This window comes from Halichoerus grypus, chromosome 12 (assembly GCF_964656455.1).
Source record: "Halichoerus grypus chromosome 12, mHalGry1.hap1.1, whole genome shotgun sequence".
Taxonomy (NCBI): Eukaryota; Metazoa; Chordata; class Mammalia; order Carnivora; family Phocidae; genus Halichoerus; species Halichoerus grypus.
The window spans coordinates 67,942,530-68,086,708 of NC_135723.1; positions in this window are offsets into that span (position 1 = coordinate 67,942,530).

Here is a 144,179-nt window from a genome sequence, read left to right on the forward strand (position 1 = left end):
GGGAGCACATGTAAAGTTCAGACAGCTTCAAGTCTCTTTTGACATTTGCTTTCCACTCTGTCCTCTTGGATCTCCCGTCCATGTACATGCAGCCTGCCAGTCAGCCAGAGTTTGTCTCATGCTTCCAATGCTCTTTTGTTCCTTTAGTTTCCTTCTAAAATAGATAGCAGGTCGACTGATAGCCCCAAATGAAACTGCAATCCAAGAATGGCAGAATCGAAGGCTTTCCCCATTCCTTTTTATTGAGTGTGCTGTTTTGCTGACAGTGCCGCTCAGCCTATGCTTTTGCCCCAGCCGCAAGTCATGACAGCACCCCCCGCGCAGTGAAGCTCGTACTCCACATGGTCAGCACACACTAACCAAGCTGCGGATGGCTCTGAAGACAGGTCCAGGCAAAAAAGCCACTGTCTCCTAAGGACCTTATCCAGTGTTCTGGCAACTTTTCATGAATACAGACTCTCCCACTTAGAGTTTGCCTTTAGGAATTTCCAGAGCTATTTTTTGCATATTTTGCCCAATTTTATAGTTTTTTTTGGGGGGGGGAAGGGATTTATCATCCTCTCCTTTCTGTCACATACTTTTTTTAAAAAAAATGAGTATTGAGTGGAAACTTGATATAACTATGTATTTTCAATTTACAATAAGGTAACTATGATTAATACAGTATGAATCTGGAATAGAAATAATTTACAGGTCTATAAGTAAAAATTCATAAAAGAACCCAAATCAGTATGGAAAACGTGTAAAAACAATGTGTTGTTTAAAAAGAATGAGAAAAAGGTAGTTTCATAGTTTTTACCTGGTAGTGGTATAACTGGTTATCCATCTGGAAGGAACAAAATGAAATAATTGTCTACCAAATATAAATTCTATCATAAAATAATAAATTTTAATAAATCAAAGATTTTAATAATTTATAAGTAATAATATTAGAAAATTATATATTTTGGGGGCAAGTGAGATTTTTTTAAGCAAGACTAGAAGCACGGAAGCTTTAAATGAAAACAAAATGCTTGGGGAAAAAAATGAAAACATCATACACAGAATAGGAAGCCAAATGATAGTTGTGAGGGAAAAAAATGTAATAAAAAGACAAAAATTTGGCACTATTCAAAATGCAACCAAAGTCATAAAGTTGGTGAAGAAAAAAGCAATTAGGGAAAATGGTAAAAGAGATTGTGGTAGTCACTGAGGCATTGCCATTCAGATCTCTTTTCAAGAGCGAATCCTTCCACAAGGAGGTTACTTAGCTAACACCCTGTAGCTGAAGGTGCCTTCTTTTTTAAAAATTTTTTTATTTAAGTTCAATTTAATTAACATATACTGTATTATTAGTTTCAGAGGTAGAATTTAGTGATTCATCAGTTGCATATAACACCCAGTGCTCATCACATCACGTGCCCTCCTTAATGCCCATCACCCAGTTAGCCCTCCCCCCCCACCTCCCCTCCAAGAACCATCAGTTTATTTCCTATAGTTAAGAGTCTCTTATGGTTTGTCTTCCTCTCTGTTTTCATCTTATTTTATTTTCCTTCCCTTCCCCTATGTTCATCTGTTTTCTTTCTTAAATTCCACATATGAGTGAAATCATATGGTATTTGTCTTTCTCTGACTGACTTATTTCACTTAGCATAATACCCTCTAGTTCCATCCATGTCATTGCAAATGGCAAGATTTCATTCTTTCTGAAGATGTCTTCTGGATCTATCTCTGCTACCAGGTACCTCCTCACAGTCCCAGGCAATGATTGAACAAGGTCATGTTATAAGGACTCACCACTTCTGCCCAGTACAGAAGCAATGTTTGTATCATCCTTCTCCAGCAGGCTAGTAGTCTTTCTCAGAGCTCTTCTTCCTAAAAAATTCTTCTTCCTTCTGCCTACTTTCACAGTCTTCCGGGGCCATTTTGGTCTGAATGCTCCCTACCTACCTTTACTCTCTCTCCCCTTTATCTTTCATATGAATTACCCCCAATAAATCTTTTTATTTCTTCCAACTTTTTCATGTTCCCTTCCTTTGTTCCTAAAATAAACTTTTAAGAACTTTGAACTTAAAACTAGAATTGTGACCACAAAAAAAGGTGCTTCTGAGACTCTTCTAATACAGTGAATTATCACAAGATGGGTCTGACATTAAAAGAGATCTGGGAAAGTAGGTTATAGGTTGTACCCTTGTGTAGTCAATAAACCGACTATGAATTAAGATTTGGGAGCCATTTTGTAGTTTTGATTGTAAAAGAACTTCAGTTTCTCTTCCCTAAGAATAAAATGAAATAAGAATCAATCAATTACACAATACATTGTAATAATAAACGTGAAAGAAACAAAAATCACAATGGGTTGAATATAAAAATAATTCCATGAACAAACCATGTGATTTCTATTGCATGGTGTTTGCCTGTTTAGTTTCTTCTGCCCGGTTACTTCCTGTTCTTCTCTTTGTTAATTATTGCTGAAATGTCTAAAATCAGGCAAATGTGACTCCTAGAGTAGGTCGGGGTCACTGTAACGTGCTGTCATACACCTTTTCTTATTAGAAGAGATCACCATTTGTAATTAACTTATTCACTTTGTAATATCCTAATATCTTGCTTTCCTACCAGATTCTAAATTTTGTAACAGGAGACTGTCTTGATTGTTCATTGATGTGATTTCATTACCCAACACAGGAAGGACCTTGCACTAGGAGACTCTCTATAATTATTTGGTGAATAATGGCACAGATGCATAGAATTTGAATACCATAACACCTTACATTTGTGTCTTTGCTCACAGTTTCCAAAGCACTTCCAGTACAAAAGCTTATTTAAACTTCACAGTTATTGTGTACCAATGACCATACATATTTCCATTTTATAGATGAGCAAATTGTGCCTCTTAACAACAGACTGGCACAAACTGATGATAGAAAGGGAGAAAACAGGTTTTGTTAATTAATATCATCCTCAATTTTCTAGCCTGGCTACTCAAAGGGTCCTCCTCAGATTTACAATATCTGTGTCATCTGGGCTTTTAGGAATGCAAAATCCCAGTTTGCTTCCCCAAACCACTAACTCATAATCAGCATTTTAACAAGATTTCCAGGTGATGCATGTGCATTTTAAGCTTTGAGAAGTATGTTTCAAGACATTTGGATCCTTTTGATGAGTGAGGTGAAGGATGTAGGAGTGGGGATAGAGCCAAGTTTCTCTGCTTATGTATGAGACAGAGGTGCCAGGGTGAGGCAAGAGTTAAGGAAAGTAAGCCGTGTAAGGGGAGAACAGACTGTGACTTCAAAACAGAAAATTGAAAATTGAAAAGATGTCTAACTAGGTTTTCTTAATTGAAAATTGCAGTGTCATGTGATGTAAATTTCCTCCATCTCTGCTATGAAAACTTCAGTAAAACACGTATTGCTGATACTTCTGGGGAATACCGAAACAACAACCGTGAGGGCATTTTTTATTTGATTGAGGTTTGTTTGTTGATGACTTTGTGGCCAGGTGATGTTCTTTCAACTATGTAATAACATAGTAGGTTCCTTGAAAAGGAGGTACAGAGGGCAAATGAAATAATACACATAAAAGTACTTTACGCTGTGCGAAGATGCTAAGAAAAAGCACAGTGTTTGGATAATGTTCATGAATTATTACAAGTATGAATGAAAATGCTCATTTATGTTTTTATGGACTTTTCTCTGGAAGAATATAAATAGAAGAATTTAAGTTTGTGGACACTCTCTAATTGAATATCTAATTATTATTTTTCCAGTGTCGGCTATTATGGAGTCAGACAAGAACATGAGAACAAACAAAAACACTTAAAGGCAAAAATAAACTGCAGTGGGATAAGAAATAATTTACTCATGAGTTTAATAGGTACAAACTGTGTTCTCTGATGAGTTCATATATAATATTTTATAGGCAGGGAATCCAGTATTCAATTAGATTCAAAAAGTCTTATGAGCCCTACACTATGAGGAGATAAAGATTTGTGTATGATATGGTGTCTTACCTCAAAGATCTGTGACTCTGCACACTGTTGTTCCATTAGAGAAATTGTTCTGGGCCGCTTTTTACTTAGTTTGATGTAAATATCTTTTCTCTTAAACGAATATACAGGTGATTCACCTCCCAAACACAGATTTTTAGTGTATTAGTCAAGACACTCTTTTATTTTTTTAAAGACAGAATCCCTATAATTAAAGAAAAAAATTAGTGGCTTATAATTGAAAAATATAAGATCAGAGGTGCTTTTAAGCAAAGCAGGAGCCTGGCATAGAAACAGTGCCATCAGAATATGTCTGGCTTTTCCTTTCTTTTTTGTCTCTGCTTTCTGTGTGTTCTTTTATTCTCGGGCAGGCTTTCACTATGTGGCTGCAGTTGTCTAGCATGCTTTTAGTATCCAGGAGCATCAGGAGAGATACCTTCTCCCAACATCCATTCTAGTTCCAGAATTGATGCTGACTGCTCTGCTTGAGTTATATGCCCAACCCTGCACCAAGCACAGCATCCAAGTGCGTGTATTGTTGTTGGCCCTCTGAAGCCAGGTGAGCTAGAAACCATCTAATTGACAACTCTTGCATGTGGGGGCCTGTACAGTTAGGGAAGCAAACTAGTAATCTCCTAGTAGAAGAAAGGAGAAAGATGATTGGCAAGTGAAGGGGAACAGCATTTACCATCTCCAAATACACTTTTTGGCATAAGGATTATTTTCGGCTCATTTTTGAGAGGCTGCAGACACAGGAAAAGCTCTGAAAACCAGGAGTGGAAGTTACCCTTTTGTAAGAGATATTTATTTACTTTTATAAGGGAAATCTCCATTTGTAAGTATGTCTCCCTCTCCACACTAGGAAGAGGATGATGACTAAATCTCTAGAAATGGTCATCACTGGAGAAGACATGGACTTAAATCTACATAGCAGCCATGACCTCATTTACTGTTCCTTTCCTGGTAACCTTCTGTACCTGGCCTCCCTCAATCCAGCATCTTTTGTCTTTATCTGGAAATGGTGGTGACTTGGGAGGCCTGGGTGGCTCAGTTGGTTAAGCGTCTGCCTTCCACTCAGGTCATGGTCTCAGGATCCAGGGATGGAGCTCCGCACCTTGGGCTCCCTGCTCCGCGGGGAGTCTGCTTCTTCCTCTCCTCTGCCCTTCTCCCTCCCCCTTGTGCTCTCTCTCTCAAATAAATACATAAAATCTTCAAAAATTAAAAGTGGTTGTTTGGGCCATTTTCGAGAGTTACTCAGTTTTTCTGGGCATCTTCCTTGTATACAGGGGTATACATGTTATTAAGCTTCTGTTTGTTGTTCTGTTCATCTGTCTTTTCTTACAGGGATTCTCAGCCGAGAGCCCAGAGAAGTAGAGGTAAAATTATTTTTCCTCTCCTACATGAACAGGATAACAAGTCCTTAGGGGACATATTTGTATTTTGGTACAAGTTTTATAGTACCCCCTTTTTATCTGGTAAGAGGTGTGAAATTCTTATTCACCTGTAGGTAGCAATGTCTGTAAATGAGTAGGCACATTATGTTTTTCTTGAAAAGTAAAATATGCTTTATGATGAGTGTGTTTGGCACCAAGGTTTCAAAGAATTAGTTCTGGAGAAACTCAAGTTGTGTTCAGCAGAAATTTTGTTCTTGGTTGAGATTAATTTTGTGTTTTCCCTTATTGAGAGCAATGGCAGAAAACCAATGAAGCTGCAAAGTAATCTTAAACCTTATTGTCAAAAACAAGCCTCATACCTGCATGTCCTCCTTTATCCTTCTCAACGAAAAGTTGCTAAACTGCACTTTGCTGAATTTGAAGTCATCACATGACAGTTTAATCAACTCTTCCCTTTCCTTTGCCAAGAAACCATCTGGCAGTGTGTCTTTTTCATTGAAAATGTGTCCCTGATCCAATTTTCATTTGTTATCCTGTCGAGAAAGCATTCATTCCAATGGGGGACCAAATTTGAGCACTGTTCTTTTCTGTAAGCACTAAGGATGAATTCTCATTTTATTTTCAATGAGGAAATTTCCTTAAGGTTATGGAATGATTGGCAGGTCTTTTTTGCTGCTTTTGTATGTTCTGCTGATGTTGCTTTCTTGTTGCTTTTGTTTTGTTGTGAACATTCAAAGGCAGGCTTTTTAGTTCCAGTGTACTGGCATCCCTTTCTTTCACTATGGTGTGGGAACAACTCAGTTAGGTAGACTCAGCTTCACAGACATAATTCATCCACCAAGAAACAACTACATTAAAAATGAAAGAAATATGTACCTTAGCATAGACTTTCGAGAGGAGAATCAAGTACTTTGGAAATATTTATTTTAAAAAAACAGATAAACTTTTTGCAGTGTCTTACTCTCTTTTCTTGCTTCCTCCCCAGTTTGAGGTATAAATGACAAATTAGAAGTATATATATATCAGGTGTACAACATGATGTTTTGACATATGTATACATTGTAAATGATTGCAGAAATCAATCTAATTAACATGTCAATCACCTCACATAGTTACTGTGTTGGAAGGGAGGTGAAAACACTTAAAATTTACTCTCAGCAAATTTCATGTATACAATACACTGTTATTAACTAGAGTCATCACGCTGTACATCAGATCTCCAGAACTTATCTGACATAACTGAAAATCTGTACCTTGTGACTGACATCTTCCCATGTCCCCCAACTCTAGGCACCTGGCAAATACTGGTCCTACTCTGTACTTTTATGAGTTTGACTTTTTTAAACTATACCTGTGAGATCATACAATATTTTTCTTTCTGTGACTGGCTTATTTCATTTAGCATAATATCCTCAAAATTCATCGATGTTGTTGCAAATGACAAAATTTTTCTTCTTTTTAAAGGCTGAATAATATTCCATTATATATCTCTATAGACCTAGATATGTCTACATATCTCACATTTTTTTTATAGATTTTATTTATTTATTTGACAGAGAGAGACACAGCGAGAGAGGGAACATAAGCAAGGGGAGTGGGAGAGGGTGAAGCAGACTCCCTGCCGAGCAGGGAGCCCAATGCAGGGCCCAATCCCAGGACCCCGGGACCATGACCTGAGCCGAAGGCAAACACCTAATGACTGAGCCACCCAGCTGCCCCATAGCTCACATTTTTTAATTCACTCATCTGCAGTGGATATTTGAGTTATTCCCAAATCTTGGCTTTTGTGAACAGTGCTGCAATGAACATGGGAGTACAAATATCTCTTTAAGATCCTAAATTCATTTCCTTTGGATATATATCCAGAAGTGAATTATATAGGATTATATACCTTCTCTCAATCCCATAAAGCCAGTCTAGGTGCTGAGAACCTCACATTTAATTTCCCTTGACCATTGTCCTGAAGTGTTCAGGGTTATGTGTTTTCTCCAAGTCCAGCAGAGTCCAACAGCTCTCTGCATGTGCTTATGTATAGTCGGTAGAGGTTTGCAGACGCCTTCTGCTGGGGTATTGATTACAGCGTGGAGGGGCACACACAGTGCTGGAGGCATGTGGGGGCTACCTGTAAAGAGGTCCGCAGATGATATGGGAAGCCCTGTTGGTGGAGTCCGTAAGGCATTTAGTAGAAACCAAAACTCTGTTTTGTACCCCAGCTGCTGTGAGCTCCTACCCCTTTTCCCTGCTCCACACTACTCCTAGAGTGTCCAGCCTGCTGATTCCCCAGTTTTCTGGGTGGGGCAAGAAAGAAGTGGGTCTCTTGGGCAGTGTCCCATATGGCTGGAGAAGCTGGGCACTCACTACACTCTCACTTTCCCTGTCAGAAAAATCTTGGGTTGATGGAGTCTCTCTTCACACCTTTCTCTTCTTGGAGGAGAGGTGAGGTATGTAAACTGAAATTGTTCTTTCTTATCCTCTTCAATGCAACTATTCTGATTTTTTGATTCAACAGAGTGCTATGGCCCCTCTGCTAGATTCCCCAGCTGCAAAAATGGTACTTTCATTTGTGAGTGGTTGTCAAAATCACTTTTCTGTGAGGAATGAGCACTGAAAATGCCTATTCCACCATATTACTGACATCATTCTCCTAATTTCTTTCCTTCTTTACGCTACGTTGTCTACAACTATGGCCAAACTAAAATCAATTCCTTTCTTTAAAACAAGTCGAACATCTTTCATGATTATCTTTGATATGACAGGCATCTTTATGATATTCTGAGTTGGGTGATATGAAATAAACTGAATGAATTCAACAAAATATATGAAATTCCTGACCATTTGTTTGAGTATAAGAAGATAGGCCACCAGAGAAAAGGGCCAGAGCTGTTATAACAAAATACAAAGCAAGAGAGCAAGGCATTTAGAATATTATTTTAAAAGTTCATAGTGTGCTGTATGAAAAAAGCTAACACTAAGCAAATGTAGATTAGCTTGCCTGAACATTTTTTCCTTCTATAGCCTGACAGACTTGTTTTTCAGAGACAATGGCCTCCTCTACTGAGAAGCCTTTCTTGACCCTGTTGTTTTTCCCTTGTATGTATCTCTGTTGTAACATTTGCCACACAGACTTACTATTATAAAAGTTCCTGTGTTCTGTTAAGATGTGATCTCCCGTAGTGTAATGTCTGTTCCTCACTATCTTTTTGTACCTCTGTCTAGCATTTTGTGGTCAGGACAAAATATACAATATAAGAATGGAAGGATGAATAAATTAACCAAAGACAGCTTTCTCAGAAATTTCCAAAGAACAGAAAGTCTATGATGAAGTATGAAGAGGAAAAAATACGAATCTTAAAATCTCAGAAAATGCCTACTTATATGAACAGCCTGTGGGATCTATGGTGTTTGTTAGTAAACAAGCACAAGTGTCATAAATACAAGCCATCAATTGTCTAAAGAAAACTATGCAGTAATTTGAGAAATGGCATTCTACATTTGGCTGACTAGAAAGGATGAAAATTTAGTAAAGAAGATGGACAAAACAACAAAATCTGGAATTTAAAATGTTTTGAGCAATGTTCAACAGTTTTTAGATTAGCAAGATACCCTGAAGAGAATGAGGAGAGAAACTAAAGACTGAAATTAAAACAAAAATGAGGTTCCATATATAGAACATTAAACTAAATCTTCAGAAGAAATAGTAACTAAATCATTTCAAACCCAGAAGAAAAGGAATGTTCACTGACGCTAATGAGTAAGAAAAACCTGTTAGAGCTTTCTGGAGAAAAGACTTGACTATTTTATGTAAAAATTTTTATAAAAATTATAGTTGACTTAAAGCTAAGACCAGCAATTTAATTTAGAGGGGAGGAGCCCTCAGCTGATTGTAAAGTAATATATTAGATTTCAACAATTTGATTTCAGAAATCTCTTTACCAAAACAAAAACAAAACAAACAAACAAACAAAAAAACACTGGCGTATAAACAGAAGAAGAGCTAGGTTGGTGATAGACAGACATTTACTCGTCTCTATCTCTCATTCTTGAGTTTTGCATACACTCCTGCAGTGCATGAGCTTAGCCATGTGACTTGCTCTGGCCAAAGGGGTATGAGCAGATTTGAAGCAAACAAAGGATTCAATGTGCCTGCATAGTTTGGCTTGTTCTGTTGTACCAGTGTCATTCTCCATGAAAAGAAAATGCCCCATGTGGCCATTAGTAAAAAGAAGATGGGAGAAACACAGAACAGATCTCTTTCCAGTCCATGGCTTAGAGATGCTCCAAAGGCTGCAGCAGTGCCACCAAGCCCAGCTAAGGCTAGATCCGCTGAATCTATGTGCAAGAAATAGTTTCTTACTTTTTAAGCCACTGAGAATCTAAAATTGTTTCTTATGTAGCCTAAATTAATACATGTGGCAATATACTGCATCGTAATTGTTGTATGTGTCTATCTCCTGATTCAAACCACGTAAATTAGAAGGCAAAGACTCTGTCTTATTCATTTCTATATCTAAGAGCCCAGTGCATAGTAGATGTTCAGTTACTGAGTCAAATCAGATTATTCCCATCCAGTACATAATTTACTATTTTTTGAAAACATATTGTAGATTTTATTTTTTGCAGTATGCTTCAAACATTTTTAGAAGTAGGTAGAATACAAATTTAAAATTCTAGCTATCTGAATAATTTAAAATCCTTTGAAATTAGGTGAATATTTTAGCTATGAATACTTGCTGCTGTTGAAATCTAAGAAATGCAATGGAAAATATATCTTGTGGGATTTTACCTTTATTTGTCAATCACTGATTCACCCAGCTATCTTAAGGGTAGGAGAGACCAAAGAGACCAAAGTCATCAATTAAGTATGTTACCAGTGTAGAAATTCCTTCCTTACCTTCACAAAGATGATTATCCTTTCACTGAGAAGTATTTTTTCCATTGATGGCAAGATTACTTCCTCATAATATTGCTTTCTAATAGGTTTGTTTTAATTATTAGATATTCAAATTTTATAATGATATGAAATTTTCTGTTCTTCATATAATTTCTAGACCCTCTATCACCAACCTAGCTCTTCTTCTGTTTATACGCCAGTGTTTTGTTTTGTTTTTTGTAAAGAGATTTCTGAAATCAAATTGTTGAAACCTAATATATTACTTTACAATCAGCTGAGGGCTCCTCCCCTCTAAATTAAATTGCTGGTCTTAGCTTTAAGTCAACTATAACTTTTATAAAAATTTTTACATAAAAATTTCACTTTCTATCTTTGTGATGCCATTAAAATAAGTAGAACTTGGAAGGTAGTGTGAAATAGTAACAGAGGAAATCAAGAGCTGAGGACAGAGTGGATATAAAAATTGAAAACATGAATGAATGTATGCACAGATTAATAGTACAAGTTCTCTTTGACACTAAGCAAAAACTTATTTAGCATCACTCATCTTTGGCAAGACTTTTTTTTATTGCTACAAATTTCTTCGGTAAAAATTAGCCACGTAAATCTAAACTACTAGAAATCTTCCAAGTTTTACTAAGGATTAAAAACAATAATTCCTAGCATGCAGGAAGCCCTAATTAATTATTTAGCATTCTTTCTGTCTGGTCTTTTCATCACTTACCAATCTATCATTTTGAATTATTATCCAGTTCAGATTTATCTCTCACAAAGATGTGAAGTGAGGATGTCAATGCTTATTAAAACACAGCATATTTAGGAAGCTGTTACAAAAGTCCACATGAGAGAAAGTCAGAACTAGAATTGGACAGTAGCTGTGGATCTGAAAGGATAGTAGGTTTAATTCATGTTAATTATTATGGGCTTGCATGTAATTGAGTGCGCTGAAGTAAAGAAACAAACAAACAAACATAAACCTGAGGTTTTAATCCCAAGTGACAGAAAGATTTTTATGCCATTACCCAGAAGTGGACAGTCAGAAATAGGAGCTAATTTGGAACGAAAGATATTTTCATATATGCGAGTCATTGATGCACAATATGCTTTTCATTATTCACTTGTTATTATTTATCCAGATGGGACCACTTACTTTAATTAGGAATACTATTTCCTATCCAACTGGCACGTGTAGAGACATTATGGCATGAATTAGAGTTTAATTTCTTCCTCCCACCCAAACTCCCAATTTGGTATATTAGACTTTAGTAATAATATGGAGAAGGAAGGCAGAAAGAAAGAGAAGAAAAAGGAGGAGGAGAAGAAGAAGTTAAGGAGGAAGAAGGAAAAGAATCCCGCCCCCCATTTTGGTTGTCTGCCAACCATTATTCACATACGTTATGAATACTATGAATATTAATTCAATTTAGAAAACATCACATTTCCTTGTATACTTGTTAATTTTTCCATATTTGACTAATGCATAAACCAAGGTTAAACGAGGTTAATGATTGACCTTTGATGTAAAAAATTTGGAAATGTAAATATATCATTGTAAAATGATGTAAAAAATTGGAAAATATTTGTTCTGTGACTTGAGCTCCACATTGCCTCATATGTGACTCTCTTCCATGTTTGAAATCAGTTATAAGTATAATAATGGAAAATCGTAAGTATAATAATGGAAAAAATAAATGCCTATTCTCTCCCAATAAAGTGTTTACATATGTATATTAATTCATCTATTTGTCGTAAGAACGAGAACACCTTAAGAAAAAAAAAATGTTTTGGTGGAATTTTAACCCAAATTAAATTTGATGTCAAATCATTACGCATTGTTTCATACCCCCACATATTTTAGCCCATGAGTTATAAGAAGTCATGATTCCACATCAAGCAATCATTTCTGTATTCAGCAATTATTAAGCAGAAATATAGGGGAAAATGGAGAGACCATACCTACTACAGTCTACTGATTCTTGATATCCACTTGCATATATTTTTCTTTACCTTTCAGATTTAAAAGACCTTATGAATTCTGTGACCTAAGAGAGTTCTAGCAACCATTAGTATTTGAGAAAAGTTGAAAATCTATTCATCTTCCTCAGTTAATGGTTTATCAAAAATATATATGTTTTCTCCTTCTACTATGAAAATCTAATATATTTCTTCCTTTTCTTGATTGTGTTTCCACTACCCATTCAAGAGTCACTGGGTTAATTAGCCATAATTACTGATAGGATTGTGTCAATGCCACAAACATGATGGCATTAAGAACTGATAACTATGTAACTCCATTTACAAATGAGATTAGATAAGGTGCCAAATGTTATACAATTAACTACTGACATAGATATGAAAGACCTCATTGTGGGTAATCTAACCCCCAACCTAATATAATTTTTAAAATATTGATGATACTTAATGCCAAAGAAGAATAGTACATGTAACAATCAGTCTGTTAGGGAGTGATCAGTATTCCTTCTACTTCTTCCCTGAGTATGGGTGACTGGGCAGAGATGGTTTTCTTTTTATTTTTCTGAAGCTATTGGGATTGCTGAGAAGAAGATGGCAATATCCAGCAGTCATTTTAAAGTACCCAGTGATGCAAGAATTTTTGATGTCAGTGAATCCTAAAATCATGTATTCTCTCCTTCCCATTATGATTATGTCCTTAAAAGTTAAAGCAGAAACTTTTATTTTATTATTATTTTTATTTTTTTTATTATGTTATATTAGTCACCATACAGTACATCATTAGTTTTAGGTGAGCAAATGATTCCACATGGTGCTATGGTAGAAATGTGCCCATTTTCAGATAGATATGGTAATCTGAGAAAGATAAGAGTTTCCTCAAGATGTATTTTAGAGTCAATGAAGATATACCTTAAATTCAAGTTGTAGGTACAAGACATAATAGATCAGAACAAACCTCTTGTTGGGTAATGAGATAAACATGCCTGATACTACTCATTAGACATTTAATGAAAAATTGTTAATCAGAATGGGAGTAGTTATTTGAATCTTAAAAAAAAAAAAAAAACAACTTGTAGTGGCAAATGCTAGTAATATTCAAGAGAGGGTGCTTTAGCTGACGTAGTTCTCAACTGTCAGTCCCTTAAGCCGGAGAATCTTGCTTATAAAATGGACATATCATACTGTTGTAGACCAAAGCTATTAAAGTTTGCTTCTTCTATTCAAGGGCCACCAATCAACCTTCAGTTTAAGATTTGGTTTCCTGTATAGATCTACCTATAGGCAGAAAATGTAAAGATTATGGGATGAAGTGTCCCCTTTAAAATGAATAAATCAACATTCTGTCTTTTACAAAGACGTCTCATTATCTTTGTTAAAGGGAATTGGTTTCTGAGGAGATTGATGGCATTCAGTATCTTGTAATATTTAGATTGCAGAGTCTTCACAGTTGACCATTGGGTCCTATATCAAAGGGAATTCACTAAGGCAATAAGGGCCCCTGTGAGGCCTCTTGGGAGTTAACCTCTAGGCCTCAATCCCTGGAGTAATAATACTGTCCAGTGACTGAGAGAAAAATAATTATATATGTTTTTACCGTTCATGTTTATTCATTTAACAAATATTTATTGTGTGCCTACTATGTGCCAAATACATAATTTTGATTCATATTTAAATCCTGTTCAGATGCTTTATAATCTGGCCATGTTTTGTGTACTTTCATTCTTTTATAGCATGTTGATGCGGCAATTGGTTTTATGTGACTCAGTGAAATTGTCTATACATTGACACAGTTTTCTGCATAAAACCTAAAACCCTGTTGCATTTGATGATGTTAACTTCAGTATGCTCTCATTTTCTTCAAATTACACATTTACATTTGCAGTTGGACCTACTCTTCAATGCATTGTTTTACTGCTCTGCTTGTGATCTCTAGTGCTATCATTTTTACTGAACTGTTATAAGAGATAGCATCCATTAAAATACTGTATTTTATGTGGAACAATGGGAATATTAAAAATGGCTGATCTTCCTGATGAGATTTGAAAACTCAGAATTATACTGATATAATAAAATCAAAATTATTCCATGTAATTTTGTATTGTGATGATGATTATATTATCCCTTAATGTATCATTTGGCCTTTTGCTTTGAAAGAGATAACATGGTTGGATATGAAAAGAATGAATCCGACTAACTGGTGTCTACCAGCATAGGCTTCTAGTCTTTGATACCCTTTATCGTTTCTGAAATAAGTATGACAGTTTTATGGGATACATTCAGCATTCTTCAAAACCACTGCACAACTGGTGTTTAAAATTAATAGAATTAAAGTTGTATACTAGAGAGTGAATGGACTCAGATGTAAGAGCTCCTTCTAAATAGCACCCAGCTGTGTGATAAGAAGTACTTCAATTAAAACCAAGTTAAACATTAAACATGTAATTACCTCTGTTTTGGATTCCTCTATAATAGTAATTTTGTGAAGATGTTCTTATGTATTTTCTATAGGATACACTTAAGGAGAGATTTTTCAAAATCAAGAAATGTATTAACCCTTAATCATGGGTGGATTTGTAAAGGGAAGATAGGTAATCGCTAAGAAAACACTGTCTCTAATAGCTCAGAGTCCAAATATTTATTTAGGTAACAAACAACCTGAACAGTGAAAAATTTCAGCCTAATCTTCATTCATTAATCTTATTTATTCTAATAATTTATTTAATCTTCACTTATTAATCTTCATGGACAGAAATAAGATTCCTGATATCTTTTACCCAAATAAAATATATGCAGTTTTCTATGACAACACTCATTTTTATTTTTATAATCTATTAATTTAATATAATTATATCGTAATGAGCTTAGGACTTAGCTAATTCATCATCAAAGCAATTAGTTCATTACTGAAATAAATTGTATGTGTCTACTGAGAGTAACTTCTGTGCTCTCATGATGGAGATTCAAACGTTCACCAACCCTACCACCCAGGATCTCTGCCCTGTTTCACTGATAAGCAGTTAGAATGTCAATTAGAAGCTTTGGCTCTAGAGTTCAGAGCACCAGGGTTTGTATCCTGTTACCGTACACTCTGATTTTTCTGACCATCAGCAAGTCATTTGTCCTCTTCAGCCTCAGTTTTCTCCTCTCTTAAATGGAGACAGTGATAGTATTACAACTCACATTGTAGCTGCGAAGATTTAATAAGACTCCTGGGCACGGTCGGAGAAAGGGGAACCCTCCTACACTGTTGGTGGGAATGCAAGCTGGTGCAGCCACTCTGGAAAACAGTATGGAGGTTCCTCAAAAAGTTAAAAACAGAACTACCCTATGATCCAGCAAGTGCACTATGAGGTATTTACCCAAAGGATACAAAAATACTGATTCGAAGAGACGCATGCACCCTGATGTTTATAGCAGCATTATCAGCAATAGTGAAATTATGGAAAGAGCCCAGTGAGATTTGAAAGCAGAAGAATTACATATATATATATAATTACATATATATATATGTAATTCTTCTGCTTTCAAATATATATACATATATATTTATATCTACATATATTATTTATATATACATATAATGGAATATAACTCCACCATAAAAAGAATGAAATTTTGCCATTTGCAATGATGTGGATGGAGCTAGAGTGCATTATGCTAAGCAAAATAAATTAGAGAAAGACAAATACCATATGATTTCACTCATATGTGGAATTTAAGAAACAAAACAGATGAACCTAGTGGTTGAAAAAGAGTGAGGCAAACCATAAACCAGACTCTTAACTATAGAGAACAAACTGAGGGTTGTTGGAGGGGAGGTCGGTGGGCGATGGGGATGAAGGAGGGCACATGTAGTGAGTACTGGGTGTTCTATGTAAGTGACGAATCACTAAATTCTACTCCTGAAACTAATATTACATTATATGTTAACTAATGAATTTAAATAAAAACTTGAAATTAAAAAAAAAAAAAAAAAGAATCCTGGGCACTGTATTTAGGACAGTGCATTAACACCCAATAGATTTTTTTTTTTTTTAAAGATTTTATTTATTTATTTGACAGAGAGAGACAGAGTGAGAGAGGGAACACAAGCAGGGGGAGTGGGAGAGGGAGAAGCAGGCTTCCCGCAGAGCAGGGAGCCCGATGCGGGGCTCGATCCCAGGACACTGGGATCATGACCTGAGCCGAAGGCAGACGCTTAACGACTGAGCCACCCAGGCGCCCCAACACCCAATAGATTTCTTAATCAAGGCAGACTAATAGTACCTATCATTTATAGTTGTCTTCTAAAAGATTTGGGTATTCAGTAGACTAAACAAAATAGATAAAAGCAACAAGTTGGGATAAAAATGGAATACAGAAAACAAGGAACTTCCTCCCATAAGACATCTGAGAATAGCTAATGACCATAATCAGGCAACTAATTTGACTTTGTTACTTGGTTCCTAAAACAATGTTCTGATAAAAAAAAAAAAAATGTGAATAAATTGTTAGTAGGATTGTAGTCTAGAATAGCATTTATCAAAGTATTTTATAAAACCTTATTGGGTTAGTGATATTATGTAATCTGGGCTAATTATTGAAATACACTCATGTAACTGTAACAGATACTACAGATAGCAGTCAGTTCTTCAAATGGGTCCAAAACATGACATTTTAAAGTTCACATAGATACTAAAAGTTGGGTCATCAATGTGTTTTGTTCCAGTTTTTCAAGGTATAAAATGGAAAGTCATTTTTTTCCTGAAGAATTTGTATATGTCATAGTTGGACTTGCTATAAAAATAGCAGTTAAATTTTGTATTCTAGAAACAAGATACAATGTTGATGTTAATTGTTCTTTCACTTTTTTATTGAGTGGAATCACTTTGGTGATTCCAGCTTTGGGGCAGTAGATTTGCTATTTATCACTCACATTCTGGTATTGCATTCAGAATCTTCTATTAATTTTATATCAAATTTACATTTTTATTGTTTCCAGAGTATGTATTTCTTGCTTAAGAAGTTTGGGCACTTTTATTATTATTATTATTATTTTAAGATTTTATTTATTAGAGAGAGAGAGAAAGCACAAGCAGGGGAAGTGGCGGGCAGAGGGAGAAGCAGGCTCCCCGTTGAGCAAGGAGCCTGATGCGGGACTTAATCCCAGGACCCTGGGATCAAGACCTGAGCTCAAGGCAGACGCTTAACCACTGAGCCACCCAGGTGTCCCAGGGTTGTGCACTTTTAAAACAACAGCTTCCTCAGCACAGTAAGTTGCTGTTTTATTACTGAGGGTGGATTGCGCTTACATGTCCTAATCCTGTGTGATTACTCTCTGAATTTCATGGTAATTTTCAGAAGTTTGGGCAGGTGTTTTGGAACTGCTACCTCTCCTTATGAAACATCGTCTACCACGCTTTTTAGCTGACAGTTCTTTTAGTAGTGTCTAGGTTTTTGTTTAATTGAGTCAGTTTAAAACAACTAATTAATCTTTACAAAATTGTATTGGTTTTTGGCAAATGACTTTTGATTTGGCTTTTCTTTAAATGCTGTTTCATTTAAAGACATGGCTGACTATCCTATTCACCTTATATCTCCATGTATTAAATAGATATGGATCAATCTGGTTCTAAAAACTTACAAAATGCACTCAACACCATGTGAATGAGTAGGACATTAAGTGAAAATTATTTTAAAATAGTTATTGCACTTTATTTTGTGAATTTTTTATTTGGGGATTACCTTTCATCTTTAAAATATAAGATCTCCCTATGATCTCTTTCCAGAATTTGAAGTCCTTTCCATGGCTTATAATACTCTTCATGATCTTACCCTTGGCTACTGCTCTTACCTTGTTTTCTTCCTTCTTCTCTTTCTCTCTATGTTCTTCAGTTATACTCACCTCCTTGCTACTCCTCAGAAATGCTTCTCCTCGCAGGGCCTCTTCTGCTTTTTCTGGAAGTTTCCCAAATGGTAGCATGACTTCCTTTTAGCACATCTTTTAGATTTCTGCCGAAATACCGCATTCTCAGAGAGGCCTTCCTTGACCATCTGTTAAAATTCCACCTGTTTTTATTCTCCACTCCTTTGCTTTCTTTATTTTTCTTTGTAGCATTTATCATTACTTGAAATTTCGTTTATTTGTCTGTTTATCATCTCTCTTGTCCAATGGAATGTAAGTAACAGAATCTTATCTGTTTGTACTCCAGGATCTAGAAGAGTGCCTGGTGGACACCAGATGCATGTTATTAAATTAACAAATGGATTAATTCCTTCATATACTCTCATTTACCTTTGCAGATGAGGAAAAAATGACAGCATAGTTTAAATCAGGTAGATCTCCTGACAATGTGATGTATCTTCCAATTTACATAAAATATTGCTATTTTAAAAATGAGTATCTTTTTACAAAATTTATCTTTATAACTAGTGCATTTAGTAACAATAATGTTGTTATTCAAAAGTGGGAGTTACCATGATACTTTTATTATTATTGACATATGTGCAAAAGGAAACAACCTCATAGCTTAGGAAAGGTTAAGGCACGCTCAGATTTCAGAAGACTCCTGAGTGAGTTTCCATCTCTTTTTATTATGTGCATAGAATAAATATATATGAGTCCATTCTCATAACTTAGTTTATCTATCAATTTAATCACTTATCAACTTTTTACCCACAAAAAGCATGGATGTTTAAATTCTTATCCCCTGACCATATTTTCTTTTATTTTTCAGAATTGTATTTTATTCCTCTAACAGTTTCTTAATAGTTGCGAATCTTACACAAATTCTATCTCAATTCCCCCATGTTCCTGTAACATTAAGCAATGTCTGTCTTGATCATGTGTCTGTGTGTCTGAATATACATGACATAGAGTTAATAAAAAGCTGATGAGTAATTTATTTTTAGAATCTAAAATATATTTAACTTGATGAATGCCTGTAAACCGACCTATGAATCAGATGGCAGCATAATCTTAATATTGACAAAAGTGAAAAGCAAAGTTATGGTTTTGTGCTAATATTATGTATTTGATGGCTGCTCACGGAAATAACTATTGTAAGATTAATCTGAAGAAAGCAGAAGCCAGTTCCTTTCAATCAGTGATTCTGAACACAAAAATCCTTCTTTTCTGTGGGTAGAGAAAATAGCAGAATCCTTCAAAATTGTGAAAAGCAAACTTTTTCTTTGAAAGTTCTACTAGAAACAAAATAGTGATTGTTAGCATAGAAAAGTCGGGAATTTTTCTTCTTTGGACAATTTTAAATTTATTCTTTGTAACATGCAATATAAATATAAGTTGTTTAAAGTGGGCAACAATCTAGATCACTTAATTTAATATGTAATTTTTTCTCCAATTAAAGGTACTGGATTACATATTTTAATCTTGGCCTCATCTTGATACCATAAATAGAAAATGTTGCATGTTAATTATTTTTATGCATCCAATAATTTAAGATCTTTTGGAGAGAGATAGGGAGCTAGACAAAAATCTTAATTGAAAGAGTAATTACCAAATTATCTTACCAAAAAAAAGATATTATTATATCTAGAAATTGTCCATAGAATATATAAAAGAGTATTTCACATTTCTTTTGGATATTGGGCAGTAATCAAAAGTTCAAACACTGGCACTTTTCTATTTTGTAATATTGGACACTGAGATTAAGAGCTCCAAGATTTAACTTCATTCAAAAAATTTTGAAGTCTCAACTACCTTTAGTCTCCTAAGAAAAAGACCGAAAATAGAGTAAATTTGTAATTTAGACCATACATCTTCATTTCAGGTGCTTTTCCTCACTCTTTGGTCCTTCTCCCTTGCGTTGTAGGTACTCACAGTGAGATCACAACCCCATCAGAGCTCTGCTGTCTGCTAGATAAGTAGCAGAGTAATATTTGTGAAGATGCTAACAGTCATGCATTACCTAGTCATACATTTTAACATATTTTGTTAGATAATCTAATGCTTTAATACAGTGATCATCAAACTGTGTCATTGGATTTATGGTAAGTCAGACCACAGATTACATAGTTGTGGACAGATTTTTATCAATTTCCCTATGTGTTCTTTCCTAAAACTGCTCTACCTAAGAATACCTATGATGGAGATATCTTGACCATTCTCTTTTTCTGTCTTCCCTTTCATATCCTCTTTTCTCCCATGTTACAAAAAAAAAAAAACAAAACAAAACATGCTTTCATCTGTCTTTAATATTAATGTGATGCAATTCCCAGAGTTGTATAAATTTCCATAGTACACAACAAAAAGATAACTCAAAATATCTATGTCACCTGAGCCTTTTGTAGCAAGAAGCCAGGTTAGGGTTTTATGTCTTTCCTTATCTATTACATATTCCCTAAAGACACCACTGTTACTCCATGGAGTCCATAAAAATTTAGAAGTTGCATGACAGATGGTGACAAATTTGGGGATACATAAAATATAGATCTTTTAGTTTGATCGGTTAATGGGTATTTCCTATCACAGCCAGTTAGTCATATTTTTTTTATACTGTTCTCTATTTAAAGAGTGTCAAATCTGTTACATGCTTTGAAAGACTTCCTGCAAATATGGTTGATGAGGGGATTTCAAAACCTTGGATATTTTATCTCCAAAGGTGAGGATGCTACGGTGATGAGGCCCTAAAGTAGCTTTATTAAGATATTCACATTTTAAATTCTATTACAATTTGGAAACTGGTTGGTTGCAAAAAAACTAAGTCCAGATTAACAGGAGTTTTGGATATTCCCTTAAAATGGCAAATATGATTAAATATAAGATCTTAAACTTACATCTTTACAATGTGCATTTAGAAATAAGATAGTGGAAAAGTGAATGAAAGTGAATGCTTTTAACATGTTCGATTGACAAAGGAAGTAAAACTTTTTTTTTTTCCTGACAGGAAGTATAATTTGACTGATTCTTTGAGAACTGGCTTTTACTATTATGTGATATATCAGACATTTTCTCACTTTTGCAGCAAAGTCTGGAGTCTGTTCACTTCCTTTACAGAGCTAGGGTGGATGGGTCTTGGGAATACAAAAAGCAGGTGAACCAGTCTGATTTCTCTGTGAACATACTGATAACAGATCTTGTTGCATACTAATTAAATATGGGTTGTTAGCAGGAGAACTCTTAACTGTGGAATGGTTTTGGTAGAATATTCCTGGTTGTCTAGGATTCCTTAGGACAAACCAGCAATCCATGGATTTACTGGACAAAGCTGTCTAGAAAAATGGCACATTAACTGTATGCACTATCTGAGTATAAAATGGAAATGTTGCATGAACCAAATAGTTATTTTTTTTTTATGTAAGCAGAGTGACCATAAACCTTACGTACAAACCTCATACGTTAATCTGTTCCAGAGAATGTGAGATCCAGAAGGAGTCTGGGGAATTGCTCCACAGCTTCAGGACTTCCCCAGCTTTGTGTATGGGAACTGTTCTAGAAATTATGGGGAAAATTTGATTTTGGATAAGACCTGTGATTCAGGTAACTCTAATTTGACAGTCCAGTTCTTTATATTACCTGGTTTCTAATTCTTTGTTTAACAACATTGAGAAAAGACTTGATTTATTAGCTGATTGATCATTAAAAATATTTTTTCATGAAAAATAACTAATTTTTGGCATGCAACTGAGAAGTTGTTGACAGTAATTGAATGACAATGCTATAACACTATCTTCCGTTTTCAACTGCTAATTTTTGTGATCTGTGTTCTTCAGCACACACATGTGCACAAATAAAAACAGTCTATCAGCTTTGGATATGGAAATGTCACGGGAGTGTGCACTGAGACTGTACACACTCCTCAGGTACATGTTACAGATACAAATAAACAAATAAAAACTGGTACACATTCGAGTAGGCGGTTACTGTTTTTGTTTGTTTATTCTTGGAACCTGCTCCTGTTGGGAGTCTAGCCTTCAATTCTCAGAAGACTTTGAAATTAGCTTCTATAAAAACCCAAGTTTAAATCTCTCCTGGAAAATTGTATAACTTTCCTTAATACAAAATAGACTTTCACTGACACAATTTTCTTATCAAATATTTACTTTTACTATTAAAAATAATAAGTTCATTTCCTAAATTTTAGGAAATAAAGTATACAAGAACCAAAAACCTCCTAACTCATTAACCAAATATAAACACTGCTAGCAGTCAAACGTATTTCTTTTTATTTTCCTTATTGTTATTGTTTATAAAATGTTAGTGAATTTCCTTTTTAAAATTTGGAATCATAGGCCTTTATTCAGGTTTTTCACTTAAACTTATGTCATTAACATTTTCATGGATTACTAAATATACGTTGAATGCATGACTTTAATGGGTGAATAATATACTACCAAAACATGAACTAAATGTGTTTCAATATTCTGTGACTAATAATGCTATCCCAGTCATCTTTTGCAAAAATTGTTGCCTAAATCTCTGATTGGTTTCCAATAATGTATATGAAATGGCATCTCTGGATCAAGAGGTTAGTGTAGATTACTACAGTGGCAAGAAAAAAAAATGCCTATCTCTGAACATTCTCCACATAGTTATTATGGTTTTAAAAGTGTTTTCCACTTTGATAGGTGAGAAATTTTAATTTGCCTTTCTGGTTATTTTTTTTTAAAAGATGTATTTGTCTTAGAGAACGTGTGTGTGCGGGGTGGGGGCAGAGGGAGACAATTCTCAAGCCAACTCCCTGCTGAGCCCCTCAAGGTGCTCAGTCCCACAATCCATGAGATCATGACCTGAGCTGAAACGGAGAGTCGGACTTTGAACCAGCTGAGCCACCCAGGTGCTCCAACCTTTCTAATTATTAGGGATTGAACGGTTTTTCATTTTTTTTGGTATACGAAATTTTTTCTCCCATGAATTGTGAAGGAATATAATCTTGATAATTAAATGTGCCCTCCATTTTATTCATTTTCATGATATCCCCAATAATTGAAAATATAAAACTCTATTTTAATAAATAGGATTAAGGTCAGTCATTTCAGAACATGCACAAAGAAACTGCTCTTTATAAATGATTTTTTTTTTTTCATGGAAACTTCATTTTCCATTGCATGGGAGAGGACTAATAATTACTACTTTGGTACATCAAGATTTAAGGGGCCATTGTGGCAGACATGAATTTTCATTTGCCCTGAAAAATAATGTACAGTTCTCTCTCAGTTCTGTCCCTAACTGTTCTCTCTCAAAAAAACATAACAATTTATATACAAGTAGCAGGGAATACAGTTTTTATTTCAAAACATTGGAAAAATAAAAAGCTTATCATTTCCCTAAGTGCAAAGGACCTTATTGGTCCTGGAATTGTATCATCCCATGAACTACATATGAAAAATTTCAAAGTGCATTTGTAGTGGAAGCCAAAAATCACACCTAAGAGCTGCTGAGGTGGTATTATTTGTTGTTGGATTATTTTTAGTTCTGCTAACTAAAGATGAAACACTCCATATTATTTGCATTTGCATCCCCTTTTTTGGTAATAATTAGCAATTCTTCTTCACAGTTAGCTGTACAGCCAATTTAATGACATCAACATTAATTTCCGACAAAGGTTAGGCTATTATTCAGAGTGAAACATTATTGTAGACTACATTTAGCAGAAGGAGATCTTTTTTTAAAAATTTTTTATTGTTATGTTAATCCCCATACATTACATCATTAGTTTTAGATGTAGTGTTCCATGATTCATTGTTTGTGCATAACACCCAGTGCTCCATGCAGAACGTGCCCTCCTCAATACCCATCACCAGGCTAACCCATCCTCCCACCCCCCTCCCCTCTAGAACCCTCAGTTTGTTTTTCAGAGTCCATTGTCTCTCATGGTTCGTCTACCCCTCCGATCTCCCCCCATAGAAGGAGATCTTTTAAAATCAAAATTTGAACTACAAATATCTGAGGTTTTTTATTCTTAGCTTGCCTGAAATGTTGATGTCATTCAAAAGTTTACAGATAAACTTTGTTAAAGCAATATAGAACCATTTTATAGATATATTTTATCTGATAAACCAGTGTTTCAGGGCAAGAAGATTAAACACTAACAGAGACAAACCGTTTGGTATTGAGATTTTTCTAAGCCATCCTGGTAAACAAAGATGGTAGGCAAAGTTAAATCACCGTTAGGATGTTCTTTATACCGAGCTGACTGTCTAATTTGAAAGAAAGCATCCTAGGGGAATAAGTCCACACCTGATCAGAATGGAGCCTGAATATCTCAAAAGTAAAAATAAGTGACTCAGAAAAAGTGATAGCAAAAATCCATGAAAAAAATTTGTATAGCTTCGACAACTATAAACTCACTTCTTCTATACACGTATTTTCTGATAAGTTTTCAAGTGTGGAAGTATTTCTGACTCTGTGGGCCCAGAGTCAAACAGAATCAAACTCACATTGAACTCGTGAATATATTCGTTTGACCCAGTCACCTGCTTTCTTGAGCACAGGGATGAGTGAATGAAATAACTGGCAAGTCTCTATTTTTCTTGACTGTTCCAACTGGTTGATAAACTTCAATTAAGTAATTATTGTACTTCACGTTTGTGTGTTCCATAGGCCATATATTACTTACAAAAATAGATCATTTGGAGAACTACTAGGCTTTGTGAGGTATAAACACTTCAATATGAAAATTGGAACCATTGGAGGGAACACAGTAACTATGCACATATATAGGTGTTATTTCAGTCTGTTCTAGTCATTCTCAAACAGGGTGATTTTGCCTCCCTAGGGACATTTGGCAACATCTGGACACGTTTTTGGTTTCTACAACTGGGGGAGTGCTACTGACATCTAGTGATTGGAGATGCACCCCACTGCTTCAGAATGTGGATTTGGCTTGCTCGTTTATACCTTTGTACTTTTACCTAGATCTTTTTCATTAATTAGACAGTGCTTTCCATTTTTGTTTCAGAAGCTAAATCTCCCCTAGGTTTCGAGGGCTGTCACAGTCCTCCCCTCTCCTGTAGGGCCTCTCTGACTCTTCCGGCTGTCGTCCTTGGTCTGCAGTTCTGTTTAAAACTTCATGTCAAAGTAAAAATTGCACCAAAGTTAAACAGGTAAGGAAGACTTTATTCAAGATTATTGAAATAAGAGAGAGAGACTAAGAGTTTTTAAGTGCTGGATGAGCTAGTGGAAAAATACTGGAGGCAGGGGAAATGGGAGACAGGAATGGGAGGGTGGGGGTTGGGATGTGTAGAGCATGTTGAGTTGTTCCTGAGTTTGCAAATGTTTTTATCTGTGATTAGGTTTTCTATGTTAGGCAGTCAACATCCATTACTAGCCCACAGAGACTACAGGAGAGGGGTGCTCTCTCCTTCAATGTTTACATTTTATTTATTTATTTATTTTTAAGATTTTATTTATTTTGAGAGAGAGAGAGCAAGCACAGGGAGGGGAAGAGGCAGAGGGAGAGAGTCCCAAGCAGACTCCACACTGAGCACAGAGCCTGACTTGGAGCTCTGTCTTCCCTCATATCATGACCTGAGCTGAAATCAAGAGTCGTAATGGATGCTTAACTGACTGAGCCACCCAGGCACCCCCAATGTTTACATTTTAAAGAGATGTTTCCCAGGTTCCTGACAAAGATATTTCCTGGATTGTAAAACTGTCAAAAAGCTGGGTGAGGATTTACATATATTTCAGAGGGGCAGAAAAAGATGTCACAACTGCAAGTTTTATGAAGTAAATGCACTAAGAAAAGGGAAGTCAGGGGTCTGTAGTCAGGAAGAAACCTGTCTAAACTTTAGTCAAGCAGAGGGGAACTTTAACACCATCCTGGTCAGTTGTTAAAGAGTTTGTTCAGTACTTCTTCATAAGAGTTACCTCTTTCTTCCAGTTATGTGAAGATTTCTTATGTGAAAAAGTCTTTTGTTCTTTTTAATCTAAGCAGAGTTGGTGGTTGTGGATGTATGTATCTGTATGGGGGCTCAACATGTAGAGTACAACATACCGAGATGGAATAAATCCTTTTAAAGTAATAGTGGTTATGTCTATCTTGGCGTTAATAATTTTATTGAAATAGGCATAAATTCTCAGGTCAGATATTTAGCTATATAAAACCTGAGTCTTTATTCAAAACTTTATGATGAAAAGAAAATACTTAAGTGTAAACTTATAGACTATAAACTATAGCATAAGGACTATATACATGTTATACTATATAAGTTAACAATCATAATTACAAGCATTAAATTGTAGTCTAATTTATGGATGAAATTGTGGGCTTTGGAATCAAACATACATGGGGATCAAGTCCCAAACTAATCACTTACTAACTCATGAACCTTAACAGAACTTCAGTTTGTCAACTGCAAAATGAGTCTGATAAACCTACTTCATAGATTACCTTCAAAATGAAATAAAATTATATGAGATCTTTTTACCCTATTTGCATCATCTCCTTGAGTGGTCTGGTCTACTCTCCTAATATCAAAAATAATTTAAGTAATGATGAATTTCAAACCTCATATCCAAAAGTGCCTCCTGAGCTCAGGGTCCACATACCAGCTGTCTACTGACTTCTCATTCAGCTTTCTCATAGAACGTCTACACAGCTACTCAAGGCAGAACTATGGCAAGCCATCTTTTCTCTTTCTATGCCATGGGGAACTATGACTAATCAATTCAGATATTTTCAGTTTTACCTCTTAGCCATCTCTTGAACTTGTTCACTTTCCTCCAACTCAACTGTTGTCTCCTACTCCATGCTACTGTTCGCTCTTAATGATGAAAATTTCTTCATGTTTTTTTCTGGCTCCATCCTGCCTTTCTATAGTCTGGTTCCTACCAGATCTTTCTAAAGCACAATTCTGATTTAGCTGCCTGCTAATTCCCAGTTTGGAATGTAGTAGGCATTCCAAAGTTGGTAACTAAAGTTGCTGTGACTACTAGCATTATTACAAAAGATAAAATGCTGTGGGTCTCTGATAGAATTTTCCAAATCTCCATTTCCTGAGATTACTGAAAAATCCTTACCCACATAAAGTGGTGGAATCATCTTTTTTTCTAATTTATTCTATAATTCTTATTTAGCTTTCTCTAAATTCTGATATCTTTCTGTGTATACCACTCTGTTCTTTTTTCCTTACTAACTTGGGCTGGGTATTGTATAGAGTAGTTTGGATCATTAGATCATTGGCCCTCTTCCTGGTTTTTTTTTTTTGTTTTTGTTTTTGTTTTTTTAGCTTAAAAGCATTTGTGAGGTTTAAGGGGAACTTTTTCAAGTAGAGCATGGCCAAGATACCTGGCAGTAAGCTAAGTAGAATATTCAAATTAAAATCATCTAAGTATGTTCCTATTGTAATCATTTCCTAAGCAAAGAAATCTAACCAGGCCAGCTGAGTTAGAAATACGTATTCCCAATTGATATAACTATCCTTTAATTTACTGAATGTGCTGGACTATATAAACTTTTTTGGACAGAGATTGTACTTTGAAAATATTCTTTGTCTTCTATAGCTTCTAAAACCATGCTATGCATGTGGGAGATAATACTTAATTGATGATTGATTGTTACTCAGGGACTTGAAGTAATTAAAGCATATCCAGAGAGGACTTAACTCATATTTTAAAGAAAGTAGCTTAAGTACTTGTGAGTAATCTAATTTGTTTGTTATACACTCTGATCAGAAGCTTTTGGACAGAGCCTTTCTCTTTATCCATTATACTCCCACTTACTGTCAAGTACAAACTCTATTCTAGCACATGTTATTCTGTCTTGCCATTATTTGTTACATGTCTTCTCTACTCTTTGAATGCAGAGAAAGTGTCTTATTCATATTTTTCCCTTCTCCTTGGTCTTCCAAGCAACTCAAATATTTGTTGAATTAATGAACTAATTAGTGTAGGATTTCATTTTTTAAGGCAGAATCAGTGCCGAGGGGAATAAATATATTTTGTTGGAAACTTTTAAGATGATGGAAACTTTATCCCTCCAAAAAAAAGAGGACAGTGGTGTTACAGATTAATATTGGTCTGTTAAACCCAAAGTCCTGATGCCTGATGTGTTTTGTTTATAATAATATGTGAATGTTTTTGAGAGGAGATATGTTTCTGGAAGCAGCAATCAATACCTCTCAGCCTTCATATGACACAAACAGATTTAATAAAACCTAGGTAGATAAAAGTCTCTTGAATATAATTTTTATAGATGCTATGACTCTATGATTGGGGTATTATTGGGAGGTTGGCAGAGCTTGAGGCATGAATTATTAATAACTGAGTGAAGGGGAGTGCAAGGGGAGAAATGAACCCAGAAAGCAGATGTTTCTTTACTATGGGAATGCTCATGGTGCTCAGAAAATAGACACGAGAGGGAGCAGGGTTTTGGTTCAGTGACCTAGCACTTAAAAACCCTCTATTCACTTCCCCAATAGTTCAGCTTTTCCCGGTGTAGCCTAGAGAGACAGACTCTTTGAAGCTAAATGGAAGTGTGTCTTCAAATTACAACATACCCCATAGGGAAAAACACAGAGATGGATAGCAGGAATAAAGGACATACTAGGCATTGGTCATATGGAAAAACAATTTAAGAAACTGAGGTTTGAAGAGAAGGTGAGATAATGTCCAAGGCCATGTAGAATCATATTAATTCAAATTACATCTTCTAAATACCTATTACTGAGCCCTATGTGTGGTAAAGGCCCTCATATGCATTTCCTCATTTCTGTATCAATTTAACGAGGAGAATCCTAAGTATTAAGTTTAGGCAGAAGAGTAACAACATATCAGGACTAATCTTTCTTATCTTCAGTTGGTTCTGGAAAAACTGTTTTACACGAACAGTTCTTCTTGGATTAAGGAGAGTCTACTTCTGCTGTCCAGAGGCAGTCTTCCTATTCAACCCTAGCTGAGTGAGAGGTGATGCACATTTAAAATCAGAGCTGCTCCAGAAAAGAACAGAGAGGGATATTGGTAAAACAAGTGGCATGTTAGTCTTTTGCATTCTATTCCTTAATGTGCATTTGTGAAACTGTTATCCTAGGGCTATTGCAGTAAGAGACAAGGACTGAAATAATTACATTGTGAGATCTTCCTCAAATCTAACAATATATAACATTTGATTAAACACTGCTGTATCCCCTGGCTCAAAATCAAAGCAATAATAGCCGTATTCCTAGAAGGGGAAACTGTATCACAAGACCTGTCTCTTGGGCAATAGCAGGTTGGACCAGAGGGACTAGGATGAACTTACCAGAAAGTTTCCCGGGGAGATGAATGGCTCTCAGCAGAGGCGCAGTAGTTTAATGTCAGCACCAGTGGTTACAGTGGTCCATGTGCAAAGGGCAAAAGAAGACAGTTAATTGGATGAGCAAGAAGAATGGCACACACCTGAAAAGAGAATCAGAAATTCAAGTTATTATGTAGTTCTTTGGTACCAGGCTTGCCATGCCTCGGTTCCAGTTTTTCTGAAGCCCGAACTTTCTCCTCCTGGGTTCCCTGAGATTCTGTCTTAAAACAAACAAACAAAACCAAAAACACCGCCCTACCCTTTTTTTTTTTGTTGTTTTGTTTGTTTGTTTGTTTTTTCGTGCTGTTCTCCAATTTATCACTTCCATTTTTCTCAGCTTAACCACAAAGATAAGCTAAGAGATATAAATATTTTTGAGATTTCACCCAGAATTCATAATTAATTTAACATGGAGGAAAGTACTAACGTCCAGGTATAAACTGTTCACAAGGCCTGCTGAGTACAAAAGAGAGGGTGATTGAAAACAGATAATATACATGGCATTCAATTCTCCTATGAACACTGTGGTCTTTGCTTTATGCACACGTTGAGCTTCCCGCACACAAGTTGCTCTTCTCTTTCTTCTCTTGTGTAGTCTCTGATCATCTAAAGAGCCTGTAGAACCAGCCAGTGACTCACCGAGGTAGGGGGCAAGGTGGTCTGCACCTAAGTCTAACAGTCACACTAACTGAGAAAGAAGGACATGGGTGACCATTCTTTGTTCCACGTTGGAGTAAAAAACCCTGAACTTGAAGTTGGGTGACTTGGGTTGGAATGCTGTTTTTACCATTTCCCAGCCAAATGACTTTGGGCAGGTGAGTTCTTTTTTGTGGAACTGTTCTTTCAGCTGTAAAATGGTGATGATAACATTTACTTGTGATGATTACAGAAAGATATGTAGTATTGTGCACTTATTTATTTATTTTTTATTATGTTAATCACCATACATTACACCATTAGTTTTTGATGTAGTGTTCCATGATTCACTGTTTGCGTATAACACCCAGTGCTCCATTCAGTACATGCCCTCTTTAATACCCATCACCAGGCTAACCCATCCCTCCAGCCCCCTCCCCTCTAGAACCTTTTTGAATGGCATTTCTTTTTCCTTCAAACCAAAAAGACCCTGGCTGAAACAAGCTCATTTATTAAAAAATTTTTCTATCTCATACCAGAATATGAACACATCAGTTTATCAAATGTCTAATGTTTAAAAAGCTTCAGTAGCAATTGGAAAATTGTTATTCTCTTCATTTTCGTGTCTGAAAACATATATCTGGGTCCAATTGTACTGATCTATGTAGTTCTTCACTAAGAAGTCTTCCGTTACTAAACTTCTGAGTTTTTTATCGTTAAATCCTTATTATAAGGCAAACCTTGTTTAATCTGTAACTGATCAACATTGATTTTTATTTTGCCTTCAGGGATGTAGTATTTGTTTTATATTTTTTCTGAACGTCAAGTTCAGAAGGCTGGTTGAATCTTGTACCATTTTCATCAGTGTAGTCCACCTAGAATTTGTGGCTGCTTTGAGGATATTTTGCTCAATTTAGATAGTCAAGCCCTCTACTAATTTTCCTAATATGTTCTTGTTTAATATTTGACATATCACAAGCCATGTATCTGAATTTTTTTCTCTCAACATTTATATAGGTCATTTCCTCTTGACAGCTTATTCTCAGGCCAAATATGTAGTTTTCATTTTTGAATGTGAAGCTAATATATAACTCTGGACCATCTGTGAAGGATTTGGTATACCTGAATTAAAATTTAGATTTTCTTTCATAAGCCATTTACCTTTTCTGCTAAGTTGATATGAGTTATATCTTTGTATTAAGGAAAGTAAGGAAAGTTTCTCCTGATATTTGAGATACGAACAGTGTACTTGTGAAGTTTTTCTGAGCCATTAAAAATGTCAGCGCAAGGGAATGTCAAACTAGAACTTCAGCTTAGGCACCAGGAAGCAGTAATTACCACTGAAGGCATCAGGTCAGCATTACAAAGAGAAAGAAAAAGGTTTGGATCCAAGATTCTCAGGAGCCCCTCAGGCAAGGGCATAAAAAAGGTATCAGATGTGGAGAAGGCAAAAGATTTTGTAAGAAGTGTGTGTATGTGTGTGTGTGTGTGTGTGTGTATGTGGAAGAACTGTTGTCACGCTTTGAATGAAGATGGAAATATTGATTAATATCTTACACTGAACACTTCTAACCTCTAAATTGAGGCCATGTTTTATAACTTGAGATAAATCTTGAACAATTTATTACTCTAGATTCAGCCTGAAAGTCATAGAGCACACATTTTCATCCAGTGGAAGGAAAAATAAGCCGCCCTACTGAATAAAATTTAAAAATAAAATTATGTTTTGTTTATATCCATAGGGTATACTTTTTCAACAAAACGGCTACACCAATGTTTATTTAGATAAAATATGCTGTTGGAGAGTTATCTCTTGTGTTTCACGCATCAGTTGATCAGGAAAGGTCGTTAAAAATAAAACAAAATTTAGAAAGGACTGTAGCAGATGATCACTCTTCCTGGAAACCACACTTTATTAGAATATTTTATTTTGCAATTGATAGAATAGTAAGAGATGTATTCCTTAAATATCAGTAATTTTTTGAAGTGACTTGTTCTTTTTTGGAAACATATGGTAGTTGAATGGGATAGGGTATTTAAATGCAATACATTGGACCCTCCAACCAACAGAGTTCAGGCTGGGGTTGAGATATTTGACGAAAAGCAGTACCTTAAAATTTAGCTCCATTAGTATCTAAGGATAAGACTTGAGTTAATCCTGACAGCAGTATATTCTTGTAAAATGACATTTGGTTGCAGTGAGGGGAATCAAAACCTTACTGGAGAGTTGAGTAAGAACTGGGTTGGCTGGGATTTTTAAAAGAAAGCGCATCAAATGGAAGAGAGTGGCCTCTTTACATGCTCCAAAGTAGTAAAGATAACTATATTTCTATGAGGAACTGAAGAAAATAGAACCCCAATATTTCTAATACATGCAAAAAGAGAATGAGAAACAAAGGACAAGGAATACCAGTAAGCACTGGGAAGTGAGGAAGAGAAGCCGGTGAGGGTAGATGAGTTAGCCACTAGGTTCAGCCCAGTTAGTCAACAGAGTAAGAGACAGAAGGAGAGAGCAGCTACCACCATTAGAAAAGAATGATCTAGTGCTGAGAGACAATTATCAGGATACTGTTTTCATTTCACTGAATATGCCACTCTCTTAAAAAGCCATTTAAACAGCCCATGGTTGATTTCATATGGGTCGGAATTGATATAAGTGAATTGATGGAAGATATAGGCAATAAAAATTGTATCCATTTATCAAGTTTGCCATCATTAAAACATCTTCATGCAGTATAATGCCATAATTGACAACAGGGATCTGAGAAGCTGTGGATAAATAGAGAACCGCCTTAGTAATAAAATGTAAGTGAGCTATTGGCATCTGCCTACCATCTATTTGAGAAATAGAGTCCCATAAATTCAGGACAATTAACGTTTTATAGTTCACTTTTGGGTTTCATAGCCTGACGACGTGGCACTGGACTCCTAGAGGCCCCCCTTCTCCTCCTCCTCTCTGTTGATGACTACTTTTCACTCATTTCACTTCGTGTCAATAGGTCCATCACAGTGCAGGAGGAGGATGACAGAGAGGCTGTAAAACCTGAACCGGTTTGTATTTGTAATTGCTAATACTACTGTTAAGAGCTTACATGGAGAGAAAGATTGAAAATACTACCTAGAATCACATGAGGGTATTCTCTGTGGCTTTTAATCATCCATGTAATTTTTGTCTGTCATTACCACATATAATTGAGAGGTGGCCATTCATGACAAGGCAATTATAAGCAAAAATTCTTGTCCTTTATAAACAGTAGAAGCAAAATGTATTAGCTAAGACATGACCAGTTTTAGTTTGTAGATTATCCCCTTTCTACTACACTAATGAATATTTAAATGTAAAGAAACCCGTTTCTGAAAAGCAAGACAGAATTTATTCCATTCCTTCCATGGGCATACAGTAGTTTTGAACTTTATGCAATTGAGTTTGTGAAGTCATTTTCTATGAATCTGCAATTGTAAAATTAATGTATTTTATTATATTTTGTCATAAAACAATCTTACAATCTGAAAATAGAGAAGTTTCCCTTTACAATACCACTCTCTCCAATCTTGCTTTGTAGAGATAACCAACCACTGTTAACAATTTAATATATAACTTGCCAAGATATTTCACATGAACATTGAAACATGTAATCATTTTACCTTTGGGTAACCCATTTATTGAAGGGTCATAATTCATTTGATAAAACATAATGTGGTTTTAGTTTTATGGCTTCTATCTTCATCAACAATGTGTTCACATCCCCTCTGTCAAGTACCTCTTCCCTTAAACCAGTGGTTTATGGCTTATGAGTTTACAATGCATATGATTTCCTGAGAAGGGTTTTAACTTCATTTGCAGCCCTAGATGTCATGTAGAAACACCTGAGGGAGAACAACCTTGGTCCGTTTTGGCCCTGACTGACATCCGTATCCTCTGTACAGGGCCTGGGCATGAACAGCTCTCACCCTACCTCAGGCTCCATGCTTCTTTATGAAACCCTATTTCTTCTCCAGGAAGTGCCGAGACTGATCATGGGAGCCTGTTGTCCCCCTCTCAGGCATACTATCCCAAAGATCTTTTTCATCCTGTTGGTGGCTACTCTCAAAAGCCTCTGCCTTCAGAAACCTCACACAAAATGTAGTCTCCAGTCTCAAAATTCATACTTACTCCCAAACTCCAGAAACAGAGGTCCAGTTTTTGCAGAAACTTCATCACCACCTTTTACTGTTTGGGCCACAATAGGGAGGCCTGTGTCAGCAGCTGAACAAGCAGGCAGCGGGAGGGAAGATGGGTGCTCGTCTCGGGAGAAAACCACTCTCAGTATCCACCAGCCAGTTTTCAGAGCTGTCCCCTCATTTGGCTTTGAGTGAAGTGGGACTCCAACACCCTCCCCTGCTGAGAGGGAAGAAAGTACCCTCTCACCCCTAATACCTCCCATCACTAAAACCATCTTTCCCATAAAGCCCTGGTCCTCTCCTTATAGAGCAAGTGTGGCAAGGTTCAGGGGAAGATTTTTGAGTGGAGATAATATTTTCAGAGTTACGTTCCCCTGTCCTCTTTGTAAGACTAAGAGAGGGATCTGGACCTAGCCATCATTTGGGGGACAGCAGGAAATGAGCCACCCAGGACAGTGTTCCACAGATGTAAACACATCAACACACACAGACACACAGGCACGCACAAAGTGCAATAGCCTTTGCTATTGCCGTTGCTGTGCTACGCACCTTGTTGTACAAATTGATATTGTTTAGCATTTTATCAGTATTTCCTTCACTGTAAATAAAGGGCCACCACATTCTCTTAGCAGAATGAACATGTGCCACCTCCTGGCCAGGTTATTGATTGATTGATTGATTTGGTTTTTTTAAAAAGATTTTATCTATTTCTTTGAGAGAGAGAGCACGAGCAGGGGGAGGGGCAGAGGGAGAGGGAGAAGTAGACTCGCTACTGAGCAGGGAGCCCAATGGGACCCTGGGATCATGACCTGAGCCAAAGGCAGATGCTTGACCCACTGAGCCATCCAGGTGCCCCTGCCAGGATATTTAATTGCTGGTGATAGATCTCTAGGTCTGTTCCCTCTGCCTCAGCGACTAGCAGGTTTGAAAGAACAGCTGCTCCATCAGGCAAAGGCGCTGAAGTGAGGCAATACGGAGACTTGAGGCATGAGTAAGAAATAAACCTTTGTGTTAAAAGCCACTAAGGTTTGGGGATGTTTATTACTACACCATAGCCTTTCCTATCCAGACACATAAAAGCTGCAGTTGTTTATTAGGTCATTAGATTTTGTGTGTGCCATTTATTTCATTTCCAAATTTTTACTCTTTCACTGTTTCAGTGACTATCACTCTACATTTATCTTTGTACATATGAACTGCTGGGCCAAATATTTAAGCTGTGTGGAAAGTGTTAAATTTGTCTCTAAAAGACACGATTTGTGCACTCACCAACATTTTCAGGATACTTACCCTGAATATTACGAATCTCTTTACATGGCAAAGAACTTTCTCATTTTAATTTATATTTTCTGGATTATTCCTGAGATTTAGTGTTCATTGGGCATGTAATGTTTGATAAATTTTTCATTCAGACCATTTGCTGTTTTTCTTTTATATTGTTTTTCTTTTCCTATTTAAAATATTATAGAAATTATTTGAAAGTAAGGTCCTTGACCCTTGGCTTTAAATATATATATTTAATATTTTTAATTTCCATATATATATTTTTTTCTTTTTTTAGAGAGGGGGAGAGGGGAAAAGAGCAGAGGGAGAGGAAGAGAGAGACCAAGCAGACTCCACACTCATCGTGGAGCCCGATGGGCTCAATCTCACAACCCTGAGATCGTGTCCTGAGCCAAAATCAAGAGTTGGATGCTAAACTGACTGAGCCACCCAGGCGCCCCTGTCTTTAAATATTTTTTCAACACTTTCTACAGTGTAGATCACTGAAAATGTTTCCAGAATATTTTATCATATAAAACTTGACAATTTTCATATGCTCATGTCCATTATTCTTTTTCTCATACATGTTATGTTTCAGAAGGCACCTTGTGAAAGTTTTTTATATTTTTCTTCCTTTGTCAGGAGCTCAACACTGACACACATTAGAATTATTAGGAGAGGTTTTAAAAACACTGACATTCTGGTCCCATCCCCAGATATCCTGATTTAATTGGTCTAAGAGGATCTAGGAATCTGCATTTTAAAAGTGCCACCACACCACACTCCCCAGGGCACTACTGAATCACAGAATAGGTGTCTGTTCCGGTGACAAATCCTCTCCTTTGTGGAGTGAAAATGGGGCAGGCCCTTGTCAATGGAGTAATCAGCTGGCAGCCTGGATCTGCGAGGCACTTTAGAGGTGTTCTGTGCAAAGACCAGCATATTTTGGCTGATGGAAAGTTTCTGTTGTGATAAGAAGAAGACACCCTCCTGTGGGAGGCTTGGAGGTCCATTCCCCACCCTACAGGCTACTCAGATCTCAGCTCGGTAGTTGTCCAGGCAACTCAGAGTGTCATGACAAGACTATTTTCAAACATTTATGGTCAGGTTACAAGAACTTATAATAAAAGAAAAAAAAAAGTAAAGGTAGAATTAAAAATAGATACTAATGTAGACAGGATCCTGCTAAGCAAAGATATGGGTTACTGAGGTTTAATGGATTTATTAGCTCCTAAGATTTTAAAATATGATAATAGTTATTTGCTATTGTTAGAAAGAAAACCTATGCAAAAATATCAAAGTTTAAAGTGTAGAGAGTAGGGGTGCCTGTGTGGCTGAGTCGGTTAAGCATCAACTCTTGATTTTGGCTCAAGTCATGGTCTCAGGGTCATGAGATTGAGTCCTGTGTCATTGGGCTCTGCCCTCAGCTGGGAGTCTGATGGAGATTCTCTCCCTCTACCCCTCCCCTGTCCGTGCTTGCTCTCTCTCTTTCTTTCTCTCTCTCTCTCTTCCTCTCTCTCTCAAATAAATAAATCTTTAAAAAAAATTTAAAAATTAAATATAGAGAATAGTAGGTTATTGAAATAAATTTATCCTATGAATTTAAAGATAAACCTTATTATAATTACCACTTACACAAATAATGAGGCTGTTTTAATAAACCTAAACTTGAGTGTTGTGGTCTTATTTTGGTCTTAACAACCTTTATATTTCTATAGTTAATTAAGTTGCACAAAACCCAAATAATACTAATTCACAAGTTGAAGAGTTGAAAATGGTTAAGACTTTTCAATGGCTTATCTTGTAATCTGAAATTAACCTTTCATTTTTTTTTCTTTTTTTTATTATTATGTTATGTTAATCACCATACATTACATCATTAGTTTTTGATGTAGTGTTCCATGATTCATTGTTTGCGTATAACACCCAGTGCTCCATGCAGAATGTGCCCTATTTAATACCCATCACCAGGCTAACCCATCCTCCCACCCCCCTCCCCTCTAGAACCCTCAGTTTGTTTCTCAGAGTCCATCATCTCTCATAGTTCGTCTACCCCTCCGATTCCCCCCCTTCATTCTTCCCCTCCTGCTATCTTCTTTTATTTTTTTAACATATAATGTATTATTTGTTTCAGAGGTACAGATCTGTGATTCAACAGTCTTGCACAATTCACAGTGCTCACCATAGCACATACCCTTCCCAATGTCTATCACCCAGCCACCCCATCCCTCCCACCCCCCACCACTCCAGCAACCCTCAGTTTGTTTCCTGAGATTAAGAATTCCTCATATCAGTGAGGTCATATGATACATGTCTTTCTCTGATTGACTTACTTCGCTCAGCATAACACCCTCCAGTTCCATACACGCCGTTACAAGATCTCATTCCTTTTGATGGCTGCATAATATTCCATTGTGTATATATACCACATCTTCTTTATGCATTCATCTGTCAATGGACATCTTGGTTCTTTCCACAGGTTGGCTATTGTGGACATTGCTGCTATAAACATCAGGGTGCACGTACCCCTTCGGATCCCTACATTTGTATCCTTGAGGTAAATACCCAGTAGTGCAATTGCCTTTCATTTTAAAGGTAATAACAAGAGATTCTAAATTTGGAGATCAGAATGAAATGTTTATTAAGTAACATAGATTATTATAATAGAATTGCCAAATGAGTTAAAATTTAATATGAAACAGAATTATATGTGTATATTACTTATTTTGTAATTTAAAATAACAAAATTAAATATACCAAGTACTACTATTGATATACAGTAGTTTGTTACTGTGCTACATGATATTATTCCTTATTTATAATACATGGAAAGGATAATTGAATAATTTATTTCCACAAACTGTCATTACATAACATTCATTGCTCTTTCTTAATTAATAGAACAATATATATTTGTTGTATATGCAAGGGACTACTACCCAGAAATAAAAAAGAATGATATGCAGACATACATTCCAACATGTATAAATTGCAAAAGAATTATGCTAACTGAAAGAATCCAAAAACATAATTCTGCATAAAGTATGATTCCATTCATATGAAATTCTAGAAAAGGTAGAGCCACAATGACAGAAAGCAGATCAGTGATTACCAGAAGTCAGAGCTGGATGGAGGGAGGGAATTATTGTAAAATGACAAAGGGAAATTTTTGGATGATGGAACTGCTCTATGTCATGATTGTGGTGGTGGTTGCATGACCGTGTGTCAGAATTAGTTAAATTGTACAATTAAAATCAGTGAATTTTAATGTATACAAATTGTGCCTCAGTAATACAGTTGTTCAAATTAAAAAATAAATTTTAATTTCTACAATTATGAATGAAATGGAAGATTAATCATATTAATTAGAATTTAATATTTTTTAATGAATTGTTTTGTCATCTCTTTTGTCTGGACACTTAATTATTTGAAAGAGTGACATTAAAAATTATTTAAATTATTAGCTTTCTTGCTCAGTAAATATAGGATATACCTCTTAAAGATGTTTCTTATAAAATGGTTATGTGGTCAAATATATTACTTTCATGCATTATTCTCTTGCTTTTATTCTTTAGTTTTTAAAAATTCTGATTCTTTTATAATGCCTGTTTTTTTTTAACTTGTCTCTATGGCTGCCAGATTTAGAAAATAAAAATATAAGACACTGTTAAATTAAATCTTCAGATAAAAAGCTGGTAATTTTTAGAGATTTTGCATAGGATATATTATATTGAAAACTTCTGTTGATTTTCAGAAATTCTAATTAAATTGTGTGTACTGTATTTTATCAGGCAAATCTATTTCTATTTTATTTTGGAATTATTTGCTTGGTCTTTGAGAAATGTGGATCTAATGATTTTTTTCTGAAAATATTTGACCAAATGTGCCACCAATTACAGTTTTTAATAATAACTCTCTACTGATTTAAATTCCAACTTTATCAAAAAAAAACTTCAGTGTCTTTAATGGCTATATTTTTGTTCCTGCATTTTGTTATTCTTTGTTTAAAACAAATTCTTTTATGTTTTAAAATATCTCAAAAATTATAACGCTGGAATAGCTTTGATTATATGCGTTAACTTGAAAAAACAGCATCAATATTGAATTGCATATGAAAGGATGAAGGGTTTTTTTATATATTTATTCAGTTCTCCTTTATAATTCTTTTAAAATTTATTGATTCTTATATTCTGTAAATCAATGATCATTTTAAGTTTATTCCAATGTTTTTGAATGCTCTGGTTTTTGTATGACTATTTTCAGTGTAATAGTATTATAAGTATGTAAGAAAGCTATTTCTTACATATAACAGTTTGAATTTTATAGCTTTAGAGGTTTCTTTTTTAGACCTTATTTTTCTCATGGAAAAATTATGCTCCATTTTCTTTGGTTTGTTTTAGAATTGCACACAGTATTTTCTTATAATATTATCTAGATACTTTGAATTTATATGTACTCATGTTATGTCATTTTTCATTGACTTTTGAATATTATTTGTCTAATTTATTACTTAACAAAGACATAGCCCTTGGAGTTACTTACTCATTTTATTGTTTCACTGCTTTTATAATTCATTAGTTTCTGTGTTTAACTTGATTGCTCATCTTCTTTTGTTTCCCAAAAGCTTTGTTTTTCAGAGTTTCTGATTTTCAGAGTTTACAGAAATTTTCTCTAAGGTCAACCATATGATAATTTATTGTAAATGCTTAATGACATATAAAAAGCTTTATCCTTTCATTGGAAGGTGAAAATTTGAAATATAATTATTATATCATCTTTAACATTTAATTATTTAACTTAATTTATCTGTCTTTGATACTGAGGAAACAGTATTAAAATTTTTGATGTTTTCTATGAGTTAAATGACTCACATATGTTAATTACATATAACTATCCTTTATCATAACTTTTGTTTCTCAAGTAATAAAAGCTCCATTTAGTAGATTTATTTCAGAGTCTACTTTGATTTATATTTATATTTTGATTTCTGCTTTTTTAAAAAAACCTTTGGCTTGTGTAGATTTTATTCTGTTTTTACTTAATTCTTTTGATCTTTGTGGAAATAGTATTTGTCTAAATTTTGGTGTTGTTTGTTTTAATGATGTATTTAAATAATTTAAATTTATTACCAAAACTCATGATACTTATTGGTTTATTTTCTACTCTATTGCCAGTTTCTTGAGGCCTAGAATTGTGGTTCTTGTCTATATATATTCAAAAACTATAAAACTATAAAAATCCTGATCCAGGGGCGCCTGGCTGGCTCAGTTGGTAGAGCATGCAACTATTGATCTCAGGGTCGTAAGTTCAAGCCCCACATTGGGCGTAGAGCTTGGCTTAAAAAAATTAAAAATTCTGGTCCGTAGACCGTATTAAATAAATAATTCTCAAATAAATGAATGAGTGACCTTCTATCTCTTCATATTCCATTCCTCAACTTATCCTCAACTTATACTATGATCTCAATTTAAATGTCAAAATACTCCATTTTAGTCCTCAAAATTCCCAGTTTCACAGTTTTTAATAACAATTAGTTTGTTAAACAAATAATTAATTAAACACATTTCTAGTTGTGTATAAATTCTTAAATTGGTATTGCCAACTTCTCAGAGTGTTTTATAGACTAGTGCAGAAAATTTACTTCTAGAAGAGTAATCTTTAAATTTTTCTAAAATTGTTGACCAAATCACTGGAAACAATGCTTATTTGGAAAAAATAAAGGGATCCGTTACTATTTATCCAGAAAATGATCACTGAGCTGTTGAGAAGAATTTTGAGCAGGTAAATATCTTTTTGACTTAATATACAAAATGTAATCAATTCTGTTAGAAATCAATACTCTGGAAGTTTAGACACATACTTTAATAGACAAGTTATTTTGACCTTCATTTAAAATTGAATCCTTAAACTAAAATTATTTTCATAGTTGATTATAAGTTTACATGAGTTATTCTAAGAAGTTTATTAAATGTGACTTTTCTAGGCACTTGATTAAAAAAGCAATGGGAGTTAAAGAAATATGAACTGTGGGATATTTTTCAATTGTGCAGTGTCTGGAAATAGACCAATATATTGCCTTGAAGACAGTGAGACCTTAGTGTGCTTTACTATTTTAAACAAATGACTATGTATCTACATCTGATGTTTTTAATATGTAAAATGAAGATAATATACATACTAAGATAGTATTTCAATTAGTTGTGAGGTGAGAATGAAATTACGAATGTAAAAAAAACTAACATTTTTCTTGGACTTAATAAATATTATGACCAGCATTAAAGTCCAAGTCAGTCCTCAAAGCCTCAGGAAAGAAGGAAGAAATCATGTGTATTTCCACTCACACACACACTCAAATATCCTCAATGAACTGGCACAAAGAGCTCATGGAGAGACAGTGGTCCCCACCACCAGGCCCTTGTGATTCTGCCACGAGTTTAACATTCTCAATAGTGGCCTCCTCAGGACTCTGACTTCTGATCTTTAGGGCTAATTCTTCCCTTTACTCTTTAGGGTTGGCCATGAATAACAATGTCTCACTTCTTTTCCACTTAGTTTAGAGAAAACAGGGAGAAATTAATAAAAAATTTTCAAAAAGACTTTATTGAGGAAATAATACAAAGAAAGGAAAGCTAACACAAAGATTATAAAACAAAACATAAGTCTATAATGCTTTCTAAATTCTAATGAGAAAAGGGTTAATGTTGTTTGTAAATTTGAGTTCCATTCATTACCTTTATGTAATCTGTCTCATGGTCTTTGCAAGAAAATTTTATTTTCATAGGTGTGAATAATTATTGCTATTCATCTCATTTTCACCCCACATATTCTCCTGGAGTGGGCTAATATATGAGTTAATTAGACTGCTGACTACAGTTCACCATTGAACAACATGGGGGTTGGGGTGCTGACCCCTGGCAGAGTTGAAAATTTGCCTATAACTTTTGACTCCTCAAAAATTTAACACTACTAATTGTCTACTGTTGACCAGAAGCCTTCCCAATTACACATATTTTGTTTTTTATGCATTACATACCATATTTTTTACAATAAATAGAAAAGAAATTGTTAAGAAAATCAAAAGGAAGAAAAATACATTTACAATACTGTATTTATCACAAAAAATTCGTGTATAAATGGATCACATGGTTCAAATCCATGTGCTCAAGAGTCAACTGTTTTTTCAAGATGTCATAGGCCATACTATGTTATTCCTTAGTTCATGTCCAGAGGCTTTTATTAACTATCTTAGAGTGTATAAATTAGTGCATAAATGATGTATTAATGATGTGTGAAAATACTACTAGTGAATTATGTTTATCTAGAATGAGCAATATTTTGTGCTCTGAATGTGCAAGTTTATTACTCTATTATCTTACCCTTTCTACAATTTACAATTTGTATCCTTTCTAAATCTATATCAAAATCTAAAGATATCATTTTATACCTGGGCCTTAATAACAGATAATTCATGATTTACATTGAGAATGTTTTAATATAACAACACATCCTCTTCCACCATCCAATTTCAACAAAATAATGGAAACATGAGTATTTGAGAAAAGTGTCCCAGTAATAAAAATGAAAAAAAAAAAGGTTTTTTCACAAGCAATCCCAGGTAAAATTTCCTCTCAGTAAAAAAAATGATAATTTCAAAGCAGAGCTAGAGATATAAAATTAATAATCCAACAAGCAGTGAAGATAATGAATCAGAAGTAATAAAGGTATTTTCCTAGTCATACCTCAAGGAATGGTTTGTAGAATGAACATCATATAGTTTATTGTGCATCATAATGTGGGAAAACTTAAAAGTATTTTTAAATGAAGTGCTGGTAGTAATTTGAAGGAGATAAAGAAAAGTATTTTATAATGAAAGCAAAATGTTTATCATATTTACATGAAATTTAAATATTCTGAAAACATTATGAAATTAATATGCAAGTACTTTGAAAATCTTCCACACCTGAGTTTTTATGGATTTACAAACTATGCTTTTTTATTATCATCATCTGTGTTCTCTATTTAAACCTCTTTCAAGAACCAAGTTTTTTTTAGTTTTACAAAACTTTTCTCCTAAATTCCTCTGTAGCACAGTGTATTAGAAATGGATAAGAGCTTCAAAAGACCCTCTCTTAGTAGTCATTGTTTATTGTAGCTCCATTAACTCAGCAACCCACCCTTTTTCCTTAGAATAAGAGTGTAAAATGTTTATTCTGAACCTATTTTATTTTTCATGTGTAAAGTTTGAGACAAAGCAGATTTTCCAGCTTCTGTTGTAATTAGTCTAGGAAAGTAATACAAAGCAGCAACATGTTGGTTGTTATCATGCTCAGATCATTCCTGTGGGGTATTTTGAGAAGGCACATCTGTTACAGAGAAGAAAATGGAAAAAAGAAAAAAAGTTCTTATGTATATCTTTATTGGGGAGGTAGACAAAGGGTGTTTCCCCCATTATTGCAGAAAGAGTGCTTCAAATATGGATGAAGAAGCAGTTGAAGATTAGGTTACTGAGAAGCTTTGTATTCTTTATTCGGAAGGTAGTTTTTAAAATGGCTGAAATTATCTTTCTAAAATGTATTAAAATAGCAATAAGATGATTTAATTTTAGTTGGGCAATCAGTGTGAATTTATATATATGACGTGTTAATTTTTGACATCCTTTTTACAATATTAATGAGCCTGATTAACTCTAATAGGAGAATCTTGTGTAAATCTAATAAATTATATACCCTTCTAAAAATATTTGCTCTTCATTTAATGAATTCATTTATTCTTATTATTTGAAAACACCAACATGACTTAAAGTAAACCCCACACAATCACATTTTCTTTTAAAAAGAAAAATCTCCTCCTTTTATTCAGTTATTACTTAAAGCTTATAAGAGCACCAAGCAAAACAAATGATTAAGTTTTATTCTCTACGTATGTTCAGGATACTGGTAAAATACTGGCTATATTCTCTAACACTTTGTTAAAATTGTTTCAGAAATGCAGTGAAATGGATGGCTCTTCTGCTCAAGTAAGCGATGATTCTCTTATTTGATTTACTCCCCTGTTATTACAACAGCCCATCCAACAACTTCCTAAGAAACTGAGTGTGTTAGGTAGATTATTGGGGTCTATCTCTTTATTTAGTTATTTATTTTGGTATTCTAACTTCAGACATAATAATATAGCTTGTATAGAATACTAGTATGAAAATAATTTTCCTTCCAAATTTTGAAGATATTTCATCAGAGTCTTTTACATATTTCTGCTAAGAAATATATTTCTGTGAAGAAGTTGATTCCGTTCTGGTATTTATTCCTATGTTGAAATCCAGTCTCTTGTTTGTTGTTGTCAATGTGTGTGTGTTGCGGGGTGCTCTTACTCTCAGGTAACTTTTATTACCTTCTATTTACCTCCCAAGTGTTCTTAAGTTTAGCAATGAACTATTGTAGTGCAAATTTTTTTGACATTGTATTAATTATGTTGGAAGATAAATGTAATACTTTAATCTCAGTGTTTGTATTTGTCACAGGTGGGATTTTTTGGTGCTTCTTTTTCTTTTATTTTTCAAAGAATTTTTCATTTTAGTATAGGTTTAAACCTCTGAAAACTTACAAAAATAGTAAAGAGAGTTTCCATATACCACACACTCAGTCTTCCCTATTATTAATATTGTATATTAGTATGTTGCGTCTGTCACAATTAATGAACAAATATTGATACATTATTATTAGTTAAAGTTCATATTATATTCAGATTTCCCTCATTTTACCTAATGCCCCTTTTCTGTTCCAAGATTCCATCTAGGACACAACATAAGGTTTAGTTGTCATGTCTCCTTTTGGCTCTAAAAGTTTTTCAGACTTCCTCTGTTTTGAATGTCTTGACGGTTTGGAGTAGTAATGGTCAAGTAGTTTTGCAGTGTACCTCAAATGGGATTTTTGTTATGTTTTTCTCATGACTAGACCTGGGGTTATTTTTCTTTTTGTCTTTTTAAGGAAGATCACTGTGGGAGCGCTTGGGTGGCTCAGTTGGTTAAGTGTCGGACTTCTGCTCAGGTCACAATCTCAGGATCTTGGGATCGAGCCCCACATTGGGCTCCGTGCTTAGTAAGGAGTCTGCTTGTCCCTCTGCCTCTCTCACTGCTCCTCCCGCTGCCCCTCCCTGTCTCCCTCCTCATGTTCTCTTCCTCTCTCTCAAATAAATAAAACCTTTTTTTTTTTTTTAAAGGAAGACCACTGTGGAGAAGTGTCATTTTTGCTGCATCATATCAAAGCTATATACTGTCAACATGACTGACTTATTACTGTTTAATTGTGATCACCTGACCAAGGTAGTGTTTGTCACTGTAAAGTAATTTTTTTTCCTTTTACATTCCATGCTATTTGAAAGAAAGTCAATATGAGTAGACCACAAAGAGTAGGGAGTGACTCTCCACCTCTGTGAGGGAAGAGTATCTACATAAATTATTTGGAATTTTTCTGCATGAACAGTTTGTCTATTCTCCTGATATATTTATTCAAAATGTTTTGGTATCTGTATGGGCTCAGGGATATATATTTTATACTTGAGATTTTAATCTACTGTCTAATTTAATGTGTTGCTCAAATTGTACCACTTTGGCATTAGGAAGCTCTTTTATGGATTCCTGTGTCCCTTTGATATACCCACTCACTGTAAAGTTTGTTGACTACTTCCTAACTTTCTGCCACTACAAGATGCTTCAGGCTCCTCTCATGTATTTCCTGCCCCAGTCCTGGAATCAGCCACTTCTTCCGGAACCCTGGTTCCTTTCACAGGAGAATGGTATTAGAAGCCAGAATCTGAGCACTAAGTGCTATTGCTATTGGTGTATCATTGTTTCTAGGCCCTTTCAGCCGACAGAAAAGGAAATACATGTGTGTGTACTAACCCGTATATACACACTTACTTATAAATACTTCTATATACAATCATATGTGTCTATAGTAAGTTAAACAGGAGTTAATACTAATGCTTCCAACCTATCCATTACCAGATAGATCAGTCTAGCCTTCTCCCCTTGTTTATCTGTAACCACCCCAATAGTTAGAAGCCTGGTGCTCACTATCCACCATTCATTTATTTAATTGTTCAATTCAGAGTATCCATGTACAGTGTTTTCAGAATTGTTAACCCTTGCCTATGTGAGAAACAGATTTATCAACCAGAATACAGAATATCCATGGTTCTTTTTTCCTTTATTGTTCAGGAATCCATGTATTACCAAAATTACTTAAGTCGCCACTTTTCACCTTTAGTGAGATTGTTTCATACATTCGCTCTACAGTTTTGGGTCACACTGCATTCCATTCTGGGATTCCCTGCCCTCCACAATGATTCTTGTTCTTTTTTGAAATTTATATACATTGAGATTTGCTCTTTATGTTGTAAAGTTATGTGGATTTTGAAAATGCATAGCATCATGCATCTAACGTTACGGTCTTATTCAGAATAGTTTTACTACCTTAAAATATCCTCTGTACTTCACTTAGTCGGCCCTCCTCCTTAAACCCGTAACATCCATTGATCTCCTTTCTGCCTCTATTATTTTACCTTTTCCAGAATGTCATATAAATGGACTAGTGCAGTTCATAGCCCTTTCTGATCAGCTGTTTTCATTTAATATTATGTATTTGCGATTCATTTTCATCTTTTCAAAGCTTCTGGTTCATTCTTTTTTACCCTGAATCGTATCTCATTGTGTGGATGTATCAAAGTTTGTTTATCCAAACATTGAAGGATTGTTGAAAGATCTTTTGGTTGTTTCCAGTTTTTAGTGATTATTAATAAAGTTGCTATAAATATTCTTAATGTAGGTATTTTTATGGACACACATTTTCAAGTAACTAGGGTAAAAACCTAGCCGTGGAATTAGTGAATCAAATGGTGTGACTCTGTTATCTTTGCAAAAAAAAAAACTACTCAGCCAGAACCACAATGGGATTTTTCTTGGATCCTTATGCTTAGAAACTTTGGGTCTCCTGGAGGTGTAAATCCCATAAAAGTAGAGGAGTCTCCCCTAAGGCTATGACCTGAGAATTTTTCACTCTCATACGCCTGCAGTTTGTCAAAAGTAGACATTTAAGTGTTTTATACCAGTTTGTGACTCCATCAACTTCTGCTCCAGATAATCAGATCGTAGCTGCATCTCTCTGAGAAGCAGATGAAGTGTCTGTCTTCCCAGATTTCTGAGTGGTGATTTACCTTGGGTTTAATAAAAGTCATTAATTTTCAGTTTGTACAGTTTTTTTTTTGTTGTTGTTGTTGTTGTAAGGATAGGAATAACAGCTTCTTTATATGTTGGAGCAGATAGACAAATGGATTTTTAAAAATTGTTCATAATTGTTTTTACCATTTTTTGTTATTTCCTTCTATTATTTTCTACATCCTGTGAGAGTCCTCAATTTTTAATTTTCATGAATTTTCTTATTTTCTGATTATTCCTCTTTACTATATCCTTTTTTTGATTATGAGTGTATAATTTTATTTTTAACTTTATACAGTGTAAATTATAGGCAATCGAATCTGTCTTTTGCTCTCTGTACTATCTCTGTTTTTCACTTACTCTCGAGTTCTGATTTTATTTCCATTCATCTCTTGATTTTATTTCATGTCTCGTTATTTTTGATATCTGTTCAGAATTATGAGTAAAACTATAAAAATGTGATTTAATCTTCCACTTACATGATTAGTGCTTCAGTTTGATACATTTGAAGGCATCTGTGTGCCTGGATGCAGAGGCATGCAAGGATATCCTACCTGGCACAGGGATAGTATCCAGCACAGGGGAGGAGTGTTGGGTGGTTTATGTTAGGGCTGGCTGATGCCTTTCTGGAAGGGAACAGAGAAAGTTGTTGAAAAGTCCTAAATTTAGAAAACAGACTTTCATAAAGCCTCCTTTCTTAAGTCTTCTGCTCTCCATCTGCCCTGGTGGCCCTGCATCCAGAGTTTTTTTGTTTGGTTATTCTGGAAATCAAACCCTTTCTTCCTCTCCTTCTTTCTTTCATTTATTTATTTGAAAATCTTTTTAAAATCTGTTATTCAATTATTCCCCCCCAATCTCTTATCCTTTTTTGGGAAATTCTTTTTTTTTCCTTTTATAATTTTAGTTAATATTTATTAGGGAGGGATGCCTGGGTGGCTCAGTTGGTTAAGCATCTGCCTTCGGCTCAGGTCAAGATCCCGGGGTCCTGGGATCGAGCCCCGCATCGGGCTCCCTGCTCAGCGGGGAGCCTGCTACTCCCTCTCCCTCTGCCTGCTGCTCCCCCTGCTTGCGCTCTCTCTCTCTGTCAAATAGATAAATAAAATCTTTTAAAATTATATATTTATTTGTTAGGGAAAGGAGATAAACATATGGTATCAATGTGTTTAGATGTAAACATACATAGGGTGCTAGCCACACCCAGTATTGTGTTTTTTATTGATAAATATTTATGGATAATGTCTAATTTTATTTTGTTGTTGTTTGAGCACATTTCTGCACTAGGAAAATTATTAATGATTTCTGCATGAGGGAAAGTATTACTAGTAATATGGAAGATTATGTGATTCTTAAAAAATATAATGGGGACTTAAAAAGTTAGTTTTCTTAGGATATAAAATTAAATATATATCTAATAGACCCCTATATTTGACTGGCACTACACACACACACACACACACACACACACATTTTTTAAATCCATTTTGTTCACATAACTTTAGGTTTACCACTTCTAGAAAAGCATGAATTTTTTGTATTCTTAATGCAATCAGACAGTCTTTGAATTTTAATAGTGAAATTTAATCCATTTATAATGGTTGTCATAAGTGTTATTTTGGTTGTCTATCATCTACTTTGTTTTCTATTTTTACTCTCTTCATTAGTATAAAGTATACTTTATAGGCTATTTTTGAGAAATTGTAAAGGCATAAATAATGTCTCTATTTATATTAGTAAATACCTTTAAGCTCAAAATACATTATATAATTACTAGGAATGAAAAAGTTGTTTATTTCATATCTCATAAGATAAAGTTTATAAGTTTAATTTTACTTCTGTGTCATTTTTCCCATACCAGTTTTCTTATTTCATTTATGCATTTTGGAATTTTAGACCCAGATTAGCAATTTTATCTTTAATGTTACGTATTTTGATTGTAGAAATTATTTTGACATAAATATTTTTAATGTCTATAACAATTATTTAAGAATCTTTCTTTAACGGTTTTTGGACAGCAAATCTGTATTTTCTAATGTTACAATTTTTCTCATTAATTTATGCCTTCATTAACTATTTCTTCTGAGTTACTTATACCTTCAGAAAGTATAAACCTATGATATACTTCTTTATGTTTGTAAAATTTATATCTCAATATTTTTTCATAATTTTATGACAATCTGCTCTTATATAATCAACTGTTAAAATTATCTTTTTTAAATTAGTCATTATATTTTTTCTTTTGTTATTTTAAAAATTCCATTATAATTAACATACAGTGTTATATTAGCTTCAGGTGTACAATATAGTGATTGAACAATTCTGTACATTACATAGTCCTGATTGAGATAAATGTTCTCTTAATCCCCTTCACATGTTTCACCCATCCCTGCACATACCTCCCCTCTGGTAACCACCACTTTGTTCTCTATATTTCAGAGTCTGGCTTTTTTGTGTGTCTCTTTTTTCTCTTGTTCATTTGTTTTGTTTCTTAAATTCCACATATGAGTGATAGTGTTTGTCTTTCTCTGACTGACTTCTTTCACTTAGCATTACACCCTCTAGAGCCATACGTGTTTTTTCAAATGGCAAAATTTAATTCTTTTTATGGCTGAGTAATATTCCATTGTATGTATATAACACATTTTCTTTCTCTATTTATCTGTTTATAGACACCTCTTGGGCTGCTCCCATATTTTTGCTATTGTAAATAATGCTGCAGTAAACATTGGGGTGCATGTATCTTTTCAAAATAATGTTTTCATGTTCTCTGGTTAAATACCCATTTGTGCAATTAATGGGTCCTTTTGTAGCATTTTGCAGCATTTTTCCATTTTTTTGAATGTACCTTTGATCTTCTTCACCTAATATGTGCATCTCTTAAAGACTAGAACGTTCCATTTTTCTGGCAATTCTCTAGACACAAAGATTTTAGCTTCTTTGAATATGAAGGTGACTCTTAGTGCTTTTTTTGCTTCAACAAAATTGTCAACCCTGAATTTGCCAACTAACATACACTCAGTTCCTCCATTTGATACTCATATACTTGCTTATCAGCTTATACATATATTCATTTTCCATACACTTGTGTATACATTCCTTATCACCCTTACTCTCTCTTTATCTTTGTGTACAGTAGAGACGTCTGGATGAGTTGGAAAGACCAAGATGTCTTTGGGATTACATTGATTTGGACTTCTATTAGCCAGGAGTATATAGACCACAGATAGGAACATGACATGGGTATGGGAATGGTGAGGTAAGGGTCAGGGCAAAGAAAGCCCTGGAGTATTAGAACTATGCATTCAGTTTTAAGAACCAAGGCACACTGCTGTTCCCTTTAGCCTTTTACCTGGTTATTTATTTTTCCCAGTCTGTCAAAATATAGGTTCTGGGCATCACCTTGGGCTTATAATATAGCCTAAATCCCTGCTCTAGAAGTTGGCCTGGGCCTCCTGATTGCCTGGATTATCTTCTACTTTTGCAGCTGCAATAGAGTCAATTCCACAGGCCAGATGAGGTGTTCTGGCTCCCTGTAAAGTCTTTGGGACCCCCAGAGTCCCTGGAGACCCTTAATGGAGATCTCTCTGAAGAACTCAAAGAAAGAATAGTTTGGTGGAAATGCATGACAAAAACAGGGGGATTTCTTCCTGTGCTTACTAATAATTATTAGAATAGTTGGATAGATAGATTGCTGTAATTGTCTGCTAGCAGTAATGGAGAAATTTATTAAAATGATCATGTCAAGGACATACTGAAGCAGTTCTCAAATGAATGGCAACTAACAGAAAATACCAAAGACTCATAGCATCAGGAAGATGTTCTCTGCTTGTGAAATACGGTGTCTCCATAGTTGAAACATATTTCTTATTTCCTAACCTTTAAAACAGACTCTTGATCAAGGGAATAGATCTTTATTTTATGAATAATCAGTTGACAACATGTTAGTTTGGAGAGATTATCACTTTTTGCCAAAGTCTGCACCATCTGTTTCACACTCTAATTACCAATAAAAGAAGGACCTAATTCACAATTGCATCATAAAAAAAGTTAGATGTGATTTAAATGCATTTGTTTGTTTTTTATTTAAAGAAGTTTCAATGATGCATCTGTTACACATTTTTCAATATTTTGACACAGATGATAAGAAAAAACTCAAACAGTTATATAGCGAGCAAATATGCAAAGTTTCCAAATGGACAATTCCTGTCAGTATATGGACCTAAAAATTGGTGTTATTAACCATTAGATTAATGATCAAATAAAGGGAATTTATTATAAAATTAATGCATATTTTGAAAGGGCATTTAAAAAATTTTAAATTCAGATTACCTAAGAAATTATATCTGTAAATTTACAAAGTAGTATATTTCAAGAGGAATCAATTAATTTACATTAGGATGTGTGGCATTTGGAAGGTAATTAGGGTTAGATGAGGTCCTGAGGGTGTTCTCATGAATGGAATTAGTGCCTGTGTAAGAGTCAGAGAGAGGTTGTCTCCTCTCTCTGCTCTCCACCATATAAAGATGCAAGAAGTCAGGAATCTGCAACCCAAAAGAGAGCTCACCAGAACTCAACCATGCTGGCTCCGTGATCTGGGACATCCAGGCTCCAGAACTGTGAGAAATAAATTTCTGTTGTTTATAAGCTACCCAACTTACGGTACTTTGTTACAGCAGTCAGAACTAAGTGTGTGAGTTTGGGCCATCCTGGAGCCACCTTGAGTCTCTGTGAGGAAAACAGAGCCAGGAGGTGGAGAGAACAGATTCCTGATGCCATTTCAACTGTTGGATCAAGCTGTGTTGAAAAACAAGTAATACCTGGACTTATCAATTATATAATCCAGTAATTTTATAAATTATGCAGGCTTTATTTTAGTCTCTTAGCTTGCAGCTGAATGAGTCCTCATTAATCCTTGATTAAGAGCTCCTCAATTTAGAAACAAAAAGAATTCAAGCCTTTTACACAAATCATTTACATAAAGTTAGTTATATATCACTAGGAGTTCTGAAGAAATGTAAAAGATTTTTATGTTAGTTTACTGTTCTTGATTATCATATGGATTCATAAGAGAATAATATTATTGGAACTGTCATGTGATTATGTCCTTGGCAATCAATATATGGTAGGTTCTGAAGAAGGTGCTTTTCATATATTATTTAATTTCTTTCATACAAAGAAGTTCTTAATTTTATTTTTTAAATTTGTTTTTCATTAGTTTACGTATTTAGAAATATTTTAAATGTAGATATAAAGATATACTGAAAACTCCGTATGTACTACCAGTTTTATAACATATTTGCTTCTAATATTTTAAAACATAAGCATAAATTACATATCACAGAAAAAACTAAGGGCTCTCTCTCCAGTCTCACTTCTGTTCATCTCTACCCAGAGGTTGCCATCCCCATCAGTGTTTATCCTTTCTGTGTATGGTTTTACGCTTTATTTATTTATTATTATTTTTATTTTATTTTTTTGTAGAGAGAGCACAAGAGCGAATGGAGGGAGGGGCAAAAGGAGAGGGAGAGAGAAAATTTTGGAGCCCAACATGGGGTCCATCTCACAACCCTGAGATCATGATCCAAGCTGAAATCAAGAGTGGGATGCTCCACCGTCTGAGCCACCTAGTCACCCCTGGTTTTATACTTTAATCACATGTTTATATTTAATAACCTTTCCATAATTGGATTATTTGTATTTTTAAACACTAGAAAATTGTGTCATATTTTGTGGACCCTTCTACAGCTTAGCTTTTCTTTTTTTACTCTTGATTATATTTTGGAGACTTGTCTACATCTTAGTTTATTCCATAGAGATGTCTATTTTATACATGCGCCACAGTTTATTTTTTTGATGTCAGCATTACCTGTATGATGAAAATTGAAAAGATTATACAAAAAAGTATAATTACAAGTCAAACTCATTAAATACCTAGCTACAAAAAATCCTAAAGAAAATATTAAGAAACCACATTTACCAGTACATGAATAGGACAAATTATTCTGGAAAAGTTGGATTAATTCTAGGAATACAAGGTTGTCTTAATATTTTCTAAAAAACAAAGTAATTCACATTTTAGCAAAATAAAGAAAAAAACAGATCATCTCAGTAGATGAATAAAAAGCGTTGTATGAGTTTTGTTATCCATTCTAGGGAAAAAAATAAAACTTTGCCTTGGTACTGAAATGAGACAAATATGCCTGCTATTACCAACTCTTTATAATATTTTGTTTCCTGACTTTGAGACATGCAAAATACAGAAACAAATACTATAAGGATTTTCATGCAAGAAAAAGTTATTTTCAGAAGATATTATTATGTTTAGAAGGTTTTAAAAGAAAATAAAAATCAATGAATAGGATTACAGTGACTTAAAATGTTGCTAGATACCAGATCAATGTACAAAACTCCTCTACATTTCTCTATACCATCAACAAACATACAATAAAATAAATATGTGCCATCTAAAATGACTCCATCAAAATCAAGTATATATGAACAAATCAAGTAATACCTAAGACATCTTCAGAACTATGAAGTATTAATAAAAGGGAAGTAAAAAGACAAGGTAAATGAAAGGAGATTCCTTGTACATGAACTAGGAGATGATACCATAAAGATGTTGGTCTCTGTAAATTGAATTATAGATCCAATGATATAATTCCATTAAAAATCTCTGTAGGTTTTATGTGAAGGTATGAGTGTAACTTGAAAGCTAATTGTAAAATATGCATAGAAACTCAAAGAGCCACATATAGCAAAGACACTCTTGAAGAAGAAAAAAGGATACTGGTATAAGTTTGACAGATCAGTGTAACAGAGTAAAAAACTATGAAGCAGCTCTGGACACATGTGGACCCTTGATTTAAAACAATATTACTGCTGACAGTAGGGCAGAAACATTATCGTCAATATAGTATTGAACAATAAGATACTGGATAATCAGAAAAAGAAAAAACAGAAACCAAAAACTTGATCCTCCCTAGATACCAAACACAAAATCATGTCAGGTTGGAGGAGGGGAAAGTGAGCTAAATGCAAAAAGTAAAGCTATTAAGGTTCTATAAAATAATTAGAGATCATTTTCATGAGCTCTGGGTATAGAGGACTTCTTAAGTAAGATCCAGAAAACTCTTACCAGAAACGGAAATGTGGATAAATTGGACTACACTGAAATTAAAAACTTATTTTCTTTAAAAGAATCACTGAAGGGGGATTCCTGGGTGGCTCAGTCGTTTAAGCATCTATCTTCAGCTAAGGTCATCATCTCAGGGTCCTGGGATCAAGTCCCCATAGGGCTCCTTGCTTAGCGGGGAGCCTGCTTCTCCCTCTGCCTTCCACTCCCCCTGCTTGTGCTCTCTCTCTCTGACAGATAAAGAAATAAAATCTTAAAAAAAAAGAATAATTTAAAAAAAATCAAGGAATGAAAGATAAACCAAGAAATGGAAAGAAATGGGAAGAAAATATTAAGACAACCTTGTATTCCTAGAATTAATGATATATACATTACTACTACTATGTTTTCATTAAGAAATACAAAAAGAGGGGCGCCTGGGTGGCTCAGATGGTTAAGTGTCTGCCTTTTGTTCAGTTCATGATGCCAGCATCCTGGGATCAAGCCCCACATCGGGCTCCTGGCTCAGTGGAGAGTCTGCTTCTCCCTCTCTGCCTCTCCCCCTGCTCATGCTCTCTCTCTCTCTGTATCTCTCTGTCTCAAATAAATAAATAAAATCCTAAAAAAAAAAAAAAATTGTTTAAAAAAGAGAGAAATACAAAAAGAAAAATGGGTTAGAGACATAATGGATACTTTACAAAAGGGGATATCCAATGGTCACAATCTTATGAAAAGACACTCAGCTTCATTAGTAAGAAGGAAAATGAAAGTTAAAACTATAATGAGATACACCTCTACAACACTTACCAGAATCATTACATTTAAAAGTCTGATGAATGTCAAATGTGGGTAAGGGTGAATAGCCTAAGGAGCTCACATAAACTACTGGTATGGGAGAAAAGTGTAGCACTCTGCACTACGGTTGAAGCTTCACGTGTTGTAAGAGCCAAAATCATACCCTAGATAGATCGCTAACAGCAATTCATGCACCTGTGCACCAAGAGGTATATAAAAACTGTCCAATAGCAGCAGCATGCATAATTGGCATTAATTGGATTGTCCATCAATATTTAAAATGAATAAACAGATTTTTTGTAAAATGGAATAATACTCAGCAATGACAATGAAGAAACAAGTACTGCTACATGCAACAACATAGTTACATCTCATAAAACAATGTTGAACAAAAAATATAAATACTATGTATTCTATATATTTAACATTCAAAATGAGGAGAAACTCAACTACAGTGTTCAGACACAGACTTGGTTGGCATCTAAAGACCCAGCAGGGTTTACGAAGAAAAGTCAAGAGCTCTTCCTTAAATGTCGGGTTAGTGGTTATCTTAGGATGGGAAGGGAGGGTAAAGTGGTTTAGATAGGGCAATATGAGGAGTGGGTTTTTGAGGGTTCCATTTGCTGTTTTTTTTTTTTCTTGATATGGCTAACTGTTACATGAGATTCATTTTGTGATAAAGCAATGAATAAAACAAAACAAAACAAGAAGTACACAATCTTAAACCTTACTCCACACCAGAATATCGTTTAGGTTTTCTGGACTGTAGGGTGTCATGTGGCTGGGAATGGGATAGGTATTTCAGGTAAGAGTTCTCATGATCTAATACAATTTAGTTTTTAAATTTTATTTTTTTAAATATAGATACATACATATGATTGAAGTGATGGTCTAAATGTCCCTTTCATTTACAACTTGTTAATAACCTGCTGAGCAGCAACCTTAGGCAATCTTTCGCTTTTACTAAGTCAGTCATTAAGAGAGGAAACTGTAAATGACCAGCAGGAAGTAAATTGCCCTTAGTTAAATGAAAATGTGTTAACTTCATTTGACTAATAAAATTACTCTTGGCACTAAGCCACAAAATAGGAATTCGTATTCCTATTCCTACTAGGAACTTGAAATAAAAAAAAAGAAGAAGAAGGAAAAGAGAAAAAAAAGGTACACTTTGATGCTTCCGAATTTAAAATATCTTAATTATATTAAATAATTATATTTCAAAAGGCTAGAAATTCCTTTGTCATTGGTAAGTAATAAATGATTTTGAAAAATGTAGGAGCTGTAGTAAAACATATACAACATTTTGAACTCCTTTTGTTAAGCAAAATTTAAAATAATTATAAAAACAAATTTTATTCAGGAAAATATGTCTCAGTTTATTGGCATCTCTTCTTAAGGCAAAATATTGACATTAAATCCTGTGTTTTCAAATGTACACATTATATTTATATGCACTTCAAATTCAAACAATGTGCTGGTATTCTTGAACATTCTTGCTTGCCTCTCTGCCTTTGAGCCTTATGTTTTCTTCAGTTGTAAAGACAGCACTTCTCTCTCACTTTTCTGTTTTTTCTTACCTATTCATGGGGTAGCCTAGTTCCAATGCCATCTATTTTGGGTATCCTCCCCTTTTGTTCTCAGTCTAAATGAGTAATACCATCCTTTGTTGCTGTGTCCCTGTGTTTACACTTCCACTATATAAAAGATAATCAGCCAGTTTTTAAATTTATCCAGGTATGTTTCTATGTCACTAGATTATAAAATTCTTTAAGGACAGGGACAGGTCTTATCTACCCTTGTATATCTATAGGACACCAGCTTGGTACCTTAAAAGCTTATTTATTGAATTGCTTATTTATTGAATTGAACTAAATTTAACAAGATAAAGAAGACTAAGGTATAAGATGGAGTGCAAACTTCATGTTTTCTCTTCTCAAGATAAAATCATTTTCAGCGAATGTGAGACAGCATCCCTGCTTAGTGACAAAGTTAGCTATACCATTTTTCAGTGGTCCATGTTTAGAGATTTATTATTTGGACAATATTAAGTTCAAGCCAGTGCTTTAAGGTGGCTTTAAGGAGCCACATTACCAAGGATACATGATTAAATTCATATTTATTATTTATCAGATGCCTCTGCCATTTTAATAGCTAACATTTATTAAACACTATGTGTCAGGTAGTCCGATAAGCACTTTAGTTGATTTATCTTTTTTCAATCATATCACAGACCTGAAGTTGTACTATTTTATCTCCATTTTATAAATGGGGAAATGGAAACTCTGAGGCAGTAATAACAGGCACAAAGTAGCTGAGCTAGTAATGGACAGGATAAAACAATAGGTAAGGTCATGACCCAGCGTTTGACATCCTAAGATAGAAACCCATTCTACTACTAATACCTGGAGTAGTGTGAATGCTTTCAAATGTTATGATAATCTCTTCTTACAAATGCATGTTGAAAAACCTCCAAAATGCATGGACATCAAGATTTCTAATTTTTTTCACCTTGATAATATTACTAGTATCAGGAGGTTTTATTTAAAAACAAATCAGTGTATTTGAAATAGAAGAAGGTAAAACAAAAAGTGCCAAAAGCAAAGTGGATATTGATAGTTCAAAAAGGTACATAATCATAAATGAAATCATAATTAAGTTTTATAACCTAATGTGGTGAGTTTAAAGTTATCAGTAGCTTCAATTTTGCCCTATTATAAACTTTAGAATGAATTACTTGACGGATACTGTTGAGGCTATGATATTTCAGGTTATATTTATAGGATTTATGAATTAATATTTGAAAAATGTCTTTAAAGAACCTGTGAGTTAAGGAAATATATTAAGTTATTACAGTATGTTCCTCCTGTCTACAGCAACTTTTATGATGGAAAAATTTATCAGGTCTGTTTATTAACGTGTCCTTTACTTAGGAGTGGAGGAGTTTCCTTAAAACATCAATTAGAAAAAGAGCTGGCATAGTGTTTGCTGTCAAGTGTTTTACTTATTCAAGTTTCTTTAGACAGGTTGATAAGAGATCTATCATCTTGAGAGGGCTGTGGTAGCAGCATGTCTTTTCATTCCAATTCAGATGACATTTATTGAGACATGGGTCTGAATCATTTAATAGCTAGGCTTACTTGGCTTAACTTTAGTTGCTCTTAAGCAGAGTATTTACAAACTAGCTACTTTTTGAAGGGATGGTTATATACAATGTCCAGTACATAGTAAAGACTCAGGAAGTGTTTTAGAATGATGCTTTGGATAAGGAATGAGTTGGGGAAAGTATAATCACTGTGACATGGAACTAGGATAAATAGAGATCCAAAGAAGACTGTGAGAAATCAATTCTTCTCATTCCCCAAGAAATCAGTCTAAAGCGAAGTGGCCATGGCAATGTGTGAATTCCATGATAGTCTTTGCACTTAGACTGCTGTGTTCTGAGGTGAAATAGCTTAATGTTTACGGGCTTGTAATCTTGCCTATTTCTCGTAGAGCTCCATAGTCCAGGATTGGGCTTTTTCTAAGCAAACATCAGAGCACAGTACAATATTTTATGAACTACTGTTTCAGCAGCTTAGTCTAGATAGAGCAACTAACAAACCAGTTCAAATCAGTAGAATCTAGGAGGATCCTATATCCTCAGAAATTGTTCAGATAGAACAGTTCTAGTTCTAGTCTATGCAAAAAAGAACATATAGTTCCTCCTTAAATAAGTAGATCTACTTTAGTCCTGTTGTGGCTGAAATTGTGGAATAATTGGTATGGTTCTTCAATAGTGCAAGATTGACAGTTCTACCTAGTTGGTGTTTTATTTGAAAGTGGAAAATATATTTTCACAAATTTGCAAAGCATAAGCAGGTGGCCTGCCTATCTTCAGCCACATCTTCCCCCATTTATCACTGTGATGCAGTAAGACAAATCCTATTTCTCAGAGTGATCTGGACATTCCAGGGTCTTTAATGCTACTAAAACTTTTTACTTGTGCCTTTCCTAGAATGTCCTTCACTGCACAGTACACACCTTTTACAACTCAAAAAAGACTAGAAGATCAAAATGGCATCACTCAGCTGTCCTGTCCCAATTTCTCACTAAAATAAAGTGAAGATACAGAACAAGATTTTAAAGGTCACAAATGAAGACAGGTAAAATAAAACCCAGGCAATAGAAAATGAATGGAACTTTTTCTGATTATAAGACAGATGATAAATATGTTTTGGGGGGAGTGACTGGGAGAGGTATGTGACAGACTCCTGCTAGAGGTATACCCGGCTTCCTCTTACAGAATAAAGATAAGAGACTGCCTAGGCAAAGATGAGGAGAGCACTGTGTAACACGTCTCCCCCTTGTGACATTATCATTGGAATCTTGATTCAGAAACCCAGAGCCCAATAATAGATCTTGACCTCTGTCTCTCCCTTTTGGATGTGTTGTGTAGTGGGCAAAATATAGCCTTTCTTCACTCCCCTGTCCTTAACTCTGAAGTCATTATTATGCAGGAAGAGATTTCAAATCCCTGCTACAATCAAACAAACAAACAAAAAACATGTCAGGAAACTGGGAGAAGTAACTCTTGGTGATGCTCTGCAGGATTGGAGTTATAATTCCCATTAAAAAATTAGAGTTTTCAGGGATCCATATAGAAAAAAACTGTAAGAGACATACCATAAGGGTTCATCCAAAAAAGAATGACAAGAAGGTAGTTCTGATATTAAAATGTTTTCTAGATTTTCTTTCTTTCTTTCTTTCTTTTTAAAAGATTTTATTTATTTATTTGACAGAGAGAGACACAGCGAGAGAGGGAATACAAGCAGGGGAAGTGGGAGAGGAGAAGCAGGCCGAGCAGGGAGCCCGATGCGGGGGTCGATCCCAGGACCCTGGGATCATGACCTGAGCCAAAGGCAGATGCTTAACGACTGAGCCACCCAGGCGCCCCTAGATTTTCTTTCTTAAAAAAAAAAATGTGTGGTGGGGTGCCTGGGTGGCTCAATCTGTTTAAGTGTTGGACTCTTTTTTTTTTTTTTTAAGATTTTATTTATTTACTTGACAGAGAGAGAGAGAGAGACAGTGAGAGAGGGAACACAAGAAGGGGGAGTGGGAGAGGGAGAAGCAGGCTTCCCTCCGAGCAGGGAGCCCGATGCGGGACTCGATCCCAGGACCCTGGGATCATGACCTAAGCCGAAGGCAGACGCCCAACGACTGAGCCACCCAGGCGCCCCTAAGTGTTGGACTCTTGATTTCGGCTCAGGTCATCATCTCAGGGTCATGAGATTGAGCCCCAGGTCCAGCTCTGTGCTAAACATGAAGCCTGCTTAAGATTCTCTCTGTCTCCCTCTCTTTCTGCCCCCCCCCACAATGTGTGTGCTTGTATGCTCTGTCAATTAAAAAAAAAAACTTTATAAAAAAATATATGGTTATATTTAAAGTTCATTGATTACGGATAAGCAATATTTTAAAAATTGTCCTTCTGCCGCCCATAGAAAACCTTTGAGGGTTTTTAAGTTTTGGAATTACATTTCAGCATTTCTACTATTGATTTCTTGTTTGTATTGGCCCTAAAATATATACTATACTATTCTTATATTACACATTTATACTATTCTTATATTACACATAGTAATTTAGAAAAAGTTTTAATCTCAGTTTATGGGAATCAGGTTCTCTTTTTATGTCTACTTGATTACATCAAGACTAAAAATCATAAGCTAAATTGTTCTAATATTATAATTCTATTAATTTTTCTCCTATGCTTTAAGGCTTACATGTGAAAGTTTAAGGGATATAGGCTTATTATAAATTGAACACTTTATTAATATAAATGATACTGTTTTTCATTCAATAACTTTATTTATCATATTTTACCTAGTGTTATTTTGTAACTGCTGCTGTCTTTTCATCTTTCCATAGTTGTGCGATTCACCATAAAATCTCAATTTTAACTCTCAGGTCTTTTTTCTACATGATCTTCCTGGTGATCTTATCTATTCTCACGCATTAAATGCCAACTTTATGATGATAACTCCCTTATTTATATATGTCATCTGTCCTCTGAGTTCCAGATTCACATCTTCAAGTGCCTTTTGACATCTCCATTTTGATGTATCACAGACATCTCAAATATAAGTATTCCAAAAAGGAAGCCCTGATATTTTCCCCACCCAATTCCTCCCTCTACCTATCTACTTCCTTTCCAATATATCTTCTGTTATGTCAGTAAATAGAACTAATATTCGCCGAGATGATAAAAACAAAAGAAAAAAAGTTTCTGGTATATCAGGCTAGTAGCAGGAAACAGAAAGTGCACTCAAGTTGGGTAAATTTGAAGGAGTTTAATAAAGTTTTACAAGTATATGAGCAGGGTTAGGAAAACCACAAAGGATAGTGAAGTATCCCAGGACTAGCAAAGGTGGGAACATCCCCCTGGATGGGCCTGTGGAAGAGCAGTTGTCAAAATATGGGCAATATAGCTGTTTGGAGAGAGCGACCCTTCACAGAAGACGTGGTTTCAATAGAGGGTCACATCATCCCATCGTGAGTCATGGAAAGAAATATGAGGAAATAAACACTGTGCCCTTGATCTCTTCCACTCTGATCTCCTGCTTGTACCTGCTATTGACTGATCTCAATAGGAAGCCAGATTCTGTTGATGGTCCATGGAAGTCAGGCTCTCAAGTGCACAAAGCAGGATGGAGTAGAATGGAGGTGAATTTTACTGGACAGTTTAAAAAGTATGAATATTAGGTTTACGGTTCAGATATAATTATCTCTAAAATATGGTATGAAATGAAAAAATAAAGTCTTAGAAAAAATATATAGTATAATTACATTTGTGTAAATCAAAATTACACAAAGAAGACTGAATATTATTCAGAAATATGTGAAGTAACTTAAAAATGTTAACCAAATTCCTGCTTGTGGGGATTTCAAGGGAAGTGGGGATAGTGTCGTAACTGTCCTTATGAAAGGAAAGCTCAGAGCTTATTTTTTCTTTTCTCAAAAAATAACAACAAATAAAGTCAATGTGATGAAATATGTTACCTTTCTTTTAGTTTTGTATTTCTATTAAGAGGTTTCAGTCTAAAAGTAATTTTCTTCAAAAGAAAAAAGTGTATATCAAATATTATACTGTAACAATGAAACTCCATATTCATTATAGTCACACCTTTCTCTCCCCTGCCCTCTGCCACTGACAGCCATTAACCTACCTTCTGTCTTTAGAGATATATCTATTCTTGACATTTCATATAAATGAAATCAAATAATAAGAGAATTCTTGTGTTTGGCATTTTTCAACCTTAGCATGATGTTTTCAAGCTTCATTCATATTGTACTGTAACTTCATTTCTTTTTTGAGCTGAATAATATTCCATTGTATGGATATAACATATTGTTTATTCATTCATCGGTTGATGGAAATTTGGGTTATTTCCACTATATGTCTATTATTAATAATACTTCTAAACATTTATGTGAAAGCTTTTGTGTGTCTTTGATTCTCTTGGGTATATACCAATAAGTATAGTTGTTGGACCATATGGTAACTCTGTGTTTAAGATTTTGAGGAACTTCAAAATATTTACCAAGGTGGCTACACCATTTTACATATCCACCAGCAATATGAAGTTTCTAGTTTCTTCTTATCTTGGCAACATGTGTTAGTTTCTGACTTTTTTTTATTATAGTCATTATACTGGGTGTGAAGTGGTAGCTCATTGTGGTTTTGACAATGGCCTAATGATGTAGTGTACCTTTTCATGTGCTTATTGGTCATCTGTATATCTTCTTTGGAGAAATATCGATTTAAAGCCTTGCCCATTTTTCAGATATTCTTTGTTGCCTCTCCTCTTGGACTCCCATTATGCATGAACTGGTATTGTTGATGGCATCGAAAAGTTCTCTAAGACCCTGTTCATTATTCATTATTATTATTTTTTTTAAGATCTCAGACTGAAAAAGCTCAGTTGACTTTCTTCAATATCATTGATTTTTTTTTTCTTGTCCAATTAAAATTAAAATCTTCTGTTGAAATCCCCACTCTAGTGTCATTTTCATTTCAGGTATACTTTTCAACTCCAGAATGTCTCTTTGTTTGCTTGCTTTTAATTATTCTTACCTCTTTATTAATACTCCCTGTAGTGAGACATCATTCTCAGACTTTCTCTTGACTTTCAAGGCATGGATTTCTTTACTTTAAAAATTTAGTCTTTGTCTAGTAAGTCCAGCATCTGGGGTTCCTAGAGACAGTTTTTATTAATAGCTTTTTTTTTTTCCTGTATGGACCACACTATTCTGTTTAATTGTTGTATCTCATAACTTTTTGTTTAAAACTGGATATTTTAAATAATATGTCAGCTCTGGAAATCAGATTTATATCCCCTGCCCCATATTTGTTATTACTGCTTGTCACTCTTGTGCTGCTACTGGTGTTTGTTTAGTTATTTTCCTGGATTAAATCATTAAATTCTATATTCTTTATTGTATCCCATTACTGAAGTCTCTGCACTATTAACTTAATAGTTAACAGTGATCAGACAGAATTTCCTTAAATGCCTTAAACTAATAAGTCTCCCAGGCTTTGCTAAGAAACTTAGTGAATGTTTTGGGGCAAGCCTTCAAAACTTCAATGGGCAAGGTACAACTCTGCCTTATCCTTCACTGCTTGTGCAGAGCCTTAAGGTCAGCCAGAGGTATGAAGTTAGCACCCTCTCAGGACTGTTCTGGGCATGTGCACAACCTTGCACATATGCATAGGTTTATAGATTCCCAATATTATCAGAGATTTTTTTACAGGACCCTATGGACATCTCATTACTCACTATGTCCTTTTATGTTTTTTAGTAAGTTTCTTGTTAGTTTCAATTTTTAACACTGCCTTAGCAGTCACCATGTTAAACAGTTTTTCCTGATTTTTTTTTTTTTTAACCATTACTCTATGGTTAGGGCTGTTCACATAAAGTGAGTCCTGAGTTAGTTCAACTAAAGAGAATGGAGATTTTCAGAGTTTTCAGACAGGTCAAATGATGACCATTTTCTAAGGATGGGGCTTTTAGGAACTCCAGGCCCATTCTGCTCTATTCCAGGCTGCCAAGTTGCTGTTTTTCATAGCTACCTGTTTGCAAGTCTTTTGGTTTGTAAGGATGCCACAGAGCTGGGGAGAGATCAATGGAATTACAGCAAATTAAAATGCAGCATTGCTTACTGCTCATACTGAGATTTAGCCATATTTCTTGAATAAACTCTCCTCAAATTGTTGTAATTCTTTAGTTAATGTCCAGAGTTCTAAAAAATTGATTTGACAGTTTTTGCCAAATGTCATTGACTTTATGAAGGACTGAATTTTCAGAGGTCCTTAGTACACTGTTCAGGAAGTCAGGTCTTGACTCTCCTTAAATATTACTGAATTGAAATCAGTTCTCTGAATGTTGTGGACATTCCTAAGAACATATGTAGTTTGATACTTGAAGGATGTCACACACAAAGCAAATGATTTATGAACCATTTTATCCTGACACTGGGTTTAGGTATATAAAAGATAACTGGGATGTTCTCCAGTGAGTTATGAAATTAAAAAAAAATAACTTAAATGTAAATCTGTATGTTATTTCCAATTAGCAGCATCTAACATTCCCGTCATTTATAATATAGAGAGCAAGTTTTGCAGAAAATGCAAGCAAAAGGTCAGAGATAGCATTATCTCAGCTTGAGTCTAAATAGATTTTTATATAATAGTAGTAATTGCAGGATGACTGAAGCAGCTTATTAAATAAAGTAGACAAGTCCAGAAAAATAAATTATTTAATATGAAATCAGAAAATGTGACTGTACTTCTTGAAGAGCATCTAGACTTTAGAATTTTGGAGCTCCTCATTTCATAAGTTCTAGACTTGTATAAAGTACATTTTTTTAAAAAAAACATTTGAGCTTAAATTATTAACAAATACATAATATATGGTCAAATATGCCATCATATTTACTTTAGTGGTAAAGAAACAAGGATACACAGTTTTCCAGTATGACGAGAAGGATTTCGAATATAGTACATGAAGAATATGTGTAAATCAAGTTGGTGTGACTTGATGATATAAACGAAATGATTACATGGCTGAAGGAAGAGTCCTGGGAAATATATCAACAAAAATTTTGATTAGTTCACAAAATCATCAAGTTGAAGATGTCACAAAAAGAGAGAGATTCTAATTGTAATGCCTCTACCATATCGACCCATTTATTCATAATGCATTCATTTATTCATTTCATTTCATTAATTTTACAGTGATTCTTTCTCCTCTGTTGAATCCCGGTTGGCCACGGAATACATTTCAGACCCTTGTGTTGGTTGGTATAAAGGGCTCTTCATCAGTTGATCGCCATGTGCTTTTTTAGGCTCATCTCTTGTCAGTTTTCCTCTCTGAAAGCCCACAGTCTTCCAAACAGTTATACTGACCACATTTGCAGTCCAAATGCATCTGAGCTTCTGCTTCCAATTCTTTCTGCATGCTCTTTTTGGTTTTGGAACTACCTTCTGACCCCTTGCCTTGAGTACCCAGTTTAAATATTACTTTGTGCAGCCTGTCCTACCTTTAGGGAAATTTATAGTACAGTGATGAAGGATAAAGATCCTTAAGTCACTGAAATTCTAGCTGCTCCAAGTTTCTTATCTGATAAAAGGAGATAGTAATAGTACCAGCCTCACGGATTTTTGTGAGGATTAGTTGTGTTAATACATGTAAAATTTTTAGTCAACACAGTAAGCTGCTACTGCTACCACCAGCAACACTTTTAGAATGTAAGGGGCATAGAAAGAATTGTGGAAGATGAAACTGGAGTGGAAAAGAAGTGATAATTTCTCAGTGGAGTCTGAAGAAAGGAATTAAGAGACAGTAACATGCTGGAGCAACAGGTGTGGACTCCTCAGACCCAGGAAGGGGGGGGGGGGCGCGGGAGGAGGGCAGGGAGAAGGATTTGACCAGAATATTGGAAAGGATCCTCTCAGGGCTTGAATTTCTGCTGCTACTAGTTCTCTGCACACTGACCAAAATTTATGATTATGTTGCCTCTAAAAGCATGTGCAGTCTCATGTTCCTATTACATCCAATTTAGCTTTATTTGAACAGGAAGCACAGAAAATGTTTCTATCTAGGAAAGAAAAAATGAGTATGCTGGCAACATTTTTCGTGATACATTCCTTAGAGACCTGGTCCCTTGAGATGTTCCTTGAGGAAAAATATTCTATGAGAGACTAGGCTTGGGAAATACTGCATCCTCTCAAACTATATTCCTTTCGTGGTAGTTCACACATTATATTTGGCTATTGAAGAATCTGTAAGCCTATAGTACGGTATCCTGCTTAATTCCATTTAACATAGTGTTTCACAAATTATTAACCATTGAAATTACACTCACTCATCGTTTATTTTTTGGCTATTATTTAACACCAGTTAGCACTTTGTGAAAAGAAATTTTGCAATTTATTAACTTCCACAAAGATTTAAGAAGAATTTTCTAGTATAGATCTTCATCTATCTCACTATAAGGCCGTCTTTTGGGTGGAGTATTGGCAAATGCCACATTGTAATGCAACTTGATGTCTTTAGTTATCTAAATTAATTAAAACCTGCAGGCCTTAACATTTATACGAATGGACACAGCAAGAGTATAGTGCTTAAATGCAAATTAACTAATCTTAAAGCTTGAGAAATCTGGCCATAAAAGATAAATTTGAAGTATTACCTTACATGTACCAGCCTTTAAACTCAAACTTTAAATCCCCCAATAAAAATCAGTGACCAATTCACTTAGCCAAAAATAAAAGAGGACTTCACAATTCTATCTCCAGGGCAGCCTGAAGTAATAGAACATATTCCATGGTCCTTACTGAGCCATTATACCTACTAGAAATGCCTCGTTTCCTTCTCTTACCAGTCAATGCGGATGGAGTTTAAAGAACACCACCTACCCCTCCCTGTCCCCCTCTCCTTCTTCCTCTTAGCTCCCACTGCTGCCACCTTCATCCTTATTGGTTCCAGGCAGATTTGGAATCAGTATATTTTTTCTCATATGCTGTGCTCTTTATTTAAAGAGACACACTTTGCACACACTTTATAGAGATACACTTGAAATTAGGAATTTAGTAGCTAATCAATATCATGTTTTTAATTTTTTTCATAAAATTCTATTCTTCAGAATAATTTGACATTTTGAGTGTGTAATATCACCTAAAAGATGAAAGAAATGTTAGAATTGAATGTACAGCATCATGCCCAGCAAAGACTTAAGTTCCTAGTGTGAGAACATGGATAATGATCTGAAGGATGAAAGTCACACCTCAAAGGCTTCAGAAAATAGTGAGAGATGTAACTGTTCTGCGTCAGATGAATGTAATCCCATAAATTGTCGCTAGAGATTCAGTATGCAGGGAAATAGAAAGTCTTAGGCCGAGAGGCAGAAGAAGGTCTGGGGCTCAGTCCTGAGTATAACATTTACAAGTCAAGCAGACTGTGTTGTATGAGATTTGAATGACAGATTACATCTTCTTTGTGCCTTAGTTTCTTCCTTAGCACAACAACTAGTTATATTATTTCTGCCTACCTCATAGGGCTGTTAAGGGGAACAGAACATTTGGTTTTTGGGGATGTCACATCAGCAGGACAAATAGTTGCCTAATTCCTCTCCTCTGTCTCTACCAGTCATTACTTTTCATTCTGTCCTTTAGATCTTCCTATGATCCATCTCTTCAATGTCTTCAATGTTGTGTAAGTGTCCTCGGTTGCCTGTCCTCTGAATCCACTGTTCATGCTAGCTGTTAAATCCTCAGCTCTGGATTAGTTCAGCTATTACCCTTCCTTCTTCCTTAGCTGCAACTGTGGAGCCCTGCTGGAGAAAAAGAACATATTGGTGCTGCTATAAATCTGTGTCTTCCACCCTCAGCTGGGTTCCAACCCTGTCCAGTAATCTCTCTCTATTTCCTGGGTGGGGAATTGTCCAGGCTTTGTCTGCTTTTCTCAGATAACCCCTTTATTCCTCATTTTTGTCTCTTCGTTAACAAAAAGTAGGAACATCCACAAAGGAAGTCCCCAAAATTTTATCTTTATAAACATTTTATAGCTACAATATTACTTACAACATAGCTCATTTGTTTCCCCAGTTTTATCTGACATAGCGGGAAAGTTGACGTTACTCTTTACCTGTGCTTCGAATCTCCTCATCTCCTGCTTCTTCAGTGACCTGAACCTATAGATTCCCTCTTCTGTTTTATAGCTTCATCCTCTTCATGTCTTAAAATAGAATTTATTCTTCAAAGAAGTCTGGGGTTCACTGCTCAAAAAGAATGTGAGCGGAAAGTATAGCGATTTCCCATATACCCTCTGCCCCCACCCCCACGCAGCTTCCCCCACCATCAATATCCTGCATCAGAGTGGTACATTTGTTATAAATAATGAACTGACATTGACACAACATTATCATCCAAACTTCATGGTTTACAATAGGGTTTACTCGTGGTGTTGCACATTCTATGGGTTTTGGCAAATGTATCCACTAATATATTACCATACAGAATAGTATCTCTGCCTTAAAAATCCTGTATGCTCTGCCTGTTCATCTGTCCCTGTCCCCAACCTCTGGCAACCACTAATCTTTTTACCATCTGTATAGTTTTGCCTTTTCCAGAATGTCACATAGTTAGAAACATACAGTATGAAACCTTTCCAGATTGGCTTCTTTCACTTAGTAATATGCATTTAAGTTTCCTCCCTGTCTTTCTATGGCTTGAAAGCTCATTTCTTTTTAAGGCAATCCTCTTTATTTTCTCTGTTTTCTTTCTTCCTAGGAAGGTAAATACTCATTTATTTAAGTACTTTAAAATCTCATCAGTCTTTAATCCAAACAAACCAATAAACTAACACATAAAATGTTCCTACAAACCCTTTGTCCTTCACAGGTCATTCTTTCTTTCCCTTTCTCTAATAACCCGGATTCTTATGTTATTTACAGTCACTCTTTATTTTCTCTTTTTCAATTTACTTCCCACCCCTACACTGAAATCTAACTTCCACTTACATATCCACAGTTTTTTTCCATACTGGCATCACCTCTAAAACCTTTTTTCTTTTGATTTCCGTAAGAACAATATCCTGATTATCTCTCTACTCTTCTTCATTCTCCTTTACCTCCTCTTCCCTTTGATCTTCTTTTTGAATAGGAGATAGATAGATGATAGATTGATTGATTTATTTCACTCTGCACATTCTCCTCAGACAATCTTATCCACATCCATGCCTTTTATATTACAGTATAAATTGTAGGCAGTCTTTGCTTTTCATGGTACCATGTTGACTGAAACATGTGCACACTGGAACCATGTCTGCACTTCACATGGTTATCATGCAAAGACATGTTTCTTATATGCATGGGTTTTAGTTAACACAATATCATGCAAAGTGAGGATTAACTATATATACTCATCTTTATCCAGAGCCCTGCACATGAATATATTGTTTTCTTCCAGTTATCTCCACTGGCTTTCCCAAGGACTCCTGAATATTTGTAGGTCCAAATCTGAATTTTTCAGTCTCTATCCACACTCCCCCCTTGCCATGTTCTCTATCACAGGCAATCAGTCAGTAAACAGTTTGATATTTATTAGCACATGTTATAGCCAGGCACTGTGCTAGATACCAGTGATACAGTGATGGTAATATTTCAAAATGTCCTCTGCCCTAATGTAATACCCAGTCTAGTCAAGAAGGCAACTTCCCAGTATAATAAACAACTAGTAATGATTATAGTTATCCAGTGTCCTGTAAAAGAGGTTATTACTGAAAGAGAAGATGAATATGTAGATTTCTCTGAGGAACTGATAAATAAGCTGAGATGTGAACGTTAAATTGAAATTAGGTAAAAAAAAAAAAATAGAGCAAAAGAGTATATAAGGATGGGAAACCACATATGTAAAAACTCAAAGTAGGGGGGAAAATGGGCTTCTCCAGGAACTGATACTGTAGTTGTCCATTTAGTTGATATGATAAAAGTCAGAGGAAGATTAAGACACAGCAAATCTGGAGAGATGAATAGGAAATGGGCATGAAGGTATTTGTGATTACCATTTTCTTTTGTATTGCGTAAGTCAAAATCTGCAAGTCATTCTCATTTCTCCCTATCATTCACTCTATGTAAGTATTCTATTACCAAATTCCATCATCTCTATCTCCTGAATACCTGTCAAACATGTCTTTCTATCCCATTTCCTCACTCAGAGTTCTAACCAACAACAGACCTACTGTACTGTTATTTTACTATCTGGCATCTGATTATCTTGTCTCTATTCCCTCCTATGTCCTAAAACCCAGGCATACATTGACTGACTTATCCATTGATTAATTTTTGACAAACACTTACAGGAGGTCCCACTCCATATATAAACTCTTTTAATTCTCACTATTTTTTTTTTTTAAAGATTTTATTTACTTATTTGACAGAGAGACACAGCGAGAGAGGGAACACAAGCAGGGGGAGTGGGAGAGGGAGAAGCAGGCTTCCTGCGAGCAGGGAGCCCGATGCGGGGCTCGATCCCAGGACCCTGGGACCATGACCCGAGCCGAAGGCAGACGCCTAACGACTGAGCCACCCGGGCGCCCTTAATTCTCACTATTACTATATTTAGAAAGTGCTGTTATTATGTCCATTTTACAAATAAAGGCATCAAAGTGCAGAAAACGTATTACAGTTCCTAGTACCATTTCTGGCTAGAGGCCTTGCATATGCTGTTTCTTCTTCATGGAAGCTCCACTTTCTTAGTACTCTTTCTCAAGCTAACTTTTAATCATCCTATAGGTGTCTCTTCATTCAGGAGGATTTCCCTTATCTTTGAGACTTGATTTTATTTCCTTGCCATATGCCCCATACTGCATCATTCAGTATTATAATAATCTGCATGTCCATTTTCTTCTCTGGACTCTAAGCTTGTTGTAACTATGTTTGTAATTGCAATTCTATAATTATTTTTTAATGAATCGGTTAATTGAATCATCATGTGAGAAATTTAAATGCAAAAGTGCTTTGAAAATTATAAATGACCATAAATGTGTTGTTTATAAATAATGAGAGTACCAATAATGACAATTATGTTTATTCAAGTAACAATTACCTACACTTTACAAGACACTCTATTATGAAGAGGGAATAAATAAAGATGAATAAGGAATAAGTGCTGCCCTCAGGGAACTTACATTAAAAATAATTATATCTCTGAAAAACAAACTGAGGGTTCTAGAGGGTAGGGGGGTGGGAGGATGGGTTAGCCTGGTGATGGGTATTAAAGAGGGCATGTTCTGCATGGAGCACTGGGTGTTATGCACAAACAATGAATCATGGAACACTACATCAAAAACTAATGATGTAATGTATGGTGATTAACATAACAATAAAAAGAAAAATAATAATTATATCTCATTACCTAAAGTAGCTTTTTGAAATGAGTGCATTTTTAAGTTATTTGTGTGCCTTGAAAGATAAAGGCCTAGAAATAATATATTCAATGTTATTTATATCACTTTACTTTCTCTTTTTTATGTTTGTGAAATGTTGGGACTCATAAAATAAAGCACTTCTGCATAAACATTACACAGACCTCTCACATAGTTAAGAGGCATGATCTGTTTGGTTACTTGAATTTTTTTTTAACTTTTTGAGTATGAATGGACTAAAAACGGGCATTACTTAGAGCTCCATATATTCATTTATTTGTCATTCCATTTATCTAACATTTTGTAAAAATACATAATTTGTATGCACAGTATTGTAAAGCCTGGACATAGAAACAGTAAGATTTTATGGTCATTTGTTGTGAGAGAGGCTATAGGGATAGGAAACTGTGCTGAAACTCTCCTGGGAGATGGAGAAAAACTATTGCAGAGAAAGAAAAAAAAAAAAAAGGAAGCATTATATGAAAGTTCTTCCTAACAGCAACATTGTTGAAGGTTTAGGGTTATTGTAGCTTAGAGAATAGTAGGTGAGGCAGATGATGGCCAATGTGCACTCTATGGATTATTGAAAAGTTGGGAAGTAAATCTGCCATAATTCAAGAGGCTTACTGGTTGCCTCCAAGACTTAATGCAGATTTCAGAGAAAGAATAAATCTCTTATCCTAATGGTGACTTGTCCATCATAATCTTGGTAGGGACAGAAGTTAGTAAATGCAGCAGAGTTTTGGGAAACCTAAAAAATGCAACATAAAAGTAAGTATCCCCCAAGGAAATTATCCCTATGATCTTCATCTTATGGTATTCTGAGAATAAAATATTTGGATCTGATGAGCTAATAAAGACATGTTACATGTGTAGAGAGAATATTCTAGACCTAAAATCCTTAAACAAGGACAATTTAACATCCCACAGTTAAAAAAAAAAAAACTAGTCAGTAAATTTTGAACATTCTACATCACTAGAAAAAATGACTATGACTCATCTGACTAGCAAATTAGCAAAAGAGATTCTATTAAAGCAGAGTAAAATTTTTCATCTCCAAAAGGTCCTAGTTTTTCTTGCTCAGGCTGGTTATGAAAATGTTATGTATAAAATGAAAAATAAATCTAAGAGGTTTGATAGATTATGTAACTATTTTATACTGACTACTTAAATAGATGAGGGGAAGCAATTTCTTAATTGTGGCTGGTCAAAGATACATCTTTTGCCTTATGTCTGAGTTTGTTATATGTATTCAAAACTATTATTCTGTTTTTTAACTTAAATTTTGTTTTTATTAAGAAAAAAATAGGGTGGAGAAACCTATAATAATGAATAAAAAATTAAAGATTGTATGTAAAGTAACTCATACAATGCCCACAATATTGGCAATAATGATACATTATTTCCATTGTTTAAAAACAGTATTTACCTATTTATACAAAATAAGAAATGATTTTTTTGTTATTTTATTGCACTAAAATTACTTACAGTAATGTAAATCTCATATGTGGATTGTTGAGTCCTGACAAGTACATATACCTGTGTAACTGACATCTCAAATAAGATACAGAACACTTTATCACCCTAGAAAATTCCCTCATGCCCTTTCCAGTCCTTCTGCCTAGCCTGCTCTACCATAGGCAACCAGTGTTCTGCTTGATAGCTTCATGGATTAAGTAAGAAATTCCTTTTTCAAAAATGTCTCATAGTTGAGTGGAAGTTAGGGTGAACACCTTTTTATAAAATGTTATCCATACAAAGTCCTTCTAAATTAAAAGGCAAAAATAAAAATATTTCAAGTAGGAGAAAGATCCTCTGTTGGATTAGAAGAAGAGGGAATTTGATATAATTAAAAATACATGTCAATTAAACAACCAAGATTTGTTCTTACAAAGGTGATATGAATAGTTATGGGCTTATATAGTTAATACAAGGACCTTTATCCCATAAGCCCTCCAATAAAACAAAGATAATATTGGACAGAACAAGAGACTTTTTGAATTGAATGTTGAATAGGTAGGAATATAAAGTATCTCCCCTCAATAGATCTTGAATTCCAAAACCAGAAATAATGTCTCATTCAATTTTTGAATGTCCTACAGTACCCAAGTCATAGAAACTAGCTGATTGTAAAAATATTTGTTGCCTGAATATTTATCTTAAACAGTCATTGGTATGAACTCTTTGATGCTTCCACAGACTAAACAAACAGAAAAAGAAGTTTTTATTTTGGAACTCTATAGTAGGATGGATTGACAAGATTGATTATATGTGCTAGAATTAGAGAGTTCGTATCATCTAAAGCAAGAGTTGCATACTCAAATGTGAATAAGGACCAGACAAATAGTGTATCAGAATGAAACATGCGTTGTGGGAACTAATGAGTGCATGACTATCTAAATGGGGCAGTCTCTAATCCACTGTGGTCAGTAGTAACCATCAGAAGTTGTTACCATGCAGACCCACTTGCCATGGAGGAGGGTTCTCCCTATAGAAATTGTAGTCATTTAGGAATTCAGCAACTACCAAAGGAGGGTCCCAAAGCAAGGAGGAAGGAGAACAGTAATACTCTTAATCTCCCTTTTTTCCTGTCCTTTGATGTCTTGTGGTACTTCCCATTGGCCAAATCACATAGCAAACCAGTCAGTAATCTGCAGGGGCCAGCCACTGTGGACTCAGAGCAGAGCAGAGAAAGGTAAAGAGCAGGTTTCTGGTGCCAAGTAAAATATAACCAGCACAAGGAGTAAGTGTTTTCCTTGTAAAAATGAGAGGAAAACTGTACTTCACTGTTAATGGTTATACATTTCTCTATCTCATTTATATAATGCTGCTATGCTTTATTTTAGATAAAAAGGATGTGTAATATTTAGAACTGTGTCAACATATTGAAATGGGTATATATGATATTCAAATAAAAAGGCACTATTTTCAATTTACTAAATATTTACTGTTTGACTACTATGTACAAAGCCTGCATGATTGGATATTCTCTACAATCAAGGACAGAACAAGGAATAGGCTTAAAGTGCAGGATGAAGAATTTATCATTAGTATTAGTAAGACCATGGCCTTGTTTTAAATATTTACCTGTCTGAGCTGACTTAGATTAGCACAACCTGCAGACAGAGCTATGAAATCTGCTTTCTTTATACCTAGGTGTTACAATTTTTTTTTGTAATGGAGGAAATGATATTCACCTAGAAATAGAAAGGCTAGGATTTAGTAATTCCTGCTCACAGGTCCAAAGAAATTTAATCTACTCATAATGCCAATTTATGTGAACAAATGTCATACAAATAAATTGCTTTAGAATTTTTTTCCTGTAAACACAAGCAAATAAATGGCAATCAGCACCGCTTCTACATGCCAGTATACAATGACTGTAGGATTTTTTTATGAGCGCAGTGTCAAAACTCCATTCAAGAATAGAGGCAACTTCCAGAAAAATGTTTAAATATTATGCTCTTGTTTACTATATTTTACCATATGTGACTATACTACAAATAAAATGGACTAGTCTCTGCTCAAGTTATTTGAGAAACACCCTACAAAGAAATCCGTTCTACTCACATGAAAAGTATATTAGTTTCCTAGGGCTGCTGTAACCAAGTACCACAAACTGGGTGTCTGAAAACAACAGACACTTCTGTGGTCATAATTCTGGAGGCTAAAAGTCCAAAATTAAGGTGTTTTCAGGGCCATCTTCCCTCTGAAATCTGTAGGGCAATCGTTCCTTGCCTCTTCCTAGCTTCTGGTGGTTTCCAAGTAACCTTTGGTGTTCCCAGGCTTGCAACTACATATCTTCAATCTCTGCCTTTGTCATCTCATGTTATTCTCTCTGTAAATCTCTGTCTTCATATGACTGTCTTAGGAGGACATCAGTCATATTAGATTAAGGTCCCACTCTACTCCAGTATGACCTCATTTTGACTAATTATATCTACATTTGGAGGTACTGGGAAGTAGGACTATAACATATCTTTTAGGAGGAACAATCCATAACAAAGAATAAGCAATAACATTTTAAGTGCACATCTAGAAATGGGAACTAAGGAGGTTCTTGTAAAATCATTCTGTTATTATTCTATTTTTCTAACAAAAAAATTCTGGTATTTACTTAAATATCTTTTGGTTGTATTCAGTTGATTCAGATACAGCCAGTTGAAATGTAAACAAATTAAAATAAGTATTTTTTTGAATTTGTTCAATAATTAAAAGCACTTTAATTTTCTATTACCCATCCCATTCTATTGATAAGTTGTCTTGGTGTTAGAAATACTTTTATTTAGAGTTTTAATAAGATTAATTAGAGGATAAATTAGGGTAGGATTATATTGGAGAAAAAAAAGTATTAGTATTAGAGTATTGCTGTGTTCAGGCTAGAGATAATAGGGCCTGATTTAGAACTGAAGAGAAATGGAAAGGAGATAACAGGGTATGGTGTGGGACACTTTGGTGTTGATATCTTCTAGGTATGTTAAAATATTGTGTATCAATTAAGGATCTTCTTTGAAAATACCAAATTCCACTCTTGATAGGAAAGAAGAAAAGGATTTTAGCATAAGATAGGTAACTGAAAGAATCCCTAAGACGAGTAGGTGGAAAGATTAGACTTGGAAACCTAGAGAGAACCTTTCTAAGAAATGGGAAATAAAACAAGGCTCTGGATGGAAAGCATGCCTTGCAGGTTCAAGGAACAGCAAAGAGGCCATTGTGGTTGGAACACTGTAGGCAAGAAAAGATGTGCTGTTGAATGACATTGGAGAGATAAACAGAGGCCATATCTTATGTGGGTCTTATAGAGGATTATAAGGATTTTGGTTTTTACACAACCCCAATGAAGCAGCATTCCTTAAAAGGTGCAGGTGCTATTGCTGTCATGATTGAAAGGAAACACTGCAGGTCACTGAGACAATTATGAAAATAAAACCTTCAGTCAGGACGTCTACCATGACTGCTTCTGAAAGCTCAGTTTCTCTGCCACCCTTACCAGAATCAATTCACTCTATCATGTCCATTTTCACTTTATTCTCTTCCAAACCAAAGTTCTAATGGCTGAGTCTGGTTGTCAGAGTTTAGGTGAGAAGCCTTTAAAAAGGTTGGGTAAAAGTTTCCTGTTTCTGCCCTAAAGTAGGTCCCACAGAGCAGAAATTTCCAAATGCAGGAACGGTTTTCAAAGCATGACAAATATCCAGTAGAGATTGAAGGATGTGAGAAGGGTGAGAAAGAAGGAAATGTAAAGTTAACCTTGAGTATTCAAGTCCGAGAAATAGGGAGATTATGTTAACTTGAAAAAAGTTGTCAGAGGAAGAGTAAATTTGTGGAAAAGGAGAATTTCATGTAAAACAAAGGAAATTTAAGTTAGAACACATCATGTAGAATTATTCACTAAGAAGAGACAATGAATGTGGACACAGGGATGAAACTGAGGCTACTGACAAAATTCATGGATTGCCCATGGGCATGAAGCAAATATATATTCTTTTTGGAAATTAAGCAGTGAAAGTTTAACAAGAACTGGAGATGAGAGTGCTCATGCATTTTGTTGTCAGTGGGGGATAGGAGTAGCAAGAAAACAAGATGGATATGAATATGTTGAGGAGGAAAAAAGTATTTGGTAGAAAGATTGATAAATAGAGAGTAAGAGTGATAGAGTATGGTAGAGAATTTAAACATGCAAAGGAAAGAAACGATAGTTGAAAAGGAGATCAAGTCAAACAGCATTGTGTTTTATTTTTGTTTAAAAAAAAAGAAATATCTTTTCCTATCAGGCAGGTACAAAGAAATAGAGTATTCTTTTCCCTGTGTTTTCTTCTAGGAGTTTTATGGTTTCAGGTCCCTCATTTAGGTCTTTAGTATGTGTTTGAGTTTATTTTTGTCTGTGGTATAAGAAAGTGGTGTAGTTTCATTGTTTTGCATATAGCTGTCCAGTTTTCCCAATACCATTTGTTGAAGAGACTGTCTTTTCCCCATTGCATATTCCTCCCTCCTTTGTCATAGATTAATTGACCATATAACTGTGGGTTTATTTTTGGGCTCTCTAGTCTGTTCCATTGATCTATGTGTCTGTTTTTGTGACAGTACCATACTATTTTGATTACTACAGTAGTAGTAGAATCTCTTGAAATCTGGGATTGTGATGCCTCCAGCTTTGTTCTTCTTTTTCAGCATTGCTTTGGCTATTTGAAGTCTTTTGTGATTCCATACAAATTTTAGGTTTATTTGTTCTAGTTTTGTAAAAAATTCTGTTGCTATTTTGATAGGGATTGCATTAAATGTGTAGATTGCTTTGGGTGGTATGGATATTTTAACAATATTTGTTCCCCCAATCCAAGAGCATGGAATATCTTTCCATTTGTTTGTGTCATCTTCCATTTCTTCCATCAGTGTTTTATAGTTTTCAGAATACAGGTCTTTCATCTCCTTGGTTAAGTTTATTCATAGGTATTTTATTACTTTTGGTCCATTTTTATATGCTAACAACGAAGTAGCGGAAGGAGAAATTAAGAAAACAATCCCATTTACAATTGCACCAGAAGTAATTTTTTTTTAAGGCAAAAAGGAAACAAAATTTGAGCTGAGGTCTGGGAATTTTAGGGAATATACATTCTTATTTTTTTAGTTTGTTTTTATTATAAAATCATAAATGACCCTGCTTTTAAAAATGCAAATTATATACGAGGTTTTAAGTATTTTAAAAAAGGGAAATGCCCTCATTACATCCCTTTATGTATTCTACCCTAGCCTACTCCCCAGACTGACCACACTGTTAAAATTTCACTATGTATTGGTGAGGTTGTATACATGTGTATATATGTGTAACACATACATGATGAAACTTACATCTGTGTTTCCTTTGAGAAATAATTTAATTAGAATTACTGTGTTTGTGACAAATGACTCAGGAAATACTAAAACAATGGATATTATTTTTTTTCAAACTTTTTTAAACCTGTTAGATTTTCTCGGGTTGTGATAAGAACATATTCCCCAAATTTCAGTGGATTAATAAAACAGAGGTTTACTTCTCACTTAGGTTACAGGTATAATTCAAATTAGTGGAAACTCTGCTCCATAAAGTCACTCGAGGGCCCCAGTTGATAAACACTCAAATTCTGTAGTTGTACCATCTGGGAACAAGTAGGCTGTTTTTAAAACTCCAGTCTGGAAGTGGCACACTTCACTTCCCTCTATAGCATGCTGGCCAGCACTGGTTAAGGTGCTACGCCTTACAATAAATGGGGCTGGGATATTTTGGAAAGCACAATGCTAGTCACCTAGCAGTAAATGACTCTGCCATGCTAACTCACAGACACATCAAATTACTTATATAATCCTGGGGTTTCAGGTTAAAGACAGTGCAATAATAGATAGTTATCACAGGATTGGTAGGTAAATATCACCTTTCTGTGACCACATAATTGTGTGACTTCAAGTGATTAACTTTTTTAAAAAAATATTTAAACATAGATTCCTATTATAATACACTAACAATTTTTCTTTAAAATCCAAGCATGTATAACATAACCTCCTTTATTAATAGCTACGTTCCACAGGAGATAACACTAACTTTTAAAGGCTGGCTATCTCACAGTTATAGGTCAAAAATAGAATACAGTAGTTAAAACAAAACTTTTAATACTTTAGGAAGATCCTGGCCCTTATTAGCATACAGATGTTGATAGTAATTTACCTTTATACAAAATCTATATAGTGTCATATAAATATTCAGTAAACCTTTTCTTGTCTGCATATTAAAGCAATGTTATAATCACTTTAACATATATTAACCCATTTAGTTATATCAACAATGTGATGAATTAGTTGCCGTTTTTGTTCCTATATTCAGTAAGACAACTGTAAGAGGCAGAGAAGTGCTTAATATTCTTTAACACCAACATCAACAGTTTCGCATTTGTCAAATATTCCTCATTAGACTGCTAACTGAGATTTATGACTTCTGTGTTTTCCTTTGTTTTTCTAATCATGTCTGAATTAAAGAATATAAGCCTCCTTATTTTCTGTTTTCACAAATATACATATATATTTACTTTTACATAAATAAGATGACAAATATTGCATATACTACCATTTTTATATCCCTCAATTTTTGATTACTGAATAGAATGTGATTAACCAGTGCTCTATTGATAGTCAATTGAGTATTCCCCCAATTTATTCAGTTGCAAATAATGTTCTATGAATAGCTTAGTCAAAGCCTATGTGTATTTCTTTGCCAAAATCTCCAAAATTGCCGAACTTATACTTCCCACCTACAGCGTTTCTGTGTGCCTTTTTTTTCTTTTTTTTTAAATACACCATTGCTAACATGTGGTATTATGTGATAGAAAAAAGTAATACATGCAGTTTTTCACTTATGAGTGAACATCAACAGCCTATATACATCTTGTCTTATAAACTGTTTCTCATCTTATACTTACATGCAGTTGTTTCACTTTCTTATTGATGTAAAGGAGTCCTTAGCATATATGGTATGCAAAGTAATCACCCCCCACAAAGATGTCTGCATCCTAATCCTCAGAATCTGTAAATGTGGTACCTCACATGGCAAAAGAGACTTTGCAGATATGATTAAATTAAAGATCATGGAAAAATTCTGTTGGATTATCTAGGGGGGGTCCACTGTAATCACCAAAGTCCTAAAAAAGGAAGACAAAAGTCAGAGAAGGAGACATGATGCCAGAAGCAGAGGTCTGAGTGAAAGAGATCTATAAGCCAAGGAATGTGGGCAGCTTCTAGAAGCTGGAAAAGGCAATGAATGGATTCTCCCCTAGAGCTTCCAGAAAGAATGTGGCCCAACTGGCATCTTGATTTTAACCTGTAAGGTCCATATTTGTACTTAATGCCAAAAGTATGAGATGAATAACTTGTGTTGTTTTAAACCACCAAGTTTGTGGTAATTTGTCTTGCAGCAAAAAGAAACTACTACAAAATATTAAGGCATTTGGTCCAATGCCAGTTGATATGTGTAATTACTTTAACTCTGTCCTTTAGTCCTTGTTTCTAATGTTGGGTTTTGGCCACAGTATATTTTAAAAGTACTCAACATTGATACTCAAATCAAATTTTTTCAAGGAATTTTACAGTTTTGTATTTTTTATACAAAACTTTGATCTATCCATTTATTTTGATGATGCAGTTAAAGTGGAAATCTAACATTGTTTTTCTCCAGAACAAATGACAAGAGATCACAACTTCCTAAGCATGGGTGATATGTTTTATAACTGTGATTACTCCAGAAGTCTATTTCTTGAACCAAATTGCCACTCAAAAATTATTGCTTTGGAAGATAATAGTGATTTTTTTGTGTATGATTTATTTTGATGACAGTTATGATTTTGACTAATTTCTCTTCAACCTGAATAAGTACACAGCAGTGCAAAGGAGATGTGAAAATATGCACAGAAACCAGGTTAAGTGAGCTTTCCCCAATCCTTCATTTTTTGATGTCTAGAAAAAGAGCATAAACTGAAAATCAGAATTTGTCCCTCTATTTCATATATGAAATATTCATAGTAGAATAATAATGGCTTTAGTGTCAGGAAAGTAAGTGATTGATTTGGTTGCTTAATTCACAAGGTACCATATCACTTGGGGCAACAAAGGTAAAACTGGACTGATTATTTTTGTCACTTCTAACTCAGTGGATTCTTGGGGAGTCCTCTGGAGAAAAGCTGCCCAAATGATGAATGGGGATTTCTAGCCCCTGGATCATACGCATGAATTTTAGTATTCAAGCCATCTCTAATTATTTCCTTTCTATTCTGTGTTCATTTATAAATCTCTAAGAAAAATATAAAGAGACAATCTCCTTGGTGAACATTAAAAAAAATAAGGAAACCAACACAAAGCAGGTACCACTAGCTTTTTATTAAGTTGCTGAAAATAAAGGAACAGGTGGAAAGCTTTATAGCCTCTTCATCAAGCTACAAGGAAGGGTATTGAACTCTAGGCATGAGAGTGACTTGGAATTAATGTATTTAGTGCAATTTCAATAGAATTAAAGTAGAGAAATGCAAAATGTGAAAATGCTAGTTTCTACTTCTCAAGATATTTCCCCACAGTTTAGAGAAAATGGTTAGTAAGGAATCCTCATCATTAGTATTTAAAAGAAGTTCTGTGTCTTATAATTAATTACATTGTCTTCACAAGTTACTGGGAACTCCTTTCCAACAACACAGATATTCAATAGGAGGCTTTTTTTTCTGATGAACATTTGGAAACATTAGAATGACAGAAATTCTGGGGACGCCTGGGTGGCTCAGTTGGTTAAGCCTCTGCCTTCGGCTCAGGTCATGATCTCAGGGTCCTGGGATCAAGTCCCGCATCGGGCTCCCTGCTCAGGAGGGAGCCTGCTTCTCCCTCTGCCTGCCGCTCCCCCCTGCTTGTGCTCTCTCTCTCTCTCTCTCTCTCTCTGATAAATAAATAAATAAAATCTTAAAAAAAAAAAAAAAGAATGACAGAAATTCTGATATGTAATTAATTTGTAAATTCAAACTAGCATAAGTATGAATCACATAGAAATAATTTAGTTTTAAGCAAGATGCAAACCTTGCCTGCATCAGTAATGGTCACTGGAAGTTAACATTAAATACATTGTTCAGGTTTGGGACATTGGTGCGTTTGGGAATCTGGATCTATTTTTGGAACAGGAATTAACACTGCTAGCTAAGGAACTTCCGGTGCCTCCAAAAACCCATTATAGCCTATCTCTTCCACTGTTTACAACTAAAACTCTGAACAAAACAAAAAACCACCTCTCAAGGACCCTGAAATGTTGACAGTAGTCGGCAGAATAAACCTAACCAAAGAGGTAAATGATCTGTACTTGAAAACTATAGAACACTCAGGAAAGAAATTGAAGACACAAAGAAATGGGAAAATGTTCCATGCTCATAGATTGGAAGAACAAATATTATTAAAATGTCTATGCTACCTAGATCAGTCTATACATTCAATGCAATCCCTATCAAAATACCATCAACTTTTTTCACAGAGCTGGAACAAATAATCCTAAAATCTGTATGGAACCAGAAAAGACCCCAAATAGCCAAAGGAATGTTGAAAAAGAAAACCAAAGCTGGTGGCATCACAATTCTGGACTTCAAGCTCTGTTACAAAGCTGTAATTGTCAAAACAATATTGTACTGGCACAAAAACAAACACATAGATCAATGGAACAGAACAGAGAACCTAGAAATGGACCCTCAACTGTATGGTCAACTCATCTTCAACAAAGCAGGAAAGAATGTTCAATGGAAAAAAGACAGTCTCTTCAACAAATGGTGTTGGGAAAATTGGACAGCACATGCAGAAGAATGAAACTGGACCATTTCCTTACACCACACACAAAAAGAGACTCAAAATGGATGAAAGACCTCAATGTGAGACAGGAATCCATCAAAATCCTTAAGTAGAACACAGGCAGAAACTTCTTTGACCTCGGCCACAGCAACTTCTTGCTAGACATGTCTCTAAAGGCAAGGGAAACAAAGGCAAAAATGAACTATTGGGACTTCATCAAAATTAAAAGCTTTTGCACAGCAAAGGAAATAGTTGACAAAACAAAAAGACAACGGACAGAATGGGAGAAGATATTTACAAATGTCTTATCAGATATAGGGCTAGTATCCAAAATCTATAAAGAACTTATCAAACTCAACACCCAAAGAACAAATAATCCAATCAAGAAATGGGCAAAAGACATGAACAGACATTTTTCCAAAGAAGACATCCAAATGGCCAACGGACACATGAAAAAGTGCTCAACATCACTCGGCATCAGGGAAATACAAATCAAAACCACAATGAGATACCACCTTACACCAGTCAGAATGGCTAAAATTAACCAGGAAATGACAGATGTTGGCGAGGATGCGGAGAAAGGGGAACCCTCCTACACTGTTGGTGGGAATGTGAGCTGGTGCAGCCACTCTGGAAAACACTATGGAGGTTCCTCAATAAGTTGAAAACAGAGTTACCCTATGACCCAGTAATTGCACTACTAGGTATTTACTCCAAAGATACAAATGTAGTGATGTGAAGGGGCACCTGCATCCCAGTGTTTATAGCAGCAGTGTCCACAATAGCCAAACTATGGAAAGAGCCCAGATGTCCATCGACAGATGAATGGATAAAGAAGACGTAGTATATATATATATATATACAATGGAATACTAGGCAGCCATCAAAAAAATGAAATCTTGCCATTTGCAATGACGTGGATTGAACTAGAGGGTATTATGCTAAGTGAAATAAGTCAATCAGAGAAAGACAATTGTATGATCTCACTCATATGTGGAATTTAAGAAACAAAACAGAATCATAGGGGAAGGGAGGGAAAAATAAAACGAGATGAAATCAGAGAGGTAGACAAACCATAAGAGACTCTTAATCATAGGAAACAGACTGAGGGTTGCTGGAGGGGAGAGAGGCAGGGGGATTGGGTAACTGGGTGATGACATTAAGGAGGGCACATGATGTAATGAGCACTAGGTATTATATAAGACGGATGAATCACTGAGCTCTTCCTCTGAAACTAATAATACATTATTATGTTAATTAAAAAATAGTAGGCAGATTAGTGAAGAGAACCACAACCTGAAGAATAACCTGTAACCAGACTGAGTTTTCTTTTTTTTCTTTTGTCTTTTCTCTTTTATCTCTCCGCTTTATCTGAGGGTGTCTCTAGTATGGGACTGCAAAGCAAGTGTGGGAAGAGAAATTCTATGATAACCCCTGTCTTTCTGGCCAGAAAATGGGGATAAGGAACTTCTGCAAGCTGTCACCAGCAGTAGGGGATAGGATCACTGTGTTTTCTTCATATTTTCCTCTTCCAGCTCTGCCACAAGGTGAGCCTCAGCCATAGATCGACAATGTGGTAGTGGCCACAGATCTAAAATCCTAAGAGAAAACCCATCTTTCTGACCAGAGAAAAGGGGACCATGATGTCCAAAGAGTGGTGGGACAGGGACTTCTTTTTTTTTCTTTTTTCCATCACTGTTTTGCCCCAGGAAGATCCAGTCATACAGAAATGAGCAGCAGAGCAGGTGGCTGAAACTCTGAGAGAAGCTCTTTCTGTCTGAAGGATAGGTAAAAAGGGGTCCCTGGAAGCTTTTAAGTGTGTGAGAAATCCACTTAGAAAAGATAGCCAAAGAAGAGGATTCCCTGACTCTGTATATGAAGTAACAAGTTCCAGATTCACCCCTGAAATGCAGTGCATGGAACAGACCAAAAGTATCAGAGGCTGTGAGAATTAAACTATTATATAAACTGAAATCCAATCTCAGGCTGACACCCAAAAGGTGCATGCATGAGATGGACCCAAAACAGTGAAGCAAAGTCTTTGAAAATTGAGCTTACATTGGAACCACAGCTAGAAGGTGAGACAGAGTCTAACTAGATTGATTGTCTGCAAAACCAAAATAAAACAAAATGTACTTTCTTCAGAAGATTTCAACAGAAACTGAGTTTCACAAGATAATATACAGAATGGCTGTGGTACAATCTAAAATTACTCAACATTCAGAGGGCCAGGAAAATATGAGCAATTCACAAGGGAAAAGAAGCCACAAATAAAAATCCCTAAATGTTGAAGTTATTGAAGACTTTAAAGCAACCATTGAGGTAATATTAAATTGCCTTGGAACTAATGAAAAATTAATATTTTCAATGAAAAATAGAAGTTATATTAAGAACTAAATGGAAATGTTCAAAGTTAAAAAGTAAAATATCTGAAATTTAAAAACTCACTAGGTGGACATAATAGCAGAATAGAGATGACAGAGGAAAGCTTCAAAGAACTTAAAGACAGGTAAGTAGAAATAATCCATTTGTATAGGAGAGAGAAAAAACATATTGAACAAAATAAACTTTTCAGGGACCTATGACAATATCAAATTTGGGAAGTTTTGTTCACTATATCTAATTTTTTAAAAAAAATTTTCCTCTCCTTTTAGGAATCCAGTGACACAGAACTCAGACTTTTGATACTGTATTTTGATTTTTATTTTACATTTCATTTCATAAATTCACAGGGCTTTAAATATCATGTAAATATAAAAGTTCATTTTAAGAACTTTATCATGTCTTTATAATTCAAGAAATCAAACTGAATCATTTTAATGAATAGAATTTTAAATCCTCTTAGGTCGTAATCATTATTCAGAGAAAGAAAATATAAAAACAGAGCTTAGTTTCTGGCAGGGGCATCTCAGCTACTTGGGAGAAAAAAAAAAAACCCTCCAAGAATTCTGGATAAAATAAAGAGAAGTTTCTTTCAAATGCTGTTACTTTGTACGGAATTAAGGAAATCTCCAGGGATTGAAAAAAGAAGTTGCTTAAAATAAGAGTGCTTTGTTAGTCATATTGAATGAATTTGCCAACCTTGGTCATAAATAGACCTTCTGTATTGACAATTAATCATTATTAACTGTTAATTACTAACCCAGGAACAGCAGTAAAGACCTTGGCCAGCATGAACTAGAGAGTTGGAACAACGGCTTAACATTGGTATCCTCAAATAATGAGAGACTAAATTAGAAAAAAAAAATCCACAATCATATACAAAGATGAGATAACAATTTCTGTTTTGTTTTGTTGTTTTGTTTTTGTTTTTATTTTTCTGTCTCGAACTCTGGCTGGGAAACAATAATGTCTCATTAGAAACCAAAACTACAGACCTGCCCTCATACACTACTGGGTGTCTAAATTTACACTCCTTATATTATTACGGTAAATGAAAATAAGAACCAAATATTTTATAGTAACTTTCCCTGCTACCTGGGAGAAAAAAAGATTAAATTTTATATTGAGAAACTTACCTTCAATTAATGCATTATGAGATTCGGATATATGAGGTTCCACCAAACTTTAACAAACAATCCAAAATTATAAGGATATATGAGGAAATATAGGGATTGTCAGTGTAAGTTAAAGAGAACAACATTAGACAGCAAGACATTTAGGAAGTAGTAAATGAAGCATCCGATTTAAGAAGCACACAAAATGCCAAGCGTGATTCTAACAAATAAACCTACACCACATTGTAGTGATCCGGCCGAACACTAAAGACAAAGCAAAGATCTTAAAAGAAACCAGAAAAAAAAAAAAAAAAAAAGAATGCCATGACAAAGATTGTCAATTAGACTGAGAATAGAATTTCAGCAAAACAAAAATATTATATAAGAGTTGAGAAAAATAACTGAAAATGCATGATTTTCTATCAAGGTAAAATATTCCAAGAAGATTAGAAATAGAGACATTTTCAGATCATCAGAATTCAGAAGGATTATTGCTAACATTATCAAACCAAAGAAACTTGCATCGATATCTCCAAAAAAAGGAGGACATTTTAAATAACATATAATATTGGTAAGTGGTAATCAGATTAAATCATCAGAATATTAGAGGCATTATGTATCATTTCCAGATCATCAAGATAAAAAAGAAGAAAAAACCCTCTATCAATCTAAAGCAATGTACAAAAAGGTGAAAAAAGACAAATAAAAAAAATCAAAGTAAATAAAAATCACAGATATATGTTGTCGAATTCCAAACATATAGTGCCCATAATGAAATAAAGTTGCCTGTATAAATGACAGTTGTTGTCAGAATGTATTTGTGAAAAAGAAATCTTCCATCCATGTGTTGTTTATATATACACCTAAAACATAATGGGAAAGGGAATTTGAAAGTATGGAAAAATATGTACTGGGTATATAATAACCAAAATAAAACCTGCATGTTTCTATTAATGTCAAATAAAAATCTTAAATCACCTTAAATATTAATAAACATGATAAGGAACAACTACATTATGGAATATCCACACAACGGAATGCTATAGAGCCGTGGAAAGAAATGAACTAGAGCTATAAGTTGAATAACAATATAAGTTACTGAAGGACAAATATGGTATTATTTACATATGTGTGTGTATGTGTGTGTAAAACATTAAAAATAACTTTAATATGGTATAATGGGGCATAAATAGTTGCTTTAATAAGTTCTTTACCTGGATGATGAGTAGTTTTTATGTACTTTATATTTGTTTGTATACCTATGAAAGATCAGAACAATAAAATAATATAAAGAAAAAGAAAACATAGATTCTCTAGTGCTAAGAGTTCCCCTGGCTTGCATAAGCCTTTTCTGGGAATGATAATATTATCTGGCTTTCATTGTATAATGAAAGAATAAATCATTAGAGTCATCTCAAGATTGATTTGGCAACAGTATTTTTTTTCCTTCAACCCAACTGCCTGAACTGTGTCTAATTTGTAAATCCCAGGATGTATTGCTGTCCTTTTGAAGGAGTCATTATTTATTTTCTACAGACATTAATTTTATTCCAGTTTCTTTCTGTAGGTAATTAGAGTATTTTCAAGTCCAACCCATTATTCATTTGGGGGTTGACAAATTCTTCTGTAGCTTGCACTGTCTTTCTAGATTTGAATCTGCTTTTAAGGCTCTTTAGTCTCCCTTCCACCCTGACTCTTAGGACATGTAGTTGAAAAAAAGCATAAATCTTTATTTAGCAAACTACAGATCCCAGTTTTATTATCATGTCCATAAGCAGAGTGATTCTGATAATATAGAAAATACAAGAGTAGTGCCTATTATATTTGTACTATATATAGACACACATATAATGATAATATATATTATTGTATTATTGTATGCATGTGTTGTATGAATGTATATATTATTGTATGCATGTATATATTATTGTATGCATATATATGTTATATATGTATATATATGTACATATGTATACACACATATAGCAATATACTATCTATTATTATATATGTCTGTCTGTATGTATATACGTATATAATATGCATGGAACAATCATGACCTAGGTTTAGTTCGGTTTTGTTTTGTTTTAGTTTTATTTCACCATGGTGATATTATAGGATGCATTTGAGGCTCCAGAAACCATATTTCCTTTCTCTCTAACCTTCCTGCCCCAGCTCAATACCCATTATAGAGTTTTACCTTAATATCACGATGATTAATGAATATAGTTGATATATCTCTTCTGTGTGTGTGTGTCCTTGTTCATTTTTTTTCCTGATACTAATTTGATTCTTTCCTATGATAAACTCACTGTGATGTCAAATTGTCAGGCCTATCTTCATGCCCCTAGCTGCAAATGCAGGTATATGATCATGGACGGTGAATAAAAGAACCTCATCATCCTCATCGATTATTTCAGTGAGGATATGTGACTGAAGCTAGTCTTTGTTGTGACTTACCAGTCAAATATCAGAATAGACAATCACTCTAACCCAAAGTATTTAAGTTTGTGTTATATAAATATGGGGCCACCGACAGCAATGTGGCCTGCTAAGAGAAGAGAGACTGTCATTTAAGGGTTGGAGAGAGAAAGAAAAAGAGAAAAGAGAGAGAGAGAGAGGAGCCCTTGTGACAACATACCAGCACCTGGGCCCAGTAAGGAAAGCAGAGGTCAATAACCTGGAAATACAGAGCCTGGACAATGCCATTTGGTCCAGATTTATCTGAACCCCACTGTGTCCTAGCACTTATCAACCATGTGAGTAATTTTTCTTTATGTAGGATTGGGTTTCTGTTACTTGCTATGAAAGGATTCAGAATAATACTGATCTTTTTTAACTTTTTGTTGAAATAGAGCATACATACAGATGCAATTAAATATCATGCATATGCAGTTTGCTAAGTTTTCACAAAGTAAACACCTCTAGCAACCAGCAGCTAGATCGAGAAACAGAATACTCTTAGTATTCCCCAAGCTCTCTTGTGCCTCTTCCAGTCAATGTCCTAAGAGTAACTATAATGCCATTTTTAATGTTTTTAACATATTATGAAAATTTTCAAACATACAGCAACTTAGAAAACTTTTACAGTGGACACTTCAATAACCACCAAATACATTCTATAATTAACATTTTATTGTAGTTGCTTGATTGCATATCTAGCCATCTATTCATATTTCTTTCCATCTTTTAATCCATCTCAGTTTTTCAATGCATTCAAGGTAAGCTGCTGACATCATTATACTTCCTTGCAAGTTCTTCATCATGTAAAGCCTTCAGTAGAATCTTTATCTTCTTTTTAGGAAAAACTTACATAAAATGAAATGTGCAGTCAGTCCTAGTCAATCCTTGAACTCTCTCATAAGCAAACATGCTTATGCTTTGTTTTCATGGTATTTGGATGGGTTGTCTGAAATCAAAAAAACATGAAGTCAGAGGGGTGATATGTCTGCTGTATTTTGGCTAGATCATTTAAGCACTTCATAGCACTATTTCATGTAATGATTATACTGTCTTTTTTCCTCTTGGATTAATCCAAGAAGTGTATAAGGATGTATAAGAATACTTATATTATTACCCAATCATATTTAATTGTGTTAGGTATAGACTAAATTGACGTGAATCTTCCATTTTTAGGCAATAGTTCTCTCTAGAAAAGCTTTCTCTGGGTGACTGATTTCAAAGCTACAGTAGAGACCCAACATGCTCAGTGATCAGTCTTAATTCTATTAATGGTTCCACTTTCTGTTGATATCAGTTCACTCCAAAGATGACCAGAAAAGCAGTAGTTCTTTTGAGAAATTAAAAATATAGTCTGCAGTCCTTGGTATAATATTTGGAAGGAGTCAGAAAAACCAATATTCTGTACATTAAATCAGCCTTTGATTTATTGGGTTAATGATTAAGTTCAAGTTGTTAATGTGTTTATTCTCATCTCAAATTTCTAAGAGGTTCAATATATTTATAACAGAAATGTTCTGAAAACAGAATGTGTTGATAAATGTAGCACTTTTTTGAACCAGAAAATAACCTATTTCACTTATGTCATCTGTAAAAAGTTTATCAGATGTTAAATGCTAGAACCTATATTTAGGTCTCATGGTTTGTTGCTGTTTTGGGTGGAGACACCACTGAAGGGTAGGGATGCTGTGCTCTCATTCTCTAATATACCTGACAGGATTCTTAAAGTATGGAAGTGGGTACCACTTCCTAATGGTACTCTTCCATTGAGCGCACACAGTGGAATCTATTGTACTGTAGAATCCATGTTCTCTGTGGGCCACTTTGCATTTCCAGCCTCTTCTCTGACTTCCATTGCACCTTCTGCCTCCAACCACGGTGGTTTCTTGGCGTCTCCAACTTTCACCATCTTCAGGCACCAGGATGCTTGTTTGTTATGTACTACACAATATGATTATTTGTCTGTGCTTGCATTCTTGTTTTGCCTATATGCAGTCTTTAATAGTACTTAACTCTTAATAGGATTGCGTTTACTGCTTAGGGACTAAAGTGAGATTTCACCAACAAACTTGAGCATAAAGAAATACAATTTTCAAGTGAGGGTTGAACTATAATATCTATTCATAATTAAAATAGCCAAAATAATTCAAAGTTATGATAAAAAAGATCGATGATTGACTGGCTCCAAAGCCAGCAAATTTTGATTGTAATGCTTTTGAATTCATTCACTCATTTATTTATTCAGGCACTCATTTATTCAGTCAACAAACCTTATTAAGCACCTTCTATGTGTTCAGCACTGTTCAGAGTACTGAGGGTACAGAAATGAAAATGAGATAAAAGTCTTTGCCCTCATGGAACCCACGTAGAAAGAACAACTAGTATAAAAGGCCCAGGAATAGAATGAGCTTGGCATGTTTATGGAGCATAAAAAAAGCCAGTGTAATGAGAATTTAAAGAACAAATGGGAAAATGGGAGGAGATGAGGACAGTGACTCCTCCTGGGCCCCATGGGCATGGTGTTATGGATTGCATGTATATGTCAGACCAAAATTTGTATCTTGAAACTCTAATCCCCATTGTGGTGGAATTTGGAGATGTGGCCTTTGCAAGGTAATTAGTACATGAGGGTGGAGCCCTCGTGACTGGATTACTGTCCTTAGGAAAAGATAGGAGAGGCACCTGGGTGGCAGTCCGTTAAGGGTCGGACTCTTGGTTTCTGATAAGGTCAGGATTGTGAGATCAAGCCCTGTGTTGGGCTCTGCAATCGGCGTGGAGTCTGCCTAAGATTCTCTCCCTCTACCCCTCCCCACCAACGTGATCTCTCTCTCTCAATTAAATAAGTAAATCTTTAAAAAAAAAGAAAGAAAAAAAGAAGAGATAGGAAAGTGTGCTTGTCTCTCTGTTCTCTGTCATATAAGGACACAGCAAGAAGGTGGCTATCGACAAGCCAGGAAGTGAGTTCTCAGTGCAGCCCCACCATGCTGGCACTCAGATCAGCCTTCCAGCCTTCAGAAATGTGAGAAATAAGGGTTTGTTGTTTAAGCCAACCAGCCTGGTCTTTTGTTACAGCAGCCTAAGCAGACTAAAGCATATAGTAAGTATTTTGAATTGAATTTAAAGTATGATGAGAAGCCATTGGGCAATTTAATCAGGGGAGTAACAAATTGATCAAATTGGTCTTAACTATCCCTATCCCCTCAACCTGACCAAACTTTGGATTCTTCCTGTCTCTAGGCCCCTGACCTCCCTTTTCTTAGAGCTTTACTTTGAAAACTTGTGATGGTAATTTCTTTCTCTCCCCTTTGATATGTAAATCTTTTTAAAAGCCTCTTGCTAGTTTTACAGCCCAGGAATGCCTTTCTAATAGGTAATTAATTTCAGGTGAGTGTATGTGTGGGTGGCTGGCTCCTACAGAATGTAAGGTAGCCTTGTGACTAAAGGAATCATGGCCACTGAGGGAGAAGGAGGTGGTCAGTGAGGTTAGGGCCCCGGAGAAAGGAGGAGCGAAGTGCAATCTGCAATGGGAGTACCAAGTAGGGACCAGCCCATGCAAAATGTTATAGGCTACCTTAAATGTTTGCATTTATCCAAAAGCAAATGAAGCCATCAAAGTGTCTGGACAAAGAGAAAGGTGGGTCTTGACATGGTTCAGTTTCTTTGGGGAAAAATATGACACTCTAGTGGCGGTGTGAAATAGAGAGGGATAGAGTATATATGAGGGTTTAGTTAGCAGGCCAGTGTGGTAATTTAGATAAGACAGCAGTGGTCAGAGGTAGTAGAGATGAAAAAGAGTGAACATACTTCAACTATTTATGAAGCAAAGTATACAACTTTGGGATAAATTAAATGGAGGAGATGAGAAAGAAAGAGCAAAGATGACTCTCAGGCTTGCAACTGAAAATGAATAGAGAAACAGAATATATAACAGCACCAGTGTTGGGCAGGAGGAGGGGCTGACTTGGGAGAAGTATATATAAAGTTTATATAAAGAATGCAGCAGTCCAAAGGGAAGTCAGTACATCCTGAAGCTACAAGAAGAAAATCAGAGAGGCATTTGTAGGGGATGAAAATAATTTTCCCTCTACCCTTCTAGGTTTTTGGTTGAGACACCCATGAATAAAAAACAGATTAACAAGAGAGTAAGAAGCAGGAGTTTAATAACCTGTATACCTCCTGCATACATTGGAGATACCCAGGAAAACGGAGTAACTCCCTGAAATGGGCCAAGCTATCATCTAAGTACCATCTCCAGCTAAAGATAAAAGAAGATGATGGGGGGGGGCAGTAATGGGAGTAATACCTTTTTTCAGGCAAAGAATGGTAAATGAGGTTATGGTTCCTGTGCAGATAGAATTTCTAGAGTTAGTCATCCTTCCTGGTACAGAGAAGGAGACACCCTTACAAATGGAGATTTCCCTTATAAATGTAAATGTCTCTCACAAAAGAGTGACTTCTACTATATTTTCAGAGCTTTTTCTATGTCTGCTGCTTAAAAATAACCAGCTCAAGATAATCTTTATACCAAAAAAGGCATATTTTGGGGTAGCAAATTCTGCTTCCCTTCATGTGTATGGATAATGACTTTGACATTACTTTCCAGGGAAAGGTGTCCTATTTTTGTTCATTACCTGACTGATGGGGAATCCATGTGGCCAAACAAAACAAAAAACAAACCACAACAGAAAACAGATTATTTTAGTGTCATTCATTCATTCATTCATTCATTCAACCAAGAAGTTTATTGTGCAACAAGTGCCAGGAAGTTTAAGTCTAGACTTTAGAATCATCTAGTGCTACCTATTTTCTGATACCATGCTTACTCACTGTCTTTTTATTCCCAATTTGGATTTTATGTAGCCTTCCCATGGAGAAAAATGGGCCAGCCAAAGAACATGTGTTTGCAGGAGCCATTTTGACATTTAAATTTCCATTGCAACATATTTAATTTGCATTCAAGTTTTATATATCAGTATCCTCAGCTTAGACATATGGGGCCACTCTGAGTAGGCTAACAAACTACTGAGTTCTCTGAGCCTGCAAGACTAGATTTGTATACACTCAGGCGTTTTTATCACTCAGAAATGTTCAGAAAATCCTTTCCATTGGCCAGATTCACAAAATGGTCACATACACATTAAGTGTAATGTCTTGAATGGAAAGCCAGCTCAACTGAGAAATAAAACTATAGTGTCTCTATAAATATCCTCAAGGAAGCATTTTTGAACCATTCCATACCTGAGTTATTTTTAAAGTGTTAGGCGTAGTTCACTTACCCTATGAATACCATTTAACATTATTTGAATTAACACTCACCCTTTCAGATCTTATAGCTACTAGCATTTAACTACCTTGTTGATTGGTTAATTCATCTTCCACTAGTGTTTCCAGCATGCAGACTTGACAGACTATTATCCTACTTGTAAATGGATTATTTGGTGTTTTAAAGTTGGATGTGATTTGACATAACATGACTTATAACTAAATAAACAATTTAAGAGCCATATGCCAACTCACTTTGCTATTATATTGATTTTTAGTTAGTGCCTAGTGGACATGTAAAAGAATTTTTTAAAAGTAGCCACTTTTACCACATTGAGGAATGATGTGGTGTGAATAACTTAGAAAATATTTTGAAGTGAGTCAGACCATGGATTAAATCACTGCCAGCCCCTTAAGTATTACTGTCCATTTCCCCTAGTTTCCTACACTGCACAGTTATTCTGAGGGTTAAGCATAATGTTTGTAAAATATCCATATAGTAATTAGCAAAAAGAAAGGGCCTGAGAAATACATAATGAGAAATAATAAAATTATTATTACAATGATCACTGTCATTTTCAGCAATAGAAGCTTCTGAAATCTTTTTCAGAAAAAGCACCATTTATTTGGTATTTGGGAGAGATCCAGGTTTTGTAGGGCCTGAAGCTTACACAATTTTGAGTGTTTTCTTTAAGAAAAAACTACAAAAAAACAAAATTTGGTGCAGAGCCTTAGAAGAAGCTAGGCTAGCTAAAGAGCCTTGAAGCTTAGGCTTTATTAGTAAAGGGGAACAAAATATGTAACCCCAAAATATGCCACTTTGGCATGTAGATTATTTTGTGCTGAAGCAATCAAGACCCAACAGATCCAAAAGAAACTTACCTTCCCTCTAACTACCCAAAAGAATTTAGATCTGGAGTCTGGCCCAGAAAGAGAGCTATTACCAGAGATAACTTTTTATTCAAAAGACCTATCTGTATGGCAGAGCAAGCATCCAATTACCAAACATCTGCTCTTCCTAGCGTCCTATGAATTACCCTGCTCCCATTTGAAACCTCAAGCCCTGTCCCATTCCTTAGCTCAGGATGGCATATAAGCCTCAATTACTTGACTCGTCCTTGGGTCTCATATTCTTATGGGGCTCCCATACATGTGTAGTTAAATTTCTTTTTCTCCTGTTAATCTGTTTTATGTCAATTTAATTAATAGACCAGCTAAAATAACCTAGGAGGACAGAGAAAAAATTTTCCCTCCCCTACATTAACTTCACAGTAAATAAACCTCAAATAAAAGCAGACTAGGGTTTATAATCTGTACCATCACAGTCATTAATATTTTCTCTCCTCAAGAGTAAAATAGAACTCCAGTTCAGTGATGCTCATCTCTCCAGGGATGTCCATGCTCTTTTCCATATGCCTTTATTTAAATTTTGAAGATGACATCAGAATAGATAACATTTGTTACCTAAAGTCCCACTGATACACATGAAGATATGCCTGTGTATACATTCTGGGACTTTAGTAACAGATATTCACCAATAAAGTTTGGGGAGAAATCAGAGAGGAAAAAATCATGAGAATTAGAAGTTGAGGCCTGGACTTGCATTTAGATGGCGGGAACAGTTTCAGATGTCAATTCAACTCAATTTAACAAGCATCATTTACTTTGAAGCAAATAAACCCAACCAAAAAGATCTGAGAAGGCTTCACAAAGGAAGTGACTTGAGTTTGGCATTAAAGATGACTTGAATCCATCAAATTGCCTTTTCTCATGTTATCCTCATTCCCCACTATGGCTCTTAACTCTCTTACAGGATTTCTGTGAGGCCCCATCAGGGTCTCTACCACACATCATAATAGAGGATCCTTCTTTTTTCTCTATGCTACCATCTACAGATCAATGTTGTGAAATATAGGCACTGCTGAAATGATACTAAGTTATTTAAAGCATTTTTTAAAAGATTTTTATTTATTTGTCAGAAGGAGAGAGAGAGCACAAGCAGGGAGGAGCGGCAGGCAGAGGGAAAAGCTGACTCCCCGCTGAGCAAGGAGCCTGGGATCATGACCTGAGCCGAAGGCAGACACTTAACCAACTGAGCCACCCAGGCATCCCTAAAGCATTTTAAAAAGACCAGGAAAACTTCCATGCCATGAATTGGAGTGCTGTGCCTATGTACAAGATTGGGAAACTGAGTTCAGGTGCCCATGTTCCTTATGTGGCAGAGATAGAAGTTAAATCCCCGTTTCCCCAGATGCCTCTGTTTCCAGAGCACATGTTTTTTTCCATCCTTCAGTGCACTTCTGTGTCCTTCCAGATTACTTCTCTGCTCCTGTCTCACCTGTTGAATATAAATTGCTATACTTTTAAAAATGTTTTTGCACAGATATTTAGAAAATTGTAGTATTTGTTATTTTAAGATTTTTTTAGAGTTATGTATCTCACTCATATTCAGGAAATTGATTCTGTATAGTACATGTGAAAACCAACCTCGTTATTTAAAATCTTACGATACAAATTAGGATACCCATTTTCAAATTGTCCCTTTTTGCAAAGCAAGTAAGTTATCTGCAAACTGCTGCATGAGTTCCTGTTCTTTAGGGAAAAGTTGACTCACTAAAAACCTAAGAAAACTATTTGATTAATACAATACACTTCAATGTTTTAAGATTGTTAGTCACCCTTCACCAATTGATACTTGAGTGTTGATGCATGTGACATCTTAATATAAAATCTACTTTACTAGAGCTTTAAAATTACAACGGGGGCTCAGTGAGTTAAGCATCTGGCTCTTGATTTCGGTTCAGGTCATGATCTCAAGGGTTGTGGGATCAAGCCCTGCGTTGGTCTCCGTACTCAGTGGGGAGTCTGCTTGGGATTCTCTCCTTCTCTCTCCCTCTGCCCCCCCCCCAACACTCTCGCATGTTCTCTCTAAATAAATAAATATCAAAAGTTACAATTAGGGTTCTAATTTAATACAGTTTTTCATGGGGAAGTGAAGCAAACTTCACTACTATGCTCTACCTAGATTCATGAAGTAAGTCCTTAGTATTTTTTACTTTACTACATTCCCCTCTTCTTTTTTCCATTTCTCCCAGTGAAAAGGGGAAGGGCTCAATCTTTACTTGACTGGGGGAAAAATGTCTCACAAAAGTAGGAGGAAATTTTCATGTGCTTAAAAAAAAAAAGAAAAAAAAATTAGGTCTATTTCCCAGGAGGAATCATTGAAAAAAAAAAAAAAAGGGTATGTGCAAATGAAGAGAAAAATCTGTTTATCTGGAATATTTCATTAAAATTTTAAGATTCCAGGAGGAACTCAAAAATGACCTTGAGTGCTGAACATGCCCAGTAACTACAAAGAAGAGACACTTTCCAGTGTATCCGAGGTCTCTCTGAAAAGAAACCTGTAGAGATCTGGCAAATACGCAAGTGGAAAAAGAGAAGAGACCAACATGGTACTGTCACCAAAGCAGACACTAAAAATTGTTCTTTGCTTTGGTAACTGTCTCAATAGAGATGCAGCTGAAAACTTCACAGTTTGTTTTACTGCACAAAGTTTTAGAGAAAAGAAAAATAGGTAATGGAGGAAATGATGTAAGTAATGACACCCACGAAATTTTGCAGTAGCTTTTTCCTGAGAAAATATAAAATCCTCACAGAAAAATGTCTAATTAACCAGCTGAGCATCAGCTTATGGACCACAGAGCTCACAACCCAGCATGTACAAATGAAGTGATTAAAAGACTCCGTGCCTTACTGAAAGCTCAAATGCTATTATGGATGTGTTAGTTCACTAATCCAGCCACTAGGGTTCAATGCCAGAGCGCTGGCCCAGCCGATCAAGATGGAAATGTTTTTTAGCATGGCTCACCCAGTGGAATATCCAGAGCCTTACTATGTTTATTCCATTCTCTGCTTATTCGAGCAGTTAAGTAGCTTTTTATTCTGAGTCAAAAAATGTAATATAGTGAAAGCTCATTAATTTGGATTTCAGTGGCTTATATTTTTTCATAATTTTGGAGGAGGTTAACCAGTATTTCCTTCAGAATATCTCTAAAGAAAAATTCAATAAGCAAATTAATAGCAAGCGTAGGTTGTTGTTGGGAGGGGCTTTCTTAAAATGCTTTGCAGCTGGAACTTTTCATTCACCATCAAATAATATATAATCTCCCACTTTCCTGCTAAGGCAATCATATTTTAATTGGAAATCATTCTTATATGTTAATTTAAAAAATTTCTCTAAGAAAACCTCCCAAAAAAGGTTTGATTGCTTGATTCCAGTTACTTCATTTACAGTAAGTGCAAATTTTCTAACATTCAGTTATTTATATTTTTTATATATATTTTTAAAGATTTTATTTATTTGAGAGAGAGCGAGAGAGCGAGAGAGCGAGAGGGAGAGTGAGAGAGAGAGCATGAGCAGGGTGAGGAGCTGAGGGAGAAGCAGGTTCTCTGCTGAGCAGGGAGCCCGACGTGGGGCTTAATCCCGGGACTCCAGGATCATGACCTGAGCCGAAGGCAGTTGCTTAACCAACTGAGCCACCAGATGCCCCTACATTCAGTTATTTTTAAAAAATCCAATTGTTTTTTCCTCAGAGATCCCATTATAAAGATTTTTTTTTTTTTACTATAATCAGCCTCTTCTTAAAATTTTTGTATCTCATTTCGTCCTATCACACCTTTCCCTGAATCTTTCTCTCTTCTAAGACTGTCCTGGAGAGAATTCTCTGTTTTGGCCTCTTTTAACCTGTCCTTGTTTTCTTTATCTTTTTTTATGTAATGTGTTCTACACTTTTTTTTTTTTTTAAGATTTTATTTATTTATTTGATAGAGCTAGAGAGAGGGAGAGCACAAGCAGGGGGAGTGGCAGGCAGAGGGAGAGGAAGAGGCAGGCTCCCCGCTGAGGAAGGAGCCCGACGTGGGGCTCGATCCCAGGACTCTGGGATCATGACCTGAGCCGAAGGCAGCCGCTTAACTGACTGAGCCACCCAGGCGCCCCGTGTTCTACACTTTTAGATTGCTAACTGGTTGCCACTGTTCTTGGCTGGTGCCTGGGTAGCATTTCATGAAACATTTTTGTATCACTATCCCTTGTCAAAACCAGTGACTCATTTCCTAAAGCCTATCCTTTCTGCTAAGAAGATGGGCAAGGGTAAAACTTCAAGTCTGCCTAATGTCTTAGTCTGATTTTTACCAGCCTTAAGCAACTAGGTATATTAAATCAGTTAAAAAACAGATGCTTTCAAGGACACCTGAGTGGCTCAGTTGGTTAAGTGTCTGCCTTCAGCTCAGGACATGATCCCAGAGTCCTGGCATCGAGCCCCGCATCGAGCACTGCACTGGGGTCCCTGTGCAGAGGGGAGCCTGCTTCTCCCTCTCCACGCTTCCCCCTGCTTGTGCTCTCTCTCTCTCAATAAATAAATAAAATCTTAAAAAAAAAAAAAAAAGCAGATGCTTTCAGAACCTTTTGAACAATAATATCGGGATACTTGAAAACCTTCATTCTCTGGTTTTGGTTAGGTAATCCTTGAAATCACCACAAATTACTATGTATATGACTGCCTGTTTTGCTGGAACATAGATGCCTTTTAGAATTGGGGATGCTATTTTACTAATCCTTCCAACAATTACTCCTCCCATACTTTACCTTGTATGGCCTGTCAGGCCTTTCCCACTTGTGAAAGTTTTAAGAAATAAGAGCACTAAGGAGAGTCAAACAGTAATGTGTTATTTTCTTTCAAATTCAGACCACCCTATAACTGCAGTATTGCAGTTAACAGATTTTATAAGCTGACAGGAAAATATTTAGCATATTTTCAGTCATTTTCAAGCAAAATTTAGAAATGTAAAACCACCAGTGTCTTTACAGCCTCTTGAAGAGTTCCATCATCTGTAAAATGTACATAATGCATTTTATTTCACAGAATTGTTCTGAGCATGTCTGTTGTGCTTGGTGTAGGTGCGTTGCTCATTGTAGGCTGGTTCTCTTCTCTTCTTGCCCCTTCGCACAAACGTGCATGGGTACATACACATAGTTAGGAAATCGTATACACTTGCCTTTATTTGGAGATGTTTAATGTAAACAGTGTTTCTTACTATATTATTTCATTTAAATTTGTGCTAATGGGGATTATAGCATGCTTTCTTCCTGTTTTGTGAGAAAGAACATGTATGCTTCTGTTGCTTTTTTTGCTCCTATATTCTTAATCTCAAAAGAGGTCCTCATCGTTTTAATCCATTTTGAAAAATGTTGTGTTTACATAACCACATTACCATAATGTATGTAGATGTGTGTGGCTAAGTGAAAACAGAGGTCATTCCCCCTTATACCGCAAAACACCTTGATTATGTTTCTTTAAGGCACTGAAACCTCTTGTAAAATCTATGAGGACAGAAACTTTGGGCACTGTGGCTTATTTAATTTCTGATGAATTCATATTGATAATTTTTGTTTTAGAAATAGTACATCATAGGTTTCTGATAAATATTTATGAGGGAAGAAGGAATACAAGGCTGAATGAAGAAAGAATGTCCTACATCAGTAGAGCATATGCAACTTTTTAAAAATAAGTCTTGACAATTAGCAGTACCTTGTCACTTAATGTCCCTCAATGTTTGAATTTTCCCAGGCTGTTCTGTGCTTATGTCCATGTCTGTGCATGAACACACACAAACACACACACACAGAGACACACCCCACTTCACTGTCTCACTGACCCACTGTTAACTGGAGAGTATAGCTATTTATGATTACTTTGATTCCATTAGGGTTGCTTGTTTACTTTTTGTATTGGTTGTTACCTGTCCTTCTTGCCATACTGTTGACACTTGTGTAGTCCTGGCAAAACAGAGCAGATGAGTAGGCTGGACTTCAATTTTCTGGTGATTAACTTTCCTCTGTGCAATTTGAGTTGATACAGATTCAGTTCACTGGTCAGAGAATTGCAGGCTTTTAAGATGGTCACTTTTATTTAGCTTTTATCTCATCGATCTTTTACTTTTTGGTAAGGCATGAAATGTATTGTTATTATCGTTAATAATAGCATCAAGGTGTGGAGACTTATGGAAATCAGAGTAACCCAGTACAAAAGTAGCTGGGACTGAAACTACGGTCTCATTTTCTCCCATATATAGGATGGTGTGCCTGAGGGGTCCTCTCCCGCTGATAGACCTCTGAAAGTCCAGGTATCTAAACTGCTATTTTAGATGAGTTCCCCATGATAATTCCTGGTACCTCTGGACCTTTGCTGTTTCTACACTACCCTTGGGTCAGCTCCACCACTCCTTGGGCCAGCAGCACTCAACCTCTTTAGCCCCAACCATTATAGATTTCTTTCTTTTTTTTTTTTTTTTTTTTAAGATTTATTTATTTTAGAGAGACAGAGAGCACGAGCAGGGGGGACAGAGAGAGAGGGAGAGAGAATCCGAGCAGACTCCCGCTGAGCGCGGAGCCTGAGGCAGGGCTCCATCCCATGACCCTGAGATCACAAGATCACAACCAGAGCACCTGAGCCGAAACCAAGAGTCTTAGGCTTGACCAACTGCACCACCCAGGCTCCACAATAGATTTCTTACACAGTACCCCAACCTACTGCTATCTCACCTCCTGCTCTCGTGTTTTCTTTTGTTGTCTCTCCTTTGTTTTCTCCCTTTTCCTTGCTAAGGAGAGCTGTTTGATGACTGCCTTACTTACTTTGGCTGCCAAACACCCAAGCTACCCTCTTGCAAATGACTTACCAAGATATTTTTCTTAAAAAAAAAAACAAAACACTTTTTATCCCCATAAGACAAATGCCGTGTCCAACTTCTAAAATATTAAATTTTCACCCTAAATGTTTAAAATAGTGTTTAGCTCTAAAATGAAACACAAATTTAGATTAGGGTTCCTTGTGAGGGCAGGATCCCTCCCCTCCCCCCACCAAAAGGTCAGCCTCTCCTCCCCCAACATCAGTTAATGAGTCAACACTTCAGAAACTACACACAGAAATATTTCTCCTCCTGTCTCTCCGTTTACTTAGGTCTTCTCATATAACTCTAAGTCAGGATAATATTAAAATATGCTTAGACACTGACCATTCAGAATGGAATCAAGGATCAGAATGGATTCTGGTCACAGACCACCTTTGGGCCAGCTGGACTGGGTGTGATGGCTTAACATGTCTTCTTTCAGTCAGCTTTTCAGGCTTTCTTACTTATTCCACCCATCTTTTTAAATTAAAATGATCCCTAAATACTTCAATGAGATGATTATCTTTTACATTTTCCACCTGGGTGTGTGTGTGTGTGTGTGTGTGGATGTGAGCGTGTGCGCACGCGCGCACGTGTCCTATTATCAAAGAAAACCAGAGCTGGACAGGAGTGAAAAGTAGTAAAAGCAGACTGAATTCAGGACTATTGCAATAGGGCAAAAGAGACCTTAGTATAGAACTGGTATTTCAATTTGCACTTTTCTAAGTATGAGTGATTTAGCATATTTTACATATGATTAAAAACATGCATATTTCTATTTTTGTATGCTATCTCTTCCTGTCCCTCATATGTAAGTAATATATGAGTAATTACTGTATTTACTACAAAAGTAAAATATTACAGATAAAGCATATTTCCCCTCAGATCACCAACCACAGTTCTGTGTTTTTTACTGCCTTTCTTTTAATACATGCACGTATACAAACATAAACACACACGCACACACAAACAGATGCTATGGTTTTTGTTTTTCATAAATACCATTATTCTTTATGTATTGCCCTTCAACCTCCCTTTTGTTTGTGGCAATATCTTGAAGTTTTGCTGTAAGTACATGCAGATGTAAGTACATGCAGATCTACCTCTTGTTTTTAACTGTTGCATATTATTCCACTGTATAAATATATATGTTGGCTAGCCTTTTCCCTAATGATGGTAATTTGGGTTGTTTAAAATTAATATCCATATACATGCTTCATTGAGCATATAGGTGACTACTTCTCTGGAGTAGAAAAAATTGAAAGAAACTGTTGCATCATAAAGTATGCGTATTAAAAGTGTTTAAACATTGCCAGACTGCCCTTCAAAGTGACTGCATAAATTTACACAGCCACCAGGAGAGACGATGTATTCGTTTCTCTACATACTTATCTACAGTTTACATTCTCAAGCTTTATGATTTTTGCCAACATGATAGGTTAGGGAGATTATTTTATAGATATTTTATTCGCACGTTTGCGTTGCTTAGTTAGGTTGAGCAACTTTTCATATGTTTGTTTTCTTTATAGGCAAATTACTTGTTCTTATTTCTCAGCAGGTTTTCTATTTGTTTGTTTATTTGTTTTAATTTAGCTATGAATAAATTATGGATTCAAGTTTATTGTCTTCTAAGTCTATAGCTAATATTTGTTTATAGGGTTGGGGCGCCTGGGTGGCTCAGTCAGTTAAACGTCTGCCTTTGGCTCAGGTCATGATCCCAGGGTCCCAGGATCCAGCCATGGTAGGGCTTCCTAATCAGCTCAGTGGGGAGTCTGCTTTTCCCTTTCCTTTGCCCCTCCCCCCCACCTGGCTTGTGCTCTCTCTCTCAAATAAATAAAGTCTTTAAAAAAAATATTTGTTTACAGTGCTTTTTTATATATAGGACTTGTATTAAATTCTGATGTAGCTAAATTTATCATTATTCTTAGATTTTGCTTTTTCAGTCTTATTTTTTAAAAAATTATCCTACCTCATGTCTTACAGGTATTATTTTATATTTGCCGCTAATACTTTGTAGTGTTGTTCTTTATATTTAGAACCTGAATTTATCTGGCAAAGGTGTCTCAACATAATTTTTTAATAGTCTGTTTTTTCTCAAATGAAGTGTAACACTTCTAAATAATAAATTTCTATGTATGTATATATGTATATGTGATCTATCTCCCTAACATACACAAATACCATTGTATTTCTATTATTGAAATTTCATGATACATTTTGTTTTATGACTTTTTCAAATGCTATTTTTGTATACATTTACCAATATGAATTTTAGCTTCTCTTTGTTAACATCCATAAATAAAAAGTTTGTGAATAGAGATACATTGAATGCAGAGATAATTTACTTATAATATTAAGGAGGATAATTACTTATAATATTACTTATAAAATTAAGTGTAATTATTTATAATATTAAGTACCCACATCCATGAACATGCTATATTTCTACATCTATCTGAGTCTTATACATCCTGCATTTGTGTTATTTCCTTGTCGATTTTTTTTGCCATTTCAGTGTTGCACATTTATTCTTATTATTAATGTCTATATTTTTGTGGCTACTATGAGTGGGATATTTTAAATTATATTTTCTATTTTCTATTGATGATGTTTGGTAAGTAGGAAGCTTTACAGGTCTGATGTTCTTGAATTCAGCAATATTCTCACACTTTGCTAAATGATTCTCTTGTTTGGGTAGATGATAATCTATTCTTTACATCATTACTTCCTTATTTTCACACCATTTATTTCTGCATTATGTTTTGCTAAATAATAAAGGGATCTTACTGATTTTAATTAAAGTTATTTCATAATAAAGTTATCTAATAAGGAATATTATATTTTAAGGAAATTATACTTATATCTGCCACATATATTTTTAATTATTGTCATCTTTCCTTTTTCCTTTTTCTATTTTTATTTTATTGATTGACAAAAGCATCTTTATTTAGTGACCTGTTAAGAATTGCTATCCTTGCCCTCCAGGGAGAGACCAATCTAATCTCTTAGAAGGCAGAGATATATTAAAACTGTAAGCAAGAAAAAAAAATCTTGGTGAAAGGTTTAATTAAGAAAAAAATATCTTAGTACTCCATTTTGAATAAAACATTGCTGTTGTTTTCATGGAGTTTTGTTTTTTATTATACTTTTAACATATTAGGATTATTATATAATGTGTATTCCACTAAAAGAAACCAAATAATGGTGGGTTGATACAACCACAATGTTGCAACCAAGTGAAAAATAATTCTTTTTGGCCATGAATAGGGTTATTGTGATGCCCCGTCTTAATAGACGGGTGAATTTGGTAAGAGTCTCTTTCCTTAATAACTGAAAGGTGGATTTTACCTTAGGAGTGCCATACCTTATGTGCAAAATATTGTAGATGTTGTTACATTTTCTCTTAGCATTGTTATTAAGGAGAAATCATAGGCCAAATGTTTTTCTCATTCTTTTTTCTCTTGATTACTTTTCTTTTCTAAATAAAATGTTATTTTAGGATATGTGCTGCATACTTTCCTAAATCACTAATTCAAATATTCTCCTGTGATGACTGCTTTGTTTTGTTTGTTTACTCATTACTTAATAATTCATAGTGTATTTAAGTGACTGTTCTTTCCAGCTAACCTCTAACGGTTTGTACTTTCCTGTTGCAATTCTAGAATCACCAAAATTTTTTTTTTTCAAAGGGCTCTGGTTCCATTTAGAGACAGATCTGAGAACTTTATGCTCATTGCTACTGTGATATTTTTGTTTCTAGGCTGTTTGAGAAGATAGAGATAAGAGATATATACATCTATTAGTTACCTGTCTGTCTGTCTATCCATCATCTCTTAAACCATGAGCTCCTACTGATTCCAGGTTAACACCCCACAGTTCATTTCTGTGACTATATTAGTAACTCTCTTCTCCAGTTGTGAGAAACCGAGCTCTCATGATCCTCAATATATGATAAATGATGCTTCAATCAATTGTCTTGGGTAATTGTATTTTCTTAGTAATCTTTTGGGGTGAATCATTAGAGCAAATGCCTAGGAAAGAAATTGATGGATCAAAAGATATTTTCAAATTCTCCTCCATAAAGCTTGTACCATGTTATGTTCCCACCAGTAATATGTCACAGGTCTTCTTTCCCCACAGCAGAAGGTATTTTCAAGTTTGTTTTTTTAATTTGTTTTTATTTTTTGTCAGTTTTGGTGGGAAAACGCTGAAATCTCAGTGCGGTTTTAATTTGTATTGTCTTATTATGAGTGAAGGTGAATATATTTTCATGTTTATGGGTGATGTTAATATTTGTTTCTTAAAATTATGTGTTAATTTCATTTGCCCATTATTTTCTATAGGATTTTTATACTTATCCTTTAAATTAAAAAAAATGTATATTATGGATAGTAACCTTTTCCTGTGATACGAGTTGTAAATATTCTTTGCAAAGTTGTCAGTGTGTCTCTTGGTTTGGCCCGGGGTTATTTTTCTTTTCAATGCAAAGATATCTTTTATTTCTTAATTTAGTCCAATGTTCTGATTTTTTGTTTGTCCACCTGGATTTTAGGTCATAATTAGAAGCCCTTCCAGTGCCTGGGTTATAGAGGAATTCACCTATATTTTCTTCTAGGAACTGTATGGTTTCATCTGTTACATTTAGATCTATGACCTATTTGGAGCTTATTCTTGGATATGTTGTGAGACAGGGATTTTAATTTTCTCTTTTCTTAAGTGGCTGTTTGGTTGACTCAGTGACCCTTATGAAAACATTCATCTTGGGGCACCTGGGTGGCCAGTTGGTTAAGTGTCTGCCTTTGTCTCAGGTCATGATTCCAGGGTCCTGGGAAAGAGTCCCATGTCAGGGACTCAGATGGGGAGCCTGCTTCTCGCTCTCCGTCTGCTGCTCCCCCTGCTTGTGCTCTCTCTCTCTCTTTCTGTCAAATAAATAAATAAAATCTTTAAAAAAAAAATAAAAAAAATAAAACACTCATCTTTTTCCTTGTGATCTATGATAGCGTCTTTATCATTTATTGAATTTGCATATATATGTGGGTCACTCTATGGATTTTATTCTATTTCACTGGCCTGTCTGTGTATTCATGTATCAGTACCACACTGCATTATTTAAGGATTTAAATGCTTTAGTATCTGGCAGGACTAGTCCTCTCCTACCCTTTTCCATAGCTTTTCTTTCATTATTTTTCTAGTTATTGTTGTGTGCTTTGCTTTCTATAATAACTGTAGCATCAATGTCTACCTTTTTTTTTAAATGCTATTTCTATTGAGATTGTGTAAAATGTGTAAGTTAGCTTGGGGAGAACTGACCCTTTTATGATTTGGAGTCCTCTTATCCAAGAACCAAGGAATATTTTTCTATTTGTTTAAATACCCTTTAATGCCTTACATGAGTGTTTTAAAGTTGTCTTTACATAGGTTTTGATCACTTATTAAATTTGTTCCTAAATATTTCAGCTTCTTTGGTGATATTGTAAATGGTAATTTTGCTATAATCATATATATTTTTTGTTTGTGTATAGAGAGGCCTTTGATTTCTGGTGTATCATACCAATGGATTTCCTATTAAGAACTAACCTTCAATTCCTGAAATAAATTTCATATTGTCAGAGTGTATTGCTTTCTTGCTGTGATATTATATATATATATGCATATATATAATTAATATTCACGTATGATATTGGCCGATTATTCTATTATTTTTTTGGTGCTATCACAATTTCATTTTATTTCACCCATTTTTAAAAGAAAGTTTCTAAGTTTCCCTTCACTTTCTATTCTCTGGAACAACTTCTGTAGAGTTGCAATAATCTGGTTTTGGTGGAATAGAAGAATTTCCTTCTGAATCTACTTGGGTCTGATGTTTTATATAAATAGTTCTTTAATGAAGTTTTCTTCAGTGGAAATTGGTCTGTTTGAACTATCTCGAAGTAGATTTTGACAAATAGTGTATCTTTCTTTTAAATTATCCAATTAGTCTAGAATTTTCAATTTCATTGCAAAGAGGTCTGCAAAGTAGTGTCATAATTTAATTCTTGGTGTGTTTTAAAAATCATATCTCCCATGCATATTTTTGCCTTCTCACTTTTTTATTGATTAGGTTAGCTACATGGTTTGCTATATTGTCAGTTGTTTCTAAAAATAAACAGGATTTGAGTTATTTATTATAATTTTCAAAGTATAGGTAGTGTTTCCTATCTTATGAATTTCTACTTTCTTCCAGAAAAATAAAATTTCTAGGGAAAAAAAAAAACAAAAACCTTTACTCGCAACAAAACTCAAGGATATTACCTCATTCAGGATGAAATAGTCATAAGCATTTACTCTTCTTTCTTCACATCCTGTGGTTTTTGGGAGTAGCTGCCTCTGAATGGACATAATAGATTAAAGTGAATTAATTTGCCATCAGTGGCAATGAACATTTATATATTGGAAATTTCATATGGTTCAAACTCTGGATGATAAAAATCACTTTTGCACATGTGCTCTTGCTGCCTCAAAAATCAGTTTTCACACATTGTAGAAAAGGTTGCCCCATTTGGTTTGTTGTTAGATATTTTTGTTCTGTAAATCAGAGGAGAAAGAAAGACAAAGGAGGAGGATCAGAGTGTTTTACTTAGATTTTTTTTTTTTTTTTTCCCTGAAGAACTGTTTTTTAATGTGGAAACTGTGTACATCAAGAAAAAATTTATGGTTATGTTTTGAAAATTATTTTCTCAATCCAGCTCCACATGCCTTTGTGTAAAGTCCTCCAATATTCAAGACAATATCTGTTCTTTCATATTAGATTTTTTTATGATATTTGGTTTTTATAGTGATTTATTAGCAAGTTGAGAGAGGCTGTACCTAATCTATGTCTGCTGGCCTGACAACACTGAAATTGTGTCACCTGTAAGGAAAAGAGAAGCCTGGCACTACAATCATTTTAGCAATTGCATATCTAGACCTGGCTGGTGTTCACAGAAAAAAAAATCATTTAGAATTTTATAGAAAAAGAAAAATTTCCCACAAATATCTCTGGGGCCTGGCATGATAAATTTGGCTGCCTGCATTGTTTAAAAACTATAAGAAGGCCTCTATCTTCCTTTGCTAATAACAGTATATTAGTATGCTTTGTGCACTTGCAACCAGGAATTTGGAAGCGAACGCCCTTCTTTTGGAGGCATGATCCATATTGATGTCATTTGAGATTTTCAGAAAGTTGTTTTGACAATGATCTTAGCACAAAATATTATTTTTACTTGTAATACATTCATTATTGTGTTAGGAGAAAGGTAGCCATTTGTAGATGATTGGTAATGTGGCATTTACTTTTCCTTATACCACCTCAAGTTTCTGAATTCTTGTAGTATTAGTACATATTGATACACAATTTAATGACATCGTAAATTAAATGTATTTATGTGCATTAAATTCAAAGTAACAAATATACATTCTTCAAATATAAAATTGGTGGGGAACATATTAAAAAGTCTATGAAATACAAAGGCATGTGTGTCTAGGGAATTTTATTTTACCCTAAACTAATATCAATCTAGAAATAATGTTTGATAGTATATCTATATAATTATACTTTGCTGCTATTTCATACTTGGCCATTGTTCAGGTAATGAAGATATTTTGCTTCTTATGGCTCCAGAGACCCATTTTGAAAGTGGAATTGACTCTTTCAAATGAAGAGTTCTTTTAAAATGAAACAGCAGAAAAGTATAGAAATTCAGAACACAGGAAGCAAACTTATAAAGTCCCATTTTATTTAGAAAGCTCTACATTTTATTTTCATTCTTTTTCTTTCCTCTAAATAAAAGGAAGTAATTTACAATACTCAATTTAATGTAGTGTTCTAAATGGCCAAGTGTCACAGACAATACTCTACCTCATAAACAAAAGTGCACAGTAATTGTCCTTGGAAGTTGGAAGTGAAATGCATCATAACAAAGAAAAATTCATTATCTTTTCCACAGGCTTGATAATGTTAATGTGTCTCAATTGTGTTTAAACCATAAATAAAGTACAGTTCTGCCAGGTTAACTTCCTTATGTTTGACTAAATGATTCAGGAAGAAAGCAGCTTGAATTTGATTAAGCAATTTGTTTGAATTACACAATGTAATGTAACTGTGATGATATATATTTTTAAATTTTTCAACTAAAAGTTTTTATTGACGTGAGAGAAAAACTAGTCTTAGCATAAAAGAAAAGTAAAATGAGTGAAGTAAAAACAAAAATAAAAACAGAAGGAAAAAAAAGAATGATAATACCAGATAGAGTATAAAATATTTTCCAGATATCACACATATTTTCCCTTTCCAACTTTTTAAGGATACACAATAGCCAGTCTTTTTTTAACAGCCCAAACTGCTGCTCACGTTATGTAATATATCCTTCTCTGATTTTGTTGTCTCAGATAATTTTCCATGTTTTCCAATTTTCAAATTTAATAAGTCCACTATATAGGTGAAACAAAATAACTGAAGATAATAATATTAACACTACATATGAAAGAAAGTTATTGGAGGTTAATGCACTGAGGCATGGAAAATGGATAATTCTTCCCTTTCCTGAAAAGATGAAGTCCTTGCCAATAAGCTTCAAACAGTGTGAATGGTGTTTGAGAAAGTTGGTCATTAAGGTTTTCTGTAGTCAGTATGTGAAATCTCATCCATATAGAGACACTTAGGTAACTGTGCAAGATATGGTAGAAATAACCATCAATGCAACATATTATCATTATCACTGACTGTGCTTCAAATCATTGGCTTAAGGATATATTGTAAAATCATTTGGTGAGAAGGTTTCATTGAGGTCTCTTTTCTCCACAGTAATTTTGTATAGAGTTACTGAGTTCATCCTAGCCCACTGCCTTCAAGTGCCTCTTTCTCTTTCAGCGTGTTTTCTCCTCTAGTGGAGAAGTAGAGATCCCAAGATAGGTCACAGGGATAATTATTACAGAGGGAAATGTTTGTCAAATGATGGCATTTGCATTGATTTTATAAATGTAGCAATAATTAAAATGTGGAGAACAATTTCTCTTTTAAATTTATATTGATATTTTAAAATCACGTTTTATTCTAGGGCACCGGGTGGCTCAGTCGGTTTAGCATCTTAGCTTAGGTCTTGATCTCATAGTCGTGAGTTCAAACCCGACGTTGGGCTCCACACTGGACGTGGAGCCTACTTAAAAAAAGTAAAAGAAAAGAAAAGAAATAAATAAAAATACATTTTATTCTGAAGCCACTAGGAATGATATTGCAAAGGTGCTACTTTTTATAAAAAATGTTTTGTTTTAATTTTTGTGTTAGTAATGTGCAACAGACATTATTGCTTACTGAATAAGATGACCAGCTCCTTCTGAAAGAGGTTCATTAGGTAAGTTAACATTCCAGGTAACTCATAGAATGACTTTGCAGGTATCCCTCTGCGAACCAATTACGCCATGTGTGACTATGGAACGTGATGACTCAGTTGAATTTATCATAAATTGTATTCCACATTCTGTTGGCTTCAGTCAAACTAGGTAATTTTAATTTGTTTTATCCCTTTCTATACTAATGTGAAAATAATGGTATTTCATATGGGTGTGAGGTTTAGTTAAAATTTATGGAGAGTTTTATATCCAAGTCTATAAAGTTATGCATGGGAGTCCTGTTTATTTATATTGCTGATATGTTGTCCAAATAGGTAAGGAGAATCAGGACATCATATTTCACACAGGAAACTGTGGTTTTAGAAAAAAATAATTTTTGATAAATTAGGGGTCTTGGAGGTGAGTCCCTATGATCTTATGAGTTGAGCCATGGAAACTCCCTGGGCAGGTTTTGAAACCTACCTGGAACAGCAGTTTTACTTTTGTAAAGCTGATAAAGTAACATTGACATGGTTTCTATAAATCACAAATGCAGCAGTGTTTGTAAATAAAATATTTTAAATGGCTATTAAGATATTGAAATACCAGGGAGCTCCCAGAGTTGAGGAACATACAGGAGTCCAACCCAAGAGAGGTCGATGTGATGGCTCGGCAGCAATCACGCATATACTGTCAGAGCAACGTGGCCTGTGATCAATAATCTTGATTTACAGGAAAATGAGAAGGGTTAAGAATGTAGGCTGGTGTCAGAATCACAGAAATTGCCTAGATTCTTGCAACTCAAAGAGCAGTCCATGGATCCGCAGCATCAGCAATAATTGGGAGCTTGTTAGAATTTCAGACTCTTATGCCCCATCCCAGACATACTGAATCAGAATCTGCATTTTAACAAAATGCCAAAGTGATTCATGTATACATTCAAATTTTAGAAGTATTAGCCTTGACATTGTGAGGTAGCCAAGGAATGCCTGCTCTTGATATAACCCCTTGAAATTCATAACCAAATACAAGTAGGAGGACTGGGCCAATAAGACCTGACAGTGTATTAGAATTGTATTGTCCCTTCTCTTATCCTTAGATCTTCCTACTGGCAAATCTCCTCAAGCACAGACGTCTGCTTTACTGGCCCTATAGCTAGTAACCAGTATATATAGATAACTAAGTCACTTTCAGGATTTAGGTTCTTTATAAAAATAGGGATCTCAAATAAGACATATCTGGCCCTATTGCCTTTTTTTTTTTTTTTTTAATTCTCATGCAGGGAGACTAGCCATCTTAGTTGCTGCCTTAAAACTAGTCACAAAGGCATTTAAGAATCTCAGAGAAAGCATTGGAGATACCTGCCAGACCAGGGCTTATTTTTATCACATAAGAAACTTACAAGATACAGATTCCAAAGCCCCAAACACCCAAAGGCTGATTGTCCAGGAATCTGCATTTTGTAAAAAAGCTTTTATGTATTTATTTGAGAGAGAGAGTGAGAGAGCGAGCACGCATGTGCATGAGCAGGGGGAAGGGCAGAGGGAGGGCAGAGAGAGAATCTCCAAGCTGACTCCCCACTGAGCATGGAGCCCAAAGCCATGCTCAATTTCACAACCCTGAGATCATGACCTGAGCCCAAACCAAGAGTTGGACACTAAACTGACTGAGCCACCCAGGTGCCCCTCCGGGAATCTGCATTTATAATAATGAACTGTACTTTGTTCTTTTATCCAGCTTTACTCAACTCTGTAATTTTGCCTATCTAGGAATTGACTGTTATGAGAAATTCACCTCACTATGAGCATGCATTAGGGACTACTGTTTAGGACAGTGTTTTTTTATTGCTGTCCATGGACCACCTACATCAGAAATACCTGGAATGCTTGTCAAAATTTCACATTCCTTGGCCATACCCAACACACCAGAATTACTGGATGGACTCAGCATTGTTTCTGATACACAACTCAGTCTGGAAACCACTTCTCTAGGGCCTTAGTTCTTAACCCGAGGTGTGTATTAGAATCACCTGATGACATTTTCGAATATCCCCCTACTTAGGTCCCAAACCCAGTGCTTCTGATTTAATTGGTAGCAGGGGGCGGGATTGGGTAGCCATCAGACGGGGATGTCCGACAGTGATTCTAACCAGTGTTCTAGCTAATAGCCTGCAACTGGTGATCACAAAATAAGTCTCCTTTCACGAAAAATGTTAAGGTCAACATTGGTTCTTGGCCATTGAAGGGGTTCAGAACAAGCCTCCCAGAAATGTGCCACTTTGGCATGTGGATTACTTTGAGCTGAAATCAATCAAGGCCTAAAAGTCTCTGGAAGAGCTTTGGCATGTGGATTACTTTGAGCTGAAATCAATCAAGGCCTAAAAGTCTCCGGAAGAGCTTTTACCTCCCCCTTAACTGCCTAAAAGAATTTAGATAGAGGGTCTGGTCCAGGAAAAGAGCTATCATCAGAGATAACTACAAAGAATATGGGCCAGGTGTGGTAAGCTGGGGGACCTGGATATCAAATTCCTCCCTATGTCCCATTATCTCTGTATGGTGTAGCAAACATTTGTTTACCAAACATTTGTTCTTCCCATCTTCCTGTGAATTGTCTTCCTCCCTTTTGAAGTCTCTGACCCCTACCCCCTTCTTTTCAGCTCAGGATGGCATATGAGTCTCAATTGCCTGACTGCCTGTGGGTCTCATATTCTTATGGGGATCCCACACATACATAATTAATTAAATAAACATAATTGGTTTTTCCTGTTAATCTGTCTTATACTAATTTAATTAACAGACCAGCCAAAAGAACCTAGAAGGGTAGAAAAAAAATTTTTTTTTTCCCCTACACCATCCTGAGTAAGGGCACTTTCTATACCTGAAACCCTTTTCTGATGTTCACCTAATACCTCCCTCTCTGCCTCCCAAAAGCTAAATAGAGTCTATCATTGTAATTGCAGACTAGTGAAAAAATGTCCATATTCAAATCAGAAAGAGAAAAATTCCCAGATATATTCTCACATATCTTGCTTTTGGATTCATTATCCTTAGCCACCGTTCCTTGTCTTCACAGGATTGTTACTGTATTTCATTTTGGGGAAATGGAGCATATTCCAAGCGGAGGAAATGGTGCAGTAAGTGTAGTCTTCAGCAAAATGTCATAAATGACTTCTTTTAATTCATGAAGCAGGTCATGAATAATAGGAAGATGTGAGAATCTGATTTTATTTCTCTCCAGGTCATTTTAGCAATCATATCATGTAGCTTCTTTGTCAAAAGAAAACAGGCAGAATTATCATTATAACTACAATAGGTGCACTTTGATGGATAGCTATATAAAAAAACAGTGTCTAAATCACAAAGATTATAAATAAAGTAAGGGCTATACTGGAGGTTGACATAAAAAGGAACTCCGTAGTTTATCCTTTTGTTGTAGATTTGTTGTAAATTTGTGAAGTTATATTGTTGGTCTACAAAGATGTTCATTTACTTAGTTCCAATAATTTCACATAATGTGTTAACCAAAAGAGTACTTAGAAATACTCTAGCATTCATTTACTTCTTTACATACGAGAAGACAAATGCCATGAGAGATTCCATGACCTTCTTTACACTGTAGTTAGAGGAAAGTTCAGAACAGGAATTCCAAGTGTCCTGACTTTTAGCCAGTGTTCTTCCCTTCCCTACACCCCACTTGGTCTTTGAAAGGATAAATGGACTTAAGTGTAAGAATTTGAACATTTAGATTCATACCATGAAATCAGGTTTTTTAAAGGTCTGATTGATTTCTCAGGTGCAAAAGATCACTAATGCATGAGCATTTAAATATCTAAATTGGACGTAATACTTTTTATTGAAGATTTAAAATGGCCTATGCTTTTAATGTTAATAGTTTTCAAATATCTACTAATAGGCAAGCCAATTAATGCACCATCATTTAAATAATGTACAAGTTGGATGTGCTTATTATCAGTTTTTCCCCTTCTCTTTTTTTTTAAGATTTATTTATTTATTTATTTATTTGAGAGCGAGAGAAGCAGGGAAGGGGCGAGGGGCAGCGGGGCTCAATCTCACCTCAAGAACCAAGAGCCAGGCACTTATGGGACTGAGCCACCCAGGTGCCCCTCCCCCCCCAAACTAAGAGGTTTGAATCTGGTAATTTTTCCTAGTCACACATTGCTTTTGTAATGCAGTGTTTAAACAGAGCAGCAGGATTTGAAGCTAAGTTCATCTCAAAAAGTAAAATCTGTGGTCAAAAGAAAATGCAAGTTTGGTAGAAGGCAAACAGAGGCTTGGCAAATTATCTAAGCTCTCTTCTCATTTACTAATTTGTAAAATACGACTTACAGTAACTACCTCATTGGGTATGTTTTTGGGGTTTTATTAAAAGCTCCAAAAGAGAATGTGGCACATAAGAGGCTAGATTCTTATGACATTAGATTTCTCCTCCTCTCATTCCCTTTTTAAAAGGTAATTTGGGTAAAGATTCAATATTTACATTTTAAAGGTCCATTCAAGGGCAAATTTTGTAGGTAATTGCTTTTGAGATGTTTTTTGAAGAAAAACAAAGCATCTTGACTAGTGTGGTAGAGTAAGACTAAAAAATTATTGATGCAAATAATTATATTACAGTAAGTTTTTTTTTATTCTGATGAAATTTTATCGATAATCACTTAATCCTGACTTTCTATGTTTAAATAAGTAAAACCTTGTTTGAAATAAAAGCCGTCTAAGGAAAGGTAAAGTGCTTTCTCATGGAAGTTGGACATTTGTGATTAACTGGATAAGAGAATTGAGACTGATTTAGAATACTAGTTGTGAAAGGATGTCTGTGCACCAAATGTTGTCACAAAAACAGGCCAAGACTCAAAAAGAAGGCAATGTACTCAGAAATATATTTAGTCTATAGCTAATTAATTATCCAGTGAAAAGATATAAAAATAACGACCTCACTGGTCTTAGTGGACTTAGTAGACTATTCTACCTTGGCGCACTTGCAGATTTAAACTTCCCCCCATTATTTGTGATAAGCACATTTAGCTAGTGAGTAAACCTACCTACCTCCCTCCCCTTGTTTATATATGTTTTTGGGGTGGGCAGCTCTCTCCATGCTTTGGATCCTCCATAGGGTAGAAGGAGACCTCATCTCCCCCTAATCAGAGGTCTTAAGGAGGTGTCCTTGGGGAGAAAAATCCCTTTTAGTCATCATCCAACATCTCTAAAAAAGTAGGGCAAGCAAATGTAGGCAGATGGGTGGGAGCGAAGGAAAGAACCAGCCAGAGTCTTAGTAACAACCTCCCCACTCCCGGGGCCCCAACCCAGGAGCCATTGAGAGATTTTGCCTGGCTGGAAAGGAGGCCACAGCCCACAAGGATGTTAGCAAGTGGATAGCGGATGATGTCTGCAGCTTTGTAGGGGCCTGTTTGGCTGTGGACAATATGCACTGGTGTATGGGTGGGGGCACATGTCCCTAGGGCAGATCTGGGATACCTGCGCAAGATGGTTCTGATCTCTCCCTGGAAAGGAGGGGATAGATGGGACAGCACCATTCCTCAGTGCCTTTCCGCACCAGAGATTTCCCCTCCTTACAAACTACATGGGGAGATGGAGGGACAGTTTGTATGCTTCCCCCCACACACACCCCTTTTGCCTTCAAGACTGGCATATGCCCAACACAAAGATTTTTCTTTCATTCGAAAATTTTTCCTGTAAGCTGCACAATCAGCACTTCTTGGCTCTGCTCTCTCTGGAAAGCCTTGAGCCACCCAAGGTACTCAGCCCTTGCTGGACTGAAGGGATCCAGGCACTATTCCTTTAGGCCCTAACCCCTTCCCCTGACAAAGTCTTCAGAGAACAAGGGATCCATGGGGAGACCTTGACCCCAGGAAGTAATGAAGGAACACTAACTGACCACCATGGGGCTGAAGCTGGGGGCTGCACTCAAGATCTGGGCCCAGTTGAGTGCCAGCTGGAGGTGGTGGTCTTCAGACAATGGAAGGGGCAGCACTGAGCCTCTTTGTGGCTTTGAGCCAGCAGTTGGGCAGACCTCCACCCAGGCCCATCTCTCCACAGGTGGCCGAGTGCCAAGTCACATCTTCCACATGGCCAGCTTCCCAGTGGCTTTGTCGCTGAAGCCACCAGTGCCACAGGCACCAGAGAGGAGCTCACAATGGGGGAGCAGTCCCCATCCCAGCAATGGCCACTTCCTTTCATGGGGGGGCACTCCCTACTGGCTGAGCCTCCTCCCCCAAGCAAGAGAATGGGAACATGGCTCTGCTTCCAGGTGCAACAGACCCCTCCCAGCCTCTGCTAAGCTGGTGGGTGGGCAGCTCAGATCCCTGAACCTCTTCAGTGCTGGCCACTCAGATGCAAGGGCCCCTCCTCTCCTTTTGGTTTTGGATGCAAAAAGAATATTTCAAAAAGAAAACATGTAACTTAAGAGGAAAGGAACAAGTGTCCAAAGATTTTCTGGGGTTCACTTTAGGAGCCTGGTGCAGATGGCCCTGGGGACCCAAACTTGGGCCCAGGCCCAGGGGCTCTGCATCCTGAGCAGAAAACCAAAAACAAAGGAGGCAAAGAGACAGGAAGAGGCACCAGGCTGTCTTTGGCCTTGCCCACTGACTCCCTATGGAAGGGAGGCTGCTCTTTGCGAGGTTTTCAGCATCCTGACATCAGGCAAGGGGTCAGGGTAGAGCCCCACTCGGGTCAGCTTTCCTGACAAGGTTGATGTATTTAACCCACTACTATGGGATGTTGCGGTAGGCAGGCTCCATGGTTATAGTTTCCTCCCCAAGGCAGTTGTTCCAAGGATGGGCAAAGCTCTTCCTACTTTCTGGTCTTCTATGCTATAAAAATAAAGACCTGTCCACCACCCTACTGCCCTTCCTCTACTTCATGGGTGTTGCCTCAGGGCCTCTGGGCTCAGCGCAGGCCAGGAAGCTGCATGCCTGCCTGACCACAAGGTGGAAACACTGCACAGCAGCCCCTGCAGGCCCCCAGGCGGGCAGCTTTCAGTCCTCTGAGGTAAGTAGATCCCTCTACTTGTCTTCAGGCCCTAGGGCAAGCCGCCATAGCTCACCGGGGGTCCAACCCGCCTTTGCCTCTGGGCCTCCATCCCCGGAGTAGCCGAATTCTCCCTCTCAGCAGCTATTGCTGCCTTCTACTTCCTCCTCCCCCCTGCCCCTGCTGAGCTCTCAGAGACCCAGCTGTCCCTTTCTTTATGGAAAGTCACTGGTATTGTCCTCCTTGCCACTTTCCAGGTCAAAGAGTTTTTGAATTCCCTGCTGTCCTCCACCTTCTGCCATTTTATTTCTGGGAAGTTCCAGTCTTCTAGCCACTAATTGTCAGTGATCTCCAGGTGGATCTCTTGGTCCCTTGGCTTCCGCCCCTGACAGTAGTACTTGGTGAGTGGGGTCCTCAGGTGGATGGTGAACTGGCAGATGTAGCAGCAGGCTTGCTGGTAGGTGACACAGGTGTCCACGATGAGCAGCTTCATCAGGGTCTGCTACATGAAGTTGATGAGGGGCAGGCCTTAGGGGAGGGAACTGCAGTTTCTCACTTAGGTGATGTATATTTGCTTGAGGACCAAGCTCAGGACAGCATCCTTCTTGTGCCCGCAGACTGATGAGAACCAGGAAGTCCAGCACTCACAGCGTCTTTTCACCTGTGCTCCATAGGACCACTGCCCTCTTGAGCTGCATGTAGCACTGCTTGGGGAAGGTCAGATGGTAGAGCATCGAGCTGTCTTTGGCCTTGCCCACTGACTCCCTATGGAAGGGAGGCTGCTCTTTGCGAGGTCACTGTCAGTGACCTGGAATTTGCTGGCCTTTCTGGTCTCTTTGGGTGCTCAGACTTGCGCAAAACTTTGTGGAACAGCTTTGGAGGAAGGCGCAGCTTGGCCAACTGCTGCCATCTCTTGACCACGGCCAGAGTCACAGAGGGCAGAGTCATTCTTTCCCTTCAGACCTCTGGGGACCCGGTCCTCGTTCTCTTCATCTTCCTCCCCCTCACTGGCTTCCTCCAGCATGTCCGGCAGGGAACGGAACTGCTCGTCGTCATCCTCAGAGCTGTCCAGGTGGCTGGGGTTGAGCAGCTTGTGGTCGTTCTCCTGCAGGAACTTGTAGAACTGGGGATCTTTGCCCTTCCACCAAGAGAACTGGTGCTTCTGCTCAGAGGCCTTCATGCCTCCGTGGCCCATCCGGGCTCCAGACGGATCCGCGCCGCCCGTGTCTCCCTGCAGCTCGGGTCTCACCTGCTGGGGCTCCTTGGCTCCGGCGGGCGGCGGCAAGGAGCCTGTCCTCCCACAGCCCGGTCGGGCGCCTCCTGCGGTTGCGCGGCGCTGCCCGGTCTCCCTGCCCGCAGGGGTCTGCCCACCGCGGCTGCTGAAGAAAGGCTGCGGGCCTGGAGGTGCTAGTCGTCTTCCCTCTTTTGCGAACGTCAGGACATACTGACTCAAGAGCAAAGCTGTTCGAGTCTGTGGGCTGGAGGAGGCGTTGTGGCTGACAGGAACAGAAGCTTTGTAAGTTTGTAAGACTGATTCATAGATACATACAAGCAGCTAGTTCCTAGATAATTTTGGTTACGTTACAAATCAGTTGTGGTCTCCTTTGTTTTGAAATGGCAGTTGTACACGCTTTGTCTTGGGAAAGCAGGCGTCTGGTAACTTTACCAATAAGGAGCCTCTTCGTGTTATCCCACATTTAATTGGACTGAATTAGATACAGCCGTTTTTTTTTTTTTAATTAATTTAATCTAGGGGGACTTTTTGGAGAATAAACTCGAATGAGAGGAGGATGACAGAAATGTGAGAAGAGAAAATGTGTTTTCGGAAAAAAATTCTACGCCCGAGCAAATCACTGCTTGATAGTAGCCTTATCGATGGTCAGTTGTGTTTTGGGTCATGTCTGGAAGATTCTGTGCAATGATAATAGCTGCTACAGGGTTCTAACTGTGTAGGAATACTGTTTTGAATTGCAAACATCTTTCCCTGTGTTATCCTAAGCTAAGAATGGCCAAGAGTTAAGTGGCATCTTCTAACTGTAACTGAGCGAGTGAGAGAAAAGAAAAGGAGGGAGAGGGGAAAAAAATTTAACAAAAATTGGAGTGATTTCTTGGCTACTGACCTTAACATTTTTTTAAAAATTTTGACTGATTGTAGTGATCAGTGAGAAATTTCAAAATACAGGCGGATTTTTGATATTATAAATGTACCCTAGTTGGTCTAGTTGCAAAGATCCATGGTATAAAATTGGAATATATAGGCTAGAAAAAAGAATGGAAACGGATGGGTTTATAGACAAGAAACTTAGTTCAGAATGAGCCAAAAGTTGTTTAGGAATGTTTGTGTCTGATTAAATCATAAAGCCAAATCTACATCTGGTTTCAAATACAAATAGTAACTAATTTATCATTCCTGACATCGTCAGAAATCTTGATTGGTTTCGTAATAAAAAGAGAACAAAGGCAAGAAAACTGAATTCCTCTTTGGACTCTGCTATAAAATATTATGTACATTATTTTATTATCTAAAGGTCCTTATCTATAAAATGCGCCTGACACAGCCTTATAAAATGAGTGAAATTATTGTCTAGGGGTAAATAAGCCTAAATCTATGTAAACAATTTGAGAGGGAAAAATCATTGGAAAAATGTGTTTTTTATTTCTTTTGTCTTCTGCTGTTTTATTCTCATAATCCTGGAAGTCTGAGATATTATTGCTGATTCTGTTCTGTAACAACAAACAATATGGTGGTTCACCTTCCTTTATGAAAATAATTTATTTTATGCTATTTCCAACATTACTATATGATTGTACAAATCTTAGAAAACGTAAGAATAACAGAAAAACAAAAATTCATAGTCATCTATCCCAAGAAAATGAGTCTTTTGACGTGTTTCATTCTTTTTTCAATATTTTTTCTTTTTCCTCACTTTTTACTCTCAGTTTTCTTTCCTTTTAGTAACAGAATTCACACACACACCCTTACTTTCTAAAATTGCAGTGCTGTTTATTTTGAACATAATTTTAAACATGAAATTAATACCTGTGTGATGATAGTAGAATTTACTTAATTATTTCACTGTTAAATTTTTAGGTAATTTTCAAATTACTCTTGTTATAGGCAATGTTATGATTTACTTATTCATGTTTTTCTGCATTTGCTTTAACTGGTGGGTTTTTTTATTATTGTTATTATTATTATTATTATTATTATTATTAAGTACAATAGATTTTAAAAGTAATTTAATCCAGGGGGACTTTCCTTGAGAATGAGCTTGATGGAGGTCAGGATGACCGAAATGAGGGAAGAGAAAAAGCATTTTACAAATCCACACTCCTACAAATCAGTACTTGATGATACTTGATGAAGAAACACATGTTACCTAATTTGTTTACCAGTTTGTGAATTCTGTCTTCAGATCCTCTGCCTACTTACCATTCAGACCTTACTTTTTTCTTACCAGATTTTAAGATTTGCATATATCTTGTCCTTTATGTTTACTACAAATAAAATGTTTATACATTTTCTCTTTGCCTATTGCTTATTTGAAAAGTTTTTCTCAATTATAGCTGAGAATTGCTTCCCTGTCTCACAAGTATCAGGCACTGAATCATTAATTTAAAATAACTATTTTGAAAGCAAAGCAATTACCCATCTTTTTCTCCCTCCTAAACTCTGGTTAGCCAGAGCTTTTTCTGTCCCTGGTTTTATTATGTTTGTTTTGTTTTTATTTATTAATGATTAAATAATGAAGGCTTTTTGGCCAGTTTATTTCATTTTTTTTTGTTGGCAGTAATGTAAGGAATGAGAAAAAATCAGAATTATATAAGGCTCAATTTTACTTCAATTCCCAATATAGTTTTCATAGTAAATGGAACATAATCATGTATAATTTAAACATAGTCTTCATAGTTAATGGCATATGATCAGGTATATTTTTTTTATGAATGCTTAATACGTGATGCCATGTGGATTTTTAAATGTTGTACCTATTCACAGTTATTTTATAATATTTTAGCAAAGCAATATGCTGCAATATTTATGGGACAGTATGCCAGCTCCCTTCACTGAAGGGTTTTCTGGAAATTAAGGTGCACTGACTTTGTTTGGTCTGCTGTGTTGTATCCCATTAATAAATCATCATCCAAATTATCAAAGATAAGAGTTATGGATGCTATTTTTAGTCAGGTGATTATAGAAATTGAGGAAATACCGGAAAGTTAAAAAGGAATGAAAGACAAGAAAGATTATAAACAACCTCTTTTGATATCTTGCTGTAATTCTTTTCATTCTTTTTAAAAAATGGTATGCTTAAACATTCTCTTTTTTGGACAGAATGATTGTTTCCAGTTTCCAGATGTTGGAAATTAAAAATATTTTTAAGGAAATTCTTCTAAATATATCATAACCCCCTTTGCCTTCTTGTACAGAAAACAGAAAGCATGGTTTTACCTTTTGTTGCTAAGTCTATAATCGTGAACGAATTACTATCCTACACCAATGCCCTCAGTAGTCATTGAAATATGTAGACTTGCTTACCTTTCACACAAGGGGGAAATCTGTTTCTAAGGATGTTTATGTGGATGTGTTTGAGTTTAAACATTGAAATTATATATATATATATAATTTCACGTAGATTTCTCCTGAAATATATCATTTTGTTCCCTCCAACAGACATCAAAATATTAATTTCTGGCCCTTCGCCTAGTAGTGATCTGGGGTCATTATCCATAAATTTTATATTCCAATCTCTAAAATCTTTTTATATGCAGGAAAAAAAAAGTTATCTAGTACTGCTTTCCTTAATAAGTACATAATTGGTAGTGGTTTCTGTCTGTGTGCAAATATATCACTCATGTCTTAAGATAATGCAGGTCATTTTTCTTCTTGGTGCCAAACTTAATCAGATAACCTGAGCTTTGCATTTTAGAGATGAAATAATACATTAGCCATAGGACATTAACAAGAAAAACAATGCAGCTGTAGAATGAAATGCCTCTGATAAAACTCGATTTTTGAATGTATTATGTTAATACTGCCAAGCAGATGTTACAGTTTTGTGGCCGTTTTATATGAGCTGCTGGAGGAAACATTGAGGCTGGTTTTTAAATTAGTAAAGCATATAATAATAATGATGAGGAGAGAATATCCATTCTGGTAACTTTTAAGTGATATTCCCTTTGGCAATGGCTGTTTTGGGGTATCTGTGAGGAAGATATTTTTACTTTTAAGTTAACCAACAAAGATTCTTTCTCATCCAACAAGGAGCTGGATGATTTTTATTCTTTGAAAAACTCCAGGGGCAGTGTTATGAAGGTTTGAGCATTTCACAAATTATTACACACATTTGGTAAAACCAATTCTCACTTAGTTTAGTGTTAAAAAGGAAGGCATTGCTCTGGGCCCATCTAATGACCTTCCCACAGTAGACAAGGACGGCTACTCTGTGCGCAGGATATAATTGGATAAAAGGATTCAGACTCTTGAACCCCCTCATTATGAGCTTGTTTTGTAGATCCTAAAACTCTAGCTGCTTAAAGTGTCAGGTTTTCTCAGTTAGGTGGTTGATAGTGTAAAATCACTCCGTACATTTCCTGGGTTTTTTTTTTTTTTGGTTTGTTTGTTTCTTATTATTGTAGTTGTTTTTAAATATTTTTGCCCTGTGATTTCATAAAAGGCATTTAAATTTTTCCATGTGACATTGATTTCATAGTAATGCTAGTGACTTACCGTCTTTATGTGCTATACATTTCTCAAGCAGTTACTACATGATTAAATGGTATAATTGATGAGAGAAAGTGAGAAATTAAAGACAGTTTTCAAATTTCTTGCATTGTTAGCAATTTAAGCAGGAGGAAACATGAAATTAAAAAATAGCATTTGGTACCACAATAATAATTGTTTAGACAAGAGTTATCAATAGATACTAAATTGAGAGGATGGAAGTTTTATAAGAAACAGAAATCTCCAATACTTCCCCACAAGATACGTATTAATTACAAAAACTCTGTAGTGTACAAACCTGGAAGATACCATTGTAACCAGGTAATCAAAATTATCTTTACCAGTAATGGTAAATAGGTATCATGTGCCTCCTAAAGAACGAATAATCAAAAGTACACGTCTTCGGGGCACCTGGGTGGCTCAGTCGTTAAGCGTCTGCCTTCGGCTCGGGTCATGATCCCAGGGTCCTGGGATCGAGCCCCGCATCGGGCTCCCTGCTCAGCGGGGATCCTGCTTCTCCGTCTCGCTCTGCCTCTCCCATACGCTTGTTCTCTCTCTCAATAAAATCTTTAAAAAAAAAAACAAAAAACACATCTTCTCTGGTGTCCCGAACAAAATGTATAACTTGAATTATGAGACTACATAAGAGAAAGTTGAATTTATTCTGTAAATAAAGTACCTGCACTCTTTAAAAATGTCAAAGACCTGATTAAAAAAAATGAAGACCAATGAACTGTTCTAGATAAAAGACTAATGAGGAATGACAACTAAACACAACATGTGACCCTGGCTTGGATCCTGGACCAGAAATTTGTTTCTTTTGCTATATAGAACATTAGTGGGACATTGAATTCTGAATAAGGAATATAAATTAGATAATAGTGCCGTTTTAATGTCAATTTCCTGAATTGGATCATTACATTGTGGTTATATTCATGACTTTTAGGAACTGTACACTGAAATATTTAAGGGGTAAAGGGGCATCATGTCTACAACTTACTGTCAAATGATTCAGATGATATGTGTGTACATATGGACAAAGAAATAGGGGGAATGACAATGCAAATGTCTACAGTTCCATAGCTATTCTCTTTGTCCTTGCTACTCAAAGTTTGCTCTGTGGACCAGCAATATTGATACTAGCTGGACAGTTATTAGGCATGCAGAAGTTTTGCCCATACTCCAGTCCTACTGTTTGAAAATCTGCATTTTAATAAGATCATCAGGTAATTGGTATATCATGAACTTTTGAGAAGCACTGCTGTATATCACCTTCATAGTTCGTATAATACGGCTGGAGTCACAGAAGTGAGGCAGAGCTGGAGTCTTAACTATGCTTAGATATGCCATTCTTAGAATATGTTTGTCATGCCAGGTTTTGCTATTATTATCCACTCATATAATATGTTAAAAATCAGAAGAACCAGAAACCCTTTAGAATCAGAATTTTTGTGCTTTCCTTACCTTGAACCAGAATTTTCAACTGAAATCTACAATTAGTGGATTGTATAATCTGTGTAGAGGGTTATGATCAGTATTATTAATTTTTTAAGATTTTAATTTATTTATTTGACAGAGAGAGTACAAGCAGGGGGAGCGGCAGAGGGAGAAGCAGGCTCCCCGCTGAGCAGGAGAACCTGACATGGGGGGCGCCTGGGTGGCTCAGTTGGTTAAGCGACTGCCTTCGGCTCAGGTCATGATCCTGGAGTCCCTGGATCGAGTCCCGCATCGGACTCCCTGCTCGGCAGGGAGTCTGCTTCTCCCTCTGACCCTCCTCCCTCTCATGTGCTCTCTCTCTCATTCTCTCTCTCTCAAATAAATTAAAAAAAAAAAAAAAAAAAAATCTTTAAAAAAGAACCTGACATGGGGCTCGATCCCAGGACCCTGGGATCATGATCTGAGCCGAAGGCAGCTGCTTAACCGACTGAGCCACGCAGGCCGCCCCTATGATCAGTAGCCTTATAAATGAAATAGCATGAAAAGGAATAGAAAATAAGAAAATTGATCACATATAGTTAGATAAATGCTGTGGTCACCCTAAAGAGATGGGATGGCCCCCAAGTTTGGTTCCAAGAAAGTGGCAAAAATAATTACTGACATGATAGGCTTTCTGGGAGAGCAGAGCAGCTCCCACACAGGTTAAAAATGACTTGAGGTGTTTATGGTGTGGAGATGTGGAAAACATTCTCACAAGTAGCCTGGGCCTTGAGGGTTTTGAAATCTCACACCTCTGGGCTCCAAATGAGGGAGCTTTCTTATTTGCCCAGGTGGAGGTAAGAGATAAAGGGGGCATGATAGGATATGAAAGCTGCCAGCAGTGAAGTACCAAAAGCAGAATCATACTCTATCACAGTGAGGAGTACTTCATGAAGTCTTTCTTCAGTATTATGTGTCCAAGAATATACATTCAGAGATTCCCTCCCACACCCCCAAGCTCATCACAAAATTAAGTGCAGAAATGAATTTTAATGGTTTTACCCAGGCTCTGTCTCCGTATTCTTTTATTTCAGGGAATTTTGGGACTGGGAAACTTAAACCCCATTTTTTAACACTCTTATTGTCTGCTAGGCCATTTGCTTCACCTGGACTACATTACTAAAGTTGTTTGTTTGTTTGTTTTTTTTAAAGATTTTATTTATTTACCTGAGAGAGAGAATGGGAGACAGAGAGCATGAGAGGGGGAGGATCAGAGGGAGAAGCAGACTCCCTGCTGAGCAGGGAGCCCGATGTGGGACTCGATCCAGGGACTCCAGGATCATGACCTGAGCCGAAGGCAGTTGCTCAACCAACTGAGCCACCCAGGCGCCCCTAAAGTTGTTTGTTTTAATTTAACTTTGACAGTTAGGCCCCGTGCTCTAATCCCATCGTAGATTTGGCTTTCCAAACAATCTTATGGTGTAAAAACTTGAATCTCTCAATCATTATATTAATCTTTCGCGTAACATCTTACTTGGATACTTCATTCTTATCTATTGTTCTGCACATTTGGGGGTAGATTTTTTGAACTTTCAAAATCCACAAAAACAAATTCAAAATGATTTCCTTTGTCTAGTGGTAAAATTTCTGTAATACACTTTATTGTCAAGCGGAATTTAACACAAATGTATTTTATTTTGGTCAAATATATTTAGAGCTAGTTTTACCCCATGAGGACTCCTGCTGATTCCAATTCCCAGCTCTTACCCAGATTATAGCATTGCATGATGTTTCTTTGCATGAGAGTATATTGGCTTTTATCTAATTAATGTAATTCTTTTGTTTTTCCCAAAGTTATAGCTATGAGTTATGGTCCTATGACTAGGATTTTCAAAGGTATTGCAGTATTCTGACATAAGAATTATTTAAGTTAATTAATTTCTATTCTTGAGCTAAGTGCACTTTTGAAGTGTATATGATTTTAGCTCTTTTGTTTTTGCTATTTAAGCAATGCAATGAGATAATGACAACCGTACAAACATATATATATATACTTATATAGACACACAGCCGTATCCCTTTGATAGATGGAAAATGTTGATTAAAATGATACCACTTTTCAGTGTTAATTGAACTGTGATCTCACTGTATAATATTCTTCCATTTTTAAAAAGTATGCAGTGTGAGGTGTTTTTGGACACTGCATTTTAGATTAGAACATGATTGAATATATAGTCTGTTGCCTTAAAAAGCACAATTACCGGGCGCCTGGGTGGCTCAGATGGTTAAGCATCTGCCTTCGGCTCAGGTCATGATCTCAGGGTCCTGGGATCGAGTCCCTCATCGGGCTCCCTGCTCCTTGGGAGCCTGCTTCTCCCTCTGCCTCTCTCTCTCTGTCTCTAATGAATAAATAGATTAAAAAAAAAAAAAAAAAAGCACAATTACCACCCTTTAAAAGAACAACACAAGTTGCTGGGTAATCTGGCAAAAGAGTGCCTTGTGATGTTCATCTAGAAGCAGTGTCTCAGCTGTGTGATTTGGGTGTGATACAAAGAGAAAGGGAGAGCAAAGACATTTCTGTTTTGTTTCTTATTCTTTTGATACTTCTCATGATTTTTATCAATAAATTGAGCATTTTACTCTTAATACTTTCCTTTCTATGCCTTTTCTCTTATTGTCACTTCTGCCTTTTAAATTCATTTTTGCATTTACTTTTCTCTTTCTCTTCTTTTCCTGATCACTCTTTAAATTCTGTAAAATCAAAAGATAAGCATGGTTTCATGGAATAATGTTAATTAGATAAGAGAAAATAAGGGTGGTCCTTTTTTTCCACCTAAAAATCTGTTTAATATAAAGTACTGATATGTCAGTTTTAAAAAATGCCTAAGATTTGTCTGAACTTATAATTGGAGTCAAAGAACATGCTTAGTCTTTCTCATAGCAGAGCAATAAAAATAAATTAACTAGCTTTGGTGGTCTGTATGCCATATGGTTTTCAACTTGCTAGAGTAAGATCACCTTTGAAAAAACACCTTACTGACAAAAGGGAAAAGTATCATCGATTACTTTTGGTTTATCCTTGACAGAACTTGTGTAACATGGCATTCCAGGTTACCATGTACCTTAAATTCCAGAAGGAACACGTTTCATTAAAATACCTGGCTCATTTTCAGGATTTCATTTCTTTGTTTATTTTTTATTATGTTCAGTTAGCCATTTGTTTTTTTAAAGAGAAACATGCTCCCTGCTGAGCACAGAGCCTGATGCAGGGCTCATCCTAGGACTCTGAGATCATGACCTGAGCTGAGCGCAGACGCTTAACTGAATGAGCCACCCAGGCACCCCTGGATTTCATTTTTATTAATCTTGATTGCTGTGCCACCAGACATTTGAACTTGTTGCTGTATAATTGAGCTAAACCTTTGATTTCCAGAATGTTTGAGAAATACAGGCTGTCTATTAAAATAGACTAATCAAATAATAATGTGTGTGAAACTAATCAGTCAGCAGTTGCTGTTTAAGATAATTTGCTATTCTAAATTGTAAGTTTCAAAAATCAAGGACTAAGCAAATGATGAAAAATGAAGTTTAATTGGTAATTTAGTTGTGAAGCAAGTTACACATTATATAAAAATAAACATATTAATATATTAACTTAGTATTTGCACATTTCATGTATTTTTAATCAATTAAAATGTTGAATAGGAGAGAGGATTAAAGTATTCCATGGGTGACTTCCCTCTATACTGACATAATTAATAACTAATATTTTTTCATAATAGTCAATTAAAATGCCATACCACTTTTTTCAGCCCATAAATTAAGCCTAATCTGAAAATTGATAACAAAGAAATTACTAAATGCCTTACTAATCTTATAACTATAACTGTTTTTATTGGCAGTGATTTATATTTAGATCGATATGTATGAATACCTTTCTATTTGTTAATAGTAAACACTTTGATTCCTCATTCTCATTATTTTATTGCCTAAATATTAATCAAAATATGTTTGATAATCCATTCTAGCAATTCCAGAAATCAACATAACTCTTACCACTTAGCTTTAGTTTCCAGAAGGTTCATTTTTTCTTAATCATGATATTTACTAATAATCTTAATTCTTTTGGCTACTTTCCATTCACCATCATCTTTCAAAGACCTTCCAGCTCAGCACTGTAAGATTGCTTCAACATGTCTCTCTTTAGCCCCTGGGATAGTTTTTAACAGAACAATAAGTTGAAAGAGACCAGATATCAATGTGGGGACATCCCAACGTGGAAATTTTCCCAAAATAAGTTTTGCAGCCCTAAAGTTATTGTTCATGTTATTGGGATTAAGAAGGGTGAGTTTAGAAAGATTTCTTTGGAGACAGCTATACTCTTGAGACCTGTAGAGTGAGGGTGGAATAATCAAGCCTGGTGAGTAGACCTTTAACAAAACTGTTGAGAAAGTTTAGTAATGTAACCTACAATGTTGAATAGTGGATATCTGTTTGGCTTCCTCCTGAAAAATATAAGGATTATACATGATCTAGGCAGTGGCTGGTAGATGAACTGAACAAAAGGTGTATGTACTTTCAGAGTTCATTGGAGAAAAAGATACATGAGTATTTCCCAGAAGGAGTGGTGGGCTACAAGGGAGTGGGGGATAACCTGGTAGCATTTTAAGCTAGAAGGGGCCTGTATAGGAGAGAGTGGACCAGCAAAAAAACAAGGTGAGGTGAGGAGTGGAAGGGAGAGGAAAATGCATCCGTCTACTTCATGGGCAGTGCAGTAGGTCCCAGTGGGACCTCCACAAAGCCCATAAAAAGTGCGTTGTAGGTTTTAAACACTAGCAATGCCAGGGACTGCAAAGCCATCTAAATACAGCACCGGTTGAATAATAATTTTCCTGTTTCCTCTTACTCTTTCATCCCTAGACTCAAACCTGAGGGAGATCAGAATCCTCTTTTGCAAATGGACACATGAATAAGAAAAGAAAAAAACACAGAATACTACCCTACCCTATTTGCTGGCCTCTTGCCTGCAGAATGTCATAACTAGGGAGATGAAGATTTAATTTTATAATATAAGAGTTTTATCATTATATGGGTCTTAGAAGTATAATTTCTTATTTTATTTTTTTAAAGATTTTATTTATTTATTTGACAGAGAGAGACACAGCGAGAGAGGGAACACAAGCGGGGGGTTGGGAGAGGGAGAAGCAGGCTTCCCGCTGAGCAGGGAGCCGTATGCGGGGCTTGATCCCAGGACCCTGGGATCATGACCTGAGCCGAAGGCAGACAGTTAATGACTGAGTCACCCAGGTGCCCCAGAAGTATAATTTCTGAATTGAGTTAGTAAAAGTGATCATTTACTTTTTATTACCTGTAAGTGGTCAGAAAAGCCAGTGGATTGACTTAGTTTTTGTGTATATGCAAGGAAATATTTTGGCCACTGAACTGATTTTTTAAACTCTTTTGGAAAATTTCAAATGTATAAATAGTGCACTATAACCACTTAAAATAGTTATCAACTTATGACCAGCTTGTTTCAATTATGCTGCTACCTTTGGATTTATTGGAGCACATCCCAGATATCCTATCACTGAGTTCATTTTATTTATTTTATTTTTTTCACATGTATTATTTGTTTCAGGGGTACAGGTCTGTGATTCATCAGTCTTACATACCCAACGCTCACCACAACACATATCCTCCCCAGTGTCCATCACCCAGCCACCCCATCCCTCTACCCCGACTTCCTTCCAGCAACCCTCAGTTTGTTTCTTAAGATTTAAGAGTCCTTATGGTTTGTCTCCCTCTCTGGTTTCATCTTGTTTCATTTTTTCCTCTCTTCCCCTATGATCCTCTGCCTTGTTTCTTAAATTCCACATATCAGTGAGATCCTATGATAATTGTCTTTCTCTGATTGACTTATTTCACTTAGCATCATACCCTCTAGTTCCATCCATGTCGTTGCAAATGGCAAGACTTCATTTCATCAAAAAGATGGCTGTGTAATATTCCATCGTGTATGTGTGTGTGTATATATATACACACACACACACACACCACATCTTCATCTGTTGATGGACATCTGGGCTCTTTCCATAGTTTGGCTGAGGTGGACATTGCTGCTATAAACATTGGGGTGCAGGTGCCCCTTTGGATCACTACATTTGTATCTTTGGGATAAATACCTAGTAGTGCAATTACTGGGTCATAGGGTAGCTCTATTTTCAACTTTTTGAGGAACCTCCATACTATTTTCCAGAGTGGCTGCACCAGCTTGCATTCCCACCAACAGTGTTAGAGGGTTCCCCTTTCTCTGCATCCTCGCCAACATCTGTCATTTCCTGACTTGTTAATTTTAGCCATTCTGACTGGTGTAAGGTGGTATCTCATTGTGGTTTTGATTTGGAGTTCCCTGGTGCTTAGTGATGTTGAGCACTTTTTCGTGTGTCTGTTGGCCATTGGCTGTCTTCTTTGGAGAAATGTCTATTCATGTCTTCTGCCCATTTCTTGATTGGATTATTTGTTCTTTGGGTGTTGAGTTTGATAAGTTCTTTATAGATTTTGGATACTAACCCTTTATCTATCATTTGTGCATATCTTCTTCCATTCTGTTGGTTGTCTTTTGGTTTTGTTGACTGTTTCCTTTGTTGTGCAAAAGCTTTTTATCTTGATGAAGTCCCAATAGTTCATTTTTGCCTTTGTTTCCCTTGCCTTTGAAGATGTGTCTAGCAAGAAGTTGCTGAGGCCAAGGTCGAAGAGGTTGCTGCCTGTGTTCTCAAGGATTTTGATGGATTCCTGTCTTACATTTAGGTTTTTCATCCATTTTGAGTCTCTTTCTGTGTGTGGTGTAAGTAAATGGTCCAGTTTCATTCTTCTGCATGTGGCTGTCCAATTTTCCCAACACCATTTGTTGAAGAGACTGTCTTTTTTCCATTGGATATTCTTTCCTGCTTTGTTGAAGATTAGTTGACCATAGAGTTGAGGGTCCATTTCTGGGTTCTCTATTCTGTTCCATTGATCTATGTGTCTGTTTTTGCACCAGTACCATACTGTCTTGACGATTACAGCTTTGTAACAGAGCTTGAAGCACAGAATTGTGATGCCACCAGCTTTGGTTTTCTTTTTCAACATTCCTTTGGCTGTTTGGGGTCTTTTCTGGTTCCATACAGATTTTAGGATTATTTGTTCCAGTTCTGTGTAAAAAGTTGATGGTATTTTGATAGGGATTGCATTGAATGTGTAAATTGCTCTAGGTAGCATAGACATTTTAACAATATCTGTTTTTCCAATCCATGAGCATGGAACTTTTTCCATTTCTTTGTGTCTTCCTCAATTTCTTTCATGAGTATTCTATAGTTTTCTGAGTACAGATTCCTTGCCTCTTTGGTTAGATTTATTCCTAGGTATCTTATGGTTTTACCCAAATTGTAATGGGATCGACTCCTTAATTTCTCTTTCTTCTTTCTTCTTGTTGGTGTATGGAAATGCAACTGATTTCTGGGCATTGATTTTATATCCTGCCACTTTACTGAATTCCTGTAGGAGTTCTAGCAATTTTGTGGTGGAGTCTTTTGGGTTTTCCACATAGAGTATTATGTCATCTGCAAAGAGTGAGAGTTTGACTTCTTCTTTGTGGATTTGGATGCCTTTTATTTCTTTTTGGTGTCTGGTTGCTGAGGCTAGGACTAGTAGTATGTTGAACAGCAGTGGTGATAATGGACATCCCTGCTGTGTTCCTGACCTTAGGGGGAAAGCTCTCAGTTTTTCCCCATTGAGAATGATATTCGCTGTGGGTTTTTCATGGATGGGTTTTATGATATTGAGGTATGTACCCTCTATCCCTACACTCTGAAGAGTTTTAATCAAGAAAGGATGCTGTACTTTGTCACATGCTTTTTCTGCATCTATTGAGAATATCATATGGTTCTTGTCCTTTTATTTATGTATTGTATCACATTGATTATTTGCAGATGTTGAACCAACCTTGCAGCCCAGGAATAAATCCCACTTGATCGTGGTGAATAATCCTTTTGATGTACTGTTGGATCCTATTGGCTAGTATTTTGGTGAGAATTTTTGCATCCATGTTCATCAGGGATATTGGTCTGTAATTCTCCTTTTTGGTGGGGTCTTTGTCTGGTTTTGTCTAATTTGTCAGCATATAGTTGCTCATTATATGTTCTTATAATTGTTTGTATTTCTTCAGTGTTGGTTGTGATTTCTCCTCTTTCATTCATGATTTTATTTATTTGGGTCCTTTCTCTTTTTGATAAGTCTGGCCTGGCGTTTGTCAATCTTATTAATTCTTTCAAAGAACCAGCTCCTTGTTTTGTTGATCTGTTCTACTGTTCTTTTGGTTTCTATTTCATTGATTTCTGCTCTAATCTTTATTATTTTTCTTCTCCTGCTGGGTTGAGGCTTTATTTGCTGTTCTTTCTGCAGCTCCTTTAGGTGTTGGGCAGACAAAGTTACTTTAAAATTATATTTCAAGACTCTTTGGTGGAACAAAATATATATGAGTATTTCTGTGTGCCATGTCAGGGACAGGGCAGGCCTAGATTTTAAATCATGCTCAAAGAGGGCTGGATTTATCAGATCCAAGAATGTCTAACTATTTAAAGCGATTTGAGATTGTTGTCTCCTAACTCGTTTTGGGCTTCTGGGCAGTAATTCATTCTCTGTCTTAGAATTTATTATGAAACATTTTATTCATAAATGGGAATCTTTTAATACCTTTATAAGGTATAGATAATAATACAACCTAAGTTATTGAATTGTTAGTACTAGGGAAACTCTCTGTGTACTCCTCCCTGGCCCTCGTCCTTTGCTTCCCCTCTGTGTGATAATCATGATCCCCACTTTCGTTTATCATGCAGTCGCTTTTTTGAAGAATTGCTTCGTGTGTGTGTGTGTGTGTGTGTGTGTGTATCCTTAAAATATACATAATTTAGTTTTGCATGTTTTTTAACTTTATGTGAAAAGCATTATTGATGATGGACATTTGGAGTATTCCTAGTTTTTCGGACATTATAAATAATGCTGCTATGAGCATTCTTTTATATGACTCCTTGGGCATGTGGGCAAGAATTTCTCTAGGGTATATGCGTAGGAATGAACTTGCTGGGCCATTAGGTTCATATCATCAACTTCACTGATTGAATTTAAATTTATCTATAAAGTGGTTTGCCAATTTACATTCTTGCTAGCTCTGGGTAATAGTTCCCAATGCACCATATCAAAAAACAACCCATGAAATAGGCAAAATATTTAAAGTTTTGTCAATCTTATTAATTTGAAATGGTAATTTGATATTATTTTGATTTGTATTTCCCATCACCAAATAAAGTTGTGCATGTTTTCATATTTTTATGTCATGTGTGCCTTTCTCATCTAAAATGTATGGTCTTGTTTTTGCCTAATTTTTAATTTGATTGAATTTTTTCCCTCATTTATAAGAGTAATTGATTTAATCTGTATATAAATCCCTTGCCAGTCTTATATATTAAAAATTTGTGGCTTTTAATTATATTTTTAAAATGGTGCCTTTGATGAATAGAAGGCTTTACATGTATAAATCTTTTCCTTATGAGCTACACTTTTTATATCTTGTTTAATAAATTCTTTCCTACCTTAATTTCATAACATCTTCTCCTGTATTTACTTATAAAAGCTTTAACGTTCTGTTTTCATATTTTCAGATTTTTGTCATCTGGACTTGATTTTTGCATACAATGTGAAGTAGTATCCAAACTTAACCATTTTTCAAATACATAACCAGTTGCCTAACCATTTTTCATTGAACAGTCCATTTTTTTCCCCAGTTGATATTCAGAGGCAATTTGGCTTTATATTAAGAATAGCAAAACTGGGGAGTCTGTTTCTGGACTCAATATTATTCCATTGGCTATTTCCCTATCCATCTACCAATGCTACTCCTTAGTTATTATTTTAATTTTATAATTATTTCTGGTAGGGTAAAGGGTAATGTCCTTTTACATTCTTATTAAGAAAAGTCTTTGGGGCGCCTGGGTGGCTCAGTCGTTAAGCGTCTGCCTTCGGCTCAGGTCATGGTCCCGGGGTCCTGGGATCGAGCCCCACATCGGGCTCCCTGCTCGGCGGGAAGCCTGCTTCTCCCTCTCCCTCTCCCCCTGCTTGTGATCCCTCTCTTGCTGTGTCTCTGTCAAATAAATACATAAAATCTTTAAAAAAAAAAAAAGAAAAGTCTTTTCCTGGGGTGCCTGGGTGTTTCAGTTGGTTAAGTGTCAGACTCTTGATTTCAGCTCAGGTCATAATCTCAGGGTTATGAGATTGAGACCCACACGGGGCTCCACACTCAGTGGTGAGTCTACTTGGGATTCTCCCTCTCGCTCTGCCCCTCCCCCCCGCTCATGCTCTCTCTCTTTCCAAAATAAACAAATAAATCTTTTTTTAAAAAGTCTTAAAACTTTGTAGACTTTATTTTGTTTTTGTTTGTTTTTTTTTAGAGAGCGAGAGAGAGGAAGGGTGGGGAGGGAGATAGGGAGAGAGAGAATCTTAAGCAGGATCCACACCCAGAATAGAGCCTAATGCAGGGCTCAGTCTCACAACCCTGAGATCATGACCTGAACCAAAAATCAAGAGTTGGATGCTTAACCGACTGAGCTACCCAGGCACCCTGAAACTTTGTAGACTTTAGAATTACCTTGTGTTGGATTTTGATTGGAACAGAAATGAGCATATAAATTAATATTGAGAGAAATGTCAAATTCATAACATTGTTCTTCATGGGTATATTTAGTTGAACTATGTGAAATTGGTGATGTTTGACCATTTTTGACTGGCGAAAATAGCAGTTTCATCTAGTTGAACTTAGTAGTTCATCTCTCAATTTATTTGTGCTTCTTTAATGTCTTCCATTAAAATTTTATTATTTTCTTCATGAATTCACATACATTATTTGTTAAATTTAACCCTAGGCACATATTTTTATTTTAATCTATTATTGTGAAATATATCCTTTTTTAAAATCACACTTCTGTTTTGCCAATATAAAGAAGTGCAGATAATTTACTTACATTAATTTTTTATCTATTAACTTTAATTTCCTTAACTAGATCCTTCAGTATGATATTTATATTTGCAGTGATTGGCAGTATCTTTGTCTCATTCAGTTCTTGATTTTAAAGGCTTCCAACAGTTCACTATTAAAGTATAATGTTCGCTTGAGGTTTTTGGGCAATAACCTTAATAGATTTAGGAATGATCTTTTTTAATCCTAGTTCATAAATAGGCTTTAATTTATCATGAATAAAGGTTGAATATTATCAACATCTTTTTCTGCATTTATTGATAGGAACTTGTGCATTTCCTCCATTTAACTAGTGGATTATAGCGCAGTATATTGATAGGCCTTTGTGGAGAAGTATATGTATATTTTTTCCCTGTACTTTTTATTTTTTATATTTGAAAAATTAGATACATGCTTACATAAGAGTGAATAAATATGTAGGTCTCTTACAAAATAATATAACACTAACGCCTATTTGCTTTATTCAGCTCAAGCAATAGAAAACTATCAGTAGCCAAAAGGCTACCCAAAAATAAATACTAGCCAAGATTTTGTTAAAAAAAAAAAAATTACCTGTATTATTCTTCTGGGTAACAAACAATTGTGCCTTTTATCCTGGAGGGAGGCATTATCTCTGTCTTCCCAACTTGTTTCCTATACAAACAACCTTGACAGTTTGGAACAAAAGCTGAAGCAAGCTGTACAGCTACATGAAGGACCCCTAGAGAATTGTCTCTCAGTAATCCTGGACTTTGAACTGGTATAGTGACTTTGTGCGATTTGGAATTGTCTATTTTAGGGATAGCTAGATGTGCCTTCTCTGCAAAGAAGGATGTTAACAGATATTTGGAGACCAGAAAGGCGGATTGTAACAAAGACCATAAATGCTCAATGATATCCATTATTTCTCTTCATCCTGCATTTACCGCTAAACTACATTTCCCAGACTCCTTGCAACTATGTTGGGCTATGTAATTAATTCTCATCAATGGACTATGAGCTGAAATAATGTGTGTTAACACTTGCTAAAGTTATTAGGGGATAAACCTTCCACATGTTTTTTTTTTTCTTTTGTGTGACAACTAGGTGCAAAGAATCCAATACCTTCAAAAATGACAGAGACACACAATGAATAGAGTCTAGGTTCCTGGGTGGCTTGAGCAGAGCCTCCCTTCTGACTCTCATTAGACTGTACATAAATCATATATTTTTTTTCTTGTTAAACCTCTGCAGTGTTGCAGTTGGTTGTTACAGCAGTTAGCCTTCCCTGAGTGATACAGAGATCATAATTTATAACTATATTTTATTGGGTATTTACCATGTGATAGGTAAGATATATTACCAGATTTAGTTCTTTCACAAACCCCTCCGAGAGATTAGCTTACTTCTTCAAACTCATCACATAGATGCTAAGTTGGGGAGTTAGAGTTTCAAATTATTTATTACTGGACCCACAATTTCTGCTCTTAACCTGTTTCCATTATGCCTGCTGTTAATTCCCTGGTAAATGGAAGAAAAAAAAAAGCTATCCTTAGTGTTAGGTAAATCCATCAACCCAAACTTTGAAATTTCAAATTGTAGCTCTCATTTATGTTTGGTCAGTAGAATAATGGTTAATAATTATAACACAGCTGAAAGAAGATGTAAAGTGTCTGCATAAACTAGCAGTTTTATTAATAATGCATGTGACACGCTGGCTAACATTCACCATTGCTCTAAGTTTAGAGAGATCTGACGCTTGAGCCACCCAGGTGCCCCTCAGATATTTTAAATATATTTTTAAAAAGTAAGCTATTGACCCGGGACCCTATCACTTCCCAATTTCTTTTTTATTTTAAAGATTTACTTATTTTTTTGAGAGAGGGAGATTGAAAGAGAGAGCAGGGGGAGGGGCAGAGGGAGAGGGAGAGAATCCTCAAGCAGACTCCCCACTGAGCGCAGAGCCTGACGCAGGGCTCAATCTCAGGACCCTGAGATCAGAACCTGAACTGAAATCAGGAGTCAGCTGCTCAACCTACTGAGCACCCAGGCACACCACTTCCTAATTTCTTTATGTATTTCCTACTAACAAGAATGTTCTTCCACATAAATACAATGTAACCATCTCTTTCTTTCTCTCTTCCAAATAGACATACGTGCATACACACACGTGCACGCACATACATGCACACACAATTACTTATTTGGTCGTATATATTTATATATTGAAAACCACAAGTTCATATCAATACCTTCAATTCTAATTAAATACCACATAGTTTATTCTGCTTTTCTGCCTTTCCAAATTTGTCAGTCCTTTTTTCTTTGTGGAGAGGAGAAGCAAAGTTCAGATATACTTTCTCTTGTGTCCCATCAACTACTTCTGCATGGATGCCTTGCTCTCCCTGCTCAGGCTCCAGCACCCAGCACTCTGACAACACATACCAGGACATCCCTCCCTGTGGGTTCTCTTCTCATTCCACTTCAGCTCTGACACCTCACACATGACCACCCCTACTCAATGCATGGATGCTCTCCTTACCGTGGTCTAATTCTAAAACCCTACCCCAGGCTGTCTCTTGTGGGAACATCCTCTTTACCCCACCCGCTAGGGCATATGCAGTTTTCCCTATGAGACATGTTTTGAACATAGAAAGTATATCTGTGAAGAATATGCAAGTTGGTTACTTACTGAAGGACAAGGGATTGATAGATTTGGAAAGGAAGAAAAGAATAAACTATGTGGTATTGAATTAGAATTGAAAAAGTTGTAATGAATTTGTTTTTAATATATAGATACTAAAATGTCTATTTTTCTCTGCCCTGCCTAATGATTTTGAGTCCAAATTGTTCAGGAATGGAAGGAAAAAAGAAAAGCCAAAACTATGATTTAAAATTTTTTTTAAAGATTTTATTTGAGAGAGAGAGAATGAGAGAGAGAGAGCACGAGAAGGGGGAGGGTCAGAGGGAGAAGCAGACTCCCTGCTGAGCAGGGAGCCCAATGTGGGACTCAATCCTGGGACTCCAGGATCATGACCTGAGCCGAAGGCAGGCGCTTAACCAGCTAAGCCACCCAAGTGCCCTATGATTTAAAATCAATTTTAATCCCTGCATAATTAATTTACAGTGTCATATTAGTTTTAAGTGTACAATATAGTGATTCAACAATTCTGTACATTGTTCAGTGCACATCATGGTAAGTGGGCTTTTAATCCCCTTCACCTATTTCACCCATTCTTCTACCCACCTCCCCTCAGGTAACCATCAGTATATTCTCATAGAGTTAAGAGTGTTTTTTGGTTTGTCTCTTTTTTTCTTTGTTTTATTTTTTAATTTCCACATATGAGTGAAATCATGTGGTGTTTGTCTTTCTCTGACTGACTTCTTTCATTTAGCATAATACCCTCTAGCTCCCCATCCATGTTGCAAATGGCAAAATTTCATTTTTTTATGGTTGAGTAATATTCCATTTGTGTATGTGGAGTGTGTGTGTGTGTGTGTGTGTGTGTATGTATATGTATATCACCTCTTTTTAAACCATTCATCTATTAGTGGAAACTTGGGTTGCTTCCATATCGTGGCTACTGTAAGTAATGCTGCAATAAACATAGGGATGCATATATCTTTTTGAAATAATGTTTTCATATTATTTGGGTAAAATTACTGGATCCTCTGATATTTATTTATTTATTTATTTATTTATTTATTTATTTATGAAAAGATTTTATTTATTTATTTGACAGAGAGACAGTGAGAGAGGGAACACAAGCAGGGGGAGTGGAAGAGGGAGAAGCAGGCTTCCCGCTGAGCAGGGAGCCCGATGTGGGGCTCAATCCCAGGACCCTGGGATCATGACCTGAGCTGAAGGCAGACGCTTAATGACTGAGCCACCTAGGTGCCCTGATAATTCTATTTTTTTTTTTTAAGGTTTTATTTATTTATTTGACAGAGAGAGAGAGAGAGAGACAGAGCACAAGCAGGGGGAGCAGCTGAGGGAAAGGGAGAAGCACACTCCCTGCTGAGCAGGAATCCCGATGTGGGGCTCGATCCCAGGACCCTGGGATCATGACCTGAGCTGAAGGCAGACGCTTAACCAACTGAGCCACCCAGGCGCCCCCGATAATTCTATTTTTAATTGTTGAGGAACCTCCATACTGTTTTCCACAGTGGCTATACCAACTTGCATTCCCGCTAACAGTGCACAAGGGTTCCTTTTTCTCCACATCTTTACCAACACTTATTGTTTCTTATGTTTTTGATTTTAGCCATTCTGACAGCTGTGAGGTGATATCTAATTGTAGTTTGATTTGCATTTCCCCAGTAATGAGTGATGTTGAACATCTTTTCATGTGTCTGTTGGCCATCTGTATGTCTTATTTGGACAAATGTGTGTTCATATCTTCTATCCATTTTTAAATGGATTATTATTTGGGTATTGAATTGTATAAGTTCTTTATATATTTTTGGATATTAACCCCTTACTGGATGTATTATTTGCATATATCTTCTCCCATTCAATAGGTTGTCTTTTAGTTCTGTTGATTGTTTGCCGTGCAGAATCTTTTTATTTTGAAGTATTCCCAATAGTTTAATTGTGTTTTTCTTTCCCTTGACTCAGGAAAAATGTTGCTATTGACGAAGTTAGAGAAATGACTGCCTGCCCTCTCTTCTAGGGTTTTTATGATTTCAGGTCTCACTTTTAGGTCATTAAACCATTTTGATTTTTTTTTTGGTTTTTTGGTGTGTTGTAAGAAAGTGGACCCGTTTCATTTTTTCACATGTAGTTGTCCAGTTTTCCTAACACAATTTGTTGAAGTGATTGTCTTTTTTCCATTGCATATTCTTGCCTCCTTTGTTGAAAGTTAATTGACCATATAATTGTGGGTTTATTTCTGGGCTCCCTGTTCTGTTCATTTGATCTGTGTATCCGGTTTTGTGCCAGTTGCATACTATTTTGATTACTACAGCCGTAGTATATCTTGAAATCTGGAATGGTGATAACTCCAGTTTTGTTCTTTTTCAATATTTTTTTGGTTATTCGGGGTCTTTGATGGTTTCACAGAAATTTAGGATTGTTCTAGTTCTGTGAAAAATGCTGTTGGTTTTTTGATAGAGATTGCATTAAATCTGTAGATTTTTTTTGGGTAGTATAGACATTTTAACAGTATTTGTTCTTCCAATCCATGAGCATGGAATATCTTTTCATTAGTTTGTGTCATCTTCAATTCCTATCAGTGTTTTATTGTTTTGAAAGTACAGGTCTTTTGTCTCCTTGGTTAAGTTTATTCCTAGGTATTTTATTATTTTTGGTGCTCTTGTAAATGGAATTGTTTTCTTAATTTCTTTTGGCTATTTCATTATTAGTGTGTAGAAATGCAATGGATTTCTCTATATTGATTTTGTATTCTGCAACTTCACTGAATTCATTTATCAGTTCTGGTACTTTCTTGGTGGAGTCTTTAGGGTTTTCTATATAAGGTATCATGTCATCTGCAAATAATGAAAGTTTACTTCTTCCTTACCACTTTGGATGGCTTTTATTACTTTTTCTTGTCTGATTGCTGTGGCTAAGACTTCAGTACTTTGTTGGGTAAAAGTGTGAAAGTGGACATCCTTGTCTTGTTCCTGATCTTAAGGGAAAAGCTCTCAGCTTTTCCCCATTGAGGGTGATGATAGCTGTGGATTTTTCATAGATGGCTTTTATCATGTTGAGGTGTGTTCCCTCTAAACCTATTTTGTTGAGGGCTTTTATCATGAGTGGATGTTATACATTGTCATATGTTTTTTTTCTGTATCTATTGAAGTGATCAGATGGCTTTTATCCTTTCTCTTATTGATGTGTTGTATTGTGTTTATTTATTTGTGATTATTGAACCACCCTTGTATCCAGGAATAAATCCCACTTGGTCATGGTGCTTTTTTTGAAGTATTGTTAGAATTGGTTTGCCAACATTTTTTGAGGATTTTTGCATCTATATTTATCAGAAATACTGCCCTGTAGTTATTTTTTTGGGGGGGGGTCTTTATCTGGTTTTGGTATCAGGGTAAGTCTGACCTCATAAAACGAATTTGGAAGATTTCCTTCCTCTCCTATATTTTGGAATAGTTTGAGAATAGTAGGTATTAACTCTTGTTTAAATGTTTTTAGAGTTTACCTGTGAAGCCATCTCTCCCTGGATTTTTGTTTGAGAGTCTTTTGATTAATGATTCAGTTTCATTGCTGGTAATCAGTCTGTGCAAAATTTCTGTTTCTTCCTGATTCAGTTTTGGGAGGTTATATATTTCTGGGAATGTGTCCATTTCTTCTAGGTTGTCCAATTTGTTGGCATATTATTTTTCATAATACTCTCTTATAATCCTTGTATTTCTGTGGGGTTGGTTATTTATCCTCTTACATTTCTGATCTTGTTCGACTCCTGTTCCCATCCCCCCACCTTATGAGTCTGTCTAAAGGTTTATCAATTTTGTTGGTCTTTCCAAAGGACCAGCTTTTGGTTTCATTATCTTTCCTAATTTTTTTTCGTATACTATTTTGTTTATTTCTGCTCTAATCTTTATTATTTCCTTCCATCTACTGGTTTAGGGCTTTGTTTTTTCTTCTTTTCTAGTTTCTTTAGTTATAAGTTTAGGTTGTTTATTTGAGATTGTTCTTGCTTCTTGAGGTAGGCCTATTTTGCTGTGAACTTCCCTTTTAGAACAGATTTTGCTGCATCCCAAAGATTTTGGACTGTTGTGTTTTCATTTTCATTTATCTCCATGTATTTTTTTAATTTCCTCTTTCATTTCTTGGTTGACCCATTCATTGTTTAGTAGAATGGTATTTAAATTCAATGTATTCATATTCCCTCTAGATATTTTCTTGTGGTTGATGTCTAGTTTCATAGCATTGTAGTTGGAAAAGATGCATGGTATGACTTATGTCTTTTTGAATTTGTTGAGACTTGTTTTGTGGTTTAACACGTGGTCTATTCTGGAGAATGTTCTATGTGCACTTGAAAAGAATGTGTATTCTGCTGTTTTAGGGTGAGCCATTCTAAATATATCTGTTAGATCCTTCTGGTCCAGTGTGTCATTCAAATCCTTGTTGAATTACTGTTTGGATGATCAGTCCACTGATGTAAGTGGGATGTTAAAGCCCCCTGCTATTATCGTATTATTATAGATTACTTCCTTTATGTTTGTTATCAGTTGTTTTTATATATTTGGGTGCTCCCGTGTTGGGTGCATAAATATTTACAATTGTTGTATCTTCTTGTTGGATTATTTCCTTTATGATTATGTAATGTCCTTCTTTGTTTGTTGTTACAATCTTTGTTTCAAAGTC